Source organism: Megascapheus bottae, chromosome 11, assembly GCF_031878675.1.
Source record: "Megascapheus bottae isolate mThoBot1 chromosome 11, mThoBot2.hap1, whole genome shotgun sequence".
Lineage (NCBI taxonomy): Eukaryota > Metazoa > Chordata > Mammalia > Rodentia > Geomyidae > Megascapheus > Megascapheus bottae.
Window position 1 is genome coordinate 41,389,521 of NC_143519.1, and position 144,179 is coordinate 41,533,699.

Below are 144,179 nucleotides of genomic sequence, written 5' to 3' on the forward strand. Positions count from 1 at the left end.
AAGAAATTGGTACAAACCATTATCTATCCACTAATGAAGAGGCTACTTGTTTTCAAGTTTCTTGTAGGCAGGGATCAGGTCTTATGTAGATTTCTAATATTCATTTGAGAGGACTGACCCAAGATTTGGCACAAAGATGTACTAAAGACATCTTGCTGATTGAAGTTGGACTGCATTGATATTGCAGACAGTGAAGTGGTCAAAGATTAGTACACCATTTAGACCTTTTCTTTGAGAACAGGGAACAGAACTGTCACAACAGGATACTATGGCATGAAGACTCTAATTCATTATTGAGGTGCAAAGTGAATTATTAATCTCTGAGACAGCCAGGTTTGTCTGTCACTGCAAGGGGGAGGAGCAAAGAGGAATATTTCTAAATTGTAGTCTCTCTGCCTTCAAGTCTTTATTTTGTAGCTCTCTGGAGCTGTGGTTCCAATTCTCATTCTATTCCTGACTTACTGTTTGACCTCAAAATGAGTCACTTAATCTCAGTTAATGCGTAAGTTTCCCCATCAATGAGAGCCAAAGGGGCCTGCTTGTATAGTTAGCAAATATCAGTCCTCAAAAATTGGCTGTGTTATTCAGTGCCATCCATCATTGCTATAAGGCCAGCGGAAATGAATCACAGAGACAAAGCCCTAAGTGGACTCCCTCAACTCCTCCCAAATTAGCCCTTGTGGCAGCTCAATCCCTGTGGAGCAGTGAGAGGGAAAAGCTAAGGGAGCTGCTCTGAATCCAAAGAGGGAGATTCCTTGGCAACAAAGTATAGTTTAGCTATCTGGCCAGAATCACTGTGATTTGATCCTCAACTTGCTCCCTTGAAGAGAACAAACCAGCCCTTGCTTTTGAAAGACAAATGATAAAAACAGCTGTGCACATCAATCCTCAATATTTAAAGTGAAGTGCTGGGAACCCATGGCTCACACCTCTAATCTTAGCTACTCAGGAGGCTGAGATCTGAGGATCATGCTTAGAAGCCGGGGAAGGCTGGAAAGATTCTTTTTTCCAATTAAACAACAAAAAGCCAGCAGTGGAACTGTTCAAATGGTAAAGCGCAATTCTTGAACAAAAAAAGTTTAGAGATAGTTCCCAAGCCCTGAGTTCAAGCCTTAGGACATGCACACACACACACACACACACACACACACACACACACACACACACACACGGTGTAATAATAATAATAATAAAGTAAAAGAAAGTATGATGAAAGTTTGTAGAATAAATCAATTATGAATACTTATCTGGAATCTACCACTGGCTTGTCTAATTAATTAACTACTTAATTAATTTGTAGGATAAGGAGTTAAACTCCCACTCTTCAGTGCACTCTGTTACTTAATCCAGTCTCAGTCCTGGAGTTTGAAAAAGCAGAAATGATTTTCCAGCTTGTGAGGGATGCATGCCTGTAATTTCAGCATTCAGGAAACTAAATCATGAGGATCATGAGACTGAAGGTAGCTGAGGCTACATAGCAAGAGTCTGTGTGGGGAAAAAAAAAAGAAAGAAAAACAAGTACTCGGGATGGTGCTCAAGGACCAAGCTCTTGTCTGTGGGGGCCCATACTGTGGCATCTGCAGGTATCAGGAGAGTGTCTTCTTTTTTCTTTTCTTTTTTTTTTTTTTTTGCCAGTCCCGGGGCTTGAACTCAGGACCTGAGCACTGTCTTTGCGCTTTTTCCTCAAGGCTAGTGCCCTGCCACTTGAGCCACAGCACCACTTCTAGCTTTTCTATGTATGTGGTACCGAGGAATCAAACCCACGTCTTTGTGCATGCTAGGCAAGTACTCTACCACTAGGTCAAACTCCCAGCCTTTTCTTTTTCTTTTTGCCAGTTATGGGGTTTGAACTCCAGGCCTGGGCATTGTCCCTGAAGCTCTTTTTTTTTTTTTTGTCCATTATGGGGCTTGAACTCTGGGCCTGGGTGCTGTCCCTGAGCTCTTCAACTCAAGGCTTTCACTCTGTCACTTGAGCACAGTGCCGTTTCCAGTTTTCTGGTGGTTAATTGAAGATAAAAGTCTCCCAGACTTTCATGTCTGGGCTGGCATTGAACCACGATCTTCAGATCTCAGCCTCCTGAGTAGCTGGGATTACAGGAGTGAGCCACCAGCATTCGGCTAGGAGAGTGCCTTTGAGCCCTCATTACCTTGCTACTGAGTTCACAGCACCATCTGTGTACTTCCTGGGTAACAGTATTAAACACTGAACCTTCTGGTAACACATGAAATGTCTCATATTCTACTTGTAAGGCTGTAAATCTTTTTTTTTAATTGTAATTATAGAGGAATTACAGTTATATTTGCCAGATAGAAGGAACATTATTTCATACATATTGATACCCCTTCTCATGTTTTTGTCCCTATCTCCCCCCCCTCCCCCTCCCCTCATCTTGTTTCCCCCTCTTCCCTTTCCTATTTCAAATAAACAAAGAAACGCATATACAATATACCAGATTACAAGGTAAGATACTGTAACAATATGAGAATAACCAAGGGACAACAAAAGAGATGAGAAATAATACAGAACATTAAGAACAACATTCACTCATTATATAGGTCTTGCCAGCATTCCGAGATGAATGGTTGCTCAGCATAGCAGAGTGACTGGGAAGCCTGGTGGTAAACAGCAGTTTGTAAATGTGTTGTCTTGCCAGTACTTACAAGCTCCATGAACCATGGTAGAATTCAATACACATTTGATGTGTGTGATAAAACATTAAATTTAGAAATAAGGCTTTGCACACACTTTAGAAGAGAAACGGTGATTTCTCAGTGTTTGGGAGATGGAACCATTAAAAAGTCCATTTGAAAATGACAAACATTTAAGAGAACAATCTCATCCAAGCAGTTACAAAATATTTCAGTGAAACTGTACCCAACATTGAGGACAGCTCCTGTGGTCCCTGCCAATAGCACAGATCCTATAAAGCAGTAATCAGACGGAGATTTTCATTCCATTCGTTTGCCAAGGTCTATTCCAAAGGAGGGTTTGGCTTTGCATACAAGTGCAGTGAACAACTATTCCAAATTGCTATTCGAGAGGATTCAGATCAGTCTCAGTCGAGTTATTTTCTTCGCAGTTTACTTCTCCTCCGACAGCTGTTAAAGGAAAGTGATGGTTGAAGTGAGAGCTGCCTTCCATCACATCCCAGTCATGGGCCACGAGTTTTTGAAGTGGACCATTACTTGTCTTTCCTTCTCTCCTAGTTTGGTTGCATACTTACAATCTCTTGGTTGCCTTAATGTTCATGTTTAATTTTTTTGATGGTCTTTGTAGTGGAGAGCATTGGCTGGCATGCACCCACTTACGTTTCTTTGAAGCGTAGCATCTGGATTTTCTTTTGGGGAGCCTTCTCTTCTTCACCTGCGGATGGTGTTGCATACGTGTGAATGACTATCTTAAGAAGGGCAAGAGTCCTGGGAAGTCTCACCTCAACCTCTGGTAGCCCCAGGGTTAGTTCAAGGACAAGTCTTCAGTTACTCAGAAAGAGAGAGTAAGAGAATTTCCTGGAAGTATGGGAAATTCTCTTACTATGAGGATTTCTAGCTGACATAATATACGTTGTTTACCATGGTGGCCCCAAGAAGTAATGAGCCTAACACAGAAGAAAGCAGAGCTGCCTGAAAGAGAGAGCAATGGCATCATCTGAGCACCAGATATCTATCTTCTTTTAAATAGGTATTATGCATGCATGTATGTATGAATGTATGTATGTATGTATGTATTTGCTGAAGCCTGTTTGAGTTTGGTCCCTGCTGGTTAGAACTGAAAGTTCTCTGATCAGTGTGTAAAATTCTTGTTATTTTTTCTCCACCAATTATTTATGTTTGAGGTTTCTAGGCTTACTTTAGCAGTAAGAAGAATGTAAAATAATTTTCTATGTACTTCTCACTCAAACTCACCAATTGTTAACAATTTGATGAACTAACATTATCTCTACCTTTTACATTTTGTTTTGCTACTATATACTATGCCAACAATACTCTCACACTAAGAAAGTTAAAATAACTCGATATTACCTAATAGGTACCTAATATTTAAGTTTTCACATCTTTTGAGGCTGTTTTTGTTTGTTTAGTTTATGTCCTTCTCAGGAGTCATCATTCAAGTTTCTTTTTTTCTTTTCTTTTCTTTCTTTCTTTTTCTTTTTTGTGGGTCATGGGGCTTGAACTCACCCTGGGTGCTGTCCCTGAGCTCTTCAGCTCAAGACTACCATCCTACCCTTGAGTCAAGCCCCACTTCCCATTTTCTAGAGGTTAATTGAAGATAAGAGTCTTAGGTTTTTTTGTGCGGGGGCTGGCTTTGAACCTTGATTCTTAGCTCTCAGCCTCCTGAGTATCTATGATTACAGGCGTGAGCCACTGTGCCCGGCTCAGTGAAGTTTCTTTTAAGTACATTTGATCTCTTAGTTTATAATTATAAACTTAATTTTTGTTGTGTTTTTTCTTTTTTTCATATATTTTTATTGTAATTAATAGAAGGGTTACATGATATTTGCCAGATAGATGGTGCATTAATTCCCATACATACACCCTTTCACATGTCTTGGTCCCCATTTCCCTCCCCCCTACCCCCACCTCTCATCTTGTTTTCCCCCGTTCCCTATCCAATTTCAAATAACCAAATACAAATATATCCAATATATCAGGTAACGAAGTGAGATACTGTAACAATGTGAGATTGTTGTGTTTTTTCTTAAATGACCTGTTTTGTTTCTTTTTTTTAGAACCTAACTTTATTGAATTACAGAATATACAATACTGTAGGTTTATCTAAATAGATTCATATTATTTTTAGCACAAATACTTCATGGATAGCCTTCAGCAACTCATTTTTTCCTCAACACTAGATATGAGAAGTAACTCAATTCAATTGAGTTTCAGGGCTCATGCCTATAATCCTAGCCACTCAGGAGACTGAGATATGGAAGATCAAGATTCAAAGCCAAATGAGGCAGACAACTTCAAGAGAGTTCATCATCTTTGGGTGATGGCCAGTAAGTATCCCAGGCTTCTAGTCCAAACTACTCAAGAGGCTAAAGTCTGAGATTGGTGGTTGAGAATCAACCCAAGCAAACAAATCTGTGAAACTCTTCTCTCTAACCAACAGAAAGCTGAAACTGGGGGGGCATAGCTCAAGTGGCTGAACTCCAGCTGTGAGCTCAAAAACTGAACAAGGGCATAAAGTTCTTGCTCCATACTGAGTTCAAACCCCCAGTACCAGGGTATAAAAGTGCAGGGCTGGATGGGCCAGGAGTTTGGCCAAAGACATGGATTCTATTCCTCGGTACCACATACATAGAAAAAAGCTGGAAGTGGTGTGGCAGGTATTTCTCCCCACCTCGTTTATGATGACAGCCACAGGCAGACCAAAGCTTAGCTAGGCCAGGCAGAGTAGGACATTGAAGGGACAGACAGAACTCAATCATTGTTAGCTCCCTGGGTCTGCCTGTGCCTGAATCTGGGGCCACTTCTGGACTTGCCAGTTGTTATTGTATATTTATCTGCACATTCTCTTTCTGTTTCAGGAATTTTGAAGCTAATTTTTGCCTCTTGCATCTGAAAGAAAATGACTGCTTCATCCCACAGATAGAAACTTCCTAAATGGTTTCCTTTGATGACTGGCTTTACAGATCCTTTGAAAAAAAGCAGTTTTGTGCTAAAAATCAAGTTGGAAACCTTCTTTGTGAATGCATCAGACCATTAAATACTAAGAAGTCCTCCTGAGAAATGTCTTGTGTGAAAAAGATACCTTCCAAATCCATGGAGCTTTGTCACCACCCTGCTCTGTGATCTGCAATGAGCCCCTTCCCTTTAGTTGAACTGGATTTGGCTATGATCAGGAGCCAACAAAAGGAGGGAGGAGAGTGTGGTGCATGGATTTATTCCCTTGGCCTTGTCCCTGCCTCATCATCACAGCTATCTCAAGGACATTGATGGTGCTAGCTGTCTTCTAGGTTCAGGGGCTTCTTTCCTTGGTCTTCTAGATGGTTGACGACTAGTACCAGCCCTAGCCCTTTGCACTCAGGTTTTTCCCATTGTGTAGTAAACCATTATGGAATTACTCATTTGGGTATGCCATCAATTTGTTATTTTCTTCCCAGTTCTGAGGCTTGAAGTCTGAGACTATGCATTGTCCCTGAGCTCCTTTTGCTCCATGCTAGCACTCTACCACCTAAGCCACAGAGCGATTTTCAGCATTTTCTGTGATTTAATTGGAGATAAGAGTCACATAGACTTTCCCAGCCAGGCTGGCTTTGAACTGCCATCCTCAGATCTTAGCCTTCTGAGTAGCTAGGATTAGAGGATGAGCTTCTGGCACCTGGCTTAATCTGCTGTTCTCTAAATCTATTAAGCCTATATTTATTTTTTTGGTGTTATTATAAAGGTGAAAAGGAGTCACAGTTACATAAGTCAGGTAAAGAGGACACTTTTCAACTATTTTTAAAATGAGGAATGCCTATCACGGTTTTGACCATGTCCTTTGGTAAAGGTCTTGATGGGGCAATGGTTCTGGCAATTTGGCAATTTTTTTTGGTGTAGACTTCTAGAAAGATGAAGAAAGGTCGACAACTTCTTAAAGTTTTATCCCTGTAATCCTTTCCTACGTGCACCTGGGGTTCACACTAGATTGTCAGGTTTGGCCTCAGCCTTCCCTCCTCTGTGAAAGGCACCTTCTTGCTGTGGAAGCTCTCTTCCTATTCTTCTACTGTCCAAAACTCACCCTTTCCCAAACACTCCTGGGCAAGCCACTGTTTACCCTTCAACATGTCCTGCAGCTCACCCTGGTCCCTGCCACTTGTGCGGCCACTGCAGTTTACCTAAGTCCATGTAGATAAAAGTTTTAAGCTTATTAGAACAGTTCAATTTTCTCAAGCTTTCTTGAGCTAGATTATAAACTCCTTGATGGCAGGGACAATAGGTCATTTCTTTGTATCTTGCAACTCCTAGCAAATGCATGCTGTTCTACACAGAGAGAATACCTCTCCCTCTTCCTTTTTTTCTGGCTAATTGCACTAATGCAATTTGAACTTAGGGACTTATACTTATTAGATAAGTGCTAAATCACTTGAGCCATGCTTCCAGCCCCTGGTCTCAAATTAGACCATTCTTTTTTCTCCTCCACTCCCTCCTTCAACCCTTTTTCTTTCCCTCCCTCTCTCCCTTCCCTCCTCTTTCCCTTCTCCCCTCCCCCCCTCTCATCATGTTACCTAGGCTAGTTCTGAAGTCCTGAACTCAAATTACCCATCACAACATCATGCCCCAGTATCATTCTTTCATCTTTCATACTGGCTTCAAATCTTAATAGAGAAGAAGTATTCACTGATACCCCAAATAAAAGTGATCTCATAGGCTTCCGAAGGGCTGGTCCTGGTTACTCACCAAGATAAACACATGTGCCCTCTGATATACAGTGTTATGTGGAACTTAGGACATAAACTGTCCTAAGACCAGTTAACTCTTTGAGCAGTTCTGTCTTGGAGGTTTAATATATTTATAAGCACTGCTGTGGTTGAATTATGTCCTATCCCCAGTAGCTCAGAATGTGACCTTATTTAGAAATAAGATCATGGCAGATGGAATTAGTTAAGATGAAGTCATTCTGAAGTAGGGTAGTCAACCTGACTAACATCATGAAAAGAAGACTTTGAACTCAAGACATGTACTCATGGAAAAATTGGACCTGTGCTGCCTCAAACCAAGGAGTATCAGATTGTCAGCAAACTCCCATAGGCAGGTGAGAGGCAGAGTCTCTCTCAGTCTCTGAGGAAACAAACCCTTCTGACATCAATATCTTGGCTTCCTGAACTATGAAACAATCAATCATTGTCCTTCTAGCAACCCATCTTGTATCCCTTTGTATGGTAGGCCTAGCTAACTGGCATAAGCCACTTAAGGACAAGAATTGTGTCTTGGAACTAGGCATGGTAGTATATGCTTACAATCCTAGCAGTTGGAATGGTGAGGCAGAAGGTCTGAAAGTCTGAGACCAGCCCAGGCTACATTTTGAGAACTTATTTCTTTTTTATATTGTGTCTTTGAACCTGAGAGAGAAGAATTCTAATTGTGAACCTATCGTTTGTTCCTTATGTCATTTCTTGGCAAGTTATGAGCCTCAACTTTCTCCTTTGAAAGATTTGAAGAATTCAGACAGTTGTTTTAAGAATCAAAGAAGATATATCCAAATGCTAGGCAGTGTCTGGCACTGTTCAAATGTACAATAAAAGCTGAACAGTCGTTCAGATCATCTTATTTTACAAATGAGGAACCAAGACCTAGACATGCAAACTATCTGTTTAAGCTCACATGGGAAAGCAGCAGTAAGTGTGCCAAACCAAACCAAACACAAGCCAACCCCTACCCAAACAAATAAAACCAACAAGGCAACCACTTCACCTGGACAGCCTTCAATTCCTACACATACCATGTCTTCCTTTTCTTTCCTAAAGAAGCCAATTAGCATGCTGATACTCATTGGATGTCATTCTGATCATGATCTCTGCTCACTGTTGTGAGCGGAAAAGTCAGGGCCTTTAAGGATTTAAGGAGTGGGATTTTGTGAGGAGATTCCCACAACCCCCCACCCTTAGGTAACTGAGATAAGTTGAATCTTAATGCCAACTATCTTTTCTTTTTGTTGTACTAAATTAAATTGTTGGGTTTTTTTTTTGTTTAAGAATGGAATAAATTATATGATATTTATATAATTGGTTATAAAACGAAAGCACTAATTTGTAGGAATGAGCTCACAAAACATCATTGCTTTGTAAAAGCAAAAGCACTGGCTGTATAGCTGTTACCATAATGTTAGATTCTAAATTCATATTCCTTCCAAACACAGATTCTTCACTTTATTTTGTGTACTTTATCTTTTTTTTTTTTTTGCCAGTCCTGGACTTGAGCTCAGGGCCTGAGCACTGTCCTTGGACTTTCTCAAGGCTAGAGCTCTACCACTTGAGCCTCAGCACCACTTCTGGCTTTTTTTTTCTATGTATGTGGTACCGAGGAATCGAACCCCGGGTCTTCATGCATGCTAGGCAAACACTTTAACCACTAGGCCAAACTCCCGGGCCCTGTGTACTTTATCTTATTTTTGTACTGGTGATAGGGCTGGAAATCAGGGCCTCAAGCTCTTGCTTGCCTTTTTCTACCCAAGGCTGGTTGGCATCCTACTACTTGGGCTATAGCTCCACTTCTGGCTTTTTGGTGGTTAGTTGGAGATAAGAATCTCATAGACCTTTCTGCCTGAGATGTCTTCAAAACTTCAATCCTTAGATCTCAGCTTCCTGAGTAGCTAGGATTACAGGTGTGAGCCACTAACATGTGGTTCGGATTTTTACTTTTTATATATCACCTAATAGCTTATTCTTCTGGAGGTCCTTTTCTTTGCTCTCATTTGGGTCTCAGTGAAAATGAATAGAATAGTTGTTTCTTTACAAGTTAGTCGCATGAAATTCGTACCATTCTTGCTTCATCTAACATAGGTCAATGTTAAAATCATGCATTAAAATATAATTTTCCTATATAATTGGTAATCAATGCGCATTAAGAAATACATCAACCTGTTGCTTGTCAAAGTATCTCTGTTTCAACGTGAAGAGAAATCACCATGAACTGAACAACTGACACCAGGAAAATTTACTGCCACCCTACAAAGAGGTTGAGGATCTTGCTTCCAGTGCTGGGGAGAGGCCCTGAATCTAGGAGTTTAACATGGAAGGTACTCTGTGAAAGGAGTGAACTAGAAGTATGAAAGAGTGATTCATTCAGTTCTGAGAGCTCACCAGACTTTTCTGTTCTCTCCTTGTGTGGCAACTTGCATCAGAGAAATTTCGTTTTTCAAAACTGTGAAGGATATTGAAATTTCTCTTCTTGAAACAGATGCTTAGAAGTTCTTCTTGCTGAGATAAGCAAGAAATTAAACTAGAGTTGTCATTTAGGAGGCTAAACTTTATTTAAAAACAAAGAAACAAACAAAACCTATGACTACCTTAGCCACTCTTCTCCCAGGAACTTTGCCATTATATCAAACCCTCTATTACTTAGAAGCTGGAGAGGGTAAGGCTCCTCAAACTGAATCAGTTCTGGCTTTCAGCTCGCCTCTAAGGACAGTTAGATGCTCTCAGGGGCCCACATAGTAGGGTGAAGAGTAACTCTGCAAGCTCTCTTTCATCAGCTTGCAATTTCCACAGCACCTGCCTGTGTTTTCAGGTTTCAAGAGCCATCACAGCAGCCAATCCCTTCTTGTTTTACATAATCCCCTGGTAAAGACCATTGTTGCTAACAGCACAAGATATCCTGTGCCTTGCTCCTGAGTTTTTTCCTATGTATTTTTTTTTTTTTTTTTGACCTCAGGATTAGTATTGATGGTCAAATGCTAGATGACTAGGAAGGGGGCAGGGTGTGGAGTGGCTGGGGGGAGGGGTGGATACAAGAAGGTTTGGTCCTATAGAAAACCTTCATTCTTCTCTGGCAGAAGCAGAAGTTCTAGGCTTGACTTCAGAGGCTGCAGAGGGTTTAGGGGGTTCCTGAGTCTCTTGTGTTTGTAGAGAAGAGGGGTCATAGCTCTCTGAGGTCTGTGTTTTCTTCTCAAGTTGTTTTTCTTTAATGCAAGATCACTGCTTCATAAAAGAGTTTCATAGCTTAAAAAAAAAAAAGTACGTGTTTGACCTTAAGTTAAGGTGAAAGGTTGAATTGGGTAGACAAATAAAACACTTAGATATCCAGTAATTGAAAAAATAAAGAAGGTCATGATTAAGCCTAGCATATACACATAGACGATTCACTTTTGCAATTAAAAAAAATACCAATTATATTGGCCATACAAAACTTGACAACACATTTCTTCTGACCTCATGGAACGTACTTTTTTTTTGGTAGAAAAAAAGCACACAAATAACCAGTTAAGATCTGCAGTATAAATTGAAATTGGAAGAGATTGGAGAATTGGGGGGAATCATTTGTAGAATTAAGCTAACAAAATTTGTATGGTGGCAAAAAAACAAAACAAAACCAAAAATCACCAAACCTGTAAAGATGACATATGAGACAGGCCCCAAATAATTTAATTTATGCATCATATCTTTTATTCATCTCTTTTATTATATCATGTACTTGTTGGAAGAATTTGGCAAAAGGAAGAGAAGAATATAGCAGAAGTTCTGTCCTCACGAAGTTTTCTGACAGCTTTAAGGAGTTTCCTTTATCTGTCCATTCAACACCATTCACACACCTGAAAATGTTCCTTAACCTCCATCCAGAACCATGCACCTCACATCTCCCCAGATCTAGCTGCCTGCCTGGTATCCAAATGCCTCTGTTTCTGATCAAATTTTTTATTAAAGAATTTATTAACATTGATTTTTATGTTATATTTCAAATGACATGTTTAACAAACAAGTGTTCAAGAAGGGAATCTCTATATACAGTCACTGGCACTTAGATTTTAGAACATAATGGAAATTAGGCTGAGGGTTTGTATGACATAGAAACATATTAATCTATGTAACAAAACATTATGTCTATAGGGTCATAAGTTTTTATGTCTATGTAGTTGTGTTTATATTTTCAGTACCATGTCCATAGCATTGGGTATGCAACTTTTGAGTCCTCGCTCTTGTACTGTTTGGATCTAATAGCCACATATTAAGGATACCATGCGCCTTTTGTTTCTTTGGTCTTGACATGTCTCACTCAACATGATTTGCTCTAGATTCATCCACTTCCCTGCAAATGCCATTATTTTATCTTGTCTGTTGGCTATGTAGAATTCCATTGTATATATGTATACCACATTTTCTGTATCCACTCATCCGCAGTAGGGCATCTGGATTGTTTCCATCACCTGGCTATTGTGAATAGTGCAGAGATAAACATAGCTAAGCAGATGTCCCTGTCATATCTTCGGTTATGATGTTCAGGGTAGATGCCCAGAAGTGGTATGGCGGGATTGTAGGGAAGGTCAATTTTCAGGTTTTTTTTTGTTTGTTTGTTTGTTTTTGCCAGTCATGGGGTTTGAGCTCAGGGCCTAAGCACTGTCCTTGGGCTTTCTCAAGTCTAGAGCTCTACCACTTTAGCCACAGCTCCATTTCTGGCTTTTGCTATGTATATGGTACCAAGGAATCAAACCCAGGTCTTCGTGCATGCTACCACTAGGCCAAACTCTTGGCCCCAATTTTTAGTTCTTTAAGAAACCTCCACACTGCTTTCCAGAGTGGCTGAACTAGTTCACATTCCCACCAGCAGTGTAGTAGGGTTCCTCTTTCTCCACAACCCCACCAGCATCTGTCATTGTCTGAGTTCAAAATCTTGGCCATTCTTGTTGGAGTAAGGTGGTATCTTAGGGTTGTTTTTATTTGCATTTCCTTATGACCATGGATGATGAACATTTTCTCAAATGCTTTTCTGCCATTTTAATCTCTTCTTTTGATAAGTCTCTCTTTAGTTCCCTTGCCCATTTAGTAAATGGTTTGTTGGGTTTGGGGGGGGATTAGTTTCTCGAGTTCCCTGTAGATACTGGATATTAAGCATTTGTCAGATGTATTATTAGTAAATATCTTTTCCCAGTTGGTTGGCTGTCTCTCTACTTTTGCGGCTATGCTTTTATCTGTGCAGAAACTTTTTATTTTTAGGTAGTACCATTTATCTAGTCTCTCTCCAATCTGTTGTGACCCTGGGATTCTGTTCAGGAATCTTTTGCCTGTGCTTATGAGTTCCAATGTCTCTCCTACTTTATCATGTAGCAGTTTCACAGTTTCCAGTTGACATTGAGGTCTTTGATCCACTTTGAGTTAACGCTTGTGCATGGTGAAAGGCTAGGGTCAATTTTTAGTTTTCTGCATGTGGCTACCCAGTTTTGCCAGCACCAATAATTGAATAGACTGTGTTTGTTCCATTGTATATCTTTGGGTCCTTTGTCAAATGCAAATTGACTGTAGGTATGTGGTTCTATTTCTGGATCTTCTATTCTGTTCCATTGATCTTCTGGTCTATTTTTGTGCCAGTACCATGCTGTTTTTGTTACTATGGCTCTATAGTAGAGTTTGAAGACTGGTATTATAATACCACCTGCACTGATCTTTTTGCCTAGAATTGTTTTGGCTATTCTAGGTCTTTTCTTGTTCCATATGAACCTTTGGATTGTATTATCTATTTCAGTAAAGAATGTCTTTGGGATTTTGATGGGGATTGCATTGAATTTGTAAATCAATTTTGGCAGTATAGCCATTTTCACTCTGTTGGTTCTCCCTACCCATGAGCATGGGATATCCTTCCATTTCCTAGTGTCCTCTTTAATTTCTTTAGTTAGGCTTTTATAGTTTTCATTAAATAATTCCTTTACAGCTTTGGTTAAGTTAATTCCTAAGTATTTTATTCTTTGGGGGCTATTGTGAATGGGATCATTTTCTTGATTTGGCCTTCTGTTTGTTTATTGTTGGTGTACAAGAAGGCTACTGACTTCTGAAGGATAATTTTATATCCTGATCAAATCTTTTTTGTCATCACTCTGGTTCCACTTCACTCCCTTGGCTAGACTCCAGCTCTCATTTCTGGCTTCACATCTTAGATTCACTTCCTACTTCCTGTAGGCTGATTTTAGGTCCTTTGGGGAAATTCTTGTCTAGTCCAGCCAAACTCGATGGCTTTGGCCAGCAGGAAGAAGTCTTCATGGCTGCTTCTCTTCCTCCCAAGTAGCCAGACATTCACAGTCCTTAAGATAGATGAGAATAGCAATGGAGATGCAATGGTGTCATGCTATTGTTTTTTTTTCTCTTTTCAATATTGGAGATTTGAGCTCAGGACTTCAAGTTCACTAATCTGGCATCAGAGAAGTTCTATTTTTCACTGGTTAATTTTAGAAGCTTGCCTGGGTCACAATCTGCCTACTTTTAGGCTTCCTATTCTCTCTAGGGTCACAATTGTGTGTTAGTAAATCCATTTCCCTACTGTGATGACTGAGTTTCATAGTCTTTTCTGACTCGCTGACCGCAAATCATTATCCTTCCATTCTTAGCTTTCTAAGTTGCAAGGATTACAGGCATAACTTATCTACCTCATATGAAATTTGTCCTCATATTGTCATTCTTTTTATTTTCTTAAAAAAAAAAACAAAACTTTTGGGGGCCGGGAGTTTGGCCTAGTGGTAGCGTGCTTGCCTAGCATGCACGAAGACCCAGGTTCGATTCCTCGGTACCCCACATACATAACAAAAAGCTGGAAGTGGTGCTGAGGCTCAAGTGGTAGAATGCTAGCCTTGAGAAAGTCTAAGGACAGTGCTCAAACCCTGAGCCCAAGACCAGGACTGGCAAAAAAAAAAAAAAAAACCTTTTGTACTTAGATTACTTGGATTTGAACTCAGGACACTGAACTCTGTAGGTTGGTTCTCTACCACTTGGACCACACTTTCAGACTAATTTTATTTTGAGAAAAAGTTTCTCACCATGTAACCCAAGATAGCTTCAAGCTGCTGCTCAGACTCCTGATTGCTGGAATTACAGCACCATCATGCTATTTTTTTTTTCCCTGTGGGGACTAATAGTTTTTTCTTTTAATTGTTATTAACAAGGTGATAAATAGAGGATTTAAAGTTGCATAAGTCAGATAAGGAATAGATTTCTTTTTGGACAACATAACTCCTTCCCTCCCTCTCTTCCAGTTTTTCTCTTCCCATTATGATATCCTTTTTTTTTTTTTTTTTTTGTGGGTCATGGGGATTGAACTCTGGGCCTGGGTGTTATCTCTGAGCTCTTCAATTCAAGGCTACTGCCCTACTCCTGAGCCACAGCCCCACTTCCCATTTTCTAGTGATTAATTGGAGAGAAGAGTCTCAGATTCTTTGGTGCCGGGCTGGCTTTGAACCTTGATCCTCAGATCTCAGCCTCCTGAGTAGCTAGGATTACAGGCCTGAGCCACCTCTCCTGGCTCCCATCATGATATTCTTATAGGCCAAGTAAGGTGCTCTTTCATAGAAGTGTGAGTTGAATATGATGAGGTGAACAAGGCTTCAACATAAACTTTCCTAAGAATATCCATTGGTTTAAGCCAGTAAGAAATCATCCAGATGATTAAATGACTAACTCTCCGAATTTTAAAGGAGTAGAACAGGACGGGGGACTCTGTTATCAGATTCAGCTTTGCCATTTTAGTGTGGTATGGTATGGTGGTGGTGGTGGTGGTGCTGGAGTGTGTGTGTGTGTGTGTGTGTGTGTGTGTGTGTGTGTGTGCATGAATGAGAGATTTTAGTGTAGAACTCTGCACATGCTACACAAGCACTCTGCCACTGAACTACATCCCACCCTTAGTCTTGCCATTTTTCTTTTGCAGAGAAATAAACAGAAACACATCAGCTTAAGACCCACAGGGAGCTCTTTGACACATTCCTACCTGTCCAATGCATGCATTTCCCCAAACAGCTCACAGTTCAATTATAAATGGAAAGCAAGGTGTGCATCATTTTGTGTATAAAATTATCAGGAACTAATATTGAGCAATTCATGTGATTTACCAGAGTCCTTGACACTGGATGCTTCCTTAAAGGTTCCAGAGGGAAAGTAAGGCCAAGGAGAAAAGCATAAGAGATGAAACAGCCAAGATTGATGTGGGGTGTGCCAAATTTATTAGTCATCTCAGAAGTAAGATGGTGCCAAATTTACACACAGCTCCTGGAAGAAGAAGAAGGAGAAGAAGAAGAAGAAGGAGAAGAAGAAGAAGAAGAAGAAGAAGAAGAAGAAGAAGAAGAAGAAGAAGAAGAAGAAGAAGAAGAAGAAGAGGAGGAGGAGGAGGAGGAGGAGGAGGAGGAGGAGGAGGAGGAGGAGGAGGAGGAGGAGGAGGCGGCGGCAAGTATATAATAGTCCAGATCTGTCCTACCGAAACTATATTCCAACCAGCAGCAGCATAGCAGCCTGGCACTGAAAATGCAGTTTCCCAGGCCTCTCTCCCCTCACCCAGCCACAATCTGCATGCTAAGGGATTCCCCCAGGGATTTACAGGCACTCAAAAGTTTGAAAGACAAAGAACTGCTTACTTTGGCTTTTTTCCCTGCCCAGCTTAAATTACATTCAGTGTTAGAAAATAGAATTTGAAAACTATGACAAATGAGATTTGCATGGGTATGTGGACAGGGTGTGCAAGAAAGATCATTAGAGAGAATCAAAGCTAATTGAAGTAAGAATTTTACTTCTTGAGAATAGACCTTAAACATCTCTTTTCCTCTGGACTTTTACTGATTGTTTTGCATTTGTACACTGTCAGAGGCATAATTTGTAATAAGATGGCTCTGGCAGACAGGGCAAAGTGGTAGGTACTTCTGCCTAAGGTTACCTGTGCCCAAGAGTTTAGGTCTTTCATGTGCAATACAAATGTTTTTATTCTTTTTTAAAATTGTAAACCATCTTTAAGTATTTGTATAAAATGTTTTCAATTCAACATAACAATTTATGAATACATCTTGATCAGTGTCACCCCCACAAAACTTTTCTTTTCCTTTTTTTTAAAACCTCTTCTTATAAGAAAAAAATCCACAGTATACCTATCTTCCTGTTCAAATCTTCTTTTCACAAATATTATTTCAGCTGGGCTATGGTGATCAGACCTGTAATCCTAGTTCCTAGAAGCTGAGATCTAAGGATTGCCATTCAAAGTCAGTCCAGGCAGGAAGTCCATGAGAGTCTTCTTATTTCCATTAAGAACCAAAAAAAAAAAAAAAGCTGCAAGTAGAGCTGTGGCTCAAGTGGTAGAGCACTAGTCTTACATTTATTCAAGGAATAAATATAAAAATGGAAGAGCGACTACGCAAAAGTCAGTGTCCATTATTTGAGCTGTGTTTTCCATGAGCATTCACATGTTGCCATATTCTGCAGAGGGAGGGGACATAGGATGCTCTGGGTGTCTGAGAATGCTCTTCTGTAAACCAGTGCAGCTCAAAGTTTCTAAATCCCCATTAGACTGCTCGAACCAACTGAGATGCCACAAATGCAACTTAGTGGCTTTTCCCATGGGAAGTCAGAGAAGTGGAAAATATTTCAAGCAATTTGGCATGCTTGCATAACCCCTTTGTGGAAATTTCTGCACTAACAATTTGCAATTAAAGTGAAAGTGAGTAAAAATAGAATGACCTCTCATGTACCACAATGACTGTATTTTGTTGACTCTGGTATATGAATGTGTTTTACATCTGACCCACACATAATGACAAAGAAAAAAAAATCATCAGCTTTCTTTATATCAGGGTATAGGGTACTGTTGTAGCCTTTACGACAATCTAGCTAACACAGAATATAAACATAGCTAATCAATAGCCAATTGAGGACGGAAAAATACTCAGTCCAAATTACAGTTGTAAATTCATATAAAACTGTCGTGATGATCATATTTTGAGGTTACTCCTCAACTTGATACCTTGGATTGATAGTTTGTTTTTATCAGTCTAATAAAGACTTCATTCTGCATGATAGAAAAAAATGCATATGTCATATAGCAAAATATACATATTTTGAACTTAATGCAGTGAGTCATCTGCTATTTCTTTTTCTAGTCTGGATAAATAAGAGTACAGGGCTCACTAAAAACAAGTTTTGAGATTCATTCTGCTAATGTCATCATGCTATGATCCTTTCAAACATTTCTGAGATGCCATCAGGTAGTTATAGGTTTCCTCTGAAATTTTAGAAACTCTTATGATTAATGAGTAGAGTGTTTTTCATTTGATGACTGAAAATATCTACCACAGGAATTTTTCTGGAATTCAGTCACCTACATATGTTAAACAATTCAAGTGGATCTGGGCTATTTGGCAGAAGAGACAGCTTGTGAGTAAAAATGAAAGAGACTAGTTAATGAACTGAAATTTTAAACTAAACAGAGGCCACATGCCCCTCTGCCTAGGCCTAAGGGACTTTTTGCAAAGGACAAACTGGAGCCCATGAAATGCTAGGTGGACGGATTTTACAAAAGACATCTATCAAAGATATTTAGGTCAGGTGAAGCTATGAGTTATCTATTTTAAAAAAATTAAAAAGATGACTCTGACCCCAAGGTAAGAGGAGTTAGGAGAGCTGTGTCTCTGGATAAAGCCCAGTCAAATGATGGAAAAAAGAAAATTCAGGGCAGGCAGTTTAGCTTAGTGGTAGAGTGCTTGCCTAGCATGTCCGAAACATGGGTTCATTTCCTTGGTACCACATACATAGCAAAATGCCAGAAATGGGTCTGTGGCTCAAGTGGTAGAGCGCTAGCCTTGAAAAAGCTCAAGGACATTGCTCAGGCCCTGAGTTCAAGGCCCAGGACTGGCTAAAGAAAAGAAAATTTGATGAAGGGAGTCCAATAGTAACTGAATTTTTGCTTCCAGTGTCAGTGGCTGGATAGTGGTTCTGCTTTCTAAGGTAGAGGACACAAGACAAAGGAAAGGGACTTTTGGACATGTACATGTATGACAGGCAGGTAGAAACTTGGGTGTGGGGTGAAGGAGTGTGACTATCAGCTTGAGACTGAGAGGCACCTAGGAGATTAGCGAAGTTCATTTTTGGGTGTGTCTGTGGGGGCATTTCCAGAGACAAGTGACTTGTGGAAGGATGACTGAGGAAAGGACCCCTTCCTGAATGTGGGCAGCACCATTCGATAGGAACAAAAGGAGAAGCCGCCCAGCAGGCAGGCATGCGCTTGCTCTATCTCTCTGTCCCACTCCCCTGCTTTTTCTCTCTCTCCCAGACCTTGCCCTCCCCCCCTCCCCATCCCAGCTTTGCTCTGGCAAACCATTCCACCATAATGTACTGCCTTACTATACCTATGAAACACCAGAGGTGTCAGAGACTGAGTCTTCTGAAGCCAAAAGACATATTTCCTCCTTTAAGTTGATTTTTCTCAGGTATTTTATGAAAGTGATGAAAACTGGACTAACCCAGGGAGGGCTGAGACCTAGGTGCAGTGATTTGGGATAGCCGCATGGAGATAATGGCTAATGTTTGTTCATGCACATGAGGTTGTGTTGGCTTCCCACTGCTATAATAAATACTTGAAATACAACAATTCAAAAGCTCAGTATGTTGGCTCTCACCTGTAATCCCAGCTACTCAGAGGTAGAGATAGGGAATATTAATGATGGAAGCCAGTTTGGCCTCAAAATGGTAACTAGACTCTATCCCATCAAACAAGCCAGGCACGATGGTACACAGAGGCATAGGAAAAAGGATCCCAGACTCAAGCCAGAACATGCAAAAATGTGAGACCCTATCTAAAAGTTAATGCAGAAAGGACTGGAGGTTTGGCTCAAATGATAGGGGTCCGAGTTTGAACCCCAGTTTATCTTAGTTCACCGTTTTAAAAGTTTCAGTCCATAGTTGCCTGGCTCTATTTGCTTTAGGCCGGGGTAGTATAGTACATCATGGTGGGAATGTGTGACAGAAAAGATCTGTTCATCTTGTGACCTTGAGTATCTCCATATCCCCTTCAAGGGTACAGCCTAATGGCATGACTTCCTCTCACTAGATTCCACTTCCCGATGGTTCCACCATCTCCCTTTAGTGTCACAGGCTGGCAACAAAGCCTGCAACACCTAGACCTTGAGAGGACCCAGAAGATCCAAACTATAGCATTGTTCAGGTGAGAAAGTAATACAAAAAGGCACAGTGGGGCACAAGGGAAAAAGTGATTCTGGCCCCAGAGTAAGAGGAGTTAGGAGAGATGTATATCTGGATAAAGCCCAGTCATATGATGGGAAAGAAGAAAATTTGGTGACATGTGGAAATGGATGGGACAGTAAGGGGGAGAAAGGAGTGGACAATTCTGACAATAGGCACCAAGGTTTGAAGAATCCATCTGCAGAATGGCACACTGAAGGGAGATGAAATGTGCCTGTGTGCTTGGAAGAATGAACTGTGACCTGAGAGACAGCTAGGAAGGAGATGAGAAGTCATAAGCTACAGCCAAGTGTGGAGATATTAGATGTCACAGAACAGAGGGTCCTGTGGCCTGCATTCTCAGACAAATCAGAAGCTCAAGTTGTGTGGGAACAAAGGGTCAGGGCAGAGAGGAAGTTGGCCTCTTGAACCTATTTGCACATGACCAGCCATACGTTAGGCAGGAGGACAAGAATGCAACCAAGGGATGGCTTCAGTTCTGGAAACAGTTGACAGATAGAGAGATGGAATGGAGATCAAGCTGGTGAAGAATTTAAAGTCTATTTTCTTCAGAAGGGCAAAGTTCTTAACTGGTAGTTTTCTCTAAGGAGAACAGATAACCATATGTCAGGTGAGCTTCAGAAAAACTTTGTAAGGTACAGTTAAAAAATAAGGAAAATATCCCAATTCAGCAGAATGATGGAGAATTTGAACTCACCTCAATGCCTCTGTTCTCTCCAACAAGGTATCTGACTGCGAGGGAGGGGGGCTTATCCTACCAATGGGATTGCCTTTGTCCATTTTCTATACCTGTAACAAAATACTGGAGACTGAATAATTTATAAAGAGTGGATATGTATTTCCTAGAGTTCTGGAGACTAGAACCAAGCTCCCAGCATCTTCCTAGATCTCCTTGGTCATTCTGTTTCATAATATGTCCAAAGGTACCACAGGGCATGAGACAGCAGGTTATCCACAGAGAGCTCACTGTTCTAACAAGAATATTCCAGCCATCATTCATTACTTCAGAAAGGGATTAATTGATTTACAGGGACTGAGCTCTCATGACTCAATCAATCTCCTCCAAAAAACTCGACTTCTTAAATATATTAACATATGAATTTGGGCATAAAATTCTAACACACATGCTCCACGAGGTGCATTCAAACAAAAGCAAGGCTGAAATAGGTGTCAGGTATAGGAAGAATATCCAGCCTGAGCCTGGCTCCCAAGGATAGACAAGTTGGTGTTCTAAGGGAAGATTGTTATGTGGGAAAGGAAGACTGGTGGAAACCAAAGAGGAAAGCTTGGCCTATAGGACTCTGACAAGCTGAGAAGAGGGGAGGCAAGGCAGCACCTGTGTTTTAGGGTACGAGCCAGCAGGTGTGATCAACACCAATGATTGTGCTACTGGTTGGGAGTGGCCATTAAAAGCATATGTTTATCTAGAGATGATGGATATAGGGCATGTATGTAGATCAGGAAGAGAGACAGTGAAGAGAGAAGGAGAGGGAGAGAGAGGGGGGAAGAGAGAAAGAAATAGACAGGGAGAGAGAGGGGAGGGGAGTGACACCTCTAGGATCAGGACTACAGGAAGATAAACTAGCTCTAGAGGGATGAAGCTTCCTTTGAGGTTGGAAGGAGAGAAAGATGAGTAAAGTCACAATTAATATTGATGATGGACCCACTCTAGTGGTTCATGCTACCATGCTTATAGATTTCTAAGCAAATCCCAAGTACATAGATTCATTTAGAGGCTTGAGGGATCGATCACTGATGGCTCAGCTCTTAATCCTAGCTACTCAGGAGGCTGAGATCTGAGGACCATGGGTGATCCTGGTTCAATCTGAGGATTGAAGTTTGTAGACATCCTAGGCAGGAAAGTCTATTATCTCCAGTTAATCACCAAAAAACCAGAAGTGGAGCTGTGGCTCAAAGTGATAGAAAGGTAGTCTTTAGCAGAGAAGCTCAGGAACAGTACCTAAGCCCTGAATTCAAGCCCTATGACTGACCTCACCCACAACATGTATACTGATGATGGAGGAGAGAGACATAGTAAAAAATAATTACAACATACAGCCTCTAGGTTTTTTAGTTTTTTTTGGAAGGGGGACATATTATTTCTGCAGTAAAATAGTGAAGTTAAAAGGAACATGATTTTTTTTTTAAAAAAGGCAAAATAGAGCATTGAGGCATTCAAAACAAGTTGGTAGCAAGTGAGCATGCCATTGAGAACCCAGGCAGGTGGGAAAGCAGGAGGAGGAGATTCTTGTAGTCAGTCTGCCCCTGGCTAAGGAGGAATGCAGGGAGAGGGGCTATGCATTCAGTGAGACAATGTGCTCAACATGACAGTGGCATGCAAATTACTCTGCTGATTTTTATGATGAAATAGATCCAGAGCAATTGGTATTTCCAAGTTCACTGAGGCAGTACAGGGCCTTCTACTGGGATTCTCCAGCTGCAGCCTCTCTGTTCCTTCCACATAACTTACTTCGTGGTGCAAAATTAAGGAAACAGAAAGGATGGTGGTAGGGCCCTACCCTTTTAATTCTTGCTCTGAAAAACAAGGAAAATGAATTCTTATCTATTTCCTACCTTTATATGGCAGTTATTGAATGTTCCCTTTCTGGAGTAGTGCCTAACAGTCCAGTGAATAAACATTTAGTTCCAAGGTGGTGGGATGGAAAGGCCAAGGAAATTGGCAGATATAGGGAGACGGCTTGGATTCAGCAACAGTACCATCACAAGATCCTCAAATACCAGAAGACAGCAGTTTCAAGAACCCAACAATTCATAAATAACCCACAAGATCAAATAAGTTCAAGTTGGAGAAAAAACAGCTCAGAGAAGGTGTCAACATGGTCTAAAGTGTGCAAAGGAACGTCACATGAAAGAGGGATTGGATTTATCTGTATGGCCCGAGGCCATAGTTAGAAGTTAGGTAAGTAAAAGGCACTTGAGTTCAAGACTATGAAGTTGTGTCACAGTCCAAATAGGAGACCTCAAACACAGAATGAGATTTTTTTTCCTCCAGGAGTGAGTTCGATAATGAGTCACTGAAAGATTTCAATTCAGGTTGGACAATAGCTTGCTGAGCTGCTATAGTATATCAAAAGAGTAATTTAACTAGAGCAGATTTTCCCAATTTATGAATAAATACCTCCAGGGTTAGCAGAAGTAAATTACTATGAGGAAGTCTGTGAATTCATGTACACAAGTGGTTTTAATTTAGATGGACTGGAATTGGTATCTCTCAAGTGTATATGTTATTCTCTTTCAAATTATGCACTATTGTAATTAGGATTAATTATGACCTACTAGCATTAATAAAGTATGAATTTATCATGAATGTCGACAAATTTGTGAAATTAACTTTTGACATTTTGCATTTTCTAAAAGTCCAGGTATTTAATATAGAACTGCTATCAGATGGAAGTTCTCAAAGCCTTTCTACTTTGGCAGTAAAAGGGATTGCCATGATAAAAAAATTATAATTAAGCTATTTCCTTCCTAGAGGATTGTTCAAGTCCTTTCCAGTGGAATATATTTTCATAACTCTTAGGAGCTCTGAGAGCCTCAACTGGTTTTGAGATAAAATAAATCCACCCGATTTGGTATTCACCAAACTCTGGCACATACAGAAAATGTTCTGAAATGCCACATGCAGAACAGAGTAAGCAGCTGTGGCTCAATAATGTAGCATTAAGAGATGCATCATTTCCTTATTCCATAAGTTTGTTGCTCCCAATAGAATATAAGTATATATAAGAATATATAAGTGTATATAAGTATATATACACACATATATACATTGTGCTACAGTATATAAGCAATCATCCAAATTTATCATTTTCAGATATCTTGATATTAGCCTTTCTAAGTTTTGATTTTTCAGTCTTTAAGTATCTGGGTTGCGCTGGGAGCATGGAAGTAGTGGTAGACTGCTTGCCTAGCCTGCACGAAGCCCTGGGTTGGATTCCTCCATACCAGATACACAGAAAAAGCCAAAAGTGGTGGCTCAAGTGGTAGAGCTCTAGCCTTGAGAAAGCCCAAGGACAGTGCTCAGGCCCTGAGTTCAAACTTGGCAAAAAAAAAAAAAGTACTCCCTTAAGTATCTGGGTCATCTTCTTTGCAAACTCATTTGGTAAAGAAATGCTTTCATTTGTTAAGAAAGAAGCACTAATATTTTACTACCACCTCCACTGTAAGCATTTTATGTATGGGGGAAATTTTGTTTCATTTATGTAAACCCAACAGGGAGAGTCCCCCTGAAATCTACTCTTTTTTTTTTTCCATGATGTTGTTATTTTGTTTGTTTGTTTCCTGTGCGTGATATAGTGATAGTTTTGGTTCTAGTCCTTAGTTACAGCTAAGACCTCCTTTCCCCATGCCCTGGAGGGAAGAAGGCTGCCTAGAGAATCCAATAAGAATCTGAACAGACAGGCTTTGCTGGGTTCTCATGCTTGCAATGAAGTCCCCATAAAACCTAAAAGGACAGGGCTCATTGCTACACATAGGGAGGTCCCTGGAGAATTACTTGCTTACCAGTGAGGAAAAATCTCCTCACTTCTTAAGGTCATAGAAACCTACTGTGTTGATTGTGTTATGAGGGCAAGGGAAAAACAAGGCAGGCCAATCCTTGCATTTTTCCCAACACAATATATGAGAGGGTTGAAAGATAATCTGATTTACTTTTGTGTCTGCCAGTCCCAGGGTTTGAACACAACATGACAGCCGATATTCTACCATTTAGCATTTTGCTGGTTAATTGGAGATGGAATATCATAGACTATTCCATTTCTGCAGACTTCAAACTACAATCTTCTAGGACTCAGCCTCCTGAGTAACTAGGATTACACACATAAGTCATTGGTGTCCAAATTGGAATCTGATTTTGAATTCATAAATTGTTCTTGCTTTCTACAGAAATTTATAGTCTTCAATCTCCAAAAGTACTTAAAGAAACCCTGGGAAACTTCAGATTATTCTCTTCAGATTATTCTCTTCAGGGCTTTTCACCTCACTTCTCGTTTAATGGCCTTTTCTTTAATTCAATCTCACACCTACCCTAGGCATTTGAGTATCTATCTCAAGCTATTCTGGGACAGATTTCCTCATGGAGCATCAGTATTCCTTTTTAATGTTTCTTTGTGCACATTTGGGCTTGAATTTAGGGCCTGGATGCTGTCCCATAGTGTTTTTGCTCAAGGGTAGCTCTCTACTTCTTGAGCCATAGCTCCACGCCTGGATTTTTGGTGGTGAATTTGAGAGAAGAGTCTCATAGACTTTCTTGTCTGAGCTAACTTCAAACCTCTGCTTTCATATCTTCATCTCCTGACTAGCTAGATAGGATAAGAAGCGGGAGTCACATTCACCCAGTCATGGTATTTTTTGATCAGGCTGTAGGTGTGAGAGTAAGTCTTAGAACACCTAAAGGCTAGAATTGTTTTTCCTCAGATAGCAACAATTCTGGGGTTGAGTGACCTGCTATCAGTGACTCATAGTCATTAGACTCAGTCATTATGTTGGCAGTCTGGAAAACAACCCTATCACCTGAATGGAACTATGATTCCTATGGTAGAGCACTACCTTAGAGCAAAAAAGAAGAGTATGCCCTGCCCTGAGTTCAAGCCCTAGTACCAGAAAAAAAAATCCCACCATCTGCTAGAAACCACAAAGAGCTGAATTCTCTGCTATTCACAGCCAACTGAATTGATTAGAAGATTTCTATCAGCTGCAAAGGAGATAGCCTCATCACGAGGGTCTTCCAATAATACACAGCATTTAATGAGAAATGAATATTCTTAGGCATGAATATCAGCATGAGATTAGATGATATATTTAGTGTCTTAAAGCTCCAATAGTCCCTGAAACTCCAAAACAAAAGGAAAATAAAATAACCCAATTCACTTGCAAACTATTTGGATTTATTGATTTGTTACCAAGTATGCTTACAATTAATGTAGAGTTTCTAAAATTTGATATATTGCCTCTTTGGATTTTAATCTTATTGAAATTTTAGACCACTACAGCTGGTTGTATGAAAAGATTCTGTACTATAAATATGTCTGGGGCTGCTAAACTGGCTTTCTCTCAGACTGAAAGAAGAAACTTATAATTTGTTTAATTTACTTAATAGATAGATCTCAAAGAAACAAAAATACTTAGGGGCCAAGTAATATACAAAGGCAAGGGCATGCATTAAAAATTACTTAGGGCTAAAGGTGGAAAATTTGCCTCTCCCAGGTTCATTCTAGAAGGATCTCCAAAGCCTTTAGCTTCTTGTTTCTCAAGTGTGGATCATAAGTCAGAGAAGTTGGATAGGTTACTGGAAGCTCACTAGACGTCTAGGGTTTTGAATCCCACCCCTGATTATTGAGCTACAAGGCTGCATTTGAGCAAGAACTACAGGAATCTGGTAAATCAAGCGGCAATGCAATGTTTCTGTCTCCTCTTCATCACCTGTTTGGCAAAAGTGGACAATAGTTTATCTGCATCCAGAACAATAGCCAATCAGCAAAGCTTGGTGCATTCACAAATAGGCATGGGCACTGATAATTGGTAAGGAAAGAAAGAAAGGGAAAAGCCTAGATGTGACACTTGGATATAAGCCCTGTGTCACTGGTTCTGTCCTAAAACCTGGTGTAGAATCATTCTGTCCAGTAGTATTTCTCGAGCTAAGCATATCTTGGAATCTGGTGTCTTCTTTTCTTTTGTAATAATGTTGTATGTTGCTTTCAATGATAGTCTTTAGGAAAGAATCAATAGTATCAGAATCACATGGATCTCTCGGTCCCTCCTTACAATATGTGTACTTCCAATGGGAATGCCATATAGACAAAAAGTTTTGCCGCAGTTTGAAAAGAGGAAAGTGCTGAGAGAGTTGGCTTGCCAATCTCATGGTCAAAGCTTTACATTCAAAAGAATCTGCTCACTGCCGTGGGCTTGGATTCCTCTTGTGAGCATTCTCCAATGCCATATGTACAACTTGCAAAACTTCATTAGCTGCTGGCACAGTAGTAAATATACAGTGAAGTCCCCCCCGCCCGCCCCATGCATTACTCAAGTAGTACTTAGATTTGTTATCTATTTAATTCACGTTCCACTTACATTGTGATGTTAACCAAATCTGTACACAACAGTTCCGTGTTGATCTTGAAAGTTTGCCATTCTTTGACTTCTCATTGATAGTTTGGCTTCTACATGAGGTAGAATATTATCAAACTAAAGCACACAGTGTTAAGAGATGTTAATATTTTCTCCAAAAGAGTATCATTAGATAAATGATGTTAGCGTTATTAACTTCACATGGGTACTGTTAAAATCCTAAGAAAGCAACTTACATATATAAAATCAGATAAGAGGCTGCACTTGAAATACAATTTCAGCAAAATAACTTTTTTTACCACATTAAACAGTTGATCTGAATGTTTTAATTTTAGTCATTTACTTGCATTTAATTTGTAGATTTATTTCAGCTTTATAGTTATGCAATGCTTCTGAGCAGAAGGAGTTTATATTTCATGTCCTTGCCTATTTAAGTAACTATACAGTAAAATAAGTTAATAAAAAGGCTTATGGTAATTATATTCTCTTAAAAGAGAAGTGTCTAGAACGTTCTCTCTCTCTCTCTCTCTGTGTGTGTGTATGTGTGTGTGTGTGTGTGTGTGTGTGTGTACATGTTGGTCCTGGGGGATGAACTCAAGGCCCAGATGCTATCCCTGAGTTTTTATGCTCAAGACTAATACTCTACCACTTGAGCCACAGCTCCACTTTCAGCTTTTTGGGGTACTTAAGTGGAGATAAGAGTCTCATGGACTTTCTTACCTGCACTGGCTTCAAACCATGATCCTTAGATCTCAGCCTCCTGAGTAGCTAGGATTAGAGGCATGAGCCACTGGCATCCAACTTTTTATTTTAATAAAAGAAAGATAAATAAAAGAGAGCTGTCCATTCTTTAAATTAAGAAACATCTCTTGAAGGAGGCTGGTCAGTTGCTTCCTTTCCTTTTTTCTTTTTTCCTACTCGTGGAACTAGAATCTGAGCAGAAGAGTCATGTAGTTTTTATCTACTCATGTATGTACCTAGAATGTGCCTTGGCAGGGTTCTTTAATAGGGTGTTTTATTAAGATAGCAAAATGCATTGGCTCAAATACTGGAGCTCATATTATAAAACAAGAACCATTCTCTTTACTTGACTTACAAAACTGTGACCCTTCTGTACATCGCCTTTATAATAATAATACAACAATTAAAAAACAACAGAGATTGTTTATTCATTTATATTCTCTCTTCTTCTAAATAGATTAATATAAAGAAAACATTGCAAGATAAAGAAAAAGCAAAATAGCTGAGAGAAATAGTGCAATGGAAAATAAGAGTATGAGAATCAAAGCACACAAGCACCTTCCTTGAACATTTCCAGTCCACATGCAATGAGTGCCTCATTCCAACACACCTCTTTGTTGACTGTCTCTACTATCTTTCAGAGAGCCCAATAAACTGTAAGTGTTCAATGAATGAATGAAAAAAAGAAATGAGGTTATAAAGTAACACCAGAATAAATCAATTGTTTGATAAGAACATATTTCTGAAATTGAGAAGACAAGTTTTCTTCATGGGTAGTTAACACACACACACACACACACACACACACACACACACACACACACACACATTCCCATGCAATTAGCCTAGTATAAGAGTAGTCCAGAAATTCAACACTATTACCTGGAAATAAAGACATCAATATTTAAATCACTTTACAGTAGGGATAAATATTAAATACATGTTCATTGGTATATTCAAACAGCTATTTATTTGTTCCTAAGTAGGGATAAATACTCATAACTTTATAATAATAACTACAGTAATTTAAACAAATAACAAAACTACATTCAAATTCTATTATGCATGCTAAAATCTGAGGAGCCTTATGCTTAAACTAAAAATTATTCCATAAAATTCACTTAACTTGTATTTAATTTGACAGAGCATTTATTATTGTTAAGCGATCCCTGTTGCTAATGAATTCAGCAGGTGAGCAGTGGGATGGTGAAATAATTCAGATTATATAACTGAAACCCACTTTCTTTCTCAGTATGACAAATAGGAGCTCTTACCTGCCTCTTCCTTGTCACTAATCTGTTACTAAAGACAACAGTCTTTAGCCACAAATAACTTCCCCAGATTTGGAACTCTGAAAAGAATGAAAATGTATACAGTACCAACCCATTCATAGGATGGCTTAATACATCTCAGTAGTTAAGTGCTCGGGAGGTAATACGTCAGAACAGTTACATAGAACCTCATCACTCCGTGAGGTCGTGAGGAGACCGTCCGTCATAGCAGTGAGGTTTTTCTGGGCTCAGGGTTAGTCATGGGATGACAGCAGGACTACTCTGGGTCCTTCTTTGGGATTAGTCTATGTATACTAAAGAGAGAAGCTTGCTTCCTCTGCTTCAGTTACTACCTTGGAAAGTGGAGAAGTGGGACTGTTGGAAACCATCTGCGACGGTTAATGTACGTGCCAGCTCAGTTGTATCATAGTGCCCAGATATGTGGGCAAACATTATTCTGGGTGTTGTGATGAGAGAGTGTTTCTGAATGAGATGGAAGCTTAAATAGGTAGGCTTTCAGTAAAGGGGATTGCCCTTCATAATGTGTAGGACTCCTCAAATAAGGGAAAATCTTTGTCTGATGGGCTTTGGACCTGAACTGGCCAGGTTTGGGTTAAACTGCCTGTATAATCCAGTGAGCCAGTTCCTTAAAATGTATCAAATGTACATATACACCAAGAGTAAAGTGTGTACATATGTATGAATGCATATGTATGCACGCTCATATGCTATTCATTCTGTCTGTCTTTAGGATCCTGACCAATATCTTTCTTGAACAGTGTCAGTTATGGACAGAATGAAGACAACACAGGAAGACAGACAGATGAATGAACTGATGGTTGGAGAAAGGACAGGCAAACCCAATGGTATTTGAATCTCTGCACCCAACTCCATCTAGACTTTCAGTTTAATGTGAGCCAGTACATTCCTTTTTCCTAGGCTAGTCGGAACTGGGGAACTGGGTTTCTGCTATCTGCAAACAGAGTCCTAACTAATGTAAATTTCAATCTCTCCATATTCAAATTCCATGGCAAAGGTTGTATGTACTGCTTCTGTTAATTTACAACAAATAGCTCAGAACTTTTCATCTAAAATGAATACCAAGTTCCTGACACATTCTGCCTATATATGATTTCCAGCAACAATTTCCAACATGAATTTGCATTTTAGACAATCAGAAGAAATTTTCCCCTATGCTTAATTGGCCTTGAAGTTCATTGGGCGTGGTATGTGTAGGGTGTTGGTTTGGCTTGAAAGAAATGATGTTACTTCAGTCTTCCACTAATTAAAGATAATGATGAATGATCACAATATCAGTTGTGTCTACATATTATGCTTGTTCCTTCCATATTCCCAGCCTAGAAAAGTCAGCTTACCAAAAGTTTGAGGGAAGCTGTAGTGAAAGTGATACTTGGGATCTGATTTACCTTTTGGGTTATAGTACTACCTATTTTCCTTGAGTTTCTAGTTCCAGGTTTTGTGTTAGAAAGGGATTTCAGGTTTTCCCCTCATTGTTGTTGACTTATTCTGAGTGGGTTTCTCTTCCCCACTGTTCTGCTTCTCATTTTGCTTGTTAGAAGAATGGTTTTTCTCTATAGTATTTCAAACCTCTAGTATTCATTAGTAATGTGGGTACTCTTAGAACCCATCTGTCTTGAAGCAAAGCTTGTTTTCTCTAAAGACTAAGAAAATAAAACTTCTCGAATTGCTTAGGACTATTTATTATAAACAAATCCTCAAAGACAGCAACATGGAGAACCAGAAACTCTCTGCTTCCATATTGAGAAGAAACAAGACCAATATACGGTTACCCTCACAAAGAAGAGACTCAAAATGAAAAAAAAAATCATTTCCAATTTTAAATTCCCTGTTTCTACAGTCACATTATAATGCAATTACTTTTGACTTACTTAGGATTTGCTGTAAAATAAATTACATTTCCCAAGGCACAACACATTATATATAAGATTAACATATTATATATTATAATAAAACAAAGAGTATGTCAATCTTCTGTTTTGGGAATTTATTCTGCTACATTTTAAAATAATATTCTATGGCAAAATTTATTGGGAAGATTATAGCAATATTTTTTATACTAATCTGCCTAGGTTAGTCTGAGTGACTTTGGCATATTTTGTGTTCCATTTACAACCTATACTGTGTGTGTGTGTGTGTGTGTGTGTGTGTGTGTGTGTGTGTGTTTACTGCAATACTGATCCTTAACTGAGCTTTCAGTTAGCTTTTCCCATGAAGACTGGATCCTCTACCATTTGTGACTACTTCCAAACTTTTGCTGATTAATTGGAGGCAAGAGTCTCTTGGGTTTGTCTGCCTTTCTGGACTGGCTTTGATCTTCACATCTCAGCATCTAGAGTAGCTAGGATTACAGGTATGAGCTCCTAGTACCAGCCAAAACCTACATAGTTCTGACTCACTTTTCCTAGAGTTTATTGGGAGACATTGGATTGTACATATCTGCATAGAAAATTCAGCAGAAGCTTAGAGTCTCTGCCATGTCTCCAAATAGCAGAAATAGCAACACATTCAAATAACCACAGCCAGTGCTATGAGAAAGAAATTGTTATTCCATTAATCTCTTCTGCCTCAGTCTTAGCTTTCTATCACATAGTCAGGTTGTTTCCTAGTCCTTCAGTGCATACAACCCTCTCTCATTTATAACAGGAATAGTTTGTGAGAAAAACACCTATATGATCTTTGGGTCCTTTACACCTTAGATGGTGTCCTCACCACAGTGATGATTAAACATTTGTCAAACACAGGTAGTTTCTCCATTAGCAGTTTTCTCTAATTTATAGCAGGATAATCAATATCTTGGCTCCTGTACTTGACCAATGTGCCTGAGCTGTCATGCTACATTGGCTTTCATGGGTTTTCTAGTCCTACCCCAAAGGAAAAACAATTCTGTACTAAAAAGCCATTACAGCCAAGAATTGGTGGCTCATATCTGTAATCCTAGCTACTCAAGAGGATGAGTTATGAGGATCATAGTTCAAAGCCATTCTGGACAGAAAAGTCTATGAGACTCTTATCTCCCATTAACAACTAAAAAAAATCCCAGAGTTAGAGGTGTGGCTCAAGTGGTAGAGTACTTGAGCAGACAAAGCTCAGAGAGAGCATTCAGATCCTGAATTCAAGCCCCAGAACTGGCATTTTAAAAAAGTAATGGTAACATAAATTTTATTAATGAAAGAGCTAAAACTTGACCAGGAACTTCAACATCTGACTTCTGTCAGACCTTCCACAAAAGAATCAATAAAATAACATACAAATTTCATTAGTCCTAATGAAAGCATTTACATATTGGTGAAAATGAAGATTCAATGAGAGTCACATTTAAGAATTCTGTTAAGTCAGCAGTAGGACTTTTCTAGATCTTCGTGGGTGGCCAAATGACTGCTCAGTGAAAGCCAAACACTGCCCTCGGATGCCACCCCCCCCCCCCAGCAGAGAGGAGAGATGCAAAGTTTAATTAAAAGAGCTCAAGAGCCAAAAGATGCCCTCCTCCCATCATTTAATTAAATTGTATATATTTCACAGAACAGAATATTGAAGTGATAGCTCTTATTTCTCAGGCATGCTTTGTCTGTTTTTGGCCTCTTCCTCACAGTCCAAGGGCAGCCAGACTGTGGATGCCTTTTCTCTCCCTCAGGAGACCACACAGTAGTCTACCGTTCCACTGACCAGTCACTTTCCAAGCACTCAGGGAGTAAGAATGGCATGACATAGTTCTCTCCATTCCCTTCAGTGGTGCTTCTTTCTAGACTTTTGTCCTGTTTTGGAAATGGAATCAAAATCCAGCCGTATTAAGGTCACAGGAGCTGGGTGCCAGTGGCTCACACCTGTAATCAGAGGTACACAGGAGGCCAAGATCTAAGTATAGCAGTTTGAAGACTGCCCAGGCAATAATGTTTATGAGACTCTTAGCTCCAATTAACCACCCAAAAGAGAATTGTGGCCCCAAGCAGTAGACCACTAGTGCTGAGTAGAAAAGCAGATAGACAGTACCCAAACACTGAGTTAAAGCGAGAGGGGGGGGGAGGAAAGAAAAAGGAAAAGGACTGGAAATAATTAAATTAGATTCCTTCCATGTAACCCATCCTGTTAGAGTGAGGACTGTCTATGGTGAAAATGGAATGAAGGATCGGTAAGTTACTAAGACACTTGGCTATCCAAAGGAATATTTTCCTTGGGTGGACTTGTATTTATTCATTTATATTAAATATTTAGTAGTCCTAGGGTTGAACTCAAGACCTTTCTAGCTAGGCAGGTATACTACCCCTTGAACCATATCCTCTGCCCTTTTAGCTTGTGTTATTTTTCAATAGGCTCCTATAACCTTTTTTTTTTTTTTTTTTTGAATGAGCTGGTCAGAGCAGTATTGTGATCCTCTGAAGTTCAGCCTCCTAAATAGCTAGGATTATAGATGGTCAGGACACCATGCCTGGACCAATATTTATGCACTATTAATATTGAAATAAACCCTTTGGAATAAGGCAAGACATAATTCCTCAGTGAATCCAAGGTAAAGTTCACATATGAGATCTGGAAGAGAAAATATTCACCTAATTAAAACCCACTGATACTTTAAATAAGGTTTAGTACAAAGTTACAGACAGACAAGGGAAATAGGTTAGGTATCTATGAAACAGCAGAGTGACTATAGTCAATAATAGTATATCCTATGCTGTCAATTATTCTGAAAGAAAATTTTAAGCACCTCAACCATAGAAAAATGATAGGTGAGATGATAAATAAGTTAATGAGCATGTTTAAATCATTCCACCCTGTATTAGCTGTATCAAAATACCATATTGTACCCTCCAAATGCATAGCTATAATCTATTAATCCAAAATAATACCAGTAATGAATAATGATTGTGGTTCTGCTGAGTGAACAGAGCTCTAAAACTCACCTAGACCCTATGCTTTTCAAAAGGAGAAAATTGTTAACCTGCATGCTAGTAATATGCTTTACTCTTTAATAAACAAATATGTAAGAGAGAGTAAAAAAAACAAAACAAAAAAAACAAAAACAAAACAAAACAAAAAACAAAAAAAGGAGAAAATTAGCCTGCATTGAAGTGACCTGTAGAAACATTTAAATTGGCAGTTGCTTATAATCAGAGCAGAAGTGGTTCTCCTTAGCACAAGCTCTTGTCATTTTATGACCCAGGAAAGTCTACTGCAACTGGGAGAGACTGGTACCAGCTATACACCAGGGAAAGACAGGCGTAAGAGGAAGGCTTCCACACTGCACAATAGAAAGACTGGGAAATAGTCATAGCCCTCATTTACTCATTGAAGATCAGATGGTTCCCGAAACATTGACAGATTTGGTGCCTGTCTTAGAGACCGGGAGTCAGAAGCAACACCTACATCCCTAAGGCACACTCTGAGGGAATGGGAACCAGAGGTCTCTAGCCAACATGGGAGACCCTTGGAGAAGTCAGGCTCAGGGGATCTATGTGGAGCCTGACAAGGAAAGACCAAAAGTGCTAAATCAAAATGGAATAGCTGAAGACCAGAGTCATGTACTAGAAACCCTGAGTTTATTTCAGGGCCCCCAAAAGAGCCATGCAGAACACAGAATTGAGTAAAGTCCCACTCTGATGTTTAACACTTTATTGTTGGAAAGTAAATTGTGGTCTACTTTCTCTTGGTCATGAGAGATCAGTCAAAGTCTTGCTGTGTAGTAGATTAGTAGTTAGGATCTCAATTTATAGAATTGCAGGGTGGGGGTGGGGTTTGGAAACCAGTGTCCCAAGAGCATGAAATACTTAAAGGCTGGCCATGGTCTAAAAGTCATACTTGTCGGGCCGGGCGTTTGGCCTAGTGGTAGAGTACTTGCCTAGCATGCATGAAGACCCGGTTCGATTCCTTGGTACCACATATATATAGAAAAAGCCGGAAGTGGTGCTGTGGCTTAAGTGGTAGAGCTCTAGCCTTAAAAAAGCCCAAGGACAGTGCTCAGGCCCTGAGCTCAAGCCCAGGACTGGCCAAAAAAAAAAAGGTCACAATTGTCAATCAAGGACCTCATCCTTGAATAAAACCATGGTTTCATATAGAGTTATAGAAGTTCTGAAATATAATGTTTCACTATTGTGGTTTGTTATAAAATTACATTTGTGAAGTACTTTGTAGCTCCTAAGCTAAAATGTGTGTGTGCGCGCGCGTGATGCGTGCATGTGTGAGAGAGAGAGAGAGAGAGAGAGAGAGAGAGAGAGAGAGTCCTGAAGCTTAAGGCTTGAACTCAGGGCCTCTGTATCATCCCTGAGCTTTTGTGCTCAAAACTAGTGCTCTACCGCTTGCTCTATGGTTAGCTTTTTAGTGTTAATTGGACATAAAAGTCTCATGGATTTCCTGCCTCAGATCTCTGCCAGCTAAGTCGCTAGGATTACAGGCCTGAGTCACAGTGCCCATCTTAAAGCATACTTTATTTTTCAGATTCATTATTTCTTGGTGGTATTTCTTAAAACATCTGCGTGGCCTTTCTGTCTCACTAACTGCCACATTGTAGTCAGCTTTGCCAGCAGCCTCTCTTCCACTCCTCCATGTGTTGCTGATTCCGTTCCCTTTTACTGCCTGTGTATCGGGGATCCTTGTCTTTGTTGTCCAGCCTCATTCCCCTTCCCAATGCCAGCTTCATCCCCAGCGTTGTCCTCAGTAGGCACTCATGGATGGCAAAGAGGCAATGCAAATTCAACACATTCCAAAAGGAACTCTTTCTTGGCTTTACCACAGCCCACTCCCAAACCCACTCCTCCACAGCAGTCTCCCTCTTGGTAAGTGATGCCACAGACCTAAAAGTCTTTCTGGACTATTCTCTCTTGTACTCCCACCAGTCTTTTTTGCCATTAAAAAAAAAACAAAAACATTCATCATGGTGGCGTCTTCTACTGCCTCCACATCACCTAACCTCAGTTCCAGCAGAGCTGCCCTTTTGAGGGTCTCCAGGATACCACTAGTAAACCTTAACCATTTTTTCTGCACATTGCAGCTAAGTCACCTAGTAATGTACAGCATAGCTCCATACTTGAAGTCTCCAGTAACTCCACAGCACTCAACATCAGATTTTAATTCTACACCGCAATCTACCAGCCCTACAGGATCAGCCAGCCCCTGCCCTGTCACATTCACCTACTGAACTGCCTTCATGTTTCCCTTCAAATATCAATCTTTATCCTTTCCTGTGCTGTGAAAACTTCAGTAGTCAGTGGGTAAAGATTCCCTCTCTAAAGAAGGCTTTTAAAGGCATAAGATAAAATGCATATAACCACACACCATGTGGTTGGAAGGAAATGAGTTAGCAGGATGTGAAGAGACACATTTGTATGCAGTGATACGTGTGCCTCAACATGTTAAAAACGGCAGCTCTAATAGCTGTCATCATTTTGAAGTCATGATGGACACAAACATCTTTTCCAGATATCTACAAAAGATACTTCTGTAAGACATGGAAGGATTTGATTTTTATTGGTGTCAGAGTTGCGGGTGCTGCTGATACTGCTGCTGCGCTTTCTTGTAGTTATTACTGGAAGAAATGCTAAGTCACCGCTCCTTCACCATTCAAATGCAGGGACTCCGTTCCTATCCCTGGATCCTAGGTTAAAAATCTCTACTTAACACACCCAGCCCTTTTCCACCCCCAGACCTTTGTATGTACTATGTCATCATCTTCCCCTAGATCTCTGTTCTGAAGCTTTTGTCCCACGGTTGCTTTCTTTAAGGGCCCTTCTTTCACCTCCTGACTAGATCAGCACCCCAACTCACTCACCATGTTCTGTCCTTTGGACTTCATCTTCCCATCTCATTAGTCTTTCAAGTCATTTATTTACTTTCATAGTTGTTTCCTAAAGGTTAACTCCAGGGTCAAACTACTCTTGAAGGACCCCTAGTCTCTGTACCTGGTGCAAGAATGCTCTTAACAAATATTTGCAGGATGAATCAACAATAGCAAAATGATAAATATAACTAATTTTAGGTGCATGAAGAAACATTTTCTGGGGAGAGATGCTTTGGTCTAAATTTTAGTCAAATGAAACATGTTATCATAAGATATTTTCTCCCCTCTTCCTCTTTTTTGTCCTTTCTTTCCTTTTTAAAAATAGGTTTTTCTGGCAGTAAAGTGGTCCCATTTATTATGCTGTTATAAATATGGTTCATGATACAGCTTGGGCATGTGCCTGGCTTCCTACCAGAGGATTAAATGTGCGAGTCCTGGGAGCTGGCAAACCCTTATCATAATAAGTAATTGCTTTGTTTGACCATGTCACATTAAAGTTTAAAAAATTACTTCTAATTTTTACTTCTTTTGAGAGGGAGAGGTAGTCTCTTACTCTGTAGTTTCAGACTGGCCTGAAACTCAAGATCCTCCTGTCTCAGCTTCCTGTAAGTGTACATCACAAAATGTCTGGTTGCTATTTTCTTTCAGACTTTCTCTTATCATTTTGGAGCTGACTGACTCTCAACAGAGACTTTCATTGAATGAACATACTTCACTCAAAAGCATATACAATGGTTTTTCTCATTATACAGAAGCAAACCAGCTGGAAACTCTGCATTGAAGCACTGTGGGCCTTCATGGTACTATCTCATTAGTTATTAAAAATAGGAATATCAAAGCCAGGAAAGTAGATATAGCTTCAGGATTAATGGTTGTCAATCCAGTACATGAAGTACTAGAGCATTGACTGTGTGGGATTTCTGGTCAAAAATATGTAAAGACCCAGAAAAGCAGCCAAAATCACCACTTAAGGAGCTCGTGGATGAGAAAAATATATATAGAACAGAGCCCAAACAAAACAATACACCAGTCAGAAGACTTGGAATCAAAAGTGCTACATTCCCCAAGTATGTACTTAGGCAAGTATAATTGTTTAAGGTGTGTTAATTCCCAACTAGCTCTTAGAGGGAAAAACAGGACAAAGTGAAAGCAATATATGTGATATACTCTTAAAAAGAGAGAATTAGATAAAACATAAAAAGCTAAATTCTTTATGTTCACAAATCATCTTACAAAATCAAAACACCTAAATGGAAGAGTTGGCAATATTCAGAGCCTGATAAAGAAAGCCAGACTTTGAATACTAGGGCAAACCTCAAGTGAATACAGGAATAACTTACAGAGCTAAAATGTTAAAAAAAAAAAAAAAAAAGCTTATTAAATGCCAACCAGTAGATGTGTCCCTGCTGTACCAAGAGATTATGGGTGTTCAAAGGGAATCTGAGTTAAGTAATGAAAACAAACTATTTTCTTAATCAAACTCATGAATTTTGAACAGAAAACTGAAGATGAAGTAAAGCAGAAGTAATGCACTTCTTAATGACCTGACATGTATTCTATGAATAGATAGTAGTGAAACTCAAAATAAGCCTGAATACTCCATTGCATTCCCACAGTCCTTTGACTAGAAATTATTGGAAATAAATTGATCGTGAAATATATATCTACATATGTATAGATATATATCTACACGTATATGTACATATATGTGCATGGATAGATAGATAGATAGATAGATAGATAGATAGATAGATAGATAGATAGATAGATAGATATTCCCCACACACACCTCCCAGGGGGTTAGGCTTGAACTCAGGGTCTGGTTGCTGTGCCTGAGCTTCTTTTATTCAAAGCTAGTAGACTACCACACTTGAGCTACAGCTTTTCTTTGTAATGTTTGTGTATTTAATTGGAGATAAGAGTCCCTTGGGGGGCGGAAGAGTCCCATGGACTTTCTTGGCTGGGCTGGCTTCAAACCATGATCCTCAGATCACAGCCTCCTTAGTAGCGAGGATTAAACGCTTGAGCATGTAATTGAATTAGTATTTTAGCTCAATGATGGTATTTTTAAATGGCAGAGTGTTTGATCTTAATAAAAACAGACTGAGAGATTTCTTCAAAACTTTCTTAAAAGCATTTTGTTTTTGTTTGCTTCCTTTTGTTGGTGCCAGGACTCGAACTCAGAGCCTGAAACTCAGTTTTCTTGCTAATGGTTGATACTCTTATTCCCATCCCAAATTGTGCTGATTGGAAATAGGAATGTATTGGACTTTTCTGCCTCAGCTGCCTTCAGACTGTAATTCTTCTGAGCTCCCCCAAGCTCTAGGAATCCACATCTTCCCCTTGAAAGGCTCAGTTGAGCCCCAGGTCTGTGCAGCTGAGCTTGCCAACCATTCAAAATAAAGAGAAACACTACATCATACCCAAAGCTAACTCAGTCCTAATATTTACTTAGTGGCTTGACCTGTCATAAATGTTCTTGCTTATTTGGTGGAGCTCCTTTGAGCAACAAAAGAAAACTCAGCTCTGAACTCTGATTCGTTGTTTCCACCACTGCTTCCACACACTCACGTGGTCCAGGTTTCCCCAGCAATAGCTGTGGCAGATATCACAAAGAGATGGGAAGAAAGGGTTTGGTGGACATTTTCCAGGGGAATCAGGTGATTGATAGGTAAAGAAGGCTGGCTTCCAGGAAGTCAACAGAGCTTAAGCTTTAGGACATCCCCTATGTCCTTCCCCAGTTAATGAGTGTCACCAACACAAAGAACACAGTTTGTTACTATATGAACAAGAAGAACACTCCTGGAACTTCACAGCATACCCAGGAAAGAAACTTGGTAGAGGTTCTCTGTATCCTAAAAGTTTACATAACATGACCAATAAGGTATCCTAATGTGACAAAGAATGCAGCTGTTAAAATGATTGATACTACTCAAACATTTTCTCACCAACCATGCTAAAGTATAGACTGACAGAGAAAGGAAATGGAATATTCAAGTAAAACATTGTCCAGGGGACCTGAATGTTATTTGTCATAAACCTGCTATGTGACTTCATGCCTTTATGTCCTGCTATGTTGACATTTGGCTCAGGTATCATGGATATCTCTAAATTCTCTGGTTCTATTCTTTTAAAAAATGGCTATGTTAAAGAAAGGCAAGAACAGCATATTCCTGGCAGAGCTGCCTCTGGAAATGTTTTCCTAATGTTAATAATGAGCAAATAAATATGGTACAACAAAGAAGCCAAAGTATGTTTGCTACATCTCCACACATCACATGCAACTGGAAATCTATCATTATAATAAGGATTTGATTCCTTTCACTGGGGTTTGCAATTCAGAGCAGCATCTGGAAATTTGGGTAATATCTCATTGGTCTGTTCTATGTGTACGTAAACTGCTGTGTTCTACAAAGACAGTGCTGCTTTGAAGCTTTTTCAGTGATGGCAAGAGATATTTTATATGACTATATCTAATTATAGATGCTCATAATTTCTTTTTATCTAAGAAAGAGCAGAGTAAGCTGCTCTTTAGATGATCTAGTGAGAAGCTTTACATTGGGAGTTTCTTCCACAGTTGGTTTCTGACAGGTATTCTACTTCAGTACATTGGGGAATTAACACATCTAGAACTGAAAGAAACAGAGGGCCAAAAAGAAAAATTCTGTCTTAGGTATGGCTATTTATTGAAAGTTGAAATTAATATTCTCTTTATTTCATCAGAGAGATTATGTATGCATAGCTTCAGTCATGCAAAATGGCTGGGCTCCCACAGGCCTAAGAAAAAAGTGACTCTGAGAATTCTACAGAGATCTAGAAAACATTTATCATTTTCTACATGAGCAAATAAGTGAACTCCCTGGTGTGGCATTGCTCAGAGCCAGAGATCACGAAGAATATTTCTGTCATGGCTGTAGGCGGGGGCAGTGGGGGAATTGACTGGAAGAAGCTGGAACTGTATAATGCTGCGTCGATGATAACCCTTATTCTGTATTGTATATCACCTGCCCAAGGCCCTGCACCGTCCCTCTTGTCCGTACTCAAAACCATTCCTTTGCCAGTTCTATCACTGATAGTCCCAGGAAAAGGAAGGGTGGAGGTGCCGGACAGACCTCTGCCCTGCCCATTACCTTTTCCTCTCCCAGGACTGCATTTTCGTTTTTTAAAAGTTGCTTCCAAAGTAATGTTGATGGCTTTCCCAGATGCCCTGCAAATCGGACCAGGCAGCAAACACTGGGAAAACTCAAAAGGATATTCTCATCTATGTTGGAAAAGTTAGAGATGACAACAGGAACTTAGCTGTGTGGAAAAATGAAAGTCCTTAGCTAATTTAGGAAGATGTCAGGCTGGAATTCTGGAATTCCAGAATGTTTTAATCTTGTATTAGTCATTGTTACATTTTCGCACATATTTACAATGTATTCCAACCAATCTCATCCCTCTATCAGTCTCCTCTCCCACTCTTTATTTTTCCCCCTTCTCAAAACCATTTTAATAGTTTCCTCGTTTCTTTTTCATAGTTGCACAAATCTATTTTGACCATATTTATCCTTTCAAAATTATTTTTCCCTTCCTCATCACTATCTCCTCCTAAGTAATCCCATAGTTATATTTATGTTCTGTGCTTATCCAATGTATACTTATGCAAATGTTATCTATGTATGTGTATGTATATGTGTGTATGTAAATATATATATTTTTTGGGGGGTCATGGGGCTTGAAGTCTGGGCCTAGGCACTGTCCCTGAGCTCTTCAGCTCAAGGCTGTGCCCCTTGAGCCACAGCACCATTTCTGGTTTTTTGGTGGTTAATTGGAGATAAGAGTCTCATGGACTTTAGTGCCTGGGCTGGCTTTGAACTGCAATCCTCAGATCTTAACCTCCTGAGTAGCTAGGATTACAGGCTTGAGCTACTGTACCCAGCATGTGAATATATTTTTATGTATGTGTTTTACATATCGCTTTCAGGTATGAGAAAAAAATGCAATATTTTGGGTTTGCTGTTCTGTTTTGTTTGCATTTTTAAGCTTAGTTTATCTCTCTCAAGATAGTGTCTTTTGATCACATGTATTTTCTTGCAAATAACAATTTCATTTTATTTTATGACTAAAATTTCATAATAAATACATAAACACATCTCACATTTTCTTTCTTTTAGTATGATAGTAATTTTATTTTCACACTAAGGAAACCCAAAGGGAACTGAATTTTTGTTTCTTCCCATAAAAATGGTTTAGAAAAGCCATTTTGACAAATGCTACATTATCATAGACAGGGTAAAAAAGTTGCTTGTTCTTTAATACTCAGCTACATTATCTTTGCTTCTCTTTAAAAGGGTACTTCCTAAAATGAAACATTTGTTCAAGACAGTCTATATAATGGTATATAATGGATCTGCTTGTAATAATACTGACATAAATCTTTTTTTTTTTTTTTTTTTGCCAGTCCTGGGGCTTGAACTCAAACTCAGGCACAGTGCCCAGGCTATTTTGCTCAAGATTAGCACTCTACTGCTTGAGCCACAGTGCAACTTCCAGGTTTTTCTGTGTTACGTGGTACTGAGGAATGTATGCTAGGCAAGCATCTACCACTAAGCTACTTTCCAAGCCCTGACATAAATATTTTGTGTGTTTGTGTGTATCTCTCTCTCCCTCCCTCTCTCTGATTCTCTCTCTCTGATTTTCTCTCTCTCTCTCTCTGATTTCCTCTCTCTCTCTCTCCCTAATTCTCTCTCTCTCTCTCTCTCTCTCTCTCTCTCTCTCTCTCTCTCTCTCTCTCTCTCTCTCTCTCTCTCTTTCTCTCTCTCTCTCTCTCTCTCCTTCTCGCTGTGTGTGTGTATATGTGCGTGTGCCCCAACCTTAGGACTTGAACTCAAGGCCTAGTGTTATGCCTGAGCTCTTTTGCTCAAGGCAGTACTCTACCACTTAAGCCATAACTCTGCTTCCAGCATTTTGGTGGTTTATTGATGATAGTGACCCACAGACTTTCCTGCCAAGGATAGCTTAGAACCATGATCCTCAGATTTCAGCTTCATGAGTAGCGCAGATGACAGGCATGAGCCAGCAGTACCAGGCTTGCTGACTTGAATCTTAAGGAAGAAGAAGGAGGAGGAGGAGGAGGAGGAGGAGGAGGAGGAGGAGGAGGAGGAGGAGAAGAAGAAGAAGAAGAAGAAGAAGAAGAAGAAGAAGAAGAAGAAGAAGAAGAAGAAGAAGAAGAAGAAGACAGCAAAAGAAGCCATGGAATGTGTTCCATTAAACAACAAAGGATTCCTCTACCGTACTGACTATCTTTGGTTTCAGTCTGACTATCTCACATAATATGCCTCTATCTCCACCTCCCAGAGTTAGTACATCTTTACCATTTCCCATGATGGTCTGGGTAAATGCACAATCACTCTGCCAAATTAACATCCCCACTAAGAATGAGAATATTTCCAAGCTCCTTTGAGTGTAGAATTTTAATGTTCTGATGAGGCAAATCTTCATTATACACCACTTTGTCTATGTCATACTCAACCAGGCGCCCTCAGCAGTGGGTACATATCTATCAATGGCCCCTCCACCAACTATGGGTGGCAATCCTTTCACCTGGCCACAACTATTCCGATTCAATTTTGTTTTTGCCAGTCCTGGGGACTAAACTCAGGGCCTGAGCACTGTCTTTGGGCTTTCCTCAAGACTATAGTGCTCTACCCTTGAGCCACAGCACCACTTCGGGCTTTTCTATGTATGTGGTACTGAAGAATTGAACCTGGGTCTCTGTGCATGCTAAGCAAGCATTCGTGCATGCTACTCTACTAGTAGGCCAATCTCCCGGCCTCTGACTCAATTCTTTCATTCTTTCTTCTACTTTGTTCCGAAGGCGGTCAACTTCATTTTTGCCCTGTGCATCGCTGTGGTCACTCTGAAGGTCCAGCAACAGGAATCCATGTGGATAAACTCTCAAGTTGGTAAAGCTGCAATTTTTGTTTGTGTAGGTTGCTAAATAGCCATGGCCCTGCTGCTTATGTACTGACTCTGCCATTCTCTGCTCCTGGAAAATGGACTGGAGGCCTTTTAGGATGGTCTCACTAACAGCTTTGGCCCTGGGCATGAAGTCTAGTGTGCTTTGCTGTGCTGCTGCCACAGTGAAGAGAGGCCCCATACCGTGCCTGGAGGAGTCCGTTGTCGGGGACTGAGGGGCCACGTGAGGAGTCAGGCTGCAGCTAGCCTCAAATTTTTTTTGTATCTGTTCCTTTGTTATTGGGAAGGTTCAAAGCCATTCCAGGCAGGAAAGTCTGAGAGACTCTTATCTCCAGTTACCTATCAGAATACTTGAAATGACTCTGGCTCAAAGTGGTAGAACACTAGCTAGCCTTGGGCAAAAGAGCTCAGGGACAGTGCCTAGGCCCAGATTCAAGCCCCATGACCAACAAAAGAAGAAAATGTTGGCTCCCACCCTTGTTCAAACAATTGAATATCTCAGACTGGAGCACTGTCATTCCCTTAAAGTTGATGTGGGTCGAACCATGCTGAGTCAGAGTTAAAACAGGGATTCCTAAAGTTTACTCAAACTCAAAATTCATTTCTTTGAATGTCAACCCTTTAAAAGCTCTAAGTTCCAGCTGCATGAGTGCCACTGCCCAGACTTCAGCTTGAAGCAATTAAATCAGAATTTCTGAGAGTGGAGACTAGACACCAGTGTTTAAGCATTTCTTAGATGCTTCAAAAGTTAGCCACAGCAGGAGCCAATGAGTTAAGTGATAATAATCTAACCTAAAAGGCAAGGTCTTAAGGAGAAAAGGTCAGGATTCTTGAAATATAAATGTCTTCCAAGTTAGGCACAAGGCTAACAGAGCTTGGCTAGAGCTTGGTTGATGGCATTAACAAATCTAAAGATAGAAACACATCAACCAAAGTGGTATGTCTATGTGGAACAGAAGAAGTAGGGGTCAGAGGAAGGGTTTGACAAGAGGGGTATTCATGGGTGACCTCAGGGGGACAGCCAGTCCTACCTTTGTGGCAGGTCCATTCCCAAAGGAGAGACAAAGGCATGAAGTTGAGAACATTGGACACTTGTTGACATTAAAACTTTCCCTGTGTTATCCCGGCTTTCTGTGAGATCCAGCCACATTTCCATTAGCATTTGTCTTCCTAGTTAGAAGGTGTTAGTCAAGGTGACTCAATGTCTGTTCTGCTTAGAAGTTCTCGTTTCTCATTGATAAGTTGTGATTTGGGGTTTGTGTGGCAGTCTCTTGAGAACCCGAGTGAAGTGAATCTATGCCCGAGAATTCCATCCACTCTGGCATGTTGATAAAGCCCATGACCAAGCTGGAAAATCAATGTCAACCAAATGGCACCATTTCCACATTTTTGCAACTTGACATAGAGCCCTTTTCATGAAAGTTCTCTATTGGGTTGAGAACTTCCGGCAGACAATGGTTAAGGTTTTATTCTTCTCTGTATAACCAGCTTAATTCTAGGATTTGAAGGTCGAGGCATAGTCTAATAATACACCATGTCATTGGCACAACACTTTTTTTTTTGCAAGTCCTGGGCCTTGAATGCAGGGCCAGGGCGCTGTCCTTGGGCTTTCTCAAGGCTATAGCCGTACTGCTTAAGCCACAGCACCATTTCTGGCTTTTTTTCTATGTATGTGGTACCAAAGAATTGAACCCATGCTAGGCAAGCACTCTACCACTAGGCCAAATGTGCCCTTTTTGCATATTGCCAGGTCAATGATTCTATGGGGCCAGGTGCTAACAGTGTCCGGAAGACCATCTTGGGGAATTCAGGGGTCTTAAGGAGAGACTGCCAAGGTTCAGGGTATTGACCTTCTGCCAAGTCAGTACAGAATGTATATTAAGGATGAGTACATTCAGCCATATTGGTACATGGCAGCCTCATGTCAGTCCTGCTTTTAGGCCAAAAGTATTTGGTGACTCAGCACCCTCCTCTTGGTATTCACCATCTGCTGTCCCACCAAACACCAAAGACTCTCCTTGACATGCGACTTGTAAGAGACAAAATCCACACATGGCCTTGACTTTCCATCACACATTCTGGGTGCTAGCTGGTTCTGGCAGCTGAGACTAGCAGGTAAGAAAGAAAGGGGTGCAGCCTCTTTGCAGGATTAAGACTATAAAACAGCAGCATAGCTTACATTAGCTCTCACCACAAAACAAAACAAAACAAAAAAAACACCCGTGTCTTATGCAACTCTGACATTCTGTTAACAAAATCACTACTCTATATTGTGTACTAATATGAAGCCGGAAAACCTACTTTTCCAATATTTGTGGCCAGACAGCCTGATCCGATGAGAATAAAATTTCTGGTTACTTTTAAAATGGAACCTGTTGTGACTGTCAGGGCTGCCTCGTTAGCATTCGGCACTACCTCTCTCCTACATTTGATATTCTGGGACAAGTGACCTCCCAGGATGTCCCTGGTAAAGAACATTTGTTTACCATGTCACTGTTGCTTTGTCATCCTGACGGTGGCTTTCCCATGTCCGTCCTCAAGGTACATTAAAGAGATATGTGCAATCAATGAAATAGAGAAATTGACATCATTCTTGGTAATCAACCGGGTTGCTATTATGAAATATGAATATAGGTCAGTTCATAGTTCACCACGCTGATCCACAATTTGGGCTTTTTCTCCCATTTCCTCATATCTTACTTTCTCCTTCCTTCCCACTCTCCAGTATCTTAAATTTTAGGGAAATATGTATTATCATGGCATGGAGAGATCTAGTCTAGAGTTATGTTTATAGAAGGTTGGTGTTCTTTCTAAAACCGTGCATATTTTCTCTAATATATAAAATTATTTTCTAGTGTCTGGGAATACATGAGTAGAATGAACATGTCCCCTAATGATTTTTGTAAAAGTCTTAACAGACACATGGATATCTATCAGACTACCGTAGCAAAAATCTCTAGCATAATCCTGAAGATAAGCCACCACAGCAAAGCATTTTTTCCCAAGTTACTATTCTTTTGTCATCTTCCAGGCATCTCAGAAGCCTCTTTGGCTGAGATAGCAACAGAAAGAATTTCATTATCCAAAAGGAAAAATCTATTATATCCTGTGGGCCCACAGTGAACACAGGACGTGAACTCAGGGCTGCCAGCCGAGACCCTTGTGCCAGCTGCTTCAATGGGCAGAAGTGAGAATGTTAATAAACACCCTAATGAAAGGAAGTTGTTGGATAGTAATTAACATATGCCATTAATATCTGTCCCTTTAGTCAGACACGGCAGACAAGCTGAAACCATACATACAAATGAGTGTCTGCCAGGCCTACCCAGAAAAGAAAAAGGGGACAGAATCACTGGGAAAGGCTGCTGCTGTTAGCAGCTTTAAATCACAGGGACACTTAGTAACAAGACCAGGGAAAGGTTTTTGTAGTTCATAACAATCATGTGGCTTAAGTTATTTTAATTTGATAAACCTGTTTTTAACCATGTGTATTTTTCTTTCACCTCAAGATGTACTGTTTATAGTTTGTTTTGTAGGAAAAGTACTCACAGGTTTTTCTCTCTTTTTAAATGAATGAGTACAGAATGAAAATTTAGGCTTCTTTCTGTCCTTTTCTTTCTCTTTCTTTCCTTGCTTTCTTTTCCTTCCTTCCTTCCTTCCTTCCTTCCTTCCTTCCTTCCTTCCTTCCTTCCTTCCTTCCTTCCTTCCTTCCTTCCTTCCTGTGGAGTGAGCCTCGAACTCAGGGCCTGAATGCTGTCCCTGAGCAATTTTTGCTCAAAGCTAACATTCTACCACTTGAGCCACAGCCCTACTTCTGGCTTCTAGGTGGTGAATTGGAAAATAAGAGTCTCATGGACTTCCTGCCTGGGCTGGCTTCAAACTTCAGCCTTCTGAATAGCTAGGAAACAGATGTGAGCCACCAATGCTTGATAGCTTTTTGCTTCCTATATCGTGATTTCCTAATCTCTTGAGGAAGACAGGTACTCAGAGGTTCTGGGGCTCTGAGGTAGTCAGTTGGCTCAAGATTTACATTACCCTTTTCTGACTGGCTTAAAATAGAGAGTAAACCTTACCAGCTACTCCCCAGTACTATGTCTCACTATGTGGGAAGTGGGGATTAGAAACTCACAGGTTGGTTGGCTTCAATGGCTTCTTTACCAGGAGGAAATTGAAGCCCAGAGAAGTGAACTGATGTTTCTACATCTACCAACCTAGTAGAATGCTGCCCCTACCCCAGGTCATCTCATCTCTTGCTTCTTCTCTACCACACCTCGATTAACCAATTCCATACCACTTTGGTGATTAAAAAAAAAAAAAAAGAAGCAATCACAAGTGAGACATCAACTCACACTGAGAGCCCCCTTCACATGTGTTGATTTTGTGAGTCCACACACATTTAGAAGTAAATTCACATTGCAGGGACACAAGAAGCACAGGAGCCTGGTACGGTATAGCTGGGAGATGTCATGAGGATTTAAAACCGGAAAATCTCACAGGAGCAAAAGATCCACAGGAAAAGAAAAGAATCCAAAACCAGAGAGATTAGAGTATGACAAGTATGACAAATATGAACTGACAAGGAAGATGGATACCACAAATAAGTAGGTAGAAGGCTCTGGAGGAGTCTGGTGTGTAATTTAACAATTTCCGTATTATAATTTGAATGATTGCATTGGCATCTGTAGATAATTAAAGATGGGTGAAGTTTCTCTTTGGTTATCATTAAAGAAAGAACTCAATGAAAGGATAAAGGAAAATGTAGCAAAATTAGTTTAAATCTATTTAACAAAGTAACTTTTGAGCATAGTTCATGTTTCTTTTTAAGTGACATGCTGTTTTCAAATGGGTACCATTTATTTGCTAAAACAAACCTCGTACACCTTTCTTCACATCAGCTCACTTAGTTCATCTTCCAGCTGTAACTGAAAAACTACACGATCTATTTGGTGACTACATAGTTTGATTGAATAATTTGGCTAAAATAGCTTTTGTCAAGCATTCTGTGAATGGAGGTAACCAGTTTCAGTGTGACTAGTGTTCTTTTCCTCATTCACTTATCCATAGGAATCTCTTATCCATCTCAGAGACCTTTCCAGAAGACAGGGCATCTCAGAACTGTAGAAGGACCTTCAACCTGGCCCTCAAGGTTCTTTGCAGGGTACTGTGCAGACCCTGCTCTCTTTATGTTAGCTTTTCTCTTAGCTGAAGACATTATTTACTCAGTAATTTGTTTAATCAAAGAACTTCTGATGAGCATCTTTTTAGTGTCAGGAACAATACTGGATAATGGCCTCTGTCTCCAAGCCTCAAGAGCCTCTTAATTCAGCTTTTGCTATAATCTGCACTTGACACTTGCTCTGATGCTTTATCAGGTTTAGCATCCAAGAAACAGTAGCTCTCTGCTTTGGGAGAAGGTCAAGGAGTAACCAAATGTGACAGGCTATTAACAGCTACTTGATATTATGTATTAAGTTTGTAAATGTTTATCAAGACCCTAGAGATCCCCTATATAACATATCCTTTAATTTTACAACTGAGGATGATGAAACAAACAGCTTGGCTCAATGTTGTATAGAAGGTACAGCACTACTCTGAACCAGTCTTGCATATGCACCCCATCACTACCACCACCACCACCAACAATAACAAAGAAAACAATGAAATAATCATCTGAGCAGAAGCAATTTGAGAGTTCATAGATATTTATTAGGAAGAAAGATGAGCTGAGACACCATTCCAACTTGTCCCCAGTTTAGAAGCAACAGTGACCTGGTAGGAAGTGTACAGGCTCCTTCCTGTAGTTAGTGGTGATAAACTCATTGTCTTAGTCTGTGTTCTATTGCTAGAACTGAGTACCACACACTGGGAAATTTATCAAGGATAGAGTTTATTACTGTCTCTAAAATAGAGGTTCTACAAGCTGAGGCATCCAAGAGCCTGGTGAGAACATCTGTTCAGCATCTGGTGAGGGCCTTCTGGATGGTAGGGATTCTTAGAGTCCTGAGGGGACATAGGGTATCATATGGCGAGGGACAGCAAGCTTGCCTTGCCTCCCCTTCTCCTTCTCTTCATTCTCCTCCTCTTCCTTCTTTTTTTTTTAACATAAAGCTACTGATGCAGTTGTAGAGACCCATTCTCATGACCTCATCTCATCTTTTGTTTTCTTTTTTTTTTGCATGGGGCTTGAACTCAGGGTTCAGGCACTGCCCTGAGTTCTTTCACTCAAGGCTAACTCTACCACTTGGAGCCACACTTCCAGTTTTCTGGTGATTAATTAGAGGTAATAGTCTAATGGACTTGACTGCCCATGCTGTCTTTGAACCAGGATCCTCAGATGTCAGCCTCATGAGTAGCTAGAATTATAGGCATACACCACCGGCACCCAGCTCATCTAATCTTAATTGCAACCCAAGGGGCCCACCGTTGAATACCATTCATATTTGGCAAGGTTGAGCGTTCTAATTTCAGCATAAGAAATGTGAAACTCACATTCAAGTCATAGCACTCTTATTCCACATCAGCAGGGATAGATGCCCAAAGAGGGAGACTTCCATTTCAGGAGGTTATCATATGCTTAAGGCAACCCTGACAGACTTCTGCCAGTGGAATTTCCTCTTTTAATGACTCACTGCTCCTCTTGTTGTTTATAATTGCTGACATATTGTACATTTACTACCACAAAAATCAAGCAGTAGAGTTGAACCTGAACATCAGTCCTCCCTACCCCTTCCCTTGTTATTTCTCTCTAATTCATTGTGTGTGTATGGTGTGCACAGGTGTGTGGGGGGGGTGCCAGAACTGGGGTTTGAACTCAGGGGCTGGGTGCTGCCCTTGAACTTCTTTGCTCAAGGCTAACATTCTATGATTTGAGGCACACCTCCACTTCTGGCTTTTTGATGGTTAGTTAGAAATAAGAGTTTCATGGACTCTCTTGCCCAAACTAACTGTAAACCAAGATTCTCAAATCTCAGCATCCTGAGTATCTAGGAGTACATGCCTCAGGCACAGGCACATAGCTAATTTATTTTTTAGAAATACTACTGTTAACACTTTATATATTCCTTAAGGAAAAATATAGCATGTATGTTTTTTAAATGCATTTATAAAATATGTATCTTAATAGATACATGAATATATATATAGTTGCAGTTTTATTAACTGTTTAGGCACATATAGAGAAAAAATTACCCAATATGTACTATCTCATAACTGGCTTTTCTGCATTACACGATATATCATGCATGTTTTCACAAGATGGTACCTTTCACATATAGATGGATAGGCTATTTTATTAGACGTTAGTTGCTGTGACAAATACCTAAGAAAACAACTTAAGAGAAGCAGAATTTATTTTGGCTCAGAGTTCAGAGGTTTCACTCAATGGCCACCTTGTCCCTTTGCTTTTGGACTAGGTGTGGGGGGGAACATGGTGGTTGGAAAGTACACTGGAGAACAGCTGCTACTTCACAGCAGCTGGGAAGCAGGGGGAGAGAGGGAGGGACAGAACAAGGTCCATCTTCCAAAGGCACTCCCTCAATGACCTTCCTCCACAGGCTCCGCCTCCTAAGAACCCATTCACTTATGATTGCCTCAATGCGTTTGTCCACTGAGGGAGTTAGCACTCTTACAATCTAGTCACATCTCAATAACACTGTCAGCTGGGATCAAGCTTTCAATGCATGCGCCTCTTGGGGAGGACATTTCATTTTCTAACCACAATAGAGAAATGCCAGCTTTATACCTACCTGAGTGTGAATGATTAGGTTGTTTTCCATTTTATTTTTTTTAATATATACTTTATATTTTATTTTATTTTGGGTAGTACTATAGTTTGAACTCAGGACCTCAAGCTTACTAAGTAGAGACTCTACCATTTGAGCCAGGTCCCCAGTCAATTCAATTCTTTTTTTTTTTTTTTTTTGCCAGTCCTGGGCTTGAGCTCAGGGCCTGAGCACTGTCCTTGGACTTTCTCAAGGCTAGAGCTCTACCACTTGAGCCTCAGCACCCCTTCCGGCTTTTTTCTATATGTGGTACCGAGGAATCGAACCCGGGTCTTCATGCATGCTAGGCAAGCACTTTAACCACGAGGCCAAACTCCCAGCCCTCAATTCTTTTTTTTTTTTTTTACTTAAAAAAAATTGTAATTAATAGAAGGGTTACCGTTATATTTGCCAGATAGAAGGTGCATTACTTCACACACATTCATCCCCTTCTCATGTTTTTGTCCCCATTTCCTCTCCCCATCAATTCAAGTCTTTATTTTTTGTTTGTTTGTTTTGGTTTGTTTTTGCCAGTCCTGTGGCTTGAAGTTAGGTCCTGGTCACTGTCTTTGGACCCTTTTTGCTCAAGGCTAGTGCTCTGCCACTTGAGGCACAGCACTACTTCCAGCTTTTTCTGTGGATGTGGTACCGAGGAATTGAACCCAGGGTTTCCTGCATGCTAGGTGAGCACTCTACCACTAGCTACACTCCAGGCCCCTACAATTCTCTATTTGTACAAATAATTTCAGATTAACATTAGGTAAGTTTCTTAATAATTCTCTTCTACCTCCTGGTGTTACATTCAATTGTATAAATACACTAATATTTCTCAATTCTATGTTGAACTATAGAGAGATAATCATTTTAACAAAATTTAAACAAATTTTAACAACTTACTCATGTAGGTGAGGTCACATGAAGTGGACAGAAAGACTGAAGTGTGACTATTTAGTGTAACTGCAATAGGGGTAAGAATAGGTTCACAAGTAGAGTAACTGGGACCAGAGACTCACGCCTGTCACCCTAGCTACTCAAGAGCCTGAGATCCGAGGGTCGTGGTTCAAAGCCAGCTCTGGCCAAAAAAAAAAAAAAAAAAATCTGTGAGACTTTGCTATCTAATTAACCACAAAAAATGTTGGACCTGGAGCCGTGGTTCAAGTGGTACAGTGTTCTAGCACTGGGCACAAACACTCAAGGACAGTACCTAGTCCCTGAGTTCAAGCCTCAGGAATGGCACAAAAGAAAGAAAGAAGGAATGGAAGAAAGGGAAGGGTAAAAAATGGAGAAAGAAAGAGAGAGGGAGGAAGGAAGGAAGGAAGGAAGGAAGGAAGGAAGGAAGGAAGGAAGGAAGGAAGGAAGGAAAGAAGGGAGGGAGGGAGGGAGGATAAGCAGAGGAAACAGATGGAAACAGAGAAGGGAATGAAGGAGAAGTCGGTGAGTTATCAGAAAGGACTCTCTCTGTGTACAGAGGCAGGCAGGAATGATCCACACACAGATCTTCTGGGAAGAGGCATATGTCCATAACATGCTACCTACATTCAGGGCAAAAACCAAGGATGGTGTGGTTGCAGAAACACGAGTATGACATAGCATGAGGGGTTGGGTAGGATCTGAGGACCAGATCATTCAGGGCTGAGGTTTGGGAATTCACTTATGACGGTGAGTAGGCACCCCTGGAAGGGTTTGAGAAGAGGGGAGTGTTTCACAATTACAAGCTGTGGAATCTGAGAGAGAGGTAAATAAGTGGCTCAGTGTCACGGAGTAGGTGAGGGAGTCTCGGGACAGGTCAACGTGACTTTGATTGTGTGCTTTGGCCACTGAGGCTTCTCACAACAGAAGGTTGACACATCTCAAACCACTTTTAACAGTTCCTGACTGCAGCAGGGAACAACAAGGTACAGGAAACCAACATTCCCAAAGAAGGCCAGTTGATGTGCCTGCCACGAGAGTCTTCTTGGTGGCAGAACTCCAGAACTTATTACCTTGAACCTTCTCATCTCATCTGACTTCTAGACCCTGAACTTAACTTTTGTCACTAAGCTCTTAGAAGGACTTCTTAGTTTCTCAGCCTTAAATGACTTACTCCAGCAAATACTCCCAAGACTTAGAGAAAGTAGTTATGTTGTTGAGTATAACTTGGCTTCATCACTGAGCCTGGAAGAGCACACCTCTAATCTAGATACACAGGAGGCGAACACAGGAAGAACTCAAGTAGAAGGCCAGCTGAATAAAGTTAACAAGACCATGCCTCAGAAACAAAATATAGCTGGGCATTGGTGGCTCAGGACTGTAATCCTAGCTACTCAGGAGGCTGAGATTTCAGGACCAGGCATCAGAAAGTCTATTAAGATTCATCACCAATTAACCAGCAAAAAGCTGGAAGTGGAACAGTGGCTCAAGTCACAGAGCACTACCTCTGAGTAAAACAGCTAAAGCACAGCACTGAGACTCTGAGTTCAAGGCCTAGTACTGGTATCAAACAAGAAAGAAAAAGAAAACAAAATTGGGGTAACAGTCCAAGTAGTAAAGTATTTGCCTTGCTTGTGTGAGGTCCTGGATTCAGTGCTCAGGAACACACAGGCACGCACACACACATGCACACACACACGCACACACGCACACATGCACGCGCACACGCGCACACACACATGCACACACACACACACACAAATTCGGCTCAAGACTTAGATCTGCTACTTTTAGCTTTGCAATCCTGGACAGCAAGTTACTTGATAGTTTTCTCATTTACCAAACTGGAACAGTCCTCACAATGCCACATGGGTGTTGGAAGACTGTGACAATCAGCACAGTTTATTGGCTGTTGCACTGTGAATGTGCCATAGCAGTGAAAAGTGATCGGCTCTTTTCAATGGCCTTTCAAGCCTCCCTTTCTGATGTAGGGCTTGGCTCCCTGCCTAGCTCTTCTGGGATTCAAGTCCCCTCCCAGCTAGCTAGACCTTTTGCAACATTGAGTAAGTTGACCAGTGCTTGATGACCGGGAAAAACTGCTCATGGAAGAGAGTAGTTTTACTAGGAAAAATTTTGAAACATGTATCTCTTGATTTCTATTCAAAATGATTATAATAACCACTTTTTAGGTTATATAAGACCTTCAGTATGTAGACAATGTCTTGTTTTATAGACCTATAAAGGCAGAAAGGACATATGGTGAACAGGAGTTCTTAGGGCGGTTATATTACACTTCGAAGCACTAAAAACAAAAACAAATTATGGTGACGCTATTAATCCTTCTCCTTGGACTACTGGAACTCTTAAAGTTTCTTCCTCTACTTTCCAGAACATCTGACCTCCTGACATGTAGGTTTACTTAATGTAAAGCTTAATTTTCGATGAAAAGAAATCTCGTCTATTTTCTTACTGTGTTTATAAAGTTAATCATACATATCTGCCAGCCTCAAACTCCTAGGGCCTGTTGATTACAAATGTATGCATTTTCCTCCAAAGGAAACCAAGGAAATGGTGGTGTGAGTATGCATTATGGATTACTCAGGAAAAAAAAAGAGAGCTAAAATGCCTTTAAGGAAAATATTTTCACATCTCTGTGCTGTGTTCACTACAGGACCTGAGAGAATCTAGTCTTGTAGCTGCTAGTAACCAAAACAGAATCTGAACACAAGCGAGGTCCTTGTACTTCTGAAGTCAGCCTGTTTCCTGCTGTACCTTTGACCCTGAGGTCAGGCCCTGTACTGATGGAGAGAGTTAATTTGTAAGTAACCCAGATTGTCCTCAAATCCATCCCGAACATTCCCCTATGGATCCTCTTTCTCATCTCAGCCCATCTAAGTTATTTTTGAGGGGAGGGGGGTAGAGGGTGATATTGGTATTTGCTTGCTTGCTAGCCAGCATTCTACCACTTGCATCACACATCCAGCCCCTCTAAGCTTTTTTAATTTACTTGCTTCAGAAAACAAAAAGTTGAGTATCCAGTTTCTTAAGATGGAAAGCAATCTTAGGCTGGTCCGAGCAGATCACTCTAGGCCATGGAACACAGGAGCAGCCCCATGAGAGCTTGTACTGAGTTCCAACCTCAGAAAGAGGCTTTAGATGGAAGTGAGTCAACTTCAGGAATGCAGTGAATTCTACATTTAGCCCCAAGTTAGTCACCATTGCAAACAGCTATGAGGGTGATGAGGGCTGGGGCTCTTGCTCCACTTTTGTGGCTGCAACAATGACTCGTGGAAAGAGGCCTGAGGAAGCCAGCTTGAACTCAGCAGGGAGCCCTGGGACCAGTTAGAACCTCAACACTGCTTTAAGGCAGGGCAAACTTTAGGCTATGGAAGCACAACACTGTGGGAAGCACTGTGTGACAGCGCTGTGTTGCAAGGTTCTTTAATCTTTGTTGCTTAAAAAAATAAAGTAGAAGAAGCGAAAGAAACCTGATGTAAAAGAACCTCTGCTTTACATACTTACAAACATTTCATAAGCCAACAGTGAGATTGATACTTAAATGATCTGGAGGAAAAGGAAATCTCTTAAGTGAAGTTTGTCTCAACTACAATTCCTATAAACACAATGAGCCAGTCAGTGTAGTATATTCTATTAAAAAATTGTAAAGAGTAATTATATTTTGGAATAGGGAAGTCTTATACATAATTATGTTTAAACCTGGAAGTCACGACAGAGCGTGTAGCAAGTCTCTTCCTAGCCAGTCAATTCTCAACTCAGAGATGGTGGATCTGTCCTCTTGATTGGCCCACAAACATGTGAATTATGAGCGAGTTGGTTTGGCTTGTAAGAAAGGGCAGTAACTCAAAAAGAAATCCCAGCAGAAGGAAAAGCTATTAATGAAGACTTAAAACATTCTTCCATGGACATGAGATATAGCCTCAGTAGCATTAGCTTCAGTTATGAAGCATAAGTGTAAACCAGAGAAGGGCTGAGGAAGTAGTTTGTGAACTAGCCTGGCATGCCTAAGTTCCTGAGCCTGATCCCAGTAAGAGAGAGGGGGTGGGAGAGGAAGGAAGGGAAGAAGAAAGGAAGGGAGGGAAGAGGGGAAAAAGGAAGAAGGGAGGAATGGAGAGAGAGAGAGAGAAGAAGGAAGGGATGAAAGAAGGCAGGCAGGCAGGCAGGCAGGAAGGAAGGAAGGAAGGAAGGAAGGAAGGAAGGAAGGAAGGAAGGAAAAAAGGAAGGAAGGAAGGAAAGAAGGAAGGAAGGAAGGAAGGAAGGAAGGAAAAAAGGAAGGAAGGAAGGAAGGAAGGAAGGAAAAAAGGAAGGAAGGAAGGAAGGAAGGAAGGCCAGGTTTCTGGATCCAGTGAGAGAGGAGAGAAGGAACAATAATGACTAATAGAAGTGAATATGACCAGAGGACATTATGTACATGTATATGTCATAATGTAACCCATTACAATGTTAGAAAAAATAATATGAGATGCAAACAAAACAAAACAAAAAAAACCCCACCCAGTATTCAAGAGAGAAGCACTTGGGCTGAGTGGAGGAGAGAAGATACTTGATCTCCTCTTGATTTTCTACAGGATGTTTAGAAGGTCTAGATGTTTGATCTACAGGATGTTTGAAGGTCCTGTGTGAGAGTGAGGGTTTGGCATCTGGCTTGACTTGAATTTCACCCAAACACAGCTGGTCCTGATTATTATGAAATCATATGTGACAGGAAGGACTTCTGTCATCTCTAATGGGCTTTGTGGGACATATCTGTAACCTTAGCACTTTGGAGTCAGGATTATGAGTTTGAGTCTAATCTCAGTTACATAGCAAATTTGAGGCCACCTTGGGGCAGACAGGAGATCTGTCTTAAAACAAAAGAAAACAAACAAGCAAAGGACTTCTGTTGGCACTGGAAAATCTCAAACTATCCAATATGATAGTAGCTTTTTTTTTTTTTTTTTTTTTTGTGGATCATGGGGCTTTAACTCTGGGCCTGGGCGCTGTCCCTGAGCTCTTCAGCTCAAGGCTACCACCCTACCCCTGGAACCACAGCACCACTTCTCATTTTCTAGTGATTAACTGGAGATAAGAGTCTCATGTTCTTTAGTGCCCTGGCTGGCTTTGAACCTCAATCCTCAGATCTCAGCCTCCTGAGTAGTTAGGATTACAGGCGTCAGCCATCGCACCCAGATAGTAGCTACTATTTTTTCCTTTTCTTTCTGACACACTTGTAGATACTTTTGGTCTGCTTAGTTGAAAAAGTACCTTGTAGGGGTTGGGGATCTAGCTCCACAGAGGAACACTTGCTTAGTTAGTGTGAGGCCCTGAGTTCAATCCTCAGCTCTGGAAGAAAAAAAAAAGTACCTTATATTTCCAGACCCAGGTTCCAACAATGATGATTTGTAATTTGAACATCTGCAGCAACTCCCTTTCCCATGGGTTGGTAGAAGAGAAGCAAGCAATTGTTTGTTTAATACCTGATATTTTATATCTTATCTCATTTATTCAACCCACTTCTGGTTTCCATTGATGGAGAAATAACATTAAATGAAACTATGAAAGCCTTGCCTCCTAGTTTCAACCATTCTAGAGAACTTTAGCTTTAGAAGAGGGGAGGGGAATGGAGATATGGTATTTTTTTTACTAGGTAAAAAATGTATAAATCCCCCTTATAAAGAGTACTTACAATTTTAAGTGTCACAGTAGCTTTCAGCTCTGATTCACTAATCCCTGTGTATCTCCATTTTTATTATTTACTAGAATGATCTACTAACTTTTTATCTAAAAAAGTATTATTTGATAATAAACATAGTTTCAGTTGTCCATGGATTAAGTCAAGGAATTAAAGAACAGAACAGAATAGTAACTCATTATTTCTTTAGGTCAACTTACAGATCAGCAGAGCTTTTATCTTCCAGGATAGCATTTTCTGTTTTTTAAGTTAAAGGCAAACTGATTAATTTAAGAATATAAAGAAGATTTCATATATAAAGGAGTAAGCATTTGAGGGGGGCAGCCCTGGAATAGTTATTTGATAGGTGTTAAAACAAATAAGATCTAACCAGGCTAGTATTTTCTACATTTCAAACGTTGCCTGGTACCTTTCTAACTTTCAAATGTTGTATCAAATTTGTTTTGCATATAGTTAAGAATCAAATAGTTCTGAATAAATGTGATCCTTCACTCTTTTGAAGTTAACCATTTTTTCATTTTTTCTAAGGTATTGTTTTCACATTTACCTCTGACTCTTGGTTTTTAAAAACAAGCCTTGCTATTTCTACTTGTTTTTAATTTTCTTAGCGTTATCTATTGATTTCCTGCTTCAAAGGTTTGGAGGAAGCCTAATGGCGGTATCCCGTACCCATCAAGATGCATTGTACTCACAAATGGACATGTTGAATTGAAACCGCATTGAACAACAATATTTTTTTTAAAAAAGGAATAATATTCCTTAACTAACTTTTACTCTCACTTCAATTTCCCATCATTTATCACATTTAGGCAAACTTCAGTTGAAATTTCAGTTTAACAATGAATCAAACCATTATTGATATCCAGCGAGGTGATTTCATTTTTAATACAGCTACTTGTTTCCCTGTGGTAGTGATAGGGTTGAGGATTGTTTGGTAAGATTTCCAGACTTTCCTTAGCTGCATAAATCTTCTGTCAACCTTTATGCCTAGTATATCTACAAATATTTCATCTTCTGGAATTCTAACCTGAGGTCCTTTGCCAGCTGTGTGAGCTGTGTGAGGTTTCTGGCTGAGAAGACTGACAGTGTGAACTCTGCAAACATTTTCAACGGCAACCGTTCAGTCCTCAATTTCACCTCCCCAGTTCCTCTTCCACAGATCAGTATTGCACATGCTTGGATTTTTCAGATTCTGGATGAAAACTCACTTTCACTCCAGTATCCACTGTGATTAAGGACTTGGCTTTCTTGAATGTCCAAGGTAAGCTATCCCTCTGTCCCTCATCCCCACCATACCTGGCATTCTGTTTCTAAAACTTTATAGATCATGGCAACTTGCTCATTTCATTTATACTCTTGTGTGAACATTATGCACTCTTTTGGTAGGCTTAAAAAAATAATCCTCCGGACCCACCTTTGGAATCTTCTCAGTATTTTTTCCTATCTTAATATTATCCAAACTATTATTAACGTGATCTGAGCTTTCAATATTGTACCTATCTTAATCAATAATATTCATGAGATCATGTTCAGATATAGTGAGATTTTCTAAAAATACATTAGGATATATCAAAAAAAGATAATAATAACAAAAAGCAATCTGATTGGCCACCAAGAGAATGCACTTTCTTTAGAGGAGCCGTGATCTTGGTTCAATGCAATGTCCAGGGAGGCTAAATGCTATCACTGTAGGTCTAGCAGAGGGCAGAACTGGGGCATTCTTTAGATCTGCATTCCCTACTGCTACTTTACCATGAAGCCAGAAGCTTGGGTCTCTCTCTACATGTACTTGTTGAGCCATTTCCTTATTACTCTAAGCCATCCGCAGCTACTTGTTATACCACTATCAAATCATCTAGCCCTTAAATAATAGAGCTTACTTCAATCTAACAGTTGCGAATATGCCCCACTTTAGCCCTGAATAGGGAGAGGCATTGTGGAAAAATAAATGAGGTCAGTATTCTCTTCTACTCATCTGACAAGAGTGGCTATTTATTAAGTAAGCAGACTTTCCATTGTGAGTTCCAAAAATCTTATTCATTCCAAAATAGATGGAGAACCAGGAGAGGGTACCAGCAAAGTGTAAGCTCTTCATCTTGCTATGTTCAGTCTATAGGACCTCAAGTCACAGCCTGACAGTTTTCCCCCAGCAGAAAGTAGTACAGTTTGTAAATGGCAGAATCAGTTTGTAAACACAATTTGTTCCAAATGCATCATTTAAATAGAAATGGCCTAAAGCCAGCATTACTTCAAGCATAGGAATTCTCACATCATTTGTCCTCACCAAAAATTCCACAGTACCAAATTTAGCCGAGTGAGACCAGCATGATGCTGAAAATACCTCTTCTGCTGTTATTTGGCATTGTTTAATAAAAGAAGAGCAGATGTGGAACCACAAAAAAGAAGAAGAAGAAGAAGATTAAAAGGTTAGGTTTTGAAATGACAAATGCTGTTATAAGTATTGGAAGTCAGAATAAAAGATTAAGATTTGAGAATGAAAAAAATCAAACAGCACTTCAGAGTTTATTTGAACAGGATTTGATCAACTTAACACATTTTATAATGTATATTTGAATTTGTATCTGTTACATTTTCATTTCTAGCAGCCTAACAACCAACTTGACAAGAACTTCACACAGTGCCCTTCTGTTCTTCCTTCTTATCTTTGTACTGTTGTGATGTATTTGCTTCATCAGGGATTAATTCTTATGCCTGATTATTGATTATTTTTAAAGAGGTTATTCATATATGTATTATTTCTATAGTATTAAGTTACTCAAATCCTTTGTATAAACCTTTCCATTTTGGGGGCTCTATGTGTATGTGGGCTAGTACCAGGGCTTGAAATTAAGGCTTCATTTGTTTGGTTTTCATTATCATCGGACTGGTGTTCTACCATAGTATTTATATTGCCAATTCAGCTTTTTGCTGGTTAATTGGAGACTAAGTGTAATGGGCTTTTCTGCCTACTCTGGCTTTTAACTTTCATAACTTTATTTCTCCATCTCCAGTGTAGCTAAGATTATAAGCAATAGCCATCAGCACCCAGCAAGATCTTTTTCTTGTACAACACCCTTCCACCATGATGTCCTTCCTTCCTTCCTTCCCTTCCTCCCTCCTTTTCTCCCTCTTTCTCTCTCTCTCTTCTATTTCCTCCTTCCTTTCTTCTTTCCTTAATTTCTTTCATTTTCTTTTTCTTTTTTGTGTGGTACTGGGAATTGAACTTGGCCTCTCAGAATCAACACACACACACACACACACACACACACACACACACACACACACACAATATGTTCTCTATTGCTATGGGAACTCGATCTTTTGACTCTATTTTCTTTTCCATTGTTTTTGCTTAGTGTTTGGCAATATTGGGGACTGACTCAGGGCTTAGTACTTTGCCTTTACAAAGACAGATACTCTACCCCGTGGGCCATTTTGAATGTAGGGTCTCAATTTGTGCTGAGTGAGGCCAGTTTGGGCTGCTATCCTCCTATCTGTGCTTCCCTGAGTCTTAGAAGTGACAGGTACAACCATTTGTTATTCCTTGGTTAAAATGGAATCTTGTGAATTTTTATGCCAGGGCTGTCCCCAAACTATAATCCCCCCGTATCTGCTTCCTTAGTACCTTAGATTACAAGCTTGAGCCATTGTACCCATTTGCTTTCATTGCTCTCAAAGCCCTGTGTAATGAGGCTCTTTTCCCCCCTATTAGTTGGTAATAGCTGGCATTATTTCATGAAAATAAAACAGACAGTAGCTGCCAAAGAAACATGTATGTCCATGCTTTTGTGATAAGCTGGCTGTCAACTTCATTTAACTAAAGCTAAATATTTATCTGTGACACTATGTTTATTTTTCATTTGTAGCAAGTTAACATAAAACTTACTATTTTGCCATTTGTTATGTACATAGTTCAGTGTCATTAAGTGCACATAGTTGGATAACTTACCATAGTCCATCTCCAGAATTTTTTCATTATTCCAAGAAAACTCTACCCATGAAATGCAAACTCACCATCCAAATGTTCATCCAACTGAGATCAGCTCGTCAATCATCATTCTATTTTCTGTCTCAATGAGTTTTGCTAACTCCAGTTACCTCATGTATGATCTGTATAAAACTGGAATCGGGGCCAGGAGTTTGGTAGAGTGCTTGCCTCGCATACACTAAAACATGGGTTTGATCCCTTGGTAGCACATACATAGAAAAGCCCAGAGGGGTGCTGTGGCTCAAGTGACAGAGTGCTAGCCTTGAGGAAAAAGTCCAAGGACAGTGCTCAGGGCTTGAGTTCAAGCCTCAGGACTGGGAAAAAACAAAAACAAAAAAACTGGAATCATTCAGTAGTTTCTTTTTTGTGACTGGTTTATATTATTTAATATTGTGTCCTCAAATCATCTATCAGAATTTCCTTCCCTTTCAAGCTAGATAATATTCCATGGGGGTCACTAAATAACATTTTGTTTATCTGTTTATTCATCCATGGCTGCAAGCCACTTTTCAATAATTCTAAAGGATATAACAATCTTCCTTATTCTGCACTCAATCCTATTTCCTTAAAAACAGGTCCTAGATCTGCCCTCTAAAATTAAATACAAGTCAAATTCCCCATGTCTATCTTCTATTTTAAGACAATTTTGATATCTCACTTTGTTATCTGATATATTGGATATATTTGTATTTGGTTATTTGAAATTGGATAGGGAAGGGGGAAAACAAGATGAGGGGTGGGTGTGGGGGGGAGGGAAATGGGGACCAAGACATGAGAAAGGGTATCAATGTATGTGAATTAATGCACCTTCTATCTGGCGAATATAATGTAACCCTTCTATTAATTACAATAAAAACATATGAAAAAAGACCATTTTTTTAGGAACTCCTTCTCTGGACAATAAAATGAGGACTGAGAAGCTGCTTCAGAGTGGAGCCATCTTATGTCCATCCATTCTCTGCCTCCAATTGGCTGAATTGATTCTGGGGGTCTGAATGTCATTTACTCCACAGCAATCACCCTTACCTGGGGGATTGAATGAGGGGGTGATCACCTTCTTCTCCAAGGGGTAAAGTAAGTACTCACCCGGCCTACAGCACAGTGGACTCCTGGATGCTAACCCTTCCCGACAATGCTAACAAAGCTGGGTCAGACATCAGCTGCTGGCCCTGTGACATGCTTGTGGAAGATTTCTAAGTGCATATCCCTGCCTTAGCACACCACCTCCAAGAATATGCAGAGGATGAAAAGTGGTGCACGTGAGAATCTAGAACAGGAAGGGAGATTGAGTCTTCCTAGGACAGCCAGTGTCACTGGCTTGCTTGGCACAGAGAAGGGAGAGCTGACCATATGCAGATCCCCAGAGGAGGAAGGGGCAGATCAAGTTGCTTCTCCCTCCTGCCCCATCCTGAGGAATGGGTTGAGTGACACTGCAGTTTTTTTCTCTCCCCTGGTATCTGTGAGTCAAGGCGCCAGTGGTGACCAAGTAGGTCAGATAAAGGACTACAAATCCATTGTCTGAATTGCCCGGGGGAGGATGTGGCAAACATTCCTAGGTGTGTTTGCAAGTAGGTAAGTGAGAAACACTGGCACAGGGAGACTCCATTTGGACTCTAGAAATTCCTTTCTACCAGGAGGCAACTCAGATTAAATCCCTTCCTATTCAGTAGCAAACATGTTGTCACACAATATAAATGGTGGACCCTGCACTCTAAACCCTGTGGCTTTTTCAGCAAGGAATCATTGTTGACAACAGATTTCTGCATTTTCAGAACTTAGTCATCCAGCAATCAACAAACTTTCTTAGCCATACTTTAAAAACATTCTAGAAAATTTCATGCATTTAATTACTATTTATACATTAATCTTCTGAGTTATATGTTTTAGTTTGAAAAGCACTAGAAATTAGGTGTGATAAATATTTATAAAATAATTATATTGGTTTGGGAATGTGGCTGAGTTGTAGAGTGCTTGCCTAGAATGCATGAAGCCCTGGGTTTGATTCCTTAGTAACACATAAACAGAAAAGGCCAGAAGTGGTGCTGTAGCTAAAATGATAGAGTGCTAGTCTTGAGCAAAAGAAGCTCAGGGACAGTGCCCAGGCCCTGACTTCAAACCCTAAGACTGGGGAAAATATTATATCAAGTCAGACACTGGTGGCTCATGCCTATAATACTAGCTGCTTGGGAAGCTGAGATCTGAGGATCATAGTTCCAAACCATCCTGGGTAGAAAAGTCTGTGAGATTCTTATCTCCATTTAACCACCAAAAAAGCCAGAAGCTATGGTAGATCAACAACCATGAGTGAAAAAGCTCAGGGATAGCTCCCAAGACCTAAATTCTAGCCCCAGGACCAGGAACAAAAATCCTTACATCAAAGACTTGCAGACAGAAGACAAGTAACAAAATGAAGAACACAACAGTACTAGGAGAAAATGTCTAGATCTGAGCTTGAGTGTCTACTATAAGATAAAGAAAACCAAAAAAATTGGGTTGCCTGTGTCCCATTATTTTATAAAAGAAAGCATACAAACCCATTACAAGATGTTGCCTTGACAAACTTCAGATAGAGGTTAGTCACAAAAAGAAGCCTGAAATACCACCTTTTAGGAATGTGTCTGCTTATGGGTTTTAAGTAGTACCTAGAGCCAGGCGTGGTGGCTCACATCTGTAATCCTCACTACTCAAGAGGCTTAGATCTGAGGATCATGGTTCAAAGCCAGCCCGGCACTAAAGTCTATGAGATTCTTATTTCCAATTAACCACTAGAAAACCAGAAGTGGTGATGTGACTCCAGGGGTAGAGCGGTAGCCTTGAGCTGAAGAGCTCAGGGACAGTGCTGAGGCCCAGGGTTCAATCCCACAACAGCCAAAAGAAAGTATCTATACATGTGAGCATGTCTCAGATTTCAGAGATTTAGAACAAAACTGGCAAGAGGCTTTACAAGAATGGCTTTGTAGGAATGGCTTCTTGCCATGGGAAAGAGTGAGGATCTGGTGGGACAGGCGGAGAAGGCAGTGTCTCCCAGCCTCCAGGACACCGGTATCCTTGCTCTGTCCTGCCAGCTAGCTTTGTGACCCCCCTGGTTGTTTCAGAATCTTGCCTGTCATGGAGGAGCTGAGGGTTGGCCAGTCTTGCTACCCTAAGCTAGGATCTAAGTTCCTAAGCAGAGTTCCTTAGCACCCAGATGCCCTGTCCCAGCATTCTACCTAATCCCCCCACCCCCAGGGTCAAGCCTGGCATACGACTGGGTGCCTGTTCTGCCCCTATATATGGACTCCAGTCCCTGCTGGTCTGGAGCCCTGCCCCAAACCACAGCTGCCTGGCTTGGGGCCTGACCATCTGTCTCCTCCTTGCCAAACACTCTCTCTTCCTCTGCTGGGCTAGAATGTGTTATCATACCCTTCCCATGGCTACTGTTGGAGGGATCTTGCTTCCACCCTCTTGGCCCAGGTGGATTCTACTTGCCTGTTCCTCCATCCTGAAACACTAGCGATCCCATGCCTCCACCTCTGTGATTAAACCTCCTCTAAGTTTAGGCCCCAAGTCCCGGAACGGTGGCCGTGATGTACATCCTCAAGCTGGCTTCCTTAGCCACCATCTCAAGCCAATCCTGCAATTCCCTCCTCCCCCCGTTAGCCTACTGTCTTGCAGGTTATAAAAGCGAGTGAGGATCTCACAGCTCCTAGCAGGTGATGAAGTGGAGGGTGTGTCCAGGGCCCCTAATGTCAGGAGCTGTTTGTGGGACAGGAACTATAAACCATCAGGGACTCCAGGGAGATTTTCCTCTATTCCACAGAGCCAGGAGGGATTCAGAATAATCAAACGTTACCATATTGTCTTGCTATTGGCAAGGCCATGCGGCCAAAGCAGACGGGGGTCCATGGAGAGAAGAGGGAAAAACCCCCTTCCACCCCATCATTTAAGATAAAGAATGCCTGAGAAAGAGCTGAAATATTTCCTCACCTTCAGGAGAGTTTGCTGTAAGTGGAGAATCCTTTGGGATCAGTTTCCGAACCAATGCAAGGTTGGAGGCAGGTTCAATAATGGTGTTTTATCCACCAATTATGTTATGTAGGAACAGGGTGCCCCCAAGTGCCCCCAGGAAAAGAAGTAATTGTGATCTGTGGGAGGCTAAAGGGAAATATTGCCAAACCCAGATTGCGGGCTGCATGCTTCCTGAGGTGGAAGGATAAGTCCCAGAGAGTGCAAATACCAAGAGAGCCTCTGCCCGTGAGTAGCCTGTACTGCATGCACCTGTCTGCTTAGAAGACAGAGATATCTGTAACTACTAATAATCTGTATAACCAATTCTGCAGCACCTAGGCCAATACAGGCACCTGGTATTCTTTCATAGCTGCCCACCAGAGACCTCCACAGCTGAAGGGAAGCCATGCCTACCCCGCTGGGACGGCTAGACACTACGTGGGTAGGCCAGGACTCCTTTGGGGGCTGTGGAAATGTAGCCTTCCACATCTCCTGCTGGAGATGCCTCTGGCAGGGATTTTGAATAGAGATTCCATGTTCCTTTACCCAGCTCTGCCTTCCAGAAAAATGTGCCCATGAAGAGTGAAGAGGAGTACTTCAGGGTAGGCCACCCACAGCTGAGGCAAACTTTGAGAATAAAACATTGATATCTCACTGTGGTTTTGCCTCTCAAAGCACCTAAACCCCATTAGCCAGGGGCCTCTCTTTTTGTAACTTGAGTTCCAAGTCCATGGGTATTTATTTTCAGACAGTGATTAAAACCTATAGATAAAATTCATAAATAGCAAGCCACCCAGCTCAAACGACCTTCAAATCAGGTTGGAACAAAACGCAATTACATAAAGAAGTACATCTGATTTTAGATGTGCCAGAATGCTAAACAAAGTAGAAAAGTCCATTCTCCAGGCCAGAATAAGATAGGGAGCCATTATGAACATGAGAGTTATTTTCTGAATGCACTGAAGTTTTAACCTGCTGTTTGGCAGAGGGTTTTCAAATGGGAAGATACCAGCTTCTACTACCCTTTCACTGGAATTCTAATCACTGAGGCTCTGGCTTTGGATTGGATGAGACTTCTGCTGGGGAAGGACAGCTGTCAGCAGGCCTGCTGGGCCAAGGGTTGGGGGAGCTGGGGACTTCCACTCACATTGTGGTGTAGAGGTTGCTGCTAGGAAACCACACAGAGAGAGGCCTGGCGGTGGGGACCGTGGTCACAGGGGAAAAACCCAATAGGAAGGAGTAAAAGGGACAAGGTAGTTATTCAGCAAGAAAAAAAAGTTTTAAAGTTATTTAATTACTCATTGTTGCACTCGTTTGTGCTACTATAACAAAATATCTTAGACTGGTTAGCTTAGGAACAACAGAAAGTTATATTTCTCAGTTGTGAAGGCTGGGAAGTTCAACACTCAGGGTCCAGTATATTTGGTGACCAGTGAGAGCTCGTTTTCTGGTCCCTGGGGAGCCTTCTGGAGGTACTGTCGAATGGAGGGACAAGGTAGCTCTCTGAGGTCTTTTTTGTTTTTTAATTAAATAACAGCATTAATTCCATTCATCATTTCCCAAGATCTCACCTCCTAACACTATCACATTGGAAGTTAGGCAGTCAAGTTGTAGATCTGTGGGAACAAAACCCTCTATTCATTGCGCTAGTGCTGTCTGCCCAGATAATAGTTTTTAAAACTATTGATATTTTTTTATTAGCATACATTAGTTGTATGGGATGGGATGGGGTTGGGGGTGGGTTTCACTGTGACCTTTCCACACAGGTATATGGGGTTTCTGAGTTCATCTCCTTTCCTTCTAAGTCTCACTTTTAAGTCATTACAACATGTGTCTGGAGAATAGGTCTCCGAAGTTCAATTATTACCTGAGTGTGCAAACTGGGAAAACAGGCAAATTCCTTTGCCAGGATTGGATTTCAAGGTGGGATCTTTGACCCCTCTGTCTTTGCACTACCAAGCCCACTACAGAGTTCCAGATTCACTCAAAACTATTAAGACAGAATCTTGAGAGTCAGGGCCAATGAATCTATATTTTAAAGCTTATTACTTTAGTAATTTGGAAAAACATCACCCATAGGGCAAAAGACTAAAATTATTACATATATCTCTCCCTTCATCTTGTAGCTGGGTCATTGGAAAGTACATTGAACTTGGAATCTGAACACTTAAGTTAAATTATACCTCTTAGCCTTGAGCAATTCACTAAATTTCTTATGGCTCCAGTTTTTCTCGTTTGCAAAATGGGAACTCTACCTCTAGCTGTAAATGTTAATTGGAAAAAGAATGTAAAAGCCCTTGCATTGGAAATTCTTAAAGGGTCCTATAAGTATTTATTATTCTCATGATTATTAATTCGCTTAGTATCAGTCCCCATTCATACTGTTCCACTTTAACACAAGCTGCCATTGTTCTTCTCTGTGCCACTAAGTTAGTCGTCCTAAAGCCACCTCCTTCCTTCTGTCCATGTACTGTGATAATACAACCTCTTTATTTAGGCCCTTGAAAACTTTCCTATTGCCCTTAGAATATAGTCTAAAATCCTTAATAAAACTAGCTTTTAGCATTACCTGGACCCAGTCAATTGAAAGAATTACATTGCAAATTACTTAAAATATCACTTACTACTCAACAAAAACAAGCCCAGCTTTAATGATTGCCTTGGGCAGGTCCAAGCAGCCAAGATACACAGAGAATGGGTTCCCTGGACTCATCAGAAGGCCCAAGTGGCAATAGTCAAGGTGATAGACAGGCCTGTGGGCAGCTCTGTGGAGGGAGGAGAAAGACACAATATTAAAACTGCACCTACTGAGCCAGAGCCAGTGGCTCACACTTGTTATCCTAGTTACTCAGAAGGGTGAGATCCAAGGATCTCTATTTGAAGCCAGCCCAGGCAATAAAGTCTATGAGACTCTTATCTCCAGTTAACCACCAAAAAGCCGCAACTGGAGCTGTGGGTGAAGTAGTAGAACAATAGCCTTGAGTGAAAAAGCTTAGGGACAATCCCAGGTCCTGAGTTCAAGCCCCAAGACCAGCATTAAGGAAAGGAAGGACGCATTGAATTGTGTGGGCTTAAAAGGATTATTCTAATTCATACTATGTACAATAACAATATTAAATATAATTTTAAAGTACATATAATTTTAATACACAAAGGTACTGCAGAATATGTGTATCTAATCACATAAAATAATATTTAGTGAAATGAACTCTAAGAAATGAAAACAAAGGGGTTTTTTCTTCCCTGCTGTTTTTTTCTTTTTAAATTTTTTTTCATATATTTCTTATTGTAGTTAATAGAAGGGTTTTTTTTTCTTTTCTTTTTGTCTCATTTGTTCATTTATCTGGGAGGGCAAGAGGGAGAAGAGAAATGGAGGGATAAATGATGAACAAATGCAGCAGCAGTACTCACTAGACACTGTGTTGAAAATGACTAGACAACTTGTTGGTGGGGATGGGAAGGAAAAACTGGGAGAGAGCGAGGGAAGGGGTGACGTTGCCCAAAAAGAAAGGCACTCTTTACCTGACTTATATAACTGTACACCATCTTTATAAGAACAATTAAAAAAAACCTAAAAAGGTGTTTCTGGTAGGCATTTCTATTGATGGAAACATGTTTTGGTTTTTAAAATAAACGTGTCTTATTTTAGAATAGTTTTACATTTACAAAAAAGTTGCAAAGACAGTATAAAGAGTTTCCATCTACTCCCCATCTAATTTTCCCTGATGTTACCATACATACTTCCGAAAAGATAAGATACCGATGTTGGGACAAAGATGCTCAGGACAGTGCCCAGGCTCTAAACAAAAACAAAGACAAAACAACTGGAAGTAAAGCTATGACTCAAAGTGATACAACACTAGCCTTGAGCACAAAAAGGGCAAGAGCCACGCACAAGCCCTAAATTCAAGCCCCAGGCCTGGCACACGCACACAAATTGTTTTTCATTTTTGCTTCTTACTAGCTATGAGATCTTTGGCAAGAAATGTAAATGTGCCTTAGGTTCTTCTTTTATTTAGAGTAGGAATTTGGGAGTCACCAAAAACAGAAAACATCAGAGATTGAAAGGTTTGTTTGTTTGTTTTGCCAGTCCTGGGGCTTTAACTCAGGGCCTGAGCACTGTTCATGGGCTTTTGAGCCACAGTACCACTTCTGGCTTTTTCTAGGTATGTGGTACTGAGGAATCGAACCTGGGTCTTTGGCCTAGTGGTAGAGTGCTTGCCTGCATGCACAAACTGCCAGCCCAGATTGAAGGTTTTCAATGACAAAATATTTGTTTTTACAGAAGACCAAAAAACTATAGTTTCAAACACACACACACACACACACACACACACACACACACACACACACACACACTCCCCAAAACCAAATAACAGAAAACCCAACCCATACTGGTTTCAGAAAAGAAAAATGAAATTACTGGTTTATTTGAAGTGTCACCCACACTAAATGAGACAAAGTGTTTACCCAGATCTAAGAGCCCTTTGTAGCAGTTTCTTATCTGTCTCTCACATTAATTTTCTCTGTATTGGAATTTTCTCTCCTTTTGGTGGCAACAAGGCTGCTACAGCACCAGCTTTATATCCTATCTTCTAAAGAAATGGCTCATGCCTGTAATCTTAGCTCCTCAAGAGGCTGAGATGTGAGGATCGCAGTTCAAATCTAGCATGGGCAAGAAAGTCCATGAGACATTTACCTCCAATGAAATACCCAGAAAAGGCTGCAAGTGAAGTTCTGGCTCAGAGATAGAGTGCTATCCTAGTGCAAAAGAAGCTTAGGGATAGAGTCCAGTCCCTGCACTGGCACAAAAAATAATTCATTTTAAAAAGAACTCCAGAGAAAATAGAACCTTTTCTCATTTCCCTCCCCCCCCCCCCGCCAGCAAACTTGAGGATTATTTTGTGCTGCTTGGGCTGGACCTATCAAATGGCCTCTGGACTTGGGGGTGGGTTCAATCTGGTGCAACCACATGAAACAGGTATGGAGAAAAGGCCATCAAACAGTGAACCCTGAAATACACCCTAGTCTCACAGAAAGAGTGTTCCTGTTCATGTTTGCATACACTAGGGTTTCCCTGAATCTTGTCTGATGGACCTTCGGGTATTTATCCACATTGTTATTGTAAAGGCAAGTTAGTTATTAAAAACAACAACAACAAAGTTTCCCAGAAAAATGACCAACTCTTGTTCATCTGGCACAAGGGGGTGCTGGGAAATGTGTGGGATGCATGATCTCGTCTGAGGCTCCTCAGTACCAGGAGGTGTGAGACACAGAGGTGACTCATGCTACCTATGGCAAAAATGAACCAGAAGGAAACCTATGCAAAAGGAAGCCATTGGGACACCCAAACAGGCTGGATCTTGAAATATAAAAGCTACTTATGGGCAAGAATAGAGTGTGTGTGTAGAGGCAGGAGGATGCTGGGTAAGGAAAATCCAATGATTAGCAAGAGAAAAAGCATTAATGCTCCCGAAATCCTCATATGCAAGAAGGAGGGTATTGTTCAGATGCTAGCACAGAAGGCAAACACAAAGATGGCTGCCTAGTGTGATAAACTGGTACCCTTCTCAGGACCCTTGACCAGGATGGTGCCTGGATGTGAACTGTTCACATCATCAATGTCTTTATAGCCCGTGGGTTCCGGCACTAATGTCACCCCTCAGAGACATTATCCTTGGTCTTGCTATTTAAAACAGCCCTTGTTAACATCCTGTCCAGTTGTAGCTTCCCTTTAGAGCTCATCACTCTCTAAAATTACCTTGTTTACTGATGTATTGTCTCTTCTCCCCAGGAAATAAAAGCTCCATGTGAGCAGGGTGCCCTCTGGCCTGGTCAGTCAGTATTTCTGAAACACTTAGCAAAGGGAATGATTCTTCTGGCTTGGAGTTAGGTAAATAAATAAGATGCCTTACATGTGTCTCTGGTACATAGTAGATGCTCACAAACATGCTGTTTATACATGTCTTGACATATGGGAAGCCCTGTGTCTCTTCACCTATGTGGCCCAGTGTCTCTGAACCTTCTTAACGGTATGGCCCAATGCAGGAACGTTAAGGTAGGACATGAGAGAGAAAGGAAGGAGGCCTGGGGCAGGAGCTGTTATGTGCATACAGGGGATGAGTGGAGCTGGGCAGCCCAGAAAGTACAGAGCAGGGACCGCAAGGATCAGGACTTTCATAGGAAACTGGAAGTTGGGTGGTGGGGACAAAGACTGAGAAAGAAAAAAAATCCAAATCTAATTTATAATTAAACATTATAAATGGATTGGGGGGAAGTGTAGATCTACATACCTTTCAAATAGCAAGCAACATATAGGGAGCATTTACTATTTTCAGGTCTCAGCTCTAGGTCTCTTAGAAAACACATTTTCTTGGAAGAGACAAAAAGTGGGGTGCAGCTAACTAGAACTGAATGCCCATGTGCTTATCCGTGAGCCCCAGTGAAGGGGCCAGTGAGTTTGCAGAGGAGGAGGGCAGAACTGGCAAAGAAGATAAAAGAGGGGGTGGTATCTCCACTGTGTGAGTGATTACAACATGGTGTTTAAGGAAATACCTGTTGCCTAGGTTTGTTTTGTTTTTCACTAAAATGATATTGGGTTCAGAGTTACCTTGAACTGGCACTCCTAGGGTTGGAAAGATCATTGAACCAAGATAAATTTGATATCTGAGTCGGTGTAGCTATCAATAATTGGTGTTTGTTTTTTCAGAAACAAAATATACTGAAATTCAAGAATGGGCCATCAATGGGCATCTGTGCAATTCCCCAGGGCGACATCAGGGCCAGCACCATGGTGTCATCCACCCTCCACCAGCATCCTGTCCTCTCCACTGGGAAAAGGGCAAGGACTTGGAGGTTTCCTGAGCAGGTTAAAAAAGGTCAGCTATACATGCTATATTTTTGTAATGAGAAAAAGGTTTTCCATTTGGATTTGTCTCAGGGTCTTCAATTTGAAACTTGAATTATTTTATTGTTATTTTTCTTATCACATACTGTCCTTGTACACCAATGTTTTTTAAATGAACAATTTACTTTTAAGAGCATCTTCACCTTATTATATTGATGGTAAAAGTCAAGTTGAGGGTTGATTTTTTTTAAGTTTGCCTTATAGATAGGTAGATGGATAGATGATAGATAATAGATACTTAGGTAGACAGACATGATATTGCAGCAACCATATTCCAAGAAATACTTGAAACATTCTTTTTTTTTTTTTTGCCAGTCCTGGGCTTGAGCTCAGGGCCTGAGCACTGTCCTTGGACTTTCTCAAGGCTAGCACTCTACCACTTGAACCTCAGCATCACTTCTGGCTTTTTGCTATGTATGTGGGGTACCGAGGAATCGAACCTGAGTCTTCGTGCATGCTAGGCAAGCACTCTACCACTAGGCCAAACTCCCGGCCCGACTTGAAACATTCTTAACATATGGATTCTGTATCTTTAAACACATCTGACTGGGCACCAGTGATCCATACCTATAATCCTAGCTACTTATGAGGCTGAGATCTGAGAACCATAGTTCAAAGCCAGGCAGCCAGAGACTCTTATCTACAATTAAGCACCAAAAAGCTAGAAGTAGAGCCATGGCTCAAGTGGTAAAGTGCTAGCCATGAGTAAGAAAGCTAAGGGATAGTGCCTTCTTGGCCCTGAGTTCAAGACCTAGGACTGGTGCACCCCCCCAAAAAAAAGTCTGGGGCCGGGAGTTTGGCCTAGTGGTAGAGTGCTTGCCTAGTATGCACGAAGACCCGGGTTCGATTCCTCGGTACCACATACATAGAAAAAAAACAGAAATGGTACTGAGGCTCAAGTGGTAGAGCTCTAACCTTGAGAAAGTCCAAGGACTTTACCCAGCTCCTGAGCTGGCCCTTTACCCAGGCCCTGAGCTCAAGCCCACGACTGGCAAAAAAAAAAAAAGTCTCTACTATTAGGATCATTAGTGTCATATGCTGAGGTTAATTGAAGATGGGTCGCAAAAAAAATAATAAAGGAAAGAAAAGAACATGAATACACGTTTACAATAGCCAATCTATCAAGGATAACGTTGTTTTGGAACACTTACCATATGTTTGAAACCACTCTTGAGTTTACAGTACAGGCTGTCTCCTTCAGCTTTACACAGGAGGTGTGTACCCAACCCATTTGCAGGTCTTTTTTTTTTATGCATAACAAATTTCTTGTAGGCATGTGTACATGTCCTACACTCAGTGGTTGCATTTTTGTGGGTAGCCCAAGGTATACTCAGCGTTTATTGTTCCCGTGGAATGTCTTACATTGGTTCCTATTTGAGCTGAGTCACCAGGACTCCTCACCTGTTCTGCTGATAATGGAGGGGCTGTGTAAGGAGAGCAGGGTGTCCACCAGAAGCCACAGGCTCTCTAGAGACTGGGAGCTCAGCATCTCAGTTCTCCACCCTGTGGTCCATGAAGGAAAGAACCACCACCTTTGAGACTGGTCTCATGAAGCTTCTGGTGAGGGAATCAACCTCCATGATGTGATTGCAGTCATCATGCCGGAGTTTTGAACTCTCCTCTTGAATCCATTTTCTAGCCGACATCTCATAGTGATGCAAGAGCTCCACAGGCTGGCCATATTCAGAACAGAAGATAATCCTGGCCACCAGAAGAAATTTGGGTTGGCTCAGTGGTGTGGGCTGGGTAGTTTGGCCAGGGTTCCTGGAGAATGAGAAAGCCTAGATCTGGGCTAACTAGGGAACTGGCAGGTGTGCCTTCAGATGACAAGAGGCCTGAGGCCTAACTCAAGAAGGAGAGATGTGTTTCAGCCAAGGAACCATGTGTCCCAGCTCAAAGCTCCTTTTAGTACCCCCAGCACGTAGCGTCACTTTCAAGGCAAGTTCAAAGCCAACTCCAGAGGTGGAGGCCCAAGCCTCCAGTTGGCATTTCCCACTTGTCCTGCCTTAGAAAGGATAGGGTGAGAATGGACCGTATCATTGGGCAGGACTTGACCTGCTGGAAGTCACATGTTTCTCAACTACCCTGCCATAAATGAGACAGAACCGATCTAGAGATTGCCTTTGTCTGGTTTCCACAGTAGAATCTGGCTAGAGAATTTCAGGAGAAGCTCCTGTGTAGAGAGAGAGGAAATCAAGCCAGGGAACACAGCAAACTGAGAGAAATGTCACAAAGTCCTATCCCAGATTCTGAACTAGATTCAGAATACCATTGTAGTGGCCTGCTGCAGTTTGAGGCTGGGTTCCGACCTCCAAGTCTTCACATGTTGAAAGCTTGTTTCCAAGTGTGTGAATACAAAAAGTGGTGGAACCTTTAAGAAGTGAAGCTCAGAGGAAGGTGATTGAATCATTCGGAGAATTGTTCTTAGAAGAGATTAATGTAGTTCTTGAGGCACCCCACTTGGCTGCCCTGAGAATGGATTATTATGCACCTCTCCTGGCTTCCTGTCTCATTCTGTGATCTCTCCTCTCACATGATCCTGCCATGTTGCTATCTGCCATATCGAGAGAGCCAGGAGGATCTCAACAGAGGCTGAGTCATGTGGATGGCTTAATCTTGGACTTTTGGCTCCCCACACTTCTAAAGAAACACCTTTTTTATATACATTTCCCTAGCCTCAGTTATTTTGTTATAGCACCAGAGAAAGATTAAGATAGGGTCTTTAAATGAAATTTCATCACTACCAAAGAATGATACAGAAGAGACAATAAATGTTCACCAGGAGCTGGGTAAAGCCAATGGAGAAAGAAAGGCTGGTCTTCTTCAGGGTGAAGGAATACATTAGCCAGGAGTTTACATTCAGTACTACACCCAGGAGTCATTCAGAGCACAGAGCAAGCTCGAATCCAGTCTCAACAGGAACCAGAGTCCCAGGGAGTTGATTGGGGTGGGGTGGCACTGCAAGATTCTCCAGGTAATAGCACATTTTGAATGGGTCAGGGAGAAGTTGACATGTGAGAAAAGATTCTACAAGCATTTATTCAGTGCTGGGTTGCATGTTTGCATCACTCTGTTGGCTGAGTGGGAGTAAGCTGCAGTACTGACAGTGGACTCTGATGACCCGGGCAGATTAGCTGCACAGAGGAGGGCAAGTAGAGGCCACACAGCATCACCCGCACTTCGAACTCTGTTTATCTCTCAAGCATGACTCATGGCTTCTCCTACATGATAGGAAGTATTTCACTCAGGATTGTTTTCATTGCATGCAACAGCAGAAACTCAGCCCGTAGGTCTAAGGTAATAGTGATAGATATCTGTGCACACCTAGATAACACAGTAGAAAAGGAAGGGATGAATCCAGGAACTCAGACATGGTTCTATGTCCTGGCACCTCCCAGTTCTTTGCCATGACAGAGCAAGCAGTGTTCACATCTGATCCCCTGGGAGATGTTTACATTTCTCCTGTCAGCTCCAGCAATGCCACTTATCCCAACAAAGCTCTCCTGTTTTGAGTTTCATCACAAGTCTATCATGTTGCCCTTGAAACTCTATGGAAAGTTATAACCCAGCAAGTTATGCCAGTATAATGAATATTTTCTCATTTAACTACTGCTAATAGGAAGAATAGTATTAATATGAGAAAAGAGTCCTTGGCAATAGGACTATTCTTATGAGCATATTTACTTTTCTTCTTTCCACTTTAGCTCCTATCAAACAAGCAGCTTGAAGTGAGAGAACTTTCTAGACTAGAGCTCCCTACAGGGTTGTCTATGGCATTCAATTAGATTCTTCTTGAGGCAAACAGTTCTTTTGAACTCCATAAATCATCTCTGGGGCCTGCTTCCTATGACGGCTCTGTTCTGAATTCTGCTGTCAGTGTGGATATTTTAAGTAGCAGTGACTTTACAGTGACTTAAATGCCCCCTTTCTCATGAAGGGAAGATTTTCAGTATGCTGAGATCACTTCTGACTCCCTTTGTAGTGGAAAACCTTTCCACAGGTTAGATGGTCATTCTTAGGAGAGGCTATGTGCCAACTTGAGATCTTATATGAAATAGGGGTAGACTTCTACCTATGTCACCTAACTTTTCAGGGTGTTGAAGAAAACTCACGGCACCTCCATTCCAACCTCTCTTCAAGAAAGATTATATTGTTTGGTTTCTGACTTCTGAAATTTCATCCTTGGCTTAAATCATAAGTAGCTTTGAACATAACTGCCAAGCTTGATGGGTAATGACAGATGGCTTCTGAGACAAAAATCAGGTTTCTCAGGAAAAGTCCTATTCTAGGGAGGGCATTGAGCTTGACTATAATGCAAGTCCCAGGAAAGAAAAGAAAAAACACCTAAACTGTGGATAGTGGTCTTCACTGTGGTGCGACAAAAAGTGGACAAGAAGATGGGAATTGGGAGGAGAGGGAAGTGTCAGTGTAGAAGTCAGGAAGAGTTACGTCGCTGGCAAGAGCAGGTGAAAGGCCTTCGCTGTTGTGGCTGGCCACAGTCAGCTAGGACAATCTGTCATGGAAATGCCATTGTTAAAGAACATTTCAAGGCTGGATCTGAGGTCACTTCATGACAATGACTATTCATTATTGCTGGCCCACTGTATATTACGTTGCCTGAAATACAGTGACAGGGCAACTAAGGTTGGGATTTTTTTTTCACCAGTTGTGGGGCTTGAACTCAGGGCCTGAGCACTAACTCTCCTTGGACTTTTTCTCAAGGCTAGAGCTCTACCATTTGAGCCGCAACACCACTTCCAGCTTTTTTCTATGTATGTGGTACCAAGGAATGGAACCCAGGCCTTTGTGCATACTAGGCAAGCACTCTACCACTAGGTCAAACTCCTGGCCCTAAAGTTGGGATTTTTTTAATGAATGAATGTTTGTTGGTTGGTTGGTTGGTTTTAGCACAATTAAGAAAACCTTTTGTCTGGGAGGTGGTGGCTCACACTTGTAATCCGAGCCGATCAGGAGGCTGAGACCTGAGGATTGAAGTTTGAAGCCAGCCTAGGCAGACAAATCCATAACACTCTTATCTCCAATTATCATCTGCCAGAAACAGAGTGGTTTAAGTAGTAGTATGCCAGCCTTCAATGAAAAAGCTAAGTGATGCATGAGACCCCAAATTCAAGCTCCACTATTGCCACACAAAGGGGAAAAAAAAAGACCTCGTTTCACTGGAAAGACATAGGTTCCTTGACCAATAATTTTAGGAATGGACATATTTGAATCAAAGGGGAGAGGAACTGAACTGGAGTCTCTTGTTTATTGGGCTAAGCTCAGAGGCAAGCTTCCCTGGGTTGAATGAACTGAACAGTTCAGAAGGCCTGATGGGAGTAATGGGTATTAGAATATGTTTATTATTGCCTTTAACATTTAAAAGAAAGTTCACTGGGCCAGGCACAGGGTACAATCACACCTATAATCCTAGTTACTCAGGAGGCTGAGATCTGAGCCAACCTGCACAGAAAGTCTTTGGTACATTTTTATTTTTATTTTTTGTCAGTCATAGAGCCTGGGTGCTATCCCTGAGCTCTTTCACTCAAGGCTAGTGCTCTACCACTTAGAGCCACAGTATCACATCCAGTTATTTTGGCAGTTAACTAGAGATAAGAATCTCATAGACTTTCCTGCCTAGACTGGCTTCAAACCATGATCCTTAGATCTCAGAGTCCTAAGTAGCTAGGATTACAGGTGTCTGTCTATGTGGTACTCTTAACAATGATTAGCCAACCAAAACTGGAAGTAGAGCTGTGGCTCAAGTGGTAGAACACCAGCTTTGAGTGCAGTCTCTAAGAAATAGTGAGTAGGCCCTGAATGGAAGCCCCAGTACTGCCTCCGCTTCCTTCCAAAAAGAAAAACAGCCATCAAGCTAGAAAGAGAGTTCCTACTTGGTTTCCCTGAACAAAGTCCCTCTCACCCATAAGTACACCTCTTTGGTTGTCCTTCTGTAATAACAGTTCACAAGGAGATCATCTGTGCCAGGAAGCTGAAGTGTCTTCTGGATGTAAGCAAGATGTTCAAATGCAGTTCTTGGACTACTGCCCAAAGGCATGATCCCTACCTACCTAGGTTTCTGTCCGCCTATCAGAGCAATCAAGCTAGAGATCTGGGAGAGAAAGACATCCAATGAAAATTAAGTGGCTCACTTCATCCGTAATGTCAGAGCCATAGAGGAAAGTCAGTGGAACTGCCCTATGTATACCACAATTTGTCTTCTCTCCTATGCTGTGTCCCTCTGCTCAGTTGTCACTCTGTTACCTGGTATATATCATTCATACTCATTCTTATCTTAGAAGTATCATGTAGCCTCAATTTAAAATTGTGGCATAATTAATCAGAGCCAGAATTTTTGTTCACCTTTCCCCACATTTGCCATGCAGTCCTATTAATACTAGATTTTGAGAAGATATAAATAGATTGTATAAAGAGACTTCTGTGGTACTGAGCTATGGAGATGCATATGAAGACCTCCAGAAGCATAAGAAGGACATGCCATGTATTGTAAGATATCAAGAACCCATTCTTTTAAAAAAGGAGTCAGTCATTAGTGAACAGCCACGTCCAAATTCTCTACCTAGCTATGAATGTAATACCTCTCAGTCAGCAGACCTCTGTTAAGGGCCAGATATTTTTTAGCCTTGTAAGTGAGCCTATATCACCATCCCTCAACTCTGCCTTCCCAGCAGAAAACTACTTAGATAATACATGACTAGATGTATGTGGCTGTATTTGATTCATTGTTATAGTCTGGTGACCCAGAGGCAATAATCATAATATTCCACATGCCTTACACCAGGTACATTATTTTACTTTACCATCCCAGTGATTCTATAGAGGGGATGCTGTTATTTTTATTCCCGTGGCACATTTATGCCTTAGTCCATCTTGTATTGCTACAACAAAATACCTAAGGTCATATGCATTATGAAGAAAAGAAGTTTACATGGCTCATAAGCCTAGTGCGCTGGAAAGCTCCAACAGCATTGAACTGGCATCTGGTGAAAACTCAGTCTGACTGTTTCACATCATGGTAGAGAAGAAGCACAAAGGGAGTTTAATGTGTACAGAAGGAGCTCTGGGAAAGCCTGAAAGCAAAAGGGTGGGGAACAGCCAAGTTAAGTTCACAGCAGAAAAATAACCAGCCTCTAGGGAATAACCCTCTCTTAGAACTGCATTAATCCTTTCAGTAGGGCTGTGAATCAATGATTCATTACCTTCATCTTATAGAGAACCATCACCACTCCATGCCAGCATGCTAGGGAAGGAAAAGGAGAAGGGAAAAGGTGAGGGAGGGGAAGGGAAAGGGAATGGAGATGGAGAAGGGAAAGGATAAAGAAAGGGAAAGAGGCACATAGAGACCCAGCTGAAATTAATGTCCTTTTTACTTGGATTTGGTCATCTCTTTGCCCCCTACCATCTAAATGATGATACTATGAATATGTATGTACCAGTCTTTCCTCCTGTGCTGGTGCATAAGTTCTGTGAAAACAAGAAGCTCAGGAAACTCATCCTTCATTTGTACCCACAGAATGTGACACAGTTTTGTGGACCCTAAATATGTGCTCCATTGAGTTCAGTGTAGTTATTCTCACAACCTCCTTGCAAAGACCACAGTGAAACCACACAAGTTTTCAAGTTTCTGGTGGCAACAAGTATACAATGCTCCGATTCTACATGAAGAAGAGACAAAAGTTCCCAGGCAAGCACATGAGAAATGAGCAATACATAAGTCCATCCAAGATATACTTAAATACTCCTTAAATTTACCACCGATTTCACCAGGTACCAATGGCTCACATCTGTAATCTTAGCTACTCAGTAGGCTGACATCTGAAGATTGTGGTTCAATCCCAGCCAGGGAAAGAAAATCCATGAGACTCTAATCTCCAATGGATGACCAAAAAAGCCAGAAGTGGAACTGTGGCTCAAGTGGTAGAGGACTAGGTGTAAGCAAAACAAAACAGGGCCGGGAGTTTGGCCTAGTGGTTAAAGTGCTTGCCTAGCATGCATGAAGACCCGGGTTCAATTCCTTGGCACCACATACATAGAAAAAAAGCCGGAAGTGGTGCTGAGGCTCAAGTGGTAGAGCTCTAGCCTTGAGAAAGTCCAAGGACAGGGTTCATGCCCTGAGCTCAAGCCCAGCACTGGCAAAAAAAAAAAAAGAAAAGAAAAACAAAACAAAACTCAGGAACACCACCTAGTTACTCAGTTCAAGCCCCAGGACTGGCGCGCGCGCACACGCGCACACACACACACACACACACACACACACACACTCGATTTACAACAGATTTGTAAGCAAAGATATTGAGGTATATTTTCCATACAATGCTCAGAGCTCCAGAATTGGGTTGAATGACCTTTGACTCTTGTCTACATCCTTGGTAAACACACAACTGCCCACAACTCTGCATGTGTGTGCAGGAGAGTGGAGCCTATTTGAGACAGAGGAAGGATGGGGAGCAACGTGAAGATATAGAGACAGACCCAGAAATGTCCATCACAATTGACACCTAAAAGTGACCAGAAATTTCTTACCAACTATGACACCAGGCATAGTCAAAAGGACAAAACTAATATCAAGCCACCTGAGCTGTTTCCTTAGAAAGTGAGATGGAGGTTATTGAATGATTGTGGGTGTGAGAGCACAAAGGAAAAGATAGTTTCTGAGCATAAAGCAAGTTCCTCTCTTTGACAACTCCACATACACATACAAAGATAAAGTGATTTAGACAGAAAAAGTAAACTGCTGACAAATATATGACTGGGAAATGATCAGTAAAAAAAATACCAAAAAACAAATATGGCCTCAAAATGGCATCAGGAACAAGTCTTATGTTTTAAAAGCTGAATTCATTTTTGCTCCGGGAACAGTAACATGATATGAAGAACTATAACAATGCTGGGTCTGTAAACATCATTTCCATGCCTGCGGTGTGTTGCTTTCATTTGTTCTTCTAAGCCCCTAGTTTTTTAAACACATAGGCAACCACAAATTTGAAGTTCTTAATTAAACTTTAAAAGACAAAGAAGTGAACTAGACTCCTACAGTCCATATTTCACATCCCTAGTAACCATACTGCATTATTCAAATCTTAGTTGTAAAGAATTTTCTAGCAATACTGGTCCTAGGTTATGTTACAAACTCTGAACGTGTTTTATGACTCAGGAATTCCTTATCTTATCTGAACTGTAAGTTTCCTGGGTTGATGTAAGGCTTCCTGTAATTAAGAAAGTCCTCATCGTACCATTTGCTAATTATTGATCTCTTCTTTATGAAATCAGTAGTGTTTTGAACTGCAATACTATCTTAGATTACTTTTCTGAAGTGCTTAAGCAGAATGCCAGAGAGAGAGAGAGAGAGAGAGAGAGAGAGAGAGAGACAGAGAGAGAGAGAGAGAGAGAGACAGAGAGAGAGACAGAGAGAGAGAGAGAGAGACAGAGAGAGAGAGACAGAGAGAGAGAGACAGAGAGAGAGAGAGAGAGAGAGAGAGAGAGAGAGAGACAGAGAGAGACAGAGAGAGAGAGAGACAGAGAGACAGAGAGAGAGGAGAGAGAGAGAGAGACAGAGAGAGAGAGACAGAGAGAGAGAATATACTGGGATCTTGAACTCAGTAACTCAGTGATTGGCATTCTTGCTTGGCTTTTATACTCCAGGCTGGTACTCTACCACTTGAGCCACACCTCCCTTTGTGGCATTTTTTTGATTAATTAAAGATAAGAGTCTCTGATTCATCTGCCCAGACTGGCTTTGGACCTTGATCCTTAGACCTCAGTTTTTACAGTAGCTAGGATTACAGGCAAGATCCATGCCTCCCAGCCCCAGAATGTCATTTAACCAAACAAAAGCTATAAGACGACGCGCTATACTCACCACAGCTGTTTCCATTTGCAAATACTCCAGCTGTGCCAGGTTTCACAGTCAGGCTGCCAGGGTTTGATCCGAAGTACACCATGCCCTTGGTTATGTAACTTGCTCAGTCTATGCCCATTAGCTCATCTTCAAAATAGAAGAAATGATACTTATAACATAAGGATATTGAGATGAGTGAATTAATATCTCTGCATTAATCTAATCTATATTTATTTTTTGGAGCATTGAGTATGTGCCTGGCAGTGTGTTAAGCTCCAAGGAAGACAACAGTAAGCAAAATAAGTAATAATAACTGTTTTCATGGAGGTTACATTCCAAGCAGAATGTCAGATGTAAGCAAGTAGACAAGGACACAGGAAATGTCCCAGGAATTCAATTTAGGAACTACAGGGTAAATAAAGACAAAGTGAAGGCAAAAGAAATTAGGAAGGTTCTGGGGCCAGGAGTTTGGCCTAGTGGTTAAAGTGCTTGCCTAGCATTCACGAAGACCCGGGTTCGATTCCTTGGTGCCACATACATAGAAAAAAGCTGGAAGTGGTGCTGAGGCTCAAGTGGTAGAGCTCCAGCCTTGAGAAAGTCCAAGGACAGTGCTCAGGCCCTGAGCCCAAGCACAGGACTGGCAAAAAAAAAAAAAAAAGAAATTAGGAAGGTTCTATTTCAAGTGAGAAGAAAGTAGGGTCCCTTAAGTGACATTTGATACCTGGAACAGTCATGTACATTAGACCATAATTAATTGAATAATCACTTAACAAGTGTTAGTATTGCCCCTATGCTTGTTGTTAATTAGACTCTTACCTATCAAATGTGCTTATGAATTCTCCCAAGAATCACTTGCAGTCTAGGTAAGAGGAGCAGGACTTGGGCCAAGAGTAACATGACGAATACTCAACTTCTAGCAGAGAGATCATAATCACTTTCCATACAACTTTGGCCATCACTGTTTGCCTTGGCAATTATAGGCTGTACCTTGCTCTCTACCCACCCCTTCCTGCCAGTGCCCCCAAATTCTTGACATCTGCGCACAAATGTCACCTTCCCTCATTCATTGTGCTGAAGTGTGTTGTACTCCATATGCCATGGTTTGGATGTGGCATGACTTTCATGTTGTCGTGTATTGGAAAAGTTGGTCCCAGTGTAGTGGGAGATCATTGCATCACTGAAGATGCTGTCTTTGCAAGAGATTAGTGTCTTTTTCCTGGGCCCTGGCTAGTACTCAAGAAACAGTGGCTATAAAAAATATAGAATGGAAGAAAGACAGCCTCTTCAACAAGTGGTGCTGGCAGAACTGGTTAGGCACCTGCAGAAAACTAAAGTTGGATCCTTCTTTGTCACCCTGCACTAGAATTAACTCCAAATGGATCAAAGACCTGGAGGTAAAAGCTGACACACTGAAAACTTTACAGGAAGGAATAGGAGATACACTAGGCCTCCTTGGCACAGGTCGAAACTTTCTTAATAAGGACCAAGAATCACAACAAATCAGAGAAAGGCTGGATAAGTGGGACTGCATTAAACTGCAGAGCTTTTGTATGGCAAAGGACATAGCTAGTAAACTAATCAGGAAGCCTACAGAGTGGGAGAAAATCTTCACCAGCCAAACAACGGACAAAGGCCTCATATCTAAAATATATCAACAACTCAAAAAATTGAATCACTCCAAAACTAACCTCCTAAGTAACAACCATCCCATTAAAAGATGGGCCAAAGACTTAAAGAGAGTCTTCTCTGAACAAGAAACAAAAATGGCCTATAGACACATGAAGAAATGCTCAACATCTCTGGTCATAAAAGAAATGCAAATCAAAACAACTCTAAGATTCTACCTCACTCCAGCTAGAATGGCCAGGATCAGGAAAACGAATAATAACAGATGCTGGAGGGGATGTGGCCAGGAGGGATCACTACTACACTGTTGGTGGGAGTGCAAACTCATTCAGCCACTATGGAAAGCAGTGTGGCAGTTCCTCAAAAGACTAAACATAGAACTCCCCTATGACCCAGCAATTCCACTACTTGGCATTTACCCAACCATTCAGAATCTAGGGCATACTAAATCCACTAGCACAACGATGTTCATTGCAGCATTATTCACCATAGCAAAAATATGGAACAAACCTAGATGTCCCTCAGTTGATGAGTGGATCAACAAGTTGTGGTATTTGTACACAATGGAATTCTATGCTGCTATCAGAAAAAATGACATCGCCCCATTTGTTAGGAAATGGAAAGTCTTAGAAAAAATCATATTAAGTGAAGTAAGCCAGACTCAAAGGAACTTAGGCTCAGTCGTTTCCCTCATTTGTCATAATCAGTAGAAACCTTGGGCTCTACTAGCAGAGATCTACAATAGAGCAAAACCTTGATACATAAGGCCATATAGTAGGACGCTAAATGAAAGGATCTCGAGGATATAGAAACATAAGCCATATAATGAATGATTGTTGTTCTTAAGGTACTATGTTATCTCTCATCTCTTTTGCTGTCCCTTGGTTGTCTCATATTGTTACAGTATCTCACTTTGTTACCTGATATATCGGATATATTTGTATTTGGTTATTTGAAATTTGATAGGGAAGGGGGGAAAACAAGATGAGGGTTTGGGGTGGGGGGAGGGCAATGGGGACCAAGACATGTGAATGGGTATCAATGTATGGGAATTAATGCACCATCTATCTGGCAAATATCATGTAACCCTTCTATTAATTACAATAAAAATATATGAAAAAAAGAAATGGTGGCTATAAAAATGTTTCTTAAAGCAAGAAATTAGAGCTGTGGCTTAAGTGGTAGAGCTCTAGCCTTGAGCACAAAGGCTAGGCCCAGAGTTCAAGCCCCATGAATGGCAACAACAACCCCCAAAACCCCAAACCACCTAGCCCCTCCCTACACTGTTGTTTCCTGTCAGACCACACATACTCTCCCTCTCACACTTGTCCCTCGATTGTGATATCATCTGCCACGATGTGACATATTCACAGGCCCTTGCCAGAGCCTGTACCTCCAAAAGTATGACCTAAATAAACTCTTCCTCACAAAATACCCAGCCTTCTGTTTTTCTTTTCTTTTCCAGTCCTGGGGCTTGAATTCAGGGCCTCGGCACTGTCCTTGGGCACTTTTTGCTCAAGGCTAGTACTCTACCACTTGAATCACAGCACCACTTCTGGACTTTTCTGTGTATGTGATACTGAGGACTCGAACCCAGGGCTCTGTGCATGCTAGGCAAGCATTCTACCACTAGGCCACACTCCTGGACATTCCATATTTCTTATAGCAATGAAAAATATTCACTTGCATAGAACCTTATATCTTTTTACCTCTCCATTTAACTCTCATATAATTATGGTCTTATTTGCTTATATATTTATTAAATCTGTTTCCTTACTCAACTACATTTTTTCACAAAGGCAAGAATGATATTGGAAATAAAAGTAGGAGATCTGATGATACCAATGGAGGAAGCTGTAGATGAGTGAAGAGAATGATGGAAGGGTGGACACATTAAACATCCTTGTATAATTATTTGAAAATGTTACTACTGATAGTAATAAAGTAATAAAGAATGCTATCTGCCTCACGTTTTTAAAAAGCCGTGATGGGACAAAGGGTCAACCAGTTCAGCAGTGACACTCACTAGACATTATATTGGAAATGAACTATACAAGTTGGGGAGAGGGGAGTTGGGAGGGGAAAAACCTAGGAGACAATGAGGAAGAGGTGACACTTCAAAGAGAAATGTACTGGGGGCAGAAGTTTGGCCTAGTGGTGGAATGCTTGCCTAGCATGCACAAACACCCAGGTTCAGTTCTTTCATAACACATACATAGAAAAGCCAGAAGTGGTGCTGTGGTTCAAGTGATATAGCTCTGACCTTGAGAAAGCCCAAGAACAGTGCTCATGCCCGGAATTCAAGTCCAGGACTGGCAAAAAAAAGAAAAAAGAAATGCATTCATCACCTAATTTATATAACTGTTATCCGTCTTTAGAAAAAAATTTTATTGTAAAGGTGATATAATGGAGTATTATATCTTTTTCATATATTTGTATTTAATTAATAGAAGGGTTACATTATATTCACCAGATAGAAGGTGCATTACTTCACGAACATTGATACCCTTTCTCATGTCTTGGTCCCCATTTCCCTCCCCCAACCCCCATCCCTCATCTTGTTTCCCCCCCTTCCCTTTCTGATTTCAAATAACCAAATATACATATATACAATATATCAGATAACAAGGTGAAATATTGTAACAATATGAGATAACCAAGGGACAGCAAAAGAGATGAGAGATAACATAGTACATTAAGGACAACAATCACTCATTATATGGCTTTTGTTTCCTTCTCCTGGAGGTTCTTTCATTTAGCATCATCCTATATGGCCTTATGTATCTAGGTTTTGCTTTATTGTAAATCTCTGCTAGGAGAGCCCAAGGTTTCTAACCGATTGTGACAAATGAAGGAAACCATTGAGCCTATGTTCCTTTGAGTCTGGCTTATTTCACTTTATATGATTTTTTCTAAGTCTTTCCATTTCCTTACAAATGGGGTGATATCATTCTTTCTGACAGCAGCATAGAATTCCATTGTGTATAAATACCACATCTTGTTGATCCACTCATCAACTGAGGGGTATCTGGGTTGGTTCCATATTTTTGCTATGGTAAATAATGCTGCAATGAACATCATTGTGCTAGCAAATTTAGTATGTCCTTGTTTCTGGATAATTGGGTAAATGCCAAGGAGCGGAATTGCTGGGTCATAGGGGAGCTCTATGTTTAATCTTTTGAGGCACTGCCACACTGCTTTCCATAGTGGCTGAATGAGTTTGTACTCCCACCAACAGTGTAGTAGTGATCCCTCCTGGCCACATCCCCTCCAGCATCTGTTGTTATTAGATTTCTTGATCCTGGCCATTCTAACTGGAGTGAGGTGGAATCTTAGAGTCATTTTGATTTGCATTTCTTTTATGGCCAGAGATGTGGAGCATTTCTTTATGTGTCTATAGGCCATTCTTAATTCTTCAGAGTACAATAAAATTTTTAAAAGTTAAAATTTGTAAAACTGTGCCCACCCCTTACCTGAATAAATGGTAAAGTTCTCATGGGCACCTGAGAACATGCTGAATTGAAACACTCTTGTAAAATATTTGAAAATAATAACAATAGTGATAATAATAAATGGCATTATTAGCCAAAATATAGTATGAGGTATTCGTCAGAATATAGTCTATAGTCACATGGTGTATAGGTGTATGCACACATCAGAGAGAGCTCAAGACAAAAATTAAACCAATCAGGAGAGGTCAGATTGGAGAGCAATGTGCACATTTTTTGGATTTTTTTTCTGCCCAGCAGAGTAGCACAGAAAGAATAACCACTGTTTCATTGCACACTGGTGTATGCCAGTTACACCCACCACCAAGAACATGAAGAGAGCCAGAACAGAAGTGGGCAGTGATGTCCATATTTGAGATGCATGGCGGCAGCAGGGCAACTTAGCAGGGTACAGGGCTAGAAGTTCTGGAGTCTAGGAAGCTCAGTGTTGAAGTGCTGGTGTTGGGGGCAGACCTTCTTCTTGTATCATGACTTGGAGGAAGGGAACACATAGACCCAGAGCACTCAAAAGACAGAGAGGGCACCAAAATCTCTCCTTTTATAATTAACCTACTCCCAAATAACTGCTCCACTCCTGAGTCAACAGCTTGAATCCACTCACGAGGCCCTACCTTTCCATTCTGCTGCCTTGCTGCAGAAACATTCAGATCACCCCAGAGAAGACACAGTGGTTGCCCACTGTTACCCCAAGGCAGATGCTGGCTTAAGCTGTTAGCCTCCATGTTGATGTAGGCACTGATTTAACTTCTGTTGGTATTCATGCCTCATTTCTGATTCCCGCTCTGTCACAATGGGTTAGCATAAACAACCCTCAGAAGGATCTTCTCATTTCTGCTATAGGGTGCTGACAGGAACAGAAAAGTGGCCTTTGAAGGCAAATGCAAGTCTGCATGCAAGCTATGAGAGCCTTCCTCCACTCTGCGAAAGAAAGAACCATTTCGTGGGTGGAAAGATAAAGGGAGGAGGTAGAACAAGTGGCCATGAGTGGCTCAGGAACTGGCTGGCTCTGGAAAATGAAGTGGACAGAAGGCCACTGGCACTCACCTAGACTGAAGTCAAAGCAAAGGTGTAGGGTGACACAGGGAGGAGAATAGCATAGGTTTGGTTATGATTTCTTTAAGGAGAGTAACCCAGAATCATAGGGTGAGCTGTCAATCAAAAGGAGAGACTCCCTAGAAGGGTCACTGGAAAAGCTTGGAGTGCAGGCCTAGGGATAGGATTGGGGCAAGGGCATCTTAGGGGAGAACAAGTCATGTCGTTGTGTCATGGCTGCATTTTTTTTGGCATAAGATGAAACCCCTGTCCCCCATGCCGTGGCCATGACGTGATTGATTTCACGTCCTAGAAAAGGAACATTTAAAAAGAATCCAGGCTGGTTTTGAAATATGAGGTCATGGTGTGGCTGACAGTACATCTTTTGGCTATTTTTTTTCTGTGAGGCAATTACATTAAGTGCTCGACATCAGTCTCTAAAAGAAAACTGAGGGCACTGTGCTATTAGTGGAGGATTTGGCAAGGAGAGGCGAGTGCGGTTGGCTACAACTGTCTTCCTGCCATGTATAAGCACACATAGGGAGAAAGTGAGCCATCATTTAGTTCTACCATAAAGAGAGACCTCAGAAAGGCCCAAGAGCCTGAGGTAGTATTAGTTGTGTCGGCCGTTGCATGTTACAAATGCTGCAGGTGAGTGAAACTTGCCAAGTGTTAATGGAATTGCTGGAAATAAAGACAACTGGACCCCTGCCACGGTCACCTGGCCTGGCCCAGCTACTTGAGCCAGACTCAATCCGGCTGTGTTGCTCTTTTCTTCTTACCTACTGGGTCAAAATTAGAATTTGTTCCTAAATGTGTTTTAGAACCTGGTCTGACCCCAGAACAATAGCACAATGTCTGAAGGGATGAAAGACACCGGTGATCACCTCAAGAACTCAATACAGAAGGGGAAAACACTCAACAGAGTGCTACAATAAAAAGAAAAATGAAGCACAATTCTATAGAGTTCTAATTGTGCATTCCCTTCCTTTATTATAGTTTTCGACAATACAGAAGAGAGAATTGTAAAACAAACCTTTATATTTCTACCACTTAATTCCAACAACTGTGATTATGAACTCTTCTTTCTTCATTTAATCCTATCCTTCATAGGAGTATCTAGAATATATTTTGTTAGTCAGCTTTCTGTTACTGTACAAATACCTGAACAAATGGATTAATAAAGAGAAAAGATTTATCTGGGCTCACAGTTGTGAATATTCTAAGCCATGGCATTATCACTTTGAACTGTGGAGAGGCAGCGGTTCATGGCAGGAAACAGGGAGCACACAGTGAAGCAAGACTGTGTAGTTCATGAGCAAGAAGGAAGTCAGAAGAGGAAAAGGCTGGCATCTCATTGTTCCCTTCAAGGGCATGACCCCAGTGACCCTCCTAGACTCACCTCTGAAAGCTTTTGCCACTTCCCAACGGTGATAAGTTGGGACTAAGCCTTTCACACATGGGTCTTTGGAGAGCATTTAAGAGTATATCTTAAAGGAAAATCCCAGAGATTTCATCCAGAAACATTTCTGCAATAGTTAGGAAAGACTGTTTCATTTGTGCTTTTGACACAAAAACAATTCCATCTGAAAGATATACAGTGAGGATGGAGGCCTAAAGTTCCCAGACATTGTGTCCTTCAGATCTTCTCTCCTGTTGATTTTTTTCCCTCTCCTAACTACCTGCTTTGCTCTGCAGTGACATACAAAGTCCCATATGGTGCTAAGCACTATGTTCTGTGTGTGACTTTCTCAACATCTGGCTGGTGACTTCTTTTCCCTGGGAACTGACCAGTAGTATCTTCCCAGCGTCATCTTGCCTTGATGATTGGAGCATTCATCCATCCCACTTTGTTCCATTTGTAGCAGGTGGCCAAAGAGATTCTATGCTGGAGGCTTGACCTTGGGAGCAGAAAAAAATATGGTCAGGCAATACTCTATACTGGAAAATGTAAGAGAGAAGTGTCATCCTCAAAGTTTGGATAGCTTGGGAAGATTCTTGGCTTTCCCGAAGTTTGGGGTAGAACCTTTGCTTAGATTCCAATAAATTCCCCTGTTAAGCATTAGCTGGCTAGAACTACATTTCATTGTTGTGTGCCAAAATAAACCCTAACCTCTACAGATCTCTTCTCTCTGGCCTAAAGATTCAAAACTGATAATAAAGTTTTGAAACTGGTTAAAATAAACCTCTGTATATGATATATTGTATATTGTATATTGTCTTACCAACATTGTCTCCAGCCATTGAATAAATTGAATAGTGAATGGGATCATCCCACTTGTACAGCAAGTCCTGTTAGAAATCTTACTAGAATGTGGGTCTGCCTGAACCTCTGCCTCTTTAGACCTCAGCTCCCTGGTCTGTACATCAGGAATAATCAACTCAGCTAAACTTAGAGTTACCATAAAGTTCAAGTGAGGTCATGCTATATGAAAGTGCTTTGTAAGGTGTAACTGGCTTGCCAATGAAAGGTATTATTATGTTTTCTAGCTGGGAATTCCATTCTGCCTACCTCAGGGTTTTGGCCCAAGAAGCCTTTAGGGTGAAAGTAGATGATGAGTTACCTCCTTTATAAAGTTTTTGTTTGTTCTCATTCTAACCCTTCTTTTAGCGTGGTGTCTACTTTTGGAGAATCTCTTTCATAGAGGCAACTAAGAGAAGCACGAGAACCATACTGATTCTCTAGTCAAGTCTACTCCTTTTCCATTCAGCATATTGAGGCTTAAACATGACCAGGTGCATATTAGCTGGTGCCCACATGGCCCTCAGCAAATCCATGATATAGATTCCTGATTCCATGATCCTAATTCCTTCACATTACTCCCTTGAGAAGATCTGCACACTCATCCTACTGGATTAAGGGAGAGGCAGGGCATTGAAAACCAGAGAAATAGGTAACCATCAGGGTTCATATGATTTCCAGATTCAGCTGTCTTGTTTGAAAGGCCACCGGGTTGGTAAGAAGAAAGTGAGTGTCCTGGCATCTGAGTCATGCAACAGCTTGAACTTTCCCATTACCTGAACAACCCAACACTTGCAGAACATTATTGCATTGTTCAGTGCCCTCGGGTTTCAGATGGCTGACCAATTCCAGACATGCCAGCAAGCATGCAACTGCGCTGATTCGTCTGTACCTACAGCAAATCATCTGACTGAGGGTAATGGGGCATCATCTTCCAGGGTTACTACCCAAGGGGAAGGGATTGCATCACCATTATTATTGTTATTCACTTATCAGATGATTATTAATTATGCTTCAATTAAAGGCCTGCACTCTTTACAAGCATGAGCTCATCTGCCCACAGAATGCCCAAAGGAGGTCAAGAACCGGCTGATTTGCTCATGAATGAGCTGACTTGAAGTTCAGAAAAGCCTGTCATCTGGCATTTTCTCTCTCAGTGTTGGCCACTTCCCTTTGGAGGAAGAAAGCAATGCCCCCTGTATGATGGTCAGACATGTCACCTTCATCTTTGCCTAGAGTTGGCAAGATTGATGAGAATGAAGGTTTTCCTTCTCAGCTCTTTCATGAGTCCCAACAGGAAAAAAGAAAACGCAGCAGTTAATGCCCAGGTGCTGTAATACAGCCAGCTCATCCTCAAGATAAATAGACTCAGGGAGGTAACTTCATGGGAATCCAAGTAGCAGCAGTTAGTATGGTAAAGTCAACCACACCCCAAGTGGTTTGTGCTTGATGCCTCTGGCCAGAAGAGGGGATGAGGTGCCATTCAGATGATCAGGAAGTCATTTTGTTCCTAGGGGTCAAAAACAGGGCAGCAGTAAGTTGTGAGTGAGGAGCCACAGATGTGAAGGGGAGAGCAAGACCACTGGCTTGTCCTGTTGAGCGATTCGGGTTCTGTCCACTCCCCCCCTCCCCGCCCCCCTCCACTGCCAGCTACCTCATAGTCCCAGAGCACCTTCAATCTCAGCCAGTCCCTCCAAACCCATGCCCAAGGAAAGCTGTCCCTTTACAATAAGGATCAGATTTAACAAGTACAAATTAAACAAAAAGAATCTTTTTTTTTCCTTTCTTTTTTCTCTTTTTTAAGAGGGAGTCTTTCAGAGGGTGAGATAACATCTGTTAAGAGGCAGGGTAACTAAGTCTCTCAATGAGCCATAGATCCTATCCCGGCAGCAGTCTCCTCCAGCCAGGCCTCAAAGTTAATCAAACTTGAAGGCAAATGGAAAACTGGGTAGCAAAAACCTGATGTACTTACAGGCCTTATCTCCAAATGGATCAGCATTTTAGTTAAGGGAAAAGTTTGCCAATTAAAAGGTCCTGGAAAGAAGTAAATAAATAAAACTCTGGCCCACAAGGGTGGTGCCAGGTTGGATGGTGTGGAGAAAAATCCTGGAGATTGGTTCTATCAAAGGACTGGGCTTTGAGGAAAATGAAGTGAGGGCCTCAGCTTCTGACTCTCCTTCTACACCCCCTACCTAAGGAACTTTGTAGTGATCTAATCTCAGAGATAAAGCCAATTTCCTCAGCTCTGGAGCTGGTAAACACCAACCAAGCCAAAGACCAGCTCTCTTCACAGGACAGTAATTAAAGCTCCCAGGAACCCAACCAGAACTGTGGTCCAAAGGACAAGGACAAGTTGTAAGTTCTCAATGTCATTCTGGACCGCTGTGAGCACCTCTAGTTTGAATTTAACCCTAGAGGAATTAACATTATCCCTCCAAAGAAGCAAGCTTGCCTTAATTGTGTGTGTGTGTCTGTGTGCATAGAATGAGGTGTAAGAGGATAGCACATAGCAAAGAAAGCAAAGGGAGACTATACTTGACCATGCTCTCCATGCCTAGAGTTTTTCAGAGGTGTACCCTGTTGAAAGGTGGGGCAGGGTTGGGGCAAAGACAATGAGGACATTCCACCCAGACTAAGCCACACCTTAGCTCCCCTGAGAACACCGGAACTGCCAACAGGAAACCAGCAGGCCTCCACTGGGATCATCCTGGCTGGATGAAAACATGGCTGTGGACACATGGTTGTTGTCCTCTCCTCTGCACTGGAGACACATTGTGAACACCTTCCTGGCATCAGGAGGAGTATGGTGTCTGCGCCAAGGCATTCATGGTTCTAGTACTTCAAAAGAGAAAGCCACTGGAAATTTCTTCCTGAACAAGGTTTTCCCTCCTTTGGGCTTCAAATATACAAAACATAAAAATGTATCTTCTCAGTATACATGTATTTTAATATTTTTATTCTTGTTTTAATATTTTAACTTTACTCACTTGGCCATCAACAATGGCAAGACAATGTTGATGAACATAAAAAGTCTGAAATCAGGTGAGATGATTTATGTCATCCTTCTCTGAATCCAAATTATGCATTTCAATTGTCATTAAAATTGTCATTATTGGAAAGGCAGAGTTGGCTGTTATTGGTTGCATGGGAACTGAGGGCAGAGGAGAGTGGTTCTCCCCTTGACTTCTGCTAATAGTAAGTGTCCAGGCTGTGAAATGAAGTTCCTAGAACCAGGGGAGCAAAATGAAAGAAGAGATTGAGGTAGGAATGGAAGCAAACCGATCCTGAGCTCAGGCATGTTGAGTCTGAAATCCATCTTAGTAATTGCACCCTGAATCCTACAAAGAAGTTCAAGTCAATAAGTACTCGTGAAGTCCTTGCTAACACCATACTAAACCAGAGCCCAGCACACAAAAGTCTATCCGCCAAGGAGTTTATAACAAATCAATAAATAAACCAATCATGGGCACAAGAGGTCCATGCTCCAAAAAGGTACACAATTTTTGAAAAGAATAAGAAAAGTTATCTTACAAGGGTGTATGGGTTCTAAAAGATGAATGTGATGGCCTTGGAGAAAAGGAAACCCATGTAGACAGTTCACTCTGCGAGCCAGATCTCAAGGGAGGGGAAAAGATGTGTGATTGCTGAGGAACTAGAGTAAATCAGTTTGTTAGGCTTCATATGGAAAGTAGTGATGGGGAATGCTAGATAGGCAGACAGGGAAAGATCAAGTGAAGCCTCCACCATGGTGCTTTACTGTTGGACTATTCCATGCAGGTAAAAATCAGTGTACAGCTCAGCCAGAGAGAGAAGTATGAAGTCATGGGAACAATGCCCTGAGGTCTCAGGGACAAGCAAGGTCTGTAGCTGCAGGGGCTGCAAGAGAAATGTCTCCCCAGGTAAATGTCACCATGAAAACAAAAGGAAATACCAGTGGTAGCTAAAAACCTAGGGCAGCGGGCCTCCTTGATGAAGTCATTCTTTCTGAGTCACTAGCACTGCTCTTTAACTTATTTCAGAATCTTTGGTTTGTGGTGTGGGGGTGGATTAATTGGCAGAAATTGCAGAAGTAGCTATGACTCCATCTTGATTTGGGGAACTTGAGCAGAGATTCTTGAGAATTCTGATTTTTGCTTCTAGATTGTGCGTAGTTGATTTACAAAATAGAAAGAAAATCATCTTGATGTAATGAAGTGAAGTGAGCATCCTATATTCACAGACCCAAGAAAGTCACCAAAGTGGTTTTGTCATCAGGATATAAACGCTGGACTTTTCCCCCAGGACAAGGCATGCAGTGGTTTGATAAATACTATGAATGTGGCACACAGAAACAGAAAGAGAAAAAAGAAAGAAAGAAATCTCATTTGATGTAGGCAACTACGAATGCCATCTCAAGTCTAAGCACTGCCAATGAAAAAACCACGAGAAATGAATTAGTTTATTAAAAAAAAAAAACCCAACTTCTCCAAATCAAGACGTTTCACCAGGCTTTTCATTTTGTTTATTTTCTGTCTGACTACCTCAGACTATGACCTACTTGTTATGTATAGCGATGGTTAATATTTTATACAAATACTGTGTGGTGGGACGTGAACAAGAAGTTTATTGGTAGAGTCCTATTTTAAAATTGTTCATTTAAATATACTTAAACATTTTTCAGAGAACAAAAGGTCCTATCCCATTCGTAATTTCTCTGGAAATAGCTGAAAGTTTTCATGAATTACTGAACAATCCAAAATGGGTCATCTAAACCAAATGTGGATACAATGGAGGACACAACAGCAAAAATTGGTATAAATACCCAATTAGAAATAACCGATGGTGGGGCAGTTGTCATAAAGAAGTAGATGACTAAATGGTTTCTTTCAAGCTATAAGCCAGTTACATGGAACAACAGCCAGCATTTTTCCTAAAAGAAGTAGAAAGAAGGAATGGGCTAGAAATACTCAGCTAAACACTGGTGGCTCACACTTGTAATCCTAACTACTCAGAACTCTGAGACCTAAGAGTCAAGATTTGAAGCCAGCACAGAGAGACAAATCTGAGAAACTCTTACCTATAAATAACCAGCAAAAAAATGGCCAGAAATAGAGCTATGCTCTATTTATAAGAGGTAAAGTACCAGCCTTCAGGAAGTGCAAGAACCTGAATTCAAGCCCCAGAACTAACACAAAAGATAAGAAAAAAGAAAGAAAAATAGGAATATTTACAAGATCAATAAAATGATTATATCTATCAAATTGCAAATCATCAGTCAAGGTTTTCAATCTGATGCGGAGGGACTGAAAGCTTTTTAAGTGTCTTATATTTACAAAGAGATGGAAAAAGATCAATCTCTGCCACCAAAGCCTTTGATTCACAATATTTAGATAAGCTAACTAACTTAGGTCACATAGAGAATCAAACTTATATGAAGCACTGATAATTAGCTAGCATCTAAAGTGCTAAAAAGGTAGCACATTTTACTTAGGTATTTGTTTTTATTTATATCTTCTCTAAGTTGCATTCTTTTTATACAAGTTAGCAATTAGTGGCTACATGGTGGCAGCTACCTACACTGCAGGAATAATTCTTGGAAAGTAAATAACAAATATAAGGTTATTTTAAAAAATAAACCTCATTAACTTGGCCACAAATAGCACCTACCTATTTAGGACTCATTGGCAGAATAACACAGAAGTCATTCATTTCATGAGTGAAACTTTATTTATCCGCAAACATGAGAAATCAGTCATTAACATTCTTTTTTAACCAATCCACTTGTTTCTTTTGCAATATTATGCTACCAAGAATTTTTGAAGGATAACCACATGAGCTGTGGGGGAAAAACACTGTTCATTATACAAATCACATTCATATTTTCAAAGACTGAAATAACCCAGAAGGCAACTGGTTTAGCAACCATTGGGCCCTTCCATTGTTACCAGTTTAGTGGGTTTCATATAAGATATTTTTCTAACATATTTCTCTAACATTAGCATATTTATGACTTTGAGTTTCCATTTCATATGTCCTATACTGTTATAATTATACATATTTTCTATTTTCTATTGACTTTTAAAATTTATCAAGTATCTTAGACTTTTCCATTATCTGCATATAGATATTAACTTTTTTCCCATACATGATTTTCCACTTTTTAATCTTTTAATTTAAAAAGAATTATAGGGGGCTGGGAGTTTGCATCCTAGGAAAGCACGAAGACCTGGGTTCAATTCCTCAGTACCACATACATTGAAAAAGCCGGAAGTGGTGCTGTGGCTCAAGTGGTAGAGCTCTAGCCTTGAGAAAGTCCGAGGACAGTGCTCAGGCGTTGAGTTCAAGACCCAGGAGTGACAAAAGCAAAAGAATTATAGATCTGCAAGATATTATCAACCAAAAAAATGTACAGGACCATTGCTATGCAGTCTTCATCCAGCCTCTCCTCCTGATCACATTGGACTCAACCATTGTACAATATCAGAACCAGAACCATGACCTGGCTTTGGTGAACCCATAGCTTCAACAAAACATTCTTGGATAGTTTTTAAAAGCATATGGATACCACAGTGAGAAGGTGTATAGAAGTAGCTTAGAGCTTAAGTAGCTAGATATTTACACTGTTTAAATTCCATCCAAAATGTGGCAATTTCCTACATGACTTCTGGCAAATGTGTCATGCATATTAATGAAATGAGGAATCAGAAAAGATCCACTGCTTGGTTCTTATTCTGGATCCCATTGGGATGCAAGGGCAAGGTTCACCTAAGGCTACATTTGTCTTACTTTGTATTGTTTTTCAGGAAATTCTTGGTGCTTCATTCATTTTAATTTCACTGAACTTAGGTCAGACAGTGAAAGAAACCAGAATTGCTTATAATTTTAAGAGACATTATATGCATAATTCTTATTTTAGTTTGAATATGCCCTCTCCCCAGCTTAGGAGTTAATGGTAGGTCCCCAGGAAGAAGTACTATTTTGGAAAGTTCCTGGAAATTTTAGGAGGTGGGGTCTAGCTGGAGGAAGCAGGTTAAGTCTCTTGAGGTATCTTGTCCCTGGCCACTTCCTGTCTTTCTGCTTCCTGTCTGCTATGAGGTGAACAGCCTCCTCCATCTCCATCTACTCCAACCACTACGATGCCCTGCCTCATCGCAGGTCTAGATGCAATAAAGCCAAAAACTACTGACTTAAATCTCATAAATTGTGAACTAGAATAAATTGGTCATCCTTTTAGTTTTTTCTATCAGATATTTTATCACAATGATAAGAAAAGTAATGTAATTTCTTATTAAGAAAAAAAAAATTACCCTGGTCAGGCACTGGTTTCTCAAGCAGTAAATCTAGATGCTCAGGAGACTGAGGCTTTAAAGGCTAAGGTTCACAGTTAACCCAGAGGAAAAAAAAAATGTCTAGAAGATTCCATCTCCAAAAGCAAAAAGCAGGCTAGAAATATGTTCCTCAGCCTGATGGAAGCAAGCTGAGCAAGCAGAGAAAGTGTGAGGCCTTGAGTTCACCCTCTGATGCATGTACAGAAAAGAAAGAAAGATGAGGGGATGGAAGAGGAAGGAAGGGAGAGGGGAAGGAAGGAAGGCAGGCAGGCAGGCAGGCAGGAAGGAAGGAAAAGAAGCAAAAACAAATTATATAAATAGAAAAGAACAATATGGTGCAAAAGGCACCATTTTTCCCAGTCTTATCTTTTTTTCATCATGCATCCTACTACCTTCCTGAAAGAGTCTCTGACTGAAAATCAACCCTACAAGAAGAGTCAAGACCAGGAAATGTAGTATGGAACATACCTGAGTCAAGTCTTGACTCCATTTATTGTAGCTGTGTGGCTTCGGATGCATTATTTCACCACTCAGAGCCCCTTCAGTTCTTCATCAATAATGAATAATAACAGCCTCTTGCTTTCTTTGATAATTAAATAAACTCACCACAATATGCAGCACATGGTAAGTACTCAGTATTAGTCGTTTATTATAGTCATGTTTGATACCACTAACTTTCAGCCTATTAATGAATTATAAATCAGAAACTTCCTATTCCAAGAATCCCAAACAGCAAAATCTATAGCTCAAAATGTGCCTAGCCCACACAGCATTCTCAAATGCATGTATTTGATTTCTGAATCTCTTCTTTATTTAGCATCTAGTCTTTATTTAGTTATCTTCTGTTACTTCTTGTATCTTTAGACATTTGAGTTTGTGACTACTTATCTAAACTCTTTATTACATACTCTACAATTCAAAAGAAGAAGGATAGAAACAGGAAGATTGGGTACCCTTCAATGGCTGTCATCAAGAAAGAGAAAGGAGTGGTGGGTTAGGCTGGGTGTATGGCTTAGTGGTAGAGTGCATACTTAGCATGCTCAAAGCCCTGGGTTGTATTCCTTGGGACCATATACAGAAAAGGCCAGAAGTGGTGCTATGGCTCAAATGGTAGAGCACTAGCCTTGAGAAAGCTCAAGGACAGTGCCCACATCCTGAGTTCAAGCTCCAGGACTGGCAAAAGAGAGAGACACACAGAGAGAAAATAGGGACAGAAATATATATATATATATATATATACATATACATATATAGCTTTTTGACTTTCTATTTTTCTATTCATTAAGCCCTTTCACAATCCTACTAACATTTATAGTTCACTGGAGATTCTTTATATACCTTACTTTTTTTTAACACCAACTTGAATTATTATCTATGCACTCAAGTTTATTGGTCTTTCTGAGAAATTTGCATTGTTTTTACGATAGAGATCATGTTATACAATTTGTTTGGGGGGTGACTTGAACTCAAGGATAAAATTTTTTTGCTGAAGGCTAGCCCTCTATCACTTGAGTCACGGCTCTAATTCTGGTGTGTTGTGCAGCACACACACATACTTAATTAGAGTCTCATGGACTTTCCTGTCCAGGCTGGCTTCAAACCTCTGATCTCAGCCTCCTGAGTAGCTTGGTGTACAAACACAAACCACAGCATCCAGCTTGTAATTTTTTTAACTTCATGAAATACCTACTTCCACTCCTTTCTGTAGTAACATTTCAATAACGCTAGCATTTATCAGTTACATTTGAATAACACAAGCATTATCAGTTCTGTCAAATGTACTTTTCTCACACTTGGTGTTGATAATGGTAATGCAGGAGGCTATGCATGAAGTTTTGTCATCCCTATTCACATAATATCTAAGAAACAAGCTATGAAGTTGGTAAGTTATTGACGAGAAGTCTAAAATGTACAAGACATCATATTTGCTCAAGCTGTTATAAGCTAAGTTTTCTTCTGGTATTTTGCAGTATCAGAAAATACCAATGAAAGTAGGCTACATGTTCAAAAAGAAATGTACTCACTCGACTTATTTGACTATAATCCCTCTATATGTCACCTTTACAATAGCTATAAAAAACAAATAACAATAAGAATGTTAAAAAATACATAGGGTATATACATAAGCTCCAGCCAACTATATACATCAGCAGGGTTATTTGACTCAGTTATTGTCTGATTTGGAGAATAGATTATTTAAACATTTTTCTTCATATTTAAAAAATTAACTTAATGTATGTAATTCCCAACATTCTTTAGGCTGAAGACCAGTCTAGACTCGCTGATCTGGTTTCATGATTCCTATATGATTCACCTTACCTCCTTATATTGAACAAATTTCTTGGAAACAAGGTCCTTTGGGTTTCTGGTGTTTTTTTTCTTAATCTCTTATCACACCAACTAAGAAGGTCTTGTCAGCTAGTTATTGAATTTGCTCCTCACATTACAAAAGTTATAGATCAAAGACAAAGCATTATTGATAACATTTGCAATATGTTTTAGGAAAAAAAGCAAACCAAGGAGAGGAAGAACATTTTGGGGGAGAATTTTTGGATTGTGTCACAATAGGGTAAATTTTAAAGCCTGGCATATCTTCCAAGGTCGTATTTCCTCTTCAATCCAGAATGGAAAACCAGTGAAGGAGCAGCAACCCAGGGTTGAGGTTAAAAGTGCATAGTTGGGAGAAAACAAATCTGGATTAAAGTCCTGTTCTGTCCCTTGAAGTGAGTGACTTTGGGTGAAGATCTGATTTCCTCATCTTTGAAATAGAGTTATTGTACTGACCTCACAGGATGGCCTCACAGGATGGCTGTGATGACTAAACAAAATACTACTTATAAAACAAATCTCATAGGGCCTGGCTTTAATAAGGCAGCTTTGAAGTAGTAGTACTGAAAGACAGAAAGATAGTAGAGAGAAGAGTTGTATGCCTCAGTATTTCCTGCCTAAGCAGAGACTGAAGTCCACCTGAGAAAACCAGGTTGAATGATTCCAAAAGACTTTGTCAGTCATGGGCCTTAACCAGAAAGTTCTAAGCATTCATGTCCTTCTCATACTAGCTCCACACATTTACTGCTTTTTCCAGCACTGTCTTATCATTTAATCAACTCTGAGTAAATAGCATTTTGATTTTGTAAGTTACAGTCTAGGTGTAGTTTAAAACAAAATACTAATGGATCTAGGAAAGAGAGCCTAGGGCAAGTTTATTCCTGTTCCCTCTTGAAAATTCTGGCTTCTAACTCTGACCAGCAATGGGGAATTCACCTCTGGTAAGCATGGTAACTCCTTTTTTTTTTTTTTCTTTTTTTTGCCGGTCCTGGGCTTGGGCTCAGGGCCTGAGCACTGTCCCTGGATTTTCTCAAGGTTAGGGCTCTACCACTTGAGCCACAGCACCACTTCTGGCTTTTTGCTACGTATGTGGTACCGAGGAATCAAACCCGGGTCTTCGTGCATGCTAAGGCAAGCACTCTACCACTAGGCCAAACTCCCTGCCCCATGCGTGGTAACTCCTATCTTACTGTGTCAGTCTATGCTAGGATTCTCTCCCTGGCCTCTTCACAGGAGAATGTGCAATGTATTTAGGACAAACCAACTGTGTTGATATGACTAAGACAGGATAGATTAGGGAAAAAAGAGGCACAGAAACCTTTTACTGGTGAACAATTTGTTTAGGAATGCTCATGCTTCCTCAGGCCTCTTTGTGCTCACACTCTCTCAATGAGTTGTTGCATATACTAAAAAAAACACCCCCCCTCAAATTGGCCCAGACAATGAATGTGCCAGAGAACTATAGTGACTCTGGTAACTGAGTCCTCTCCCTCTTGTTGGCCCATTTTGGTCCTGTTGACACGACCTCTTCTGAAGCTATCCAGCGCCCAACAGGCAGGACTCATCTCATATCTTCTCTCCATTGGTCTCCTCCAGACCACATTAGACCACTAGGTTCTTTCTACTGTGCTTTTCTCTCTTGCTTGTTGGCCCAATGACCTTTGATTGATGTTAGCAAAAATTTTATCTTCTGTCTTCTTTATGAGGTGTTCCATGATTGAGGAAGGAAGCATGATGCTAATCCAATGATCAGACGTGCTTGTCAGAGTGATGCTCTGCAGATATACCTTGGCCCTGAAATGTTTGGGTCACCTCCACAATGTCCCCCTGTGAGTATTCACATTTTGTCAGCCTGACCTCTTGGTTTCCAAGGTCTGGGTGGGGTGGGGTTGGAAGTTAGTGTTAACAGCTACAGCTACCCATATGTGTGTGAATGTGTGTGTGAATATGTATTATATATGGGAATATATTATATATAACTGTTTTTGGTTAAGAAGAGTCTAAAACTATAAGTACTTGCAAAATAAGCAATTTCAGGAAGGAGACTTCTATGTATTTTATCTGATGCTCCTCCAATATTACAAATGAAAATATTATAAATGAAAACGTTTTTGCTAATCTTTGCTATTCATAGCTTGGGGAGTACAGTAATATTTAGCAGGGCAGTAGGTAGTTTCCCTACATTTTTCCCCTTTATTTCTTCTCCTGTTCTTTATCTACACCAAAAAAGTCATTCATTTATTTTGAGGTTGATAGGTTTTTAGGGTTGTCTTCCAAGGAAAATGTTAACAAAAGAGTGGCAGTCACAGTGAAATAACATTTGAGAGTATAAAATAATTTGTAAAAAATTTATATTAGGTTTCAGGTTTTATTTCACCAGAAATGTTCAACACAGACTTTTCTGATGAGGTAATGAATAGAGCATTGAAAGTTTTAACATTTGATTTATATCTGTCAACAGCAATATGTCAGATGTACCAGTTTTCTGTCCAAGAATCTCCAAGCACATGGCTTTGACTGCCCAGCAAAATAAATCTCTCATTCCCATTTGGAAGCTAACTTAAGAAAAGTAAAGAAATTTGTCTAATAACCCAGCCAGTTCAGTAACATCTAAAATGGAGAAACTTGGGGGAAAAAAAGTATCCCTCAACCATGAATCGGATCTCAGTGAGAAAAGTTAGATCTGTTTTTCTTAAACAAGCAAGGAATTGCTGATAATATGGGCTGTGATTGTTTAGTCAATATTAGTGAATGTTACTACGATTAGACCTTTAACAAAACCAAGGTTTTTAAAAGATAAAGATTTATGTGCTATGTACCATTGTACTGCATATTGTGTGAAGGATTCTACTATTGTACTATATATTGTGTGAATGGTTCTGTTCCCTCTAAAATCATGTTGAAACTTTCTCCCAGACCAGCAGCATTGAGAAGTGCAGTGTGGCCTTTGGGAAGCCAAAAATGGGATTGGAATCCTGATGAAAGGGTTTGAAAGAGGGAATTCATCTTTTTGGCCCTTTAACTAGCTGCCATATGAGATCATAGTTTTCCTCCACTCTGGACACAGTACGCAAGGTGCTATCTGGGAAGTAGAAATACAGAAAATAGATATATTTATCACCTCCCATAAGCCACTGTTGCTGAGCTATGAGTTTCACTGGTACCTGTTTTAATTTTTTGTGCCAGCTAGTAAAGCTAGCCTTTATAACCTATGCAGTGGGCCAGGAGTGTGGCCTAGTGGTAGTGTGCTTGCCTAGCATACACGAAACCCTGGGTTCCATTCCTCATTACCACATACACAGAAAAAGCCAGAAATGGCACTGTGGCAGAGCATGAGCCTTGAGCATAGAGAGGCTCAGGCATAGTGCCCAGGCCCTGAGTTCAAGCCCCAGGACTGGCAAAAATAAAAGCAAACAAACAAAAACATGAGCAGTAAATTGTTGTATTACTTTATTTTATTTTGTTGTTGGTCCTGAGGCTTAAGCTGAGAGTCTAGGTACTGGGCTTGAGCTCTTTTGCTCAATCCTCATGCTGTACTATTTGAGTCACACCTCTAGTTTTGGTTTTTCAGTGGTTAATTGGAGATAAGGATGTGATGAACTTGCCTGATCTGGCTGGCTTCCAACTAAGAGCATCCGATCTCAGCCTTCTTACAAGTGTGAGCCACAGCACCCAGCTTTTTTTTTTTTTTTTTTTGCCAGTCTTGGACTTGAGCTCAGGGCCTGAGCACTGTCCTTGGACTTTCTCAAGGCTAGAGCTCTACCACTTGAGCCTCAGCACCACTTCCAGCTTTTTTCTATGTACGTGATACCGAGGAATCGAACCCGGGTATTCGTGCATGCTAGACAAGCACACCACACTAGGCCAAACTCTCGGCCCCAGCACCCAGCTTTTTAAAAAAAAAATTATTATGCATGTAGAGATTAAGGCTTAGAAAAATAAAGCAACTTTTTGCCTACAAAATTCAACGAGTAAGGTAATAGGGATTGAATTTTGAATCTAGAATTCTCCAATTTCAAAGCTCATGCTGATTTCAAAAGAAAAATCTTATTGTAGTCCACATTCCTTATTTTCTTATTCTTTTTTGAGAAATGAACACAGACACAATGAATCCTTCTATCTAAAGCACAAGTAAATATTTGGCCCCCTAAGAAGGATCCCAAACTGAGTTCAAACCCTTGTAGAAAATAATTTAGAATTCTCTGTGCCATGCCAAATAGAGGCTAGGTTTTGGTTAACTGTAGAAATATTTGGTTTAGGAATATTTACTTCTCAAGCAATATCATAAGTGATATTCCCTCCAAATTTCTTTTGTTTTTTGATATCTAAAAGCATAAAAATTTTACATGTATATGTCACCATGTGATGGTCAACATGGGTATATAATATATGATGGTCAAATCAGGGTAAATATATTTATCACTTCAAACATTTATCATCTATAGTGAAAAATAAGCAAGATTATAGATAATATCCTCCACTATCATATCTTGCTAAGCACAGCAATTTGGATATACCAAATTCCTTTCACAAGAACTAAAGTAGGTAGCCAGTTGTAATATCACTGTGCCTGGTTTCAATACAATGGTAAGGAAAGTTGCATTGAATACAGTAGGACTGGAACACTGTCTACATCACCCTGTCTCTCAGCTCCAGCAATGTCCGATAGGGAGAAAGACCTTCTACATGAACAAGGGAAAGGGAAGTGAGTCCAGGCCTCATCCCCAAAACTCAGGACCAGGTCTGTCATGGTGAAATCCAGGCTAAGCACAGATTTATAACCCTTACTCTTAAAGTGGTACCTGAGAACAGAGCCTAATTTCTTTACAATATCCTCACCTCTGATAAAAGTAACATCGTTTTGTTTTGTTTTGACTTCTAGGTTGCGATCAACAAGACAGAACAATGAGTTGTCTCTAAGCACAAAACAAATTATTGAAAGTAGATGAAACTGGAACCTAAATTTCCCTTTCCTGGTCCCTAAAACTTTTGAGAGTATGGTCTCTTTCTAAACCATCTAGAAACACAAATAACAATAGAGGGACTTGTTTGTGGATTTAACTAAACTTTAAGCCTTTGAGCAAAAGTGGTTTACTATTTTATACCTAGCATGGCATTGCCAAAACTTTTAGAATTGCAAAGCTATCTATTTTAGGACACAGTAATCTATTTAAATATACCTTGATTTGCCCCCAGTAATCTCCATTCTAATTTGTATGGCCCTATTTACTTTGTCTATTTTCTTCCAACAAGGACTTCTGTCTGCCAGGCCTAAGACTAGAAGCTGAGATCTGTATGCCCTGGTTGTTATTGTTGGCAGCCAGTCACTCAAGAAGATTCTGCCCAGAGGCCCTTCATAGACAGTGCAGCCTCTCTGGGCAGTTTCTCTGAGAGTCCAAACCTCATTCCTCCACACTGAAACAGCTATATTGCGTCAAGCAAGGAAGGGAAACAAAACTATACACAGTACGCATCCTCCACCAGAAATAGAGTGATTGGACACATAGGTGTGAGGAGGCACATGGCTGAATCTTAAGTGTAAACCTTGATGGTTTGGATAGTTTGTTTTAATTTTCTCACCAACTTGCACAGGTTTTCACCCTTTACAAAAATCTAGAAACAGAGAGAAAATACTATTCTTGGTCTGTTGCCCAGTGAAGTGAAACTTAATAAATATTTGAGAAGGAAGATACGTTTGAAATGTTAGAAAAAATAAATCCGTTTTAGAATCTGCTAAGAAATCATTCCTGTGTTGACGCTGACGCATGTGGAGATGTAGCCACATGTCACTTCTTGATGAATGTGTCTTCTCCCCTTGACTATAAGCTCATGAGTAATAGCAAGGTCCATGCATGTCTTGTTAACCATTAGTCAACTGAGACATGGAAAGATAGAAAGTCCTCACTGTTCAATTAGTGAGTTGAACTATAATTTACCTAGAAAGATATACATAGTGAAAATATCCAGGCAAATTTTATTTTCTTTGTGGTAAACTCTGAATTTTCTGTTGTTGGCTTTTTGTTGTCTGTCTTTTTGTTGTTTGTTGTTTTCCTTATGAGTATTTCTTTTGTATGTGTGTGGGGGAGGGGAGGTTCATGGAGCTTGAACTCTGGGCCTGAGCACTGTCCCTGAGCTCTTCAGCTGAAGGCTGCCACCCTACCTTTGAGCTCTACTTCCCATTTTTTTAGTAATTAATTGGAGATAAGAGTGTCAGGTTCCTTAGTGCCCAGGCTGGCTTTGAACCATGATCCTTAGATCTCAGCCTCCTGAGTAGCCAGGATTATACAGGCGTGAGCCTCCATGGCCGGCCCAGCAAGTATCTCATCTTTTTGATTAGTCAAAGATTTGTTTGAGAGAGAGAGAGAGAGAGAGAGAGAGAGAGAGAGAGAGAGAGAGAGAGAGAGAGAGAGAGAGAGAGAGAGGGTAAGATTTCAGGTCCAAAGAAGAAAGTATTATTAACAAACACAAACATAAAGGAAGTCATGTACATAAAGATCTACCAATATTATCAAAGAGAGAGGAGGGGGAGAGAAACATGAAACGTGATGGCCAGAAGATCAGGATATGAGCTCTACCTTTTCCCCAAATGTGATATCCCTTAGTGAACAAAGAACCAAGTATGGGATTTTATATACTATTTACCAGAAGTTTTTCCTTGATTAGACTGTCAGGTGCAGGTAAGCTTGATAGTAAAGCTTAACAAGACAGTTCCTCAGAGAATTGTACTAGGTTTCTCCAGAGAAAAAGAAGAAAAGAATATATAAACAGAAGAGGAAACAGATATTATTAGAGAGATCTGTTACAAGAAACAGAGTGACATGGTTACAGGGTTGGAAAAATCCCAAGATCTTCAGGACAAATTGGCAAGGTGAAGACCCAAGAAAGCTAATAGTTTAGTTCCAGACTGAGTCTCAAGGCAGAAAACCATGATATAATTCAAATTTGAAGACAGAAACAACCAACCACCAAAAGAACTACCCCAGTCTAGAGTAATCAATATTCCCTCTTATCCATAGAAAAAGATCAGTTTTGTTTAACCTAAGTCTTCAACCAATTAGATGTGATCCACTCATATATAGAATGTGTTAGGGACTGAATATTTGTGTCTTTCCAATATTTCTATGCTGAAATGCTAGCCCCTAGTGTGATGGCATTCGAATGGAGTGTCTTTGGAAAGTAGGGGGTAATTGGATTATGAAGGTAGAGCTCATACATGCGACGAGTACATGACAAAAGAGTTTATTACAAGAGATCCCAGCTTTCTTTCTTCGTTTTACCATGTGAGGACGTGAGAAATTGTTAGTCTACAAACTGAACAAGGGTCCTCAAACAAATCAACCACGTTAATACCTCAATGTTGGTCTTCAGTCCGCAAAATTATTCTTAGAAATAATTTTCTACTGTTTATAAGACATCCAATACATGGTACTTTATTATAGGAACCTAGACTTACAGCAATCTACTCTACCGAATCTACAGATTTCAGTTTTATTCTCATCTCAAAACACTCTCAAACATCTTTGCACACTGTGGTTAAGGCCAGAAAAATACCATAAAATTAACTATTATAACAAATTTTTCGCCATCTGGAGTGCTTAGTGGTAGAGTGCTTGCCTAGCATGCACAAAGACCCAGGTTCAATTCCTCGGTACCATATACATAGAAAATGCCAGAAATGGGGCTGTGGCTCAAGTAGCAGAGCAATAGCCTTGAAAAATCCCCAAGAACAGTGCTCAGGCTCAAGTTCAAGCCCCGAGACCGGCAACAAAAAAAAAGAAATATTTCCAGGGTTGAAGGGGAGGGCTCCATTTCCATCCCTTGTGATTCAAAGGACTTGAAACCTACTTAAATTTCTGCAAAAAAAAAACAAAAAGTCTCTGTTGGGAGGATATCAAGATATAGATAGGAGGACAGCATGACTAAAAAACAAAAACCCAGTAGTAAAAAATATCAACCTGAGCCCTAGTGGTAGAGTGCATGAAGATCCAGGTTTGATTCCTTGGTACCTTGTATATAGGAAAAAGCTGGAAGTGGTGCTGTAGCTCAAGCAATAGAGCTCTAGCCTTGAGGAAAGCCCAAGGACTGTGCTGAGGCCCTGAGTTCAAGCCCCAGGACTGGCAAAAAAAAAAAAAGTATCAACCCTATCACCACCAACATATATAGATAGCTCCCACCACTAAGCATTAAAACCACACAGTTGCCAGTGTCATGGTTATCAATCAAATCTCATCTAGCAGCCTCTCCAGCACTCATTCAAGAATCATAGTTCCTGGTGAAAGTATCTGATTGGCCCAAGCAGGTCACATGCTGTTCTCCTGATGCCAGGAGAATGTGGAGGAAACAGCCATCTTTTCATTTTGAATTCTTCAGTGGGAGTTCCACCTAGAAGACTACAATGGAGGATTCCCCATCGATAGGAAATGGATTCAGAGCCTGGAAGTTAAAAAGTATCCATTGCTCACTGCAGTTCTATTAGAACTGATCTGCTATTCATGTGATTGGGCAGAGCTTGGAATAAAGTGGACTCAAAGCAAACAAGCCAATTAGTAAGCTTGGCACAGGGAATTACTTCAGAAACAGGATGTAACATCTGAGAAAGGATAGTCTGCTTGTTTTGGACAGCTTTACTGTTTGAATCCCAGCAAAAATTTTGGAAAAAAAAATCTTTTAATCAATTAGCTTCCTGAAAAGAACTTAGCATACATTGGTTATGCACCTACTGTGATTCATAGGTACAAAAGAATAACCCTTACCAAATGAACCCTTCAGCCTCTCCACTCTTACTTAACAAGACACTTGCACATAGCAAGAGAGAGAAAGGAGAATATTTTCCAAAGTTGGCCCTTTGCTCTGTCTGAAATTTGTTTCCCATTACTTCTTGGACATTTTTGCACTTATTCGCTCCCCATATCCACTGGTCCTAGTCTCTGAATCAAAACTTGGACAAAGAAGGGAGCCAAGTGTGGACCAAGCCAATAACTACACTTAATATTTTCTTTCTTCTTTTTCCCCTGGAGCAGGAATTGTCCTTTACATTGAGCAGCATTCCCAGTCCTTAATTTCTTTATGGGGAAGATTCTCACCTATGTAGAAAATGAATTTCTTAAAAGTATGATAACAAAAGTTATCATACCCCCTTAAAGAAAAGTTTGTATCTTTTGTCAAAAGACAACACTTCAACAAATTTAGTCAAGTGATTTAATTGGCTTTATTTCAAATTCATGAATCAGGTAGTATCTCTTCTAAAAATAAAGTGGTGCTATGCCAGGCATAGAACAGCAGTGAGCTTTTGTAAAGCACCCTAGTCAGAAACAAGGAAAGAGCAGAATTCAAAAAGTGAGTTGGGGACAGGAGTTTGACCTAGTGGTAGAATGCCTGCCTAGCAAGCAAGACCAATTTCAATTCCTCAGTACTCCATACATAGAAAAGAAGCCAGAAATGGTGCTGTGGCTCAAGTGGTAGAGCTCGAGCCTGGAGAAAGTCTTGAATTCAAGCCCTAGGACTAGCAAGGAAAAAAAAAGTGAACTGATTAACATTTTAAATTACTTTCCTTGGAAGTTAAAGTGAAGGGACTTCCTTATCATGCCAGCTAAAGGTAGCCTGGTTGACATTTGGTGTCTACTTCTTTAATTTCTCAAGGGGTTTGGTTTGGCCACATGGAACTTTAGCACAAGTGACTCCATTTTGTTTGATCTGTTGGGATTTACTGCAAGATCTCAGTTCAAATAGTTACCTGCACATTTTATTTAATAAGTTCCCTGGAACTCAAAGGTATGTAAGAAACTGATTGAAGAATTTGTATTCTTAGATTAAGAGGAAAACAAACAAGAGAAAGCAAGCTCTATTCCTTGACACTACAAAAAAGAAAATGTAAAGAAAAATACATTCTGTGAACATTTCTTCCTTTATCTTTGGGATCAGAACATAATACAAAGAAAAAGCCATGTTTCTGCAGGAGCCCTCTGGACCTAACCATCTTCTACTAGACAAGAATCCTCAAATAACTTAGTGGAATTTCTTCTACTTCCTCCTTTCCAGAAACTTCAAGATAATAATTTCCTCTTTCCTGTCTTTACAGGTATAAGTTATATCTGTGTTGCAAACTTAAATCCATCTATTTCAATAAATTACAATGCACAGTCTTTTAGAATAAGAAATTTCATTTCAAGGATCACAACACTCCTCATTGCTGGGAATCAATATCTCAGAAACACTCTAGATTCTATCTCTGTTGCCTCACGTAGCATGTTCTAGAAATCAAGCATGCTTCTAGCATCTAACATCTATTCATCTATTCCCACCCCATATACTGTTATTGTTATTTTTTCTAGTTCTCTATATTCTCCCTCATGCACTACTAAAATGAACCTTTTGTTTTGCCAGTCTTGGGCTTGAGCTCAGGGCCTGAGCACTGTTCTTGGACTTTCTCAAGGCTCTACCACTTGGGCCTTAGCACCATTTCTGGCTTGTTTCTATGTATGTGGTACCGAAGAATCGAACCCGGGTCTTCGTGCATTCTAGGCAAGCACTCTACCACTAGGCCAAACTCCCTGCCCTAAAATGAGCTTTTAACAACACTCTTTACATCTTTCATCTTTCTCTAACCAATCTCAGTAATAGGAGATCAGTTTTCCCTGAAATAGCTTTATATTAAATTGACACCTTCATCTAGACCTGTTCTCTGTAGAATAACATTTTAACTTTGCAATCAAACCTTGAGGTGAGATTCATCTGAAACTGCATTTTCTCAGTTCTCCTCCATAAGGGTTCCAAGTTAAGGTGCCAACAAAAGAAATCTGTGAGAGTTTTGGAAGGCAAGAGTGAAGGAGACACCACTCATTCTGTTCTGACAGAATAGGTCTAATTGCAGAGGCTCACATTCTGACGTTGTTTCACTCTGGCCACATCTCATCTGTCAACTTCATGTCTAAGGCAAGATAAATGTGCAATTTAAAGCAAAGAACACCAATCTCAGGTTAGTGGTAGTGAGAGACAAGTGTGATCCCAGCCCTTATGGGTTCCCATTTGCTCTTGCTCTTTCTCATTTCTAACCCGCATCTGTTGCTGCCACCTTCTCTCATGTGTGACCTATGGAAACTCCAGGCCTGAGAGCAGACTCAGAAGTGAGAGCCTTTCAAAGATTTCTCTACCAACTCCTATAACTACAGCAGAGGTCATGCCTGTTATAAATCACTGCTAAGGTGCTACTTCTCGGAACAAACCCTGGCTCATCCCATATCCTACTTTCACATACATTGGTCTGGAACTCTGAGAATTTAACCATGTAATCACCCAGGGTAAGTTATTTGTGTTCTGTGGCACCATTTCTCAGCTCTGTCTTCTGCCCATACCCTACAGTGACCGGATTTCCTCCTACCTTCAAGTCTAACTCAATTCTTCTCTGCCAACTTTATCCCTTCAGCTTCTTTTCGTCCTCCCAATAACTAGAATGGACTCCTACTTTTTCTCATGAGGGCACTTATGAGAAACAAGGCCCAGGCTTCCGGCTATCCTTATATAACAAAGCTTCTTCTCCAAGGATCCAAGAATTAATACCTCAGTCCCCATAATCCACTTGCATCCAAGTGAAGGTCTGATGTCTGTCAAGTATCTGTAACATAAAATTGGAATTTATCTTGCAATTCCAAGAGGTAATGTTGCACAGTGAACCAGTATAGACTTTGGAACTAGTGAGTTCTGAATTCTATACCAATCACGAGAGGAATGCAGGTTAATATGAAGGTGCATACTACATAGTCTTTATACGTGCCACCTCTGCAATAAGTATCTACTCGAGTATTCAGAGGATCAAATAATAGAGTGGGCAGACCATGCCATGTATGTAAAATATTACTAATGGACCGGGAGCATGTTCTAGTGGTAGAGTGTTTGCCTAGCATGCATGAAGCCCTGGGTTCAAGTCCTCTGTACTACATACACAGAAAAAGCTGGAAGTGCTGCTCAAGTGGTAGAGCACTGGCCTTGTAAAGTTCAAGGACAGTGCCATGCCCAAGCCTTGACTTTAAGACCCGGGACTGGAAAAAAATAGTAATAACTCTTTTCTTTTTTTTGATATTTTTTATTGTAATTAATAAAAGGGTTACATGATATTTCCCAGACAGAAGGTGCATTAATTCACATACATTGATACTCTCTTTCTATAATAATTATTATTGTGTATATATATATATATATATTGGATATTCCAATATAAGAGCTGTTAGTAAGCTATTTATAAGAAAATAAATATGTTGAATTTGTAGATAGCCCTTGGCAAGATTGTCATTTTCACGATGTTGATTCTTCCAATCCAGGAGCATGGGAGGTTTTTCCATTTCCTTTGTTCTGCTTTAATTTCCTTTTTTAGGGTTTTAAAGTTTTCATCAAAAAGGTCCTTTACATTCTTAGTTAAGCTAATTCCTAGGTACTTTATTTTCTTTGAGCTATTGTGAAAGGAGTTGCTTTCCTGATTATTGCCTCGTTCCTCTCACTGTTGGTGTAAAGGAAGGCAGTTGATTTTTGAGGGTTAATTTTATAGCCTGCTACCCTTCCAAAGTTTTGAATCAGCTCAAGGAGCTTGGAAGTAGAGTCTATAGGATTCTTTAAATACAGAATCATGTCATCTGCAAAGAGGGAAAGTTTTACTTCCTCTTTCCCTATTTGGATCCCCTTTATGCTTGCTTCTTGCCTTATTGCACTGGCTAGGAATTCTAATACTACGTTAAAGAGGAGTGGAGAGAGTGGGCATCCTTGTCTCGTTCCTGATTTTAGAGGGAATGGCTTTAGATTTTGACCATTAAGTGTAATACTAGCAGTGGGTTTCTCATACACAGCCTTTATTATATTGAGGAATGTTCCATGGATTCCTAGTTTCTCCAGAGCTTTTAACATAAGAGGTGTTGGATCTTGTCAAATGCCTTTTCCGCATCTATTGAGACAATCATGTGATTTTTGTCCTTGCTCCTGTTGATGTGTTGAATTATATTAATTGATTTGCATATGTTGAACCAGCTTTGCCTCCCTGTGATGAATCCAGTTTGATCATAGTGTATAATTTTTTTGATGAGTTGTTGTAGATGGTTGGCCAGTATTTTGTTGAGAAGTTTTGCATCGATGTTCATCAAAGAAATAAGTCTATAGTTCTCCTTCTTTGATGAATCAACGCAATACCCATCAATATCCCAATATCATTCTTTAAAGAAATAGAAGAGGCAATCCAAAATTTCATATGGAATAATAAAAGACCCCGTATAGCAAAAACACTTCTTAGCAGAAAGAACAGCGCTGGAGGAATTTCAATTCCAAACTTTAGACTCTATTATAGGGCTATAATTATCAAAACAGCTTGGTACTGGCACAAGAACAGGCCTGAAGACCAATGGAATAGAACTGAGGACCGAGATACTAAACCACAGAGCTATGGCCACCTAATCTTTGACAAGGGAGCCAAAAAAAATAGAATGGAAGAAAGACAGCCTCTTCAACAAGTTGTGCTGGCAGAACTGGTTAAGCACCTGCAGAAAACTAAAGTTGGATCCTTCTTTGTCACCCTGCACTAGAATTAACTCCAAATGGATCAAAGACCTGGAGGTAAAAGCTGACACACTGAAAACTTTACAAGAAGGAATAGGAGATACACTAGGCCTCCTTGGCACAGGTCGAAACTTTCTTAATAAGGACCAAGAATCACAACAAATCAGAGAAAGGCTGGATAAGTGGGACTGCATTAAACTGCAGAGCTTTTGTATGGCAAAGGACATAGCTAGTAAACTAATCAGGAAGCCTACAGAGTGGGAGAAGATCTTCACCAACCATACAACAGACAAAGGCCTCATATCTAAAATATATCAACAACTCAAAAAATTGAATCAATCCAAAACTAATCTCCAAAGTAACAACCATCCCATTAAAAGATGGGCCAAAGACTTAAAGAGAGTCTTCTCTGAACAAGAAACAAAAATGGCCTATAGACACATGAAGAAATGCTCCACATCTCTGGTCATAAAAGAAATGCAAATCAAAACAACTCTAAGATTCCACCTCACTCCAGTTAGAATGGCCAGGATCAGGAAAACGAATAATAACAGATGCTGGAGGGGATGTGGCCAGGAGGGATCACTACTTCACTGTTGGTGGGAGTGCAAACTTGTTCAACCACTATGGAAAGCAGTATGGCAGTGCCTCAAAAGGCTAAACATAGAACTCCCCTATGACCCAGCAATTCCACTACTTGGCATTTACCCAACCATCCAGAAACAAGGGCATACTAAATCCACTAGCACAACAATGTTCATTGCAGCATTATTCACAATAGCAAAGATATGGAACCAACCTAGATGTCCCTCAGTTGATGAGTGGATCAACAAGTTGTGGTATTTGTACACAATGGAATTCTGTGTTGCTGTCAGAAAAAAACGACATCGCCCCATTTGTTAGGAAATGGAAAGACTTAGAAAAAATCATATTAAGTGAAGTAAGCCAGACTCAAAGGAACTTAGGCTCAGTGGTTTCCCTCATTTGTCATAATCAGTAGAAACCTTGGGCTCTTCAAGCAGAGATCTGCAATAGAGCAAAACCTTGATACATAAGGCCATATAGTATGAAGCTAATTGAAAGGACCTCCAGGATATTGAAACAAAAGCCATATAATGAATGATCGTTGTCCTTAATGTACTATGTTATCTCTCATCTCCTTTGCTGTCCCTTGGGTATCTCATATTGTTACAGTATCTCACTTTGTTATCTGATATATTGAATTTATTTGTATTTGGTTATTTGAAATTTGATAGGGGAGGGGGGAAAACCAAGACAGGGGGTGGGTGGTGGGTGGGGGGGAGGGTAATGGGTACCAAGACATGTGAAAGGGTATCAATGTATGTGAATTAATGCACCATCTATCTGGCAAATATCATGTAACCCTTTTATTACTTACAATAAAAAATAAATTAATTAAAAAAATAAAATAAATATGTTGAATGTATATCTTGGGCTGGCAACTAGAATAAGCAATTTTTTAACCTAACTCATTTAATTGTTCCAGTTGTCTATTAGGTAAATCTTAATAAAATATTTAATTCACAAGTGAGACCATTTCTATATAATGTTTCTACATAATATTTATCCTACTCACATGCTAGAAAGCACACATGCTGTTTGCCTAACATAAGCTTTGACCCCTAGCCCTTATCTTTATACTTCCATCCTGCTGACAGGAATGGAAGACAAGGTGTGGCCAAGAGAACCCAGACAAAAGAATTTATTTAAAATGAGTCACATAAATATATGAGACAAACCATGTGATCTTTTTTTCAACCTGGAATGCTAGGAAGGCTACTGATTCCTGTCTGGGTCAAAATGAGCTCCTCAAAAGTTGTTAAAACACTAAGGTTTATGTGTCTTTATTTAGAAACAGGGTCTTTGCAAATTATCACTTAAGAATGGGGATGTTGAGATGTTCATTGCCACACTATTTACCATAGCAAAGATATGGAACCAACCCAGATGCCCCTCAATTGATGAGTGGATCAAGAAGATGTGGTATTTATACATAATGGAATTCTATGGTGCTGTCAGAAAGAATGATATCACCCCATTTGTGAGGAAATGGAAAGACTTAGAAAAAATCATATTAAGTGAAGTAAGCCAGACTCAAAGGAACATAGGCTCAATGGTTTCCCTCATTTGTCATAATCAGTAGAAACCTTGGGCTCTTCTAGCAGAGATTTACAACAGAACAAAACCTAGATACAGAGGCTAGGAGTTTGGCCTAGTGGTAGAGTGCTTGCCTAGCATGACCCGGGTTCAATTCCTCGGTACTCCACATACATAGCAAAAAGCTGGAACTGGTGCTGAGGCTCAAGTAGTAGAGTGCTAGCCTTGAGAAAGCCCAAGGACAGTGCTCAAGCCCTGAGCTCAAGCCCACGACTGGCAAAAAAAAAAAAACAAAAAACAAAAAAAAACCTAGATACATAAGGTCATATAGTATGACACTAAATGGTAGGACCTCCAGGAGATAGAAACAAAAGCCATATAATGAGTGATTGTTGTCCTTAATGTACTATGTTATCTCTCATCTCTTTTGCTGTCCCTTGGTTATCTCATATTGTTACAGTATTTCACCTTGTTATCTGATATATTGTATATATGCGTATTTGGCTATTTGAAATCGGATAGGAAAGGGGGGAAAACAAGATGAGGGGTGGGAATGAGGGGAGGGAAATGGGGACCAAGACATGAGAAAGGGTATCAATGTATGTGAAGTAATGCACCTTCTATCTGGTGAATATAATGTAACCCTTCCATTAATTACAACAAAAAAATATATGGCAAAAAAAAAAGAATGGGGATGTTGGGATGGACCCTAATCCAATATAACAAGTTTTCTTAAAGAAAATAAAATTAAGGCACAGTTAAAACTTAAAAGCATAACAAAACCCAACAACTCCTGAGGCCACTGAAAGACCAGATTCTCCCTCATGGCCTCAAAAGGAACTGGTCATGCCAGCACTATTATGTTAGGCTTCTGTGACACAATACATTTCTGTTTCTAAGCCATCCAAGTGTGATTCTTTGTCACAGAAATCCCAGGAAACCAATACAATGCCCCTAGTCGTCCTCTTTCCAAACCAGGGCCTTTTCATATTGTTGACCGTCTCTCTGGACACTATACCACTAACTTGAGGGGAAAAAAACCACTACCATTTTTGACGGCAACAAACTATTTTAGATGTTTAACATTTTTCATCCAATTTAATCCCCAGACAGTCCAAGGAAATGTTCATTACTACCCTCATTTTAAAGATAAGTAGAAACAAAAAGATGTGAAATTCCAAATACTAGTTCTATAGCCTCTCATCTTCACACTCTTTCTATCTCTCAGCTATTAAGGGACAGATAATTTGAACTATTAAATGGCTCTGGTCTTTGACCATTCTGACCTTCTCTACACTGCCCAAACAGATTCCCAGAGCTGTGGAAAGAAACTGAGAGGCAGAGCAGTCTCTAAATAGAGTTCAGCCCTATTTCTGTGCCTACACTTAAATACATTCCTATCTTACAGTGGAATTTGGGGAAACCTCAGTGAATTAGACTGGTTATAGAGAATGTTAAAAAGAACTTCTAAAACAACAAAAAAAAAGATTTACTGCCTATCCTTAAGTTGCAATTTCATTACTTTCAAGTGTACATGCAATATAAAGTAGGCCAACAAAGTGGTGCTTGGGGGACACTCCTTAGGGAAGCTGCTTTAATGAATAAATAAGTGTGCTTTTGAAATTAGCTTTCCATTGTTTATTGTAAATCCCCATGCAATCTTGAAAGTCGTTGCCTTCTTATTCATGAAAAGAATTTCCCTCCATTGTCTCACTTTTACCCTGCTGGTAGGATGGTAGTTATTGAGAACTTCAGTTCAAGAAAGGCCACTGATGCAGGGACCATCAATTACAGTCGAGATCGAAGGGCCAAGATAGGACCTGTCAGATTCAGACCTAAAGAAGGTCAGGGGAACTAAGTGTCTTTGAATCCCCAGGGACCAAACCATATGTCCTCCTTACTTCAAGGAGAACTTAAGCTCCTGAACTAATTAATAGAGAGTTCTACTCTCTTAAGACCCAAAGACATTTTTTTTTTGCCAGTCCTGGAGATTGAACTCAGGACCTGAGCACTGTCCTTGGGCTTTCTCAAGACTCTACCACTTGAGCTACAGCACCACTTCTGGCTTTTTTCTTTGTATATGGTCCCAAGGAATCGAACCCAGGTCTTCATATATGCTAGGCAAGCACTCTATCACTAGGACAAACACCCAGACCCTAGACCCAAAGACATTCTTGAGTTGATGTGTTGGTAGGTTTGACTCAGGTTCCTATACAGTGTATGTCTCTTGACCCTGAACAAACTTGGTCTTGCTCAGTGTACTGTGTGCTTATCACTGCACTCCATGCTTCATTCTTCTCACCCCACTCTATAGCTCAATTCTTAAAACTCCCATAACTGTATCTTTGGATTGTCTAATGTACTCCTGGTTTTCATTTGGGCTCCACATTAGGGATATTTATTATCCCAGATTCACTGATGTTGGACCAAGGTTTGATAGGAACTGTGTTCCTTTACCAAAGGCCCCATTCTTGCAGCTACACCTTGTACCTGGTTTCTCTATCCATTGCTTTAGTTATAACCATGGTAACATCTTCCTGTAACTTCTGTCCTGATCTTTCCACCTTTCTGCTTCAACCTTTGCAAATGTTTCAAGTAATTCTCGTAAAGTAGACTGCCTCTTTATTGCCTAAACCTTGAAAGACACACTTATTGTGTCTCCAGTGCCTTGTACTTTGGTAAATAGTAGTCACTCAATAAATTGGTTGAAAACAAATGGTCTGATAGGTGGGGAATGGATTTTTCAGCAGCTCTTTTTTTCCCCTGATCTTTCTCTGTATTTACTACTTTCTTAAATTTTTGGCTCTGTAGTCTTTGATTTATGACCTGGCTTCTGAATTGTCCCCAAGCACTGAGACCTGAAGGGACAATGGCTTGGCTATAGTTACCCATCATATTCTTCCTGAGAAATTAGAATATGAAACTGAAGGTATTCTAAAACGATTTTGTAAACCGGTATTTAGATTCTTGAAATGTCAGTGGAAAATGTGACACAGTGGTTGGTGAGCTGGGAGATGGGTTGTGTATGGAAGTTGGGGACTGATGAATCAGCAGCACACCCTGGCCAGTACAAATGAGCCAGAGAGTTTCTCATCTGGCATGTGTTATGGCAGGATATTTTTTTTTTTTGGTTTGGTGTTTTTTTGTTTTGCTTTTAGTGTTGATCCCAAGTTCTTGTACCTCCTAGGCAATCTGTCAGTTGAACTATACTCCCAGCCCCCAGTGAATTTAAAATGCACACTCAAAGCCCATGTGATAAATATTTACTCACCAGCATATGGCACTACTGGTAAATGGCAGAGCCTTTAAGACAATGGAGCCTCATGGGAGGAAGTCGGATCATCAGGAACGTGCCCCTCTCCAGGATGTTGGGACGCTACCCTCTTCCTCCTACTTTATTTTCTAGTCACCATGAGATGATAAGGCTTCTGCTGACATGTGTTCCCACCATAATGTACTGTGTTGCAACAGACCCACAGCAACAAAGCCAGGTAGTTGTGGACTGAAACTTCTGAAGCCTTGACTCCAAATAATCCTCTCCTTCTTCTAAGTTCTTCATGACCATTGCAGCAGAGAATGCATACTTTACTCATTGGCTGGCACTCTATGACCTGAGCCATGACTGCAACACCTGTCTATAGAACATGTGCTGACACAGGTGAAAGGCTATCTTGTTTTCTGGGCCTGTAGTAAAATGATAAAAAGGAAGGGAGGTCATTTGCCCTAGGCCTTCCTTTAGTTAAGCCCACAAAAGCTTAATGCAGGAACAGACACTGAAGGCCACATTCATATATGTGAAGTTTATTACCAAAGATTGGAATTCAGTAGCTGGTTAGAATATGTTTAACCAGAACTTCTAACCCTTACAAGATCAATACTTCAGAGATAGTGGACCTACAGCTTAATTCTTTTTTTGGGGGGGGGGCAGTCCTGGGGCTTGAGCACTGTCCTTGGGCTTTCTCAAGGCTATGGCTCTACTTGAGCCATAGCACCACTTTTAGTTTTTTCTGTGTATGTGGTACCGAGGAATTGAACCCAGGTCTTCATGCATGGTAGGCAAGCACTCTACCTCTAGGCCCAATTCCCAGCCATAGCTTAATTCTTGACAGAAACCATAATCTTCATTTTTTAAACTCTGACATTTTTGCAAAAACCTATATAAACATCTTGGGGTTAAGGCAGAGACATTTTTCTATGGATCTTAGCAGATAATCTGTGGATCTCAGTCGCCTTATAGCTTTTGTCGGTTATGTTCAACTTGATTTGCTATATGCACATCTATGATATTTTTGTTAAACATCCGGGCCTTGTGGGTCTTTCTGCTGAGCCTGCCTGGAGATGGAAGAGGAAGGACTACTGTATCCTATGCAGTAAGTACCTGGTGGGCTAGCCGTCAGCAAAGGGTGAGTCAAGCAGCAGTAGCAATTCTGGTTCCATCTCTGGTCACTGACTGAGTGACCTTCACTTTGTCCCGTCTCACTTTCCCCATGACTTCCAGCGACGATAATCCATACATCATAGCTTTGTTGGGACCATTAACTCAAGCATCGTGTGCCCAACACCTCAAATAGTCCCTGGCTCTCTCTAGGCCCTCAGTAAGCTGCAGCAGCATGGATCGCTGGCTGGCCGGGCCTCGGCATTGGTAGACCACAAAGAATGTAGTGCTGCTGCATGGTGAAATGAATCACTTTTGTTTGCCCAGTCCGGACAAAAGAAGTCCCCTGGCTCTTTCTGGGTGTGAAGCAGCCAAAGCAGAATGAGTACTAAGAGCCCCCTTTGTCCCAACTGAGGCCTCGTTTGTTGGATACAATGCTGCTCTGGCTGTCCTGGAAGCCTGTGAGGCTGTGACAAATCTGTTTGGGTTGGAGTAGCACCAGGTCACCCTTGCAATGTGTCCAAGCTCCCAGGCTGCCCAAGCTGGCACACTGCTGTGAATTCATTCAGAGTAGGCCTGCACATGGAAAATGTGGAACCTCAGGCTTTCAATTCAGAGACTCAGCAATTCATTTTGATGATCATACTCCTCTCTGGGTGGAGGTTTCTCAGGGGTTCTGGCCTACTGGTAGTTAGCAGCCTCTGTGGAGACTGTCCCAGCCCCAGGAAACAGTATTGGAAAGAGAGAAGCTCTGGCAGGACTCCTTCTGATGGGAGGTGCTTCAGAGCCTGTGTGTTGCACACCTTGGTCTGTGAAAGCCATTACTTTTGTTTTGTAACTGCAAAAGAGAAGAAACTGTGGGAGGGGGAGCACTTTGAGAGTCATTTAATGAATCCCATTATTCTATTTTGTTCAATCTAGATCACAAACGGGAAGACAAGGACACCCTGCAGCCTGACCTCTGGGGACACTTTAGGATCCTCAGCACACTGCCAGGTACCCAGAATCCTCTGGGAATGCCCCTCTCCCCCATCCCACCCATAATGCCAAAGCAACAGGCCAAAGCACAGTGAGCAGTCCATGGGAACAGACCCCCCACATCTCCAGAACTTTGATTACAAGGGAATTAACAAGCTATTTTTCAACATCATTTTATTTGTGGTAAAAATACACCTAAAACCCATCATCTTAACCACTTTCAAATGTGCTGTTGTTTAGTATATTCACATGTTGTGAAAACAATGTCCAGAACTTTCCATCCTCTCAAACTGAAACTCTATACCCTGCTTCCTCTCTCCCTTTCTCCCCAGTGCCTGGCAGCCACCTTCTGCTTCTGTCTCTAGACCAGAGGAGGTGCTTTGTGGTCTATTTTTCTGTGATTGACGTATTTCACTTAGCGCACACACGCTGTCGCATGTAGAAGAATTTCCTTCCTCTTTGAAGCTAAATAATGAGATTATTGTCCCTTTCAATTACAGTTATATTAGGATCTTTTGATGATGAGAGAGAGCAAAGTTGACCGTTTAGGAAGTTTTCATAAATCTATCCAAAAATGAGTCTTCAATGAATCTTTATCACCCATATTCACTTGGTCAACCCATCAATCAACCAGCAACCTGATAGTGTCTGTAGAGCCTAGTGTTATGCCTGGCTTTTTGTACCAAATTCTCAGGAAAACCAGGCAGTGCACCCAGGAGACAGAGGCCCTGATCACAACCTACCTCTGACTCCTACCAGTGGTGAGATCCTAGAGAAGTCACTACCCCATCATGAATGCAGAGAAACATGAACTCTCCCTAGGGAGGGACTGAGTCAAAGAACCTTTGCTGAAGCATCAAGCGTGATACCTGCCAAGCTCCTCCACAAAATGGATGTTGAGTCTTTTTGTTGTCAACTATCCAGAGTTTCAGTGGATATGAAATCTTAATACAAAATGAACTGAAGATTAGATTCTCTTTTGGCTCCTTTTTCTTTGATTTTTGAGAGAGGAAACCTTTTGGGAATCACACATGTATACAGTGTGACACTGAATTTCTGAAAACTCTTCCTCCCTCTCTCCCTCCATCCCCCCTTCCTTCCTCCCTGCCTTTTGCCATTCCTGGGGCTTGAATTCAAGTCCTAGGTTCTACCCCTGAACTTTTGTGCTCCAGAGAGCCACAGCTCTACTTCAGGCTTTTGGATGGTTGACTGGAGATAATCTCATGAACTTTCCTGCCTAGGCTGGCTTTAAACTATTATCCTCTGATCTTAGCCTCCTGAGTATCTAGAATTACAGGCATGAACCACCAGTGGCCCAGCTAAATTTCTGGGAATTCTTAAATCTTACAAAGTCCATGGATTTGCAGCATAGGATCAGGGGCCTGGGATATATATTGGTCGCATGAGTGAATAAGAGCAGAGTGGACCTGGTGCTGAAGAGACACTAACAGAGCTGAGACCAATAAATAATGAATTCCATCAGGAACACTGCTGCAGAGCTATTCAGAAACCGTGCAGGAACGCACCATTTACTTTTCCTTATGCTGCAGGTGGCTTACCTGTCTGAAGATTCCTAGCTCACCAGTCATGCTTTGAAAGCACTTTTGCTTGTGGTAACTATACAAAGTAAACACTTACTTGTGTTTGCCTTGTGGTTTGGTAGATGCAATTGTCAGGGCAATCTTTCTCTACTATTCCTCAACTGTATGCTCTGGAGAGCCTGCCTCTTACAGAGTGCCTTTCCAAGGCCCCACCAATATAATTCTCTCCAAGTGATGGGACTTGTTTTCAACTTCTGGATACATTACCACGCCATAGGGTAGAGGCTATTCTCACCTGATTTTAAGCCACTCCATATATGTCTCTATAGAGGCTTAGTGTGGCCTCAGCAAACATAGCTTTACATTTCAAGGAGAAAGTGTGTGTGTGTGTGTGTGTGTGTGTGTGTGTGTGTGTGTGTGTGTGTGTGTGTGTATTGGGCATAAACTTAAAGCCTTGGGTGCACTCTTAGCTTATTTGCTTGAGGCTGGCTTTCTACTACTTGAGACATGCCTCTACTTCTTGTTTTTTGCTGGTTATTGGACTTTTCTACATGGGCTGGCTTCAAATTTTAATCCTCAGATCTCAGCCTCCTGAGTAGATAGGATTACAGGTGTGAGCCAACCAATGCCGGCTGGAAAAGATCTTTTTTTTTTTTCCCAGTCCTGGGCTTGTGCTCAGGACCTGAGCACTGTCCTTGGGCTTTCCCAAAGTTAGAGCTTTACCACTTGCGCCACAGCATCACTTCTGGCTTTTTCTATGTATGTGGTACTGAGGAATTGAACCGGGGTCTTCATGCAATCTAGGCAAGCACTCTTACGACTAGGCCAAGCACCTGGCCTGAAAAGATCTTTTTTAAGGTCCAATGACTTACTCTTAAAATCAAGCTATCATTTCCTCTCTTGTAGGTTTATAGGTTCAAAATGCAAGAGCAGAACAAGCAATACAGTTGCCTCTGCCCTGGGCTGGTTTTGGAACAGGGAGACAGGCATCTTGTAAGCTGCTAAACAAATGTCAGATGTCATTTTGAGTCCTTTCTCACTGGCACCACGCCAACTACAGTCACAGATACCATTGCTGCCTCCTTCCCTCTGCAACCTCCTGTGAGCAGTCTGCTAAATTTCAGTGTTCCTTGTCATCACTGCTCCAAATGGAACATGAAAGATTTATAGGGAAACAAAAAGCCTTTGTCTAAGCAGGTAGGGAAACACATATAGAGAGCCTAATCTTCTAATTGCCTAGAAATTGGCAAATTACCTAGCTCCCCAATTATAGAGCCTTTGATTTAAGTCAAATAGCAAATCTACTAAATCTGATACTTCAGAATGGGTTGAGTGGCTATATTGTTATAAACTATTTTAAAATAGTGGTGATCTGAAAAATTTTCAGAGGATGATAAGAAACAGGTCCATTCAAATAGCCAGAACAAATAACTCAACAGCCCCAAAGACGTGAAGCCTTCCAAACCCAGAACCACAGGCAAGATAGCATCAATCAGCAGGACAGGCTTCTGCTCTAATCCTCTCCAGCCCAACAATGCAAAAAGACTTCTCAGTGGCAGAAAAAGTAAGTCAGAGTGTGTTTTTTTTTGTTTTGTTCTGTTTTTAGGATTGTGCTTTTCTTCTCAGTATAAAATGCCTTCATGCTTCACAGAAAAACCTTAGGTAACAAAAGAGAACAAAGGTTCTTTAAGATCTTTTACTTACTGGCTGGATGTGGCTCAAGTGGTAGAGCGCCTGCCTCGCAAACATAAGGCCCCAAGTTCAAACCTCAGTACTTTCTATAAATAAACCAAGAAAAATAAATCTACATAAATAGATCTCACTAACAATGACTACTTTAAATGCTTAATGTCTATCTTTCCTTTACTTACATAGAAAAGAAGGAAAAGAAAGCATGGAAGTTCATAAAAGATGAAAACAAATGCTGTTGCAAGATTTTGCAAGGGAGAGAGAAGGTGGGTGAATGAAGAAGAGAACAAGGGAGACAAATACAGTCAGAAGGTTCACTGTAAAAACACGATGAAGGAAGTGGACAATGGGAAACATGGCTGGTGTAGGGAACAGATTGGATAGGAGAATGATAGAAGGAGTGACTAATCAGGAAGCAGTGAACACTTTGATGGATATTTTATATTGTAACACCCTTCTATAACCTTTTGAAATATCAAGAAATAAAATAATAAAATGCAATAAAATACGTAACAATGAGTGAGTGCTGTTTAGGAAAATAAAACTGGGCAAGTTTAAAATGTTTACATAGATGGGTTTTATGTGTGGGGGCTGGGAGTTTAGCCTAGTGGTACAGTGCTTGCTTAGCATGCATGAAGACCTGGGTTCACTCAGTACCACACACATAGGAAAAACAACTGGAAGTGGTGCTGTGGCTCACGTGTAAGATCACCAGCCTTGAGGCATGTATATATATGCCAGGCACCAATGGCTCACGCGTATAATCCTAGCTACTGGGGAGGCCGAGATCTGAGGATTGTGGTTCAAAGCCAGCCCAGGCACAAAAGTTTGTGAGTCTCTTATCTGCAATTAACCACCAGAAAATGGGAAGTGGTATTGTGGCTCAGTGGCAGAGCACTAGCCTTGAGCTGAAGAGTTTAGGGACAGCACCCAGGCCCAGAGTTCAAACCCCACAACCGACAAAAATACATATATAGATAGGTTACTAATCTATTTATGTCCCTTTGCAAAACATATTATGAAGCCAGTTGGTTCCATACAGTCCTGTCATTTGGATGTATTGTGAACCTCTCTGTGGCTCAGGGACCATAATGTTTTTCTCTCATAAATAAGACTTTGGTGAAAATCTTTATGTGCAGATCTTCAGCTTGGTCTCTGACTATTCTTAGGATGACTTCCTTAGAGTTTGTCTCCTGTTTGTAATACATGCAACTATTTGGGAATATCTCCATCACCAAAGAATAAGGCAAATGTCAATGTCAAAACTCTAAAAATAGAACTCTAAAAATACCTCCTTTAGAGCCAGAAACAAAGAAAAATTGAGGTTGTCTCCTAATAAAAGCTTTAAGGCTAAGACAGAGATGGGCTATTTCTTGAAATACCCAACAGGGGGGAAAAAAAGCTATCTGCTGATATCTACAGAGAAATTAAAGAGAAGTTACTAAATGACACCTTTAAATTCCAACAGTGTCAAAACTCAGTGCCACTCAGGAAGTTAATACAGTATTTTTGAAAAGATAAGATACGGCTGGGGACATGATTGAAATGATATAGAACTAAGCTAGCAAGCACAGGTCCTGAGTTTAAATCCGACTACTGCAGGACACTGTGAAGAAATGGTGTGTTATGTGTACTAACACATCCATTTGTCAAAGGCAAAATTGCAAATTATATGGATCATACTTTTCTTTTTTGTGTGATATTTGTTTGTTTGTTGAGACAGTGTCATCCTATATCTTGCAGGCTGGGATGGAACTCACAAATTCTCCTGCCTCTACCTCCCAAGTGCTGGGAATACAGGTATGTGTCACTCCTCTTAGCACACACCTATTTTATTTTCTATCTATTCATACTATGCTGCATAGGTTGTAGCAGTGAAATTGTTTTAAAAGGTTTATTATAAAAATAGCACTAGTCCTATCAACCTTTCCTATTTTCTCTTCCAGAGGCAACTACTTTTGTATCATTTTAGAATTCTCTGAGCACTGCTTCCATAATTCTAAATAGCTTGCTTCGATACACTTTTTACCTACTATTCTTCATATATATGTGCCATTTTTCTTTTTTTTTTCTTTTTCTTTTTTGCCAGTCCTGGGGCTTGAACTCAGGGCCTGAGCACTGTCCTTTGGCTTGGGCTTTCCTCATGGCTAGGGCTCTACCACTTGAACCACAGCACCACTTCCGGCTTTTCTATGTACCCAGGAATTGAACCCAGGTCTTCATGCATGCTAGGCAAGCAGTCTACCACTAGGCCAAACTTCTGGCCTCAAGTCTGTGAGATTCTTATCTCCAATTAACCACCAGAAAGCCTGTGAGATTCTTATCTCCAATTAACCACCAAAAAGCCAGAAGTGGAGCTGTAGCTCAAGTGGTAGGGCTTTATCCTTGAGCAAAAAAACTAAGAAACACATCCAAGTTTGAACACACACACACACACACACAATTTAAAGAAGAACTTTAATCTCATCTTTGCCATATATAATGGAATAACTATGAATGAGAAAAAATTCCTTTTATGTATTGTTTATAACTTGGAAAATGGTATTTTGTCTCTGAGTAACTATTTTGTGGTCTGTACTGAGATGAGATAGAAAATGAGCATTATAAGAAATCTGTCTTTGGAATGCAACACAGGAGGCAGAAGCTAGTTTCTTACCACCCAGAAGTTTGCAATCTAAAAGCATTTAGAATTGCTTTAGAATGCCAGGTATTTAAAGTCCCCAATGTAATGACTTATTAATAAAGTTCTCCACTGCTTATAAGCGAATGTTATTTATAAATCCTTTTTAATCAGCCACTATAATCTGATTAACTAGAATTTAAAAAGGCATCTAAGATCCCCAATAATTTGCTGAACTTTCATTACACTGAAGGATGTCTCTGCTGCCAACCAAAAGAAAAGAGGGGTGTATTTGTTTGTTTGTTCATTTGTTTTGATTTGTGTTTGAAAATAGTACCAAGAATCTTTCCTGGGGTGCTGTAGACTCATGAGCAAACTCTCCTAGAGCTCCTGTCAGATTCCCCCACCCCCACCCCTTCACAAGTAACTCCATTCCTCTGCCCCTGCTCTCAGAAGTCACCAAGCTGTACTTCCTTCTCTGGGCCTTCTGAGTCGCCACTGTACATTGAGGACAGTAAAGCTGGAGGCACTGGTGCAGAGCAATAAATTAACCACTCTGGGCCACCAGCTAATGCCACCCCTGGAGTCACAAGCTGGGTCTTCGCCAGTCAGAGAGGCCAGGATGCCTCCAAAGCTTGAAGTCTGCTGATCACCCATCTCCAAATTTGGAGATCGCTGGGACACAAAGGAAAAGTGTGAAGGCCCCATGAACCTCATTTTTAAAGTCCCAAATTCAATCTTCTTTTCTGGCCATATTTCCCATAGTCCTTATTTTTCCCTGACCACTCCTAGCTTAACAACCTGACTCTTTGGCCACTGTTCCACCCAGATCTGACTGTCCCCACCCCAGGGCACAGCCACAGCGAAGGGGAGACTGGATGTGTCACTCATTCCCTCCTGTGATTCTTCTCCCAAATCCTGTTTTAGGAGAGAGCATACATCAGAAAGCACAAGTGCTGGGGCTGTAACTCAGTGGCGAAACCCTTGTGCCATGCCCTGGATTTGATGGTAAACACTATCAAAAAAATAAAAGGGAGGGGGCCGGGAGTTTGGCCTAGTGGTAGAGTGCTTGCCTAGCATGCACCAAGACTCAGGTTCGATTCCTCAGCACTACATACATTAAAAAAGAAAGCTGGAAGTGGTGCTGTGGCTCAAGTGGTAGAGCTCTAGCCTGGAGAAAGCCCAAAGACAGTGCTCAGGCCTTGAGTTTAAGCCCTGGGACTGGCATGCATAAATAAATATATATATATATATAATATATATATATGGGAGAAAAATGAGGGGGGAGAGAGAGAGAGAGAGAGAGAGAGAGAGAGAGAGAGAGAGAGAGAGAGAGAGAGAGAGAGAGAGAGAGAGAGAGAGAGAATATTTGGTCTTATCCTTACCTCCAGGTTTTGTGAGTCTTTAACCAAGAATCTAAACAACCCCTGGCAGGTAACTGTACTATTCCCTGCCACCATGTGGCCACATGAAGATATAACAGGAAGTGCCCTCCAATGACACTACTCAAAGGGGAAAGTCAAAGCAGTGTGTTGGCTCCACCACCTTCCCACCATACATCTCATCCCCAGACACTTGTACACATCACGAGTACAAATTGCTGTGTCTCAAAAGCAAGCCCACAAGAAAACATATGACAAGGGAGACTCCTACCACAGAGTGTTCTCAGTGCTCGGGTGTGATGATTCTTGGAGGGCAGATTGGGGCAGGCTATATTTAAACCAAAGATACCTCCTGAAAACATTGGTCTTGAGGAAGGTGTGAATAAAGCTTGGAACCCCCCAACAGATTTCCAGATGTTTCGATCAAGTTTCTTACACCTGCTAGCCCTCCTACCAAGTACTGACTGCACTAGCCATGCCATCAGGAATTAAGAAAAATGCTTTCTGGCCATTGGCATGAGCAAGGGAGGAAGGAATTCAGGCCTGAAATCGTTTGCCTCTTGAGGGCCTGGGCAAGGGTAGGTCTCTAGAACTAATGTTGGACAGCTGAACATAAAGAAAAGAATTGACTTCAAGCTCTAGCAAATGCTTAACCTGCTCGTGGATATCTGATAGGAAAAGAGCCTCAGCTGGGTCATTGTGTTTCTCCTCAGTACTATCCTGGTCTGGGTAAGGTAGCCTGCTCCATCCAGACTCTCTTACATGTGTGACGGAGTCAGGTTTCTTTGCTATGGGTCACTTTCTCCACTCATATAAATGGAAAAAAAAAACTGGTCATGTGCTTGCTAGATCAACACTGCAGCTTATCACACAAAGTGGTGATAAGTGACTTCGTCAAGCTGTAAATATATTGGCTCAACTGTTTATGGACAAGGAAATAAGCCATATCAACCTTTTTGCTCATGAACATCATGAATTCAAAGCCTGTCTCAATAAATAAATCAGAATAAATGTAGAAGCACAGTTCACTAAAGATGGAAGGAGAAGCCACATCCAGGGAGCACAGGCACAGAAATATCAAGCAGAGATTCTTTTCTATACTTTCAGAAGAACCCAGCCTTGCCAGCCGATTGAACGAATCTAGCCTGCCTCCAGGATTGTGTGTTGTGTTAAGCCACCAAGTTTGTGGTAATCTGTTACAGCCGTGACAGAAAATGAATAGAGCACATCAAATGAATACATGACTGTGACTGTCTACCTCATCCTTTTCAGGGTCTACAGAGGGGAAGTGCAGTCCTCTGAAAATGTAGATTGCTCCCCTTCCCCCACTGCAAGCTCCTGGAGACCAGTGTTGCAAGGCAAGGAGTGTGCAGGCAAGGACTACACCTACTTTACTTAACTCCATTCTGGTAACCGAGGCCCATACAGGGTATGGGTAGCAAGCACAGCTCCTACCATGGCTGCTCATGAGCTGCCTCCCCTTCCAGAATTCATGCACATGGGCAGAACCGTCCTTCGAGCACGGACTGCTCCTAAGGACCAGCCTCTGGTGGACAGTGTGGAACAGACAGGATGTCACTTCTGAGGTGAGGTCCTAGAAGACTAATTCCTTCTTGTTCACTGTGTGAGCCAGCCTTTTAATATTCGAACTTAAACTATGTGATTTATAAAGAGAAAAGACTTACTCTGGCTCACAGTTTTTACAGGTTCTAGGCCACCAAGAGGTAGAATGTTTGCTGTTAGGTGTGGTGTGTGGTGCTTTCAGGTATGGTGGTTGTGGGGCACAGGCTTATTTCCTAGCCAGGCAGAAGAGAGACAGGAAGATGCAGACACCCACCAGGATCCTCTATCCCCTTGAAACCATGCTGGCCTCACTCCTTAAAAGGATCTACCTTCTCCCAATGGCACCACCTCAAGAGACTAAGTATTACATGGCCTTTGGGAGACATTTCAGATAGCATTTACATTCTCCCTATCCTCCCCTCCCCTCCTCTTTCTTCCTCTCCCATCTCCTCTCCCTCCCCTATCCTTTAGCCTCTCTCATCCAGAAGACCTCCCAGCCTGTGAGAACTCATTCTCCTCCTGAGGCCTCAAGCCTTGCCTATTGGACCAAGAAGAGCTGGGTTTATTTGTCTTGAGCTGCCATGTTTGCACAGGCTGTCTTCCTGAGGTGACCCACAGCATTACGTGGGGAAACTGTCCCAGCTCCAGCTCCTGCAGAGGATGCTTACATTTACGTGAGGGTCTGCCCAGGTCTTGACCAAGATCATTTATTTACATTCAACTAATAAATTTTGAGGAATGAAAACCAAAACCAGAAGGAAAAGGGGATCGTGAACTTCTGCGTGGTAGAAAGAGGCTGTGAGAAATTCCCAAGTCCTGTTTGAGAGAATTCTGGCCAAATGCAAGGAGTTTTAAGAATACAGTGCTCCCTTGCTACATTGTTATCCTCCATCCTTGCATCCTGCTCCTTTACCCTGCTCTACTGCTCCATGTATTGTTCCACTTAGTATTTACTGTATGCTCTGCTTGGTATTGCAGGCATTGTAGGTTCTTCCCATGCAATCAGCACAACACAGTAAGACAGGCAGCAGTTTTCTAAATATCTGTTGTCTTATTTGTAAAAGTCAAATAATCTGCCCAAGGCCACTGAGGAACTCAATATACACCCTGGACTCCAGTTCCTGTCCATTTTGCTTAAAATAAAAGCCGAGCCATTAACCACTTGCCCTGTTCCCTCCATAAGAGAGGACTGCTTCCTGCCTTTGTCCTTTCAAAGCACTTTGCTCTTTAAATGATCATTTGTTCTCATTTGGCAACGGGCATTTTGTATAAAGTCATACCCTTCCCATTTTATTTTAAAGAGGCTGTTGTAGGCTAGGATTTCACAATCTGAACACTGGTGACATTGTTGATATTTAAGGATGGAAAATGATGGGGAGAGGAATATGTCATAAGATATTTAACAACATAGGTGGCCTCTCCCCAAATTGTCTTAATGGCAACAACCTTGTCTCCAGATAAGGCAAGTATCACCTGTGGAAGTAGAGGGTAAACATTTATGACCGAGAAGCTCTAGTCTGTGTTTATCCCCAGTGGCCATTTCTATAGGGGCTGTGGAGTTCACAGTTCCCATCAACTTGTTCTATGTTTAGAGTGCCCTGGCAAATAAATCATTTTCCACTAACCCCAGGAAAGGACTTAGAAGATGATTTGAGGAGAAAACTATCCGTTGTTCTCATAGGCATAGCCACCAACAGGTCCTTTCTCCTTGTATCTTCTTTCAATTGTCATATTAACTTCTCATTCATCACTCTCTTCAGAGTGTGGGTTAATTTGCCAATTAACAAATAATTATCAATGCAAACCATATCCAGTGGTTAAATGATGTAAATAATCATTTAGAGGACATTGACGACAGGCAGGGGTGGCACGGCGGCTGGTTTTAGAAGGAGTAGGCTCACCTGGCCCATCAAGGACGTATCTCCCATGCCACCTCTGTCCCCCCATAAGTGTCTTCTGAAGGATCCACACATAACCCTGCAAGCAAAGGATGGGAATCTTGGCTTCACTATATCTAATTTCTTTATCTGTAAACCAATCTGAGGTGAGTAAGCTGAATACTGCACTCTCTGTGGAACTCAAAGGCTATACTTTTTTCTGATACCCAGTTTGCCTGCAGTCTTCAAAACAAACTGTATTTTAGCATCTACTTGAAATTCCAAATCTGTTCATCCTATCACTTTCCACTGTCCTCAGACAATGTCTGTTCTTCCCTCTTTCCCTTTATTAAATCCCACCACCAATGACGACAGCCCAGTCATTGCAGATCACTCCCTCACAGAGCCCTCAATTATCTGTCCTCTCCAAGAAAACCAGAAAAAGAGCCTGCCGAGACAAAAGGCCCCCTTCTGTTGAGCTTCTGCATACATCACCATGGCCCACATTCAGGCACCCAGACATCACAGCACCACTGCCTGGAGCCACATGGGGCCCATTGTTCCTGGAACACTTGTGCATAAACATCAGACTAAGTGTTCCTCAGAGGTGTGTGCTGGCATGGGCACTCAGAGGGGCTGCACGATGCCTGGACAGCTTGTGTAGTCTACCTGGAGACTTTGATTGGGTCTGGGGAATGATATGACCCACAAAGTGTGTGGACACCTTGATCTTGAGTGCCAAATGGCTTTCTCCTAGTGACACTTCATTTGCCAATTAGATGTATAAAGACAGAAAGTGATTAGCTGGGAGTGTGGCCTAGTGGTAGGGTGCTTGCCTAGCATGCACAAAGACCTAGATTTGATTCCTCAGTACTACATACACAGAAAAAGCCAGAAGTCGTGCTGTGGCTCAAGTGGTAGAGTGCTAGCCTTGAGAAAGCCCCAGGATTGCAAAAAAAAAAAAAAAAGATAGTGAATTGGTGGGGTCTTAGAGCTGGGTGAATTGTTTGGCTGCTAGTGTGGGGATGATGAAAATGTGCTACCATGCATTGTCATGATATCTGTACACATGAGAATTAAAAATCATGAAGTGAGCTGGGTGCCAGTGGGCCACACCTGTAATCCTCAGGAGGCTGAGATCTGAGGATCTCAGTCCAAAGCCAGCCCAGGCAGGAGAGTCTGTGAGAATTTTGTCTCTAATTAACCACCAGAAAACAGGAAGTCGTGCTGTGGCTCAAGTGGTAGAGTGCAAGACTTGAGTGGAAAAAAAAAAGCTCAGGGAAAGTGCCAAGGCCCCCACAAGGAGGAAAAAGAAATCATTCAGTAGCACACATCACACAGGTGACTTGTGTGGGCTGTGAATTCTCTGCTGATGCACACCACGTTTCTGGAGTTGATGCACACTTAAAGGAGGAGTATACAGGGCTGGTTCTATTTGAAGCTAATGAAGCTTGACATTCAGAGTATCCTTACTTCTTTTCTGGGTCTCACTCAAATGAATAATCAAGTCATAACTAACCTACCATTCATAGTTCTTTATTCTTTTTCTTGAAGCAGTATAAACTTTATGGTCTACAAATGTGCATATGATTTAAACTCACAAATTTTTTAAAAAAATCATTCAAGTTCCTCTCCTTGTACTGTGCCAGGGCCCCAAGGAAAACAGAGCCGTTGAATCTCTTGAGATCTTTTCTCAGGGTTACAGCTAATGAAATCATCATGTGACTTGGTGGGGAATTTGATCACAGGCTCGGGCTGGAATAATTCATAAGCCTTTCTGAGTCTGAGAGAGAAACAAGGACACAGGGCTCTGCCTGTCCGCGTGGGAAGTAAACTGCTCAGGAGCACCAGGAGAGCAAGCAAATAATTCATTTAGTTTATTTTTGTTTGTTTTTAATCTGTGGCTAAGTCTGGTGGAGTCCCATTTTCTCTTTAATAGGTAAAGAGGGGAAAAAATGGGTCCACACTTCCAGTGCATGAATGATGGGAAATGTAGCACCTGATTCTCTCTGGAGATCCTTGGGACTCAGGTTTTAAGGAGCAGAACTCTTAGAGCCATACCAAAATTCTAAGTACCAAGCCTAATAAGAAAGAGGAGGGAGGGGAGGGGAGGGGAATCAGGGGTTGTGCGCATGCAGAGTTAGGGCCACTCACAGTCTAGGGAGATGGAGGCCACACTTGGAGACTGAAAGACACAGGTTTCCATGTTTCTGAGAAAGAAGCAGATTGCAGGACACCTATAGCTTTATCTAGAGGATACAACCTCACAGACCCAACTCGCTGGGGATTAGAGTCTACTCTCTCCCCTCTCTGATAGTTCACCTGGGTAAGCCTTAGGATCAACTCTGTTCAAATAGAATGAGAAAGAAAAATCCAGGTTCCATAAAGATTCTTTTTTTTTTTTTTTTTGTGAGTCATGGGGCTTGAACTCGGCCTGGGCGCTGTCCCTGAGCTCTTCAGCTCAAGGCATCCACCCTACTCTTGAGCCAAGCCCCATTTCTCATTTTCTAGAGGTTAATTGGAGATAGGAGTCTCAGGTTCTTTTGTGCTCCCGCTGGCTTTGAACCTTGATCCTCAGATCTCAGCCTCCTGAGTAGCTAGGATTACAGGTGTGAGTCACCGCAGCCGGCTCCATAAAGATTTTTCAAATGACATTTTTACCTTAATATGGGAGTTTACTACTGTCCAGCTAAGAAATCACTTTAATAAATCATCAGGACAGATTTTTAAGAGATTACTTTAGTCCCGGGATCCTGCCGGTTTCTCTTAACCAGAGTTGGTTAAGGGACTGTGCAGTATCTAAGCATTGACCCATCAGTATTCAAGACTCATTTCTTTAATGCCTTGGGGATTTTCTAGAAACTATGTGTGAGTTTTAAATAGTTTAATGCCAAAAACTGTCCCTATACTTAAGTAGCCAAGTGAAGCAGAAGTGAGGAAAAAAATAAGCATGAGTAGTGTGGCAGGCTAGAACTGCAAAGCTGTGTGAAGTGGGCACCTAGTTACCTCCACGCCCCAAGGCGCCCTCCCTACATCCAGTCAAGGCAGCAGCATGCTACAGATGCCTAGGAGAAAAGAGCTGATATGTTCAGCGTTCTGCAGTTCTGCAGATGCAGACTGTTTCTCCTCATCAGATATTTTTTTTAGCTCCACAGAGCCCAGGTGATGCACTGCTAATTGCCAGTTTTATAAAGGAAAGATAAAGGTTCTGAGGAGTTGAGTAATTTGCTCAAGGCCACCCAGCTATTATGTGATAGGGCAGAGATTCCAACAGAGCTGTGGAAGGTCAAAGGCTTCTTTTCTTTCCACTTTATCACCTTTTCTTCTGAATTGAAATAGCAAAGGAGTTTCACTAATTTAGCTGGAGATAGTGAAGTGGGGAGAAGGGATGAATCTCCCTACATTCTACATAGGAACGAAAACTTTAATTCTGAGTCTTCCTCTTAGAAAAAAAAAATCATATTGTGAAGTAAGCCAGACTCAAAGAACATAGGCTCAATGGTTTTCCTCATTTGTCATAATCAATAGAAACCTTGGGCTCTCCTAGCAGAGATTTACAATACAGCAAAACCTAGATACATAAGGCCATATAGGATGACACTAAATGAAAGGACCTGCAGGACACAGAAACAAAAGCCATATAATGATTTTTGTCCTTAATGCACTATGTTATCTCTCATCTCTTTTGCTGTCCCTTGGTTATCTCATATTGTTACAGTATTTCACCTTGTTATCTGATATATTGTATATATGTGTATTTGGTTATTTGAAATTGGATGGGGAAGGGGGGAAAACAAGATGAGGGGTGGGAGTAGGGGGAGGGAAATAGGGACCAAGACATGAGAAAGGGTATCAATGTTTGTGAAGTAATGCACCTTCTATCTGGTGAATATAATGTAACCCTTCTATTAATTACAATAAAAATATATGAAAAAATTCTGAGTCTTCCTTATTTTGCTTACCAAGATAATCTGAAATTTTATTCATTTTCTTGAAAAGCACATTAATTTTTTTCTTTTTGGCTGAACAATGCTCCAAAGTGTGTGTGTGTGTGTGTGTGTGTGTGTGTGTGTGTGAGAGAGAGAGAGAGAGAGGGAGACAGAGAGAGAGAGACAGAGAGAGAGAGAGAGAGAGAGAGAGAGAGAGAGAGAGAGAGAGAGAGAGAGAGAGAGAGAGAGAGAGAGAGAGAGAGAGAGAGAGAAAGAGATCCTTTCTTTATCCATTTATCTATTGACAGCCATCTGGTTCAATACCAGACTATTGACTATTGACCTGGGCTATAATGGGCCCAGGTATCTCTTTTGTACTGATTCCTTCAGGTATATATATACCCAGGAAAGAGATTTCTGGATCACATGGTAGTTCTATGAGGAACCTCCATACCAACTTCCATAGTCTACACTAATTTACATCACATCACTCAGCAGAAAAAATAAAAAGTTTCCTTCTAAGAATCATAACACAAAACTATTATCCTATGAAAGCAAATGTGGACCTGGAGATGCAGTCAGCAGAAAAGAGTGAACTGTGGCTCAGCTTTGCAAACCTAGAGTTACTGTCATCAAAACTAAACATTCAAGTAGGGGGACATTTTCTGCATTGGAATTTGCACTCCAACTGGTATCTCCTATTTCTCCTCAATTGTTCCTTCAGTGGCTTAAGACCACTTAGCCATAGAGCATAATACCAGATAAGGCAAGCCTTTGAGGAGATCTCATTCCAGTGATACTGAACACGACATTGAGCTCTCTAATCTGTAAAAAGAGTGTCTAGCACACAGCAGGTGTGCAAAATCTGTTAAGTCTGCTGTTATCATTGGAAAGCCTGAGGGGTGGGATATCACACCCAGATTAAGATGGCTGATTTTCTAAGATATTCTGTTTTGAGACAGTCAGAAGACCTCTGGGCAAATCTTGATTGTTGATTTGGGTATCAAAATACCTTAGACTCATTGAAGTTGCCAATAGAAATTATTTACTTAGGCTTCAGCGAGTCTGTGATTTAACAGCATGTGATTCAGAGGCACATTTTTATTGTAATGCCAATTTAGATGTCTTGGCCAAGTGTATTTTAAAAATGGGCTGAATCCTAGTACAAGTATCACATAGCTTGGATGAAGGGCGGTGCATAAGAAAAGACTCTAGGACAGAGTCTTTGGAAGATCTAACTAATTTGAAGGTCTTTGTTACTGATAAGATGAAAGAATAAAATGAGTTGGCAAAGCACTTGAGTGACCATCACTTGAAGGCACTGAGAAAACAGGGGAAAAGTGGAGTTAAAAAAAAAAAAGTCCAAGGCTTTGTAAAACTAGGGGAAATGGAATTTAAAACAACAGATTAATTCTAAAAGGATAAAAGAAACAAAAATATTTCCAAGGACAGGAAACTCAGGGAAGGAATTATGAAGAAAGGGAATAAACTAGAGCTGAATATGGTGCTGTGGGCAAAGTATCCTCTTAGCTCCCTGTACAATGGCATCATCAGTCTTCAGAATCTGGAGCTGTCTTGAGACTTTTGAGAAATTGACACTCACACAGTGAAAGATGGAGGAGAAAAGCCAGTTTCTTTCCTGAGTTTTGTTCTTTCCTGTTTCATAAAGGATTTGACATGAATGCTGGATTGCTCCCTCTTTCTCTGAGACTTTGCACATATTTCCCTGCTACCTTCAAGGCTTCACACCGGTTCCACATCACCTTTCTGATTCCTGTTTGTCCTTTTAAAAAGTTCCAGCACGAATATAACCTCTAGGTCTGGGAGTGTGGCCTAGCAGTAGAGTGCTTGCCTAGCATGCACTGGGAATCCTGGGTTGGATTCCTTGGCTAGCACATACACAGAAAAAGCCAGAAGTGGCACTGTGGCTCAAGTGATAGAGCACTAGCCTTGAAAAACTCAAGGACAGGGCCCAGGCCCTCAGCTCGTGTGTGTGTGTGTGTGTGTGTGTGTGTGTGTGTGTGTGTGTGTGTGTAATCAATCTCTGAAAAGCTTAACATGATTTCTCAAAATTGGTTAGGCAATCCTCCTAAACAATCTCAACTCTTCTGGCAATCTCGACTCCCACTGTCTTTCTATCTCTAAGTCTGGGGCAACAGGAATAAATCTTGTTTAATACTTTACCCTCAGCATCCAGCACAATTTACTATCCGCAAAGGGTGCTCAGTAGGTCCATTTACCAAACTCTGACTATAACTAGCCACCAACCAGACTAAGTACTTGCCATTTAGTTCTTAGAAGACTAGTGTAGCTTTTAATCCACCTATTTCAGGGAGAAAAGCTGAGATATACAATCATCTGGCTAGTAACTGGTAGTCAGGAATCTCTGTTCTTCATTCATCAAACTCCTGTGAGGAAGGGACAAGCAGGGGAGAAGGGAAAGCAGTCCATAGTTCTCGGCAACTTTCCAGGCAGTGACCTGTATACGACAAGGTGAACGTGTTCATAAACAGTACACATAAGAAAGAACGTTATGGGGCCAGGAGCATGGCCTAGTGGTAGAGTGTTTGCCTAGCATCCACAAAGACCTGGGTTTGATTCCTTAGTACCACATACAAAGAAAAAGCTAGAAGTGGTGCTGTGGCTCAAGTGGTAGAGCTCTAGCCTTGAGAAAGCCCAAGGACAGTGCTCAAACCTGAGTTCAAGCCCCAGGACTGGCAATAAAATAAAATAAAATAAAGAAGGAAAATTATTCTTTTCTGGGTTTTTGGTCCAAGACCAGGATTCAACTCAGTTGTGCTCATTGGCTCTACCAACTAACTGAATCAAATCTCTAACCCTGAGAACCAATTATTATTTTGTATAAAACTAAGGGATATAAAAGTTCCTTTTTCTCTGGGTAAGAATTTAATTCCACTGGTAGCTGGTAGCTCATGCCTGTAATCCTAGCTACTCAGCAGGCAGAGATATGATGATCAAAGTTCGAACCAGCCATTAGATTCTTATTTCTAGTTAGCCTTCACAGCACCTCCTTGAGCAAAAAAGCTTAAGAACTGTGCCCCATCCTTGATTTCAATCCTCAATACTGGCACAAAAATAAGTACAAACTAAGAATGAATGAAAGGAAGAACCCAAAATAAGCTTAGGTGCAAAGCAGAATCCATTATGAATGTTAATTTTGAAAATGTTAACCCTGCTGTTGATCTAAAAGCCAAAATACTTTAAGGAATAAGGAAACTGTGAGTACGTTATTTAGAACAGCTTCTCAAGAAATGTAGTTACCTATTAATGTTGGCACATTAATATGTTCACTCCTATAGAGTTTGGCCATCCACAGGAGCTTGTATTGAAAGCAATTGTTTTGGTTTGTGTCTATGCTTCTTTTTAAAAGGTTGGAGGGATCAGAAATGGCTTTGAGTGGTTTTCTCGTGTCTTGTGGGTTTGGACCCATCTCTTGAATCTTGTGCCTGTACTAAGTCACTGTCCTGTTATCATGGTGCGTGGTCCCGGCTTGGTGTCGCAAGGTCCCTCACCTGTAACTGGGCTATGGAGTCCCTCAGTCAAACAGAAGCACTCAGTAGCAGACAAGGCCAGTCCGTGACCAGGATAGAACAAGAGGAAAACAAGGCCACTCTGTAATCATGACTGAACACAGACCTAAACAAGAACATTATGCACACCACAACAATGACCACATCCCCTTTCCTGGTGAATCTGAGTAACCACTGCCTTCCCAATCACAGTGGAAGCCCTGCCATGTGAAGACATCCATTCATAGACCTGCCTCCACTTCCGGACAGCGGCTTTGTCAGCCTTCTCAGGCCTCCTGAAACCTGCCTCCCCCCCAACACATACCACCCAGCACCAGCACCAAATTCTCACATACATAACTTTGCCCTGGTTGCGGGGGTGGGGGGGGCTTCTCCTTGGAAGTAGTCTATCTTTGTTCAGCCACAGGTGTGTTCTGGTGGTCTGTGCCTGACAGGTATGTTTGTCAAGAACAGAACACTGAGTACCTAGTAAGTTTTGCTTTATGATATTTATTCAGTTAGACTCTCATCCTGCCACAGAATTTAGTGTGCTGGGTGCCTCCTTATGCCTAAATGCTTCTGAAGAGGCACTGGAATATATATTGGGGATTTGGGGAAGACCAACAACAGAGGGATATTTAGGGCAGTGGTGAGCTCAAGACAAAGCAATTGCCAAAGCAATACTGCTCTGGGGTCCTGGAAATACTTCCACAAGGTCAAATACAGTGGTTATGACTAGATCTCCCAAATACATACCAATTTGATTGTGTGTGTACATACATGCATATCAGTACTGGGACTTGAACTTGAGGTCTGAGTGCTCTCCCAATAGCTTTTTTCACTCTAGAACTCTGGGAGCACTCTAGAACTTAGACCATGGCTCCACTTCTAGATTTCTGGTGATTAAGCCACTGGTGCTGGGTGTGATGTGTACACTTGCAGATGGCAAAAGAGGACAGCAGTCACTGTAGGACAATGAATTCCACAGACTGCTGCAGTCACTGTGATGACACGGGCCAGGTGTTCTATAGCCAAAGAGGAAGTGGTCCAGCATCCAGAAGAAGGGGTCGACAGCGGCAATTCTAGGTCAGATGGTTACAAAGATGAACTTAGCCAAGTCAATAGAACCTCTAGCTCAGTGCTTTTCAATCAGCCTGGAGCATAGTCCAAATGTCAAAGGACATTTGACAATGTCTGCAGACATGTATGGCGGTCCCAACTTGAGTAGGAAGGTGCTACTGGCCTTGGGTGAGTTCTACATCCTATAGTTCCCAGGGCAGCTCCATGTAAGGAATACTCCAACCTCAAATGATTGTAGTGTAGAGGTGGAAACCCTTGGCCTGGGCACAGCTAGAAGCCAGGCTGTTCCCAGTCAAATGTGTAAACTTCATGCTATAGAAGCAGACTGCAGGGAACAGTCATCAGAAGGGAGAAAAATAACTCCACTCTGGGAAGCGGGACCTGTTTTAAGTGAGCCTACCTCATTTTCTTTATGGTTATTGTACATTGACTTGAATAGCTTCTTCCATTGGTTGCCTGGGAAACCATGGATTTAAGGAAGGTAGTCTAGTAGTCTGGGTCATGTGGATGTAAAAGAAAGAAACTTTTGAAAATACCTCACTGAGGAATTTCTGGAATGAGAAGAGGGATAAATTATTCAAGGTACTTATGAATTCCCTTTGAGAAGCACATGCTAATCAGAAACACCGAGTGAGGTCTGAGCACCGGTGAATAGAACTTCACTCTTTCCTGTGTCACTCCAGGGGCTCAAAGCCTGCTTGGAATGGAACTAAATTTTTCACAACTCGGACCCCAGCTCCTGGTAGGCTAACAGTACCACCAGACGAAGGATCTTGTGTAGCCAGGCGCCGTAGCTCACACCTGTAATCCTAGTTATTCAGGTGGCTGAGATCTGAGGATCACAGTTCAAAGCCAGCCTGGGCATGAAAGTCCATGAGACTCTTATCTCCAATGAACCACCAGAAAATAAGAAGTGGTACTGTGGCTCAAGTATTAGAGCACTAGCCTCAAGCTAAAGTGCTCAGGAATAGTGCCCAGGCCCAGAGTTCAAATCCCACAATTGACAAAAAAAATTTTTTTAAGTCTTGTGTATTTATGCATTTATCTTAGCTGAACCTGGTCTTACTACAGGATCCTTTTCCTGGTTTCTTCCCTCTGCCATAGGAACATCTGTTTATGTTAAAATGTAATCAGTACATATTTCTAAAGACTTTGTCTATTCAAGTGTAAAAAAAAAAAAAAAAGTTCAAGGACATAGGTCCTGAGTTCAAACCCTATGAATGACCAAAAATGAATGAATGAATACATAAAATAATTTCCCTTGGAAGAGAAGGCAAAATGGTGGATACTAGTACAGGTCATACATGGAGTATTAACTTAACAGCTACATTAAAAGGAAAAGAAGTAAATACACAGGTGAAGCCTGGTGTATTTCATCTCCAAACTCACTAAGACTTATTCACATAATTAACTGTCCATTTAAACTCACACCTGAAAAACAAGGCCACAAAGTCCTCTAAAAAGTTACAGCCAGAAACAAATAGACATGGTTTTACAACCAGAGAACACAGTGTTCTGGGGCAGTCAAATATAGAAGAGCCAAAATACCCACCACACCTCCAGAGTAATTTATTTTACAATTTTGACAAGTTTTAGGTTAAAGGAATTTTAAACTCACTTCTTTTTAGGTAGATCTTCCTCCTTTCAGAAATACTATCTAGCTAGTGACCATAGAGGAAGTAGATCCAGATACCACTGGCTCACACCTGTAATCCTAGCTACTCGGGAGGCTGAGATCTGAGGATAGTGGTTTGAAGCCAGCCCAGGCACGAAAGTCCATGTAACTCAAAACTGGAAACAAGGCTGAGAGTTTGGCCTAGCGGTAGAGTGCTTGCCTAGCATGAAGACTCAGGTTTGATTCCTCAATACCACATACATAGAAAAAGCCAGAAGTGGTGCTCTGGCTCAAGTGGCAGGATGCATGCCAATCCTGGGGCTTAAACTCAGGGCCTGGGCACTGCCCTATAGTTTTTTCTTGCTCAAGGCTGGTACTATGACATGTGCTCTCCCACTTGAGCCCCAGTGTCACTACCAGATTTCTGGGCACTTAGAGTTTAAAACAAACATTGTAGACTGCCCAGGTTGGCACTGAACCATGAGTCTCAGATATCAGCCTCCCAAATAGGTAGGATTTTAGATGTGATTCACAAATGCCTGGCTTATATGCAGTTATTTTTAAACAGATAAATGTATAGTCATTTAGAGCCTTCCTGTCCTACATATCTCACCAAGCAGCTATGGGTAAGATACAGCCTTACCAAGGTGCCTCTGCACTCAGGCTGTTCCGATGCTCTACAACCACCGTGCTCTTGAGCAATATCTACTGGACCCTTGCCACATTCTCTTCTCCCTTGGGAGTTAGTTTGAAGAAGGAGTGTATTGAACTTTTCTGTCTTATCTGGCTTTGAACTGTCCTGTAGATCTCAACCTCCTGAGTAATTAGGAATACAGCAATTAGCTATTGCCACCTGGCTTCACCTGTGTATTTACTTCTTTTCCTTTTAATGTGACTGCTAGGTTAATATTCCATGTATGACCTGTACTAGTGTCTCACATTATCGTACCTTAATTTTTCACCATTTTGCCTTCTCTTCCAAGGGAAAGTATTTTATTTATGTATTTATTCATTCATTCATTTTTGGTCATTCATAGGGCTTGAACTCAGGACCTATGTCCCTGAACTTTTTTTAACCTAAGACTAGTGCCAAGCCACAATTCCACTACCAGCTTTTAGGTGGTTAATTGAAAAGAAGCATCTCACAGACTTTCTTGCCTGGCTGGCTTTAAACTTTGATCCTCAGACCTCAGTCTTCTAAGTAGCTAAGATTAAATGCATGAGCCAACAGTGCCCAATAGCATTTTATTTCTAACTACCCATGTTTATGATCAAGTGTCATTGCTTTTGTGTCATTACTACGTGAGAAAATCAAGGCATAGAAAAGTTACAACCGGAAATCAAACATTAACCCCGGAAACAATCTCTCAGCATGGTGAAAACACAAGCTTTCTCCCTGTTGTCTCAGCTTAGCTGGTTGGTCCAGCTTTCCAATCTAGCCTGAGTCACGAAGTCAGGAAGTTCAGAGGTTCAGTGTCTGAGAAGCCAGCCGTCGGCTTTGCTCTTGCTTTCTGCTCAGACAAGACACAGCAGGTTGGAAAGACTCCAACTTGTGCTGTCTTTATCCGTGGGTCCAGGTTGTTTTGTGTGGGATTAATACTCCAGTTCCTTAGCAATAATCACTGAGTTTCCTTTACTAGGGAACATGAACGAAGCACCAGCTGATAAGCATGGTGAGTGACCCGAGGATTTTTTTTTCCTTTTTTAAAAGAA

At 40.9% G+C, this 144,179-nt stretch overlaps 1 pseudogene; it reads right to left on the reverse strand.

Moving 5' to 3' along the window:
• Window positions 1–3,031: 3,031 nt before the first annotated feature.
• Window positions 3,032–43,653, reverse strand: LOC150056939 (spermine synthase-like; annotated as a pseudogene).
• Window positions 43,654–144,179: the final 100,526 nt, after the last annotated feature.